The sequence below is a fragment of the Syzygium oleosum genome, unplaced genomic scaffold (assembly GCF_021117445.2).
Source record: "Syzygium oleosum isolate NSW1041296 unplaced genomic scaffold, Sole_v2.1 Sole_v2.55, whole genome shotgun sequence".
Lineage (NCBI taxonomy): Eukaryota > Viridiplantae > Streptophyta > Magnoliopsida > Myrtales > Myrtaceae > Syzygium > Syzygium oleosum.
Genome location: NW_026607539.1, coordinates 1,165,058 through 1,304,794, shown reverse-complemented (window position 1 = coordinate 1,304,794; position 139,737 = coordinate 1,165,058). Strand labels below are relative to the sequence as shown.

Below are 139,737 nucleotides of genomic sequence, written 5' to 3'. Positions count from 1 at the left end.
GTGGGTGAGGTGCAATGAGACTTTATCTTACATATACACTGTCTCGGATGTCATTGACATACACAAAGAGCTCATAAAAATGGGATTTCGGGTGCTCATATATAGGTAATTAAGCATCTTTTTGCAATATGACTTATGCAACTGATATTCTTATAATGTGATGTGTCCAAAGCTTAATTGTTTAATTGTGTTTTTCTTTTCTTTTTTGTGCCATAACCACCCATCAACCGAATGACTTACTTCACTTAATATAATTTTTTAAAATCTAGCGGTGATCATGACATGGTCGTTCCGTACGTGGGAACGCTGGCTTGGATCGAAACATTGAATCTGACAATTTCTCAAGATTGGGAAGCGTGGTTCGTCGATGGACAAGTTGCCGGGTTCGTTTTTAATCACAACCTTCTAACTACAGTACAGTTCAATTTTCTGACGCATTGTCCCGACACTCCTGTACTTATGTCGATTTTATCGAGTGAGGCTCTAGTATGGTGAAAACATAAGTATCTCTATCCTAGTTACCTTAGACTAATTAGGCAAAGTATGTACAATGTCTAGACAATTTATCATTTATAATATTTATTATATCTTTTACTTGGTATCTCAGCTGCTTGTGCTTACTTCGCTCTCTTATTTTTCTCTCGTAGGTATACTACGCTATATTCTTACTTCCCATCCCTTTTAACATATGCAACCGTCAAGGCAAGGACATCCATATATACAATAATCTCTACTTTAAAAACTCTTTTGTCTTAACTTTTTCCCATTTTCATATTCTAATTTTACTGTTTTGGCTCCTTAAAAAATTTTGGGTCGTACTCGAAAGTGTTAAATGAATTCCTTTGTGCAGGGAGGGGGACACACAGCTCCGGAATACAAGCCCAAAGAATGTTTTGAACTGATTAATAGGTGGTTCGATTACTATTACATTTAATTTGCAATTGTAGCTCCCTTTTAATTCGCAGTTACATATAATAAACATCTGGCCGATGCGATAATATTTTTCTTTAGTGGCGTTTCTACAGTCACTCAGTATGGATGGTCACAACTTATCATTATTTGAATCCATAGTTGCCATTACATTAGGATGGCTTGTCGATATAGATTTGACGTCCAACGATAATGTTTGGTGTAAGGTCCTTATCCAAAATCCTATCCGGCTCATCCGATGCTTGGCCCCCTCCTCTCAGTACTGCCGACGCCCGCCTCCTCGAGCTAAGCCATCACCAACACGTTTCATATTGTGTGCAATCAATGCTTTGGCAGTTGAACTGTTCCGTGTGGATTATGTTTGACGAAACCCCAGGGCACTTCTTGTTGACATGATCCGTATTACGCTCCTCTGTGCACCTCATTAACCGTTGAATGATGAATCGAAGCGCACCCTGTACGATTCTGCGATAGCACATTTAAGGCTGATGGTTGTAGGGAGCAAATGCTTAGCAAGCATCTAATTCATGTTCTTAGATTTTCCTGAGTAATCTTAGACTAATATACAGCGTTGTACCAAAAATTAATGAAGATCATCGGAAGCACGTGGTTATCTTGTGTTGCTTTTTATGGTACTTAATTTCCTTTTCTGGAGTTAATGTCAAAGCTTCAGTCCTAATTTTTCCTTATTCACAATTGGTTTGGTGTACCTCCCTTTCAACCCTTATGAGGGGCGACGACTCCCTCCACGTTTTGCAGCTACTTATATAATATAATCGATCCTCTCTGATTAACAACTTCCACTAGGATTAAAAAAGTCGAAGGCACGGACACAACCGGCACTTTCTAGCTCGTGACCCTCCCCGAGTTAAACACAAATTATGGCGTAAATCTCGATCCATGTCAACTGACGGGAAAATGCCATTTTAAATGGACAAATCTCGTCTCGACACGAGTCCATTAAGCGGTATATCAATCAAGCCAACCTCGTAATGTTGTACTTTACGAGAAATTATTGTTGTGAGCTAAGACTATTTAATTGAGCCAATCATGAAACACGGAAAACACAGTGGGATCCATGTCGGATTGCAATTCAAAGCACGAGTTTTATTGCATTTTCTACGTTGGTTCCTCTCTAATTAACAAAATTTCACCTCGAAAAAAATTGAAGGCATTGACACGACTTGCAATTTCTAGCTCATTACACTCCCCAAGTTAACATAAATTATTGCACGATTCTCGATCCTTGTTGACTGACCCGAAAATGCCACTTTTTTCTTGTTGAAACCCGAAAATGCCATTTTAAAAGGACAAATCTCGTCTCGACATGAGTCCATTAAGCGGTATACGAATCAGGTCAACCTCGTGATGTCGTATTTTACGAGAAATTGTTGGTGTGAGCTTAGTCTGTTAAATTGAGTCAATCACGTAACAAGAAAAAACACAATGGGATCCATGTCGGATCACTGTGCAAAGCACGAGTTTTCATGCATTTTCTAGATTCGGATCACCTCCGTCTACCGCATCATCCGCGGGCTGAGCCTGCCTCATATTGTAGAGTTTGGGCAAACGTTGCTTTCATTGATGAAACAATTTACAATATATATACATAGGGTTTAGGACTAAAAACAATACAATGACAATTATGCCCTTTAGTATAAACCTAATCTACCAATACTCCCCCTCAAGTTGGTGAATGTAAACATGTCAACAACTTGTTCTTAAAAGTACAAAATAAATCACGTGTGACCGGTTTCGTGAACAAGTCCGCGAGTTGGGAGTGACCGGGAATATGAAGAGTGCGCAAAGTGCCATCTTGAATTTTTTCACGAACCAAGTGACAGTCAATCTCGATGTGTTTGGTGCATTCGTGGAAGACGGGATTAGTGGCAATGTGGATGGCCACTTTATTATCACAAAAAAGATCAGCAGTGGTAGTGTTGACGTGGACATCCGAGAGAAGCGTGCGAAGCCATGTGATTTCGCAAGCGGCAGACGCCATAGCACGATATTCAGCTTCTGCTGAGAAACGGGCAATAGTGGTTTGTTTCTTGGAACGCCATGAGATGAGACAAGAACCAAGAAACATGCAGTAGCCAGAAACAGATCGTCGAGATGTAGAACAAGATGCCCAATCAGAATCTGTATAACCATTAAGTTGGAGAGTAGAATTGGATGGGAAAAACAAACCAATGCCGGGGTTATGCTTGAGATACCGCACAATGCGAAGTGCGGCATTCCAATGGTCTTCATGAGGAGAGTGCATAAATTGACTAAGATGTTGCACTGCAAAGAGTAAATCTAGACGAGTTACTGTAAGATATAATAATCTACCAATAAGTCGTCGATATGAACCTGGATCCTTGAGAGTTGGAGAGGAATCCGAAAATTGTATATTGGGTTCCATCGGAGTATCAATAGGACGTCCTCCAAGAAGACCAACGTCAGACAAAATATCAAGAGTGTATTTCCTTTGTGACAAGAAAATCCCAGACTTGGAATGAGAAACTTCAATGCCCAAGAAGTATTTGAGAGTACCCAAGTCCTTAATGCGAAATTGTGTGTCAAGGAATCGCTTGAGAAGTTGAATCATAACTTCATCATTACCCATGATAACCAAATCATCAACATAAACAAGGACAATGGTCAAGAGAGAGCCACGGACCAATGTAAAAAGTGAATAGTCCGCCTTGGACTGTTGAAAACCAACATCAAGCAGTGTAGAAGAGAATTTAGCAAACCATTGCCTCGATGCCTGTTTAAGGCCATAGAGTGATTTCTTAAGCCGACAAACTAAATTCTCCCCCTTAGTATGAAAACCTGGTGGAAATCTCATGTAGACCTCTTTGTCAAGATCACCATGCAGAAAAGCGTTATTTACATCTAATTGGTAGAGAGGCCAATGACGAATTGAAGCAAGAGCTAATAAAGTGCGAACGGTTACCATTTTAGCAACAGGCGCAAAGGTTTCATGATAATCAATCCCCTTTGTTTGAGTGTAACCCTTTGCAACGAGACGAGCTTTGTAGCGCTCAATGGTGCCGTTGGACTTATATTTGATTCGGTAAACCCATTTACATCCAATGGGTTGTTTGTCAGGAGGAAGAGGAACAATTTCTCAAGTGTCATTCTGTTCAAGGGCCTGTATCTCAGAAGACATGGCCTCCCGCCACTTGGGAGATTGACACGCAGCGTCATAAGTTTCAGGTTCTTGCTTTAAGGATATGCAGTGGGTGATTGTGCGGCTGTGGGTGCAGGGGGCTGAGAAGGTGAGGTCGGTGCAAGTACCGGGGTGGTGGGAGGAGGGGAGGTCTCACCAAGATCGGGTATGCGTAATGGAATTACCGGAGTATGTTCTGTTGTGGTATGGTCGATTGTTTGACGAAAAGGAAAATCTTGTTCATAGAAAACGACGTCGCGACTGGTAAAAGTTGTTTGGTCTTGGAGATCATAAAGACGGTAACCTTTGTGGTTCGTGGGATAATCGATTAGAACACATCGGCAAGATCGGGGGCCAAATTTATCGGAGTGAAGATGGCCGGTAGAAGCGTAACATAATGAGCCAAAGACACAAAGATGAGAATAGGAAGGTGGTTTGCCATAGAGAAGGTCATACGGGGTTTTATTGTGTACGAGAGGACTAGGTAGTCTATTAATGAGATGAGTAGCAGTTAAGACACAATCACCCCAAAAATGAAGAGTTTGGGGAAACATTGCTTTCATTGATGAAACAATTTACAATATATATATACATACGGTTTAGGGCGGGGTAAGTATAGCGCAAGTGCCATAACTTTTGTACGGAGGACACTTAAGTGCCATAACTTTTTTTTGGCTCACTTGAGTGCCATAACTTTAAAAAAAAAAGATCACTTAAGTGCCACTTACGAGCTGGTCGTGAGGGCCCGAAACCACCGCTTTTCCGGCCGAACAATGATCTTCCCGGTGAGGCGAGCACCACCAGCTTGAAGAGGGGGTGTCGGTGAATCATTCCATGGCCTCCGTTTGTCTCGAAATTTCCGTTTTAGCCTCCGTTGACGAAGGTAAAAATGCTTCGTAGTCACACAAATCGGTTCGATAAATTGTGTGACTACGAAACATTTTTACCTTCGTCAACGGAGGCTAAAATAGAAATTTCGAGACGAACGGAGGTCATGGAATGATTCACCGACACCCCCTCTTCAAGCTGGTGGTGCTCGCCTCACCGGGAAGGTCACCGTTTGGCTGGAAAAGCCGCGGTTTCGAGCCCTCACGACCAACCCCTCTGACAGGCTAGTCGTGAGGGCCTGAAACCGCGGCTTTTCCGGTCGAACGGTGACCTACCCGGCGATGCGAGTACCACCAGGTTGAAGAGGGGGTGTCGATGAATCATTCCATGGTCTCCCTTCGTCTCGAAATTTCCGTTTTAGCCTCCGTTAACGAAGGTAAAAATGCTTCGTAGTCACACAAATCGGCTCGATAAATGTGTGACTACGAAGCATTTTTACCTTCGTCAACAGAGGCTAAAACAAAAATTTCGAGACGAACGGAGGCCATGGAATGATTCACCGACACCCCCTCTTCAAGCTGGTGGTGCTCGCCTCGCCGGGAAGGTCACTGTTCGGCCGGAAAAGCCGCGGTTTCAGGCCCTCAAGACCAGCTCGTAAGTGGCACTTAAGTGATCTTTTTTTTGAAAGTTATGGCACTCAAGTGAGCCAAAAAAAAGTTATGGCACTTAAGTGTCCTCCGTATAAAAGTTATGGCACTTGCGCTGTACTTACCCCGTTTAGGGCTAAAAATAATGCAATGACAATTATGCCCTTTAGTATAAACCTAATCTACCAATACATATCTTCACTGTATTTTCTCTTTTCAACCCCAAATAGGGCACACCCCAGAGTCTTCATTATATATCATGGACATGCATGATGAGCATGATTCTTTCCAACGAGTCGCAAAAGGAGAGTATATGAAATCTCCCTCCATTCTCGAAAGCATGAAGTTGCTGGTGCTTCATTTTCTTGCTCTGTGTCATCTCTTCCGATCTGGACTCTCACAAACAGTGGTCAAGGCTCTTCCCGGATTGCCTGGCGACCCCCTTTTTTATCTTGAAACCGGGTCAGTGAAACCCCTCTCACTCTCTCTAAATGCAGTCATAGGACTGGTCCACACATCATTATCTCTCTCTCTCTCTCTCTCTCTCTCTCTCTGCACTTGTTCGAATTTTTTCATGTTGTCACTGGTTCTTTTCCTCTTGTTTTTAGATACATTGGAGTGGGGGAGTTGGAAGATGTTCAGCTGTTTTGTTACTTCGTCAAGTCAGAGAGGAGTCCAAAGGGTGACCCTTTGGTGCTGTGGCTCACCGGCGGCCCCGGTTGTCCCGGTCTCTCTGGAATGTTGTACGAGATCGGTAAGTCCCCTTTGAAACCTCTGCTTTTGCCAAACACGGATGAATTGAGACCGAACGAAGGACGTTAGACCTGGTGGGACCACGGATTTCAATCGATAAATCTATCTTTTAAAACCTGGACAGTGAAATCTAACCTTCACGATTCATACCACCACGTTCTCTGTTTTTCTTATGTAATTTTTTATTATCTTTTTCAAATTTCCATCCACTCCAGCATAATGAGGGGCATCACAGAAGGGACGGTGTTAGCGCAACTTAAATGAGAACTAATTAGCTAATTAAAAAATGAGCACCAAATAGTGTTGGCTATGTACCAATGTCTCCCTAGTAGCTTTATTAGTTGCCTGTCCCTTAATCAACTTCCCTTCAACATAGTTACTACATACCTTCTTTTGCATAAAGTGTACTATCAATAGGGCTTACAATTAAGCATCTATAATTTTTCCAATATATCTTCATCATATTTTCCTTGTCATTCATGGAGACCACATTCTCCTCTATCCACCTCTAGTCGGAAAAAGTAGCTGAGCTCACCACGTTCATTAGAAAACTAACCGATAGGTTCTCTCTTTATATTTGAGTTTTCTTTTCATAATTAGTGGTAATGTTAGTATCACTCATGCTAATTTATGATCAATCGATTAGGCACAAACAATCAAGAGAAGGGTGAATTGGTTGTCTACGGAAGTTTGAAACTTTTTCACGAATAACTATGGGACAATGTGTAGAACGTACGCATTTGAAGTAGAAAGAATTATCTTCTATCAACAGAATATAAAGGAGTTTAAAGGATAGAAAAAATGCAAATCATATTTATGGTGGTTCAGCATATCCACTTAGTCTACTCCACTATCCTAGCTCAAACGGTCCAAGTCAAGGATGGAATCCACTATATAATCTTTGAGATACTACAGCATCTGAATATGCTTCGTCCTAGTTGTAGCTACCCTTGTACATATACAAGTTATCCTCACTACACAAAGCATTATCTTCTCTGATTATAGACACTCAGACTCCTATAGAAAGTTACAATCAGATTTACACAGCTTCTACACACAAGAACAGCAAGAAAATTAACACTTAGAACATAGACTAGATTTTGTTTGTTTCCTCCCAAATCTAGTACCTCCCTTTGGTTGAATGTACCCCATTGAAATTCCATTCCCACGAGTAGCTGTTTGCTCTGCAATCTGTAGTTACAAAATGTCACTTTGCTGCTCCGTAAACATAGATTCACTTTGCTGCGCGTCATCTTTATTGCTTGGCCAAATATGGTACACTGTTCTGATCTTCTCCAAACCACCGTTTGTGGATTCCAACGCTTGTGATTAATTGTAAAAAAAAATTAAAATTTACATCAAATTGATAAAGAGTCTGGGTCTTCCCTCCAGGATTGTAAGGTTCCTATTAGAACCACAATGTCTATAGAGAACATATTTTGCGGTCAGGTCCATCCAAGCTTGTTCTCCTTCCATATTTAGGTACCTCCATGCACATTGACGTCATAATGTTCTATATACTGTTCACCTTCTACTTGGTCTGTCACACCCCGAAACCTACCAAGATGGGGAATGACACGGCCGTCCTTTCGCCCAAAGGACGCAGTCTCAAACCACCCAAGAGTCCCAATGACATCGCTCTCGTTCTATTGGCTGCTAAACAAAGAACCTGAAAGGTTGGGAAAAGAGGGGGGTGAGCAACCACAGCTCAGTAAGCAGTGCGTATCTCTTCTAAGCAGATCGAGCAACCACTATGCATGTATACATAAAGTCATACCAGAAACTCATACTTCAAACCAAAGATATAATATATATATATATATATATATATATATATATATATATATATATATATATATCAATCAAATACGAGTTGTTTTATTTCATCAAAGCTTTATACAAGTCCCAAATACATGTTTAAATCCATCATCACAATTCAAACTATCAATGGTCAAGTCCATTGATCAATCTCTATAAAAACCACATCAATGGTCCATTCCATTGACTAATCTCAAAATCACACATCAATGGTCTATTCCATTGATAAATCTCATATAACATCACACGTCGATGGTCCATTCCATCGACCAATCTATTGCTCAATATCTAACCATGGTCACGACACAAAGCCTTGTGACAAGGCTACCAAGATTCCCCCTTGGCAAGGTCTCCACCTACAAAGCCGGTGGCTCGGCCCGGAAGGATATCCTAAACTCGGTATGCATACCCCCCAAAGCCCCTCATTGGGCTCACAGCGATCTTGAGCATCAAACAATCATCATCCAATATCGAAATCCAATCCAGAATACATTTCACAAACCAAACAAATAACTTTCTCGTAACACGGCTCATCCGCCATTTCTCAAACCATTTCTCAAATCATTTCATAAATCATAATATGGTTCCAAAACCTTTGCATAATCCATTTCATAAATCACAATAGTTTTTCCCAAATCATTTCATAATCCATTTCACGATAATCGATATATAAGCCTTTTTCAGAAATGCCTTACCATGCCATTTCAAATAATCAACAGGTAGTAAATACTCGATCCGAGCTTTTATGCAATAACAATGCTATTTAATTCATAACATATCCGATTCATATCGCTTTCGAAATATGAGTTTATAAACTTAAAGAAGAGATAGCACCACTCACCTGGAATCCCCAAAAATCACACCACGGCTCTCACTCGAACCGAAGATCTCGTAATCCTATCAATTAAACGAGAATCGATGTCAACACCAAATAAAACACCATTTCACTAACGACTAGACTAAACTAAGCTTAGACGCTAACCAAAACGACTCAGACACACCCACAAATTGCTCCTCCAAAGCGATTATCCAAATCGTCCGCAACGCGAAACTTGATCGCGCCATAACTTTTTCCACCGAACCCCGTTTCAAGCGGGCTTATAGTCAATAGAAAGCCCATTCATAGCACTACAATAACCCCAACTTGGCCATCCCGAAATCGAGCCAAAAACCGACGAAAATCGGCCTAAAGCCTGCTGGTCGCGCACTGTTCACTTGCGCGGCTAACTTCAAAAATTCATATCCGGTAAACCGTAAGTCCAAATCAGGTTCCGTAAAATCCCACGGCTCCATAGCATCCTAAACTATCAATTCTATAAAAATACGCAGCCCTACGACTCAAAAATCGGATTTCGCCGCTCGAATTTCCCAAAATTCCGAATTTCAAGCCCTAAATCGGAAAACTTCTCCGATCAGATGAACGAAGGGCGCGAAGGCTTACCAGACGTTGTAATACGAAGTTGATCCGAGCTGGCGAGGCTCCGGTGACGTGAGCCTTTCCTTTTTCTTCTTCTTCCTTTCCTTTCCCTTTCTCTCTTTTTCTTTCTTCTCCTTTTTCTCTCTGTCTTGGCCGAGCAAGCTCTCGGCTTAAATGAGAAAAACTGAGTCACTGTAGCAACTTTTGACTTTCTGACTTTTTTTTTTTTTTTTTTTTCAAATACCCGAATATTACATGGTCCATCCAAACTCTCCAATGATCACACATCCTCCAGTTTGTTCACTATCCATAAGGTCCATCCAAGCTTATTGATGTCTTCATGTCCTCTAGTTCGTAAACTTTCTAGCTGTCCATTAAAACCCTTTTGACAATCACACATCTTCTAATTTGTTCACCATCCACAAGGTCCTGCTGCCTTAATTGATTTACACCCTTTGTTTGCAAGCCGAAATCTGCACTTGGGGAGGTTGATTTTGAGGCTTCATGCCAAACAAGGTAATAGCTGATAAGAGAGTAATTTGTGCCTATAAATACATCATCCTCGGACTCTTGTCGGTTTCTGGTTCTCGCCATCATAGTCTCCTCGAATCAATAAAATGTGTTCAACTAGGCGTGCCAAAATGATGTTTCGTGAAAAAAATGGTTAAATACCTTTTAGAATATGGATGGATTGATCAATGAATCAACAAAGTTTGTAAAGGGTCCTTTGTTGATTTTGGACAGAAAAGTAAATGACATGAAATTTGGAGAAACTGAGGCTGAAGACAATTGTGTCCAGCCATGAAAACTGCAAGAAAGTAAAGATAAAATATAAATTTGCATAAGAACATGAAGTTCTTGGATTGAATGAAGGAAGTTTACAATAAATACATGATGACTTGACGTCATCCTCACCTTCTCTATAGACGGTTACATAAAGCGGTTATATACGATGGTTGCTAAATTTGATAGAACAAATAACTTCATAATCCTGGTTATAAGAAGTTACTCCACAATCTCCTACTATTAAGCAATATTTATCTATAAGAAGTTATAAAATAACCACTCAGCTGTTATGTTCCCGCCTCAATTCATCATCACTACCTTCAAGTTCCAACACTTGGTAAAATCTGCAATGGCAATCGATAACTTCATCGACTGATGAAGGTTCTCATTGATAACTTATGTTTGGTGTCCATGACTTTATCGGAGAGTTGTCAATTCATTTCAAGTTATCGATTGTTCAGACCAAACTGTTTATCAACTCAGTTAACCTATAGTTGTTCCTTCTTTGGTGTTGACAACTGCAAAACAAATGTTACTTGAGCATAACACCAAAGTGCGAGATAATTTTGCATGTGGTATCAAAGTTTTGGTGAAATGCTCAAAGAAATTAATCAAAGATCTTTCAGATACTATTGTTTGCTTGATGTACAGTTTAGTTTGATTTTGTTTGAAATGGAGGGCATATTGGATTAAAATGAACAAATTGAGCTCAGAGAAAGAAATAATATGGACTTTGAGATTGAAAAAGTATCATGGATTCGCCTATTAAGTTTTAATAGATCTAACTACACCCCAAAGCGAACCGAACCAGAAATTTCAATTCAATTTGATTTGGTAATTTTAACGTTTGCCCTAATTTTTTGAAAAGGCACTCTTTCAACTCGAAATGATTATATTAAAATGAGGGAAAAATTACCAAAAAAGTTCTAAACCTATTGCACTAGTGTCAATTCGGTCCTAAACCTTTCAATTGTGCCTATTTAAGCCTAAACATTTTTACATTTTGTCAATGTAGTCATTCGGCCAATTTTGGCTGGAAATCACTGACATAGACATCAGTTATCCTACGTGGCATTGCCAGCGCTGATGTGGACAAAATTTATTAATTTTTTTCAATTTTTTATATTATATTATATTTTTCTTTTCTTTCTTTTTTTTCCTTCTTCATCGCTGGTCGCTAGGCCTTAACGATGGCCAATGACTAGCCAAAGCAACAACTTTTAAGGGTTGCACTTGCTGAGATCTGGCAAGAGGCGACCTCGATGACCACGGGTGAGGGTCGCCGTTACCAGAGGCCAACGAGGGCCGGACTTGCTATGTGACATTCCGAATTTCGGCCCATTTTTGGGATTTATAAAACGGATATTTTGTCAGTGCGCTTATAATAAAATCTCGCCCGAAACTGATCACTCTTGGGTTATTATTTTTTAAATTAGAGATTTCGCTAGAATCGCACTCGATCGAATTTGGCCGTTATTTAGAGCCCAAACTTTGGTGTCGAATTTCTCGAAGTTCCGGGACGAATTTAATTGGACGGTGTCGATATTATTGTGGCCAGCCTGGATATTGCCCGGGATATGTGGAAAGTGAAATTTCGACCCGGTGCGAATTTGGACTAGTAGACCTCCCTCGTAGTGTGTTTTGGGTTATTTTTTTTACCCTTTTTCCTATTTATTAATTAGGATTTTCGTGGGCCGTTGGATCGTTTTTGGGTTTGAACCGTGACCGTTGGATCGTAATCATCGCGTTGACTTTTCTCTCTCTCTCTCCTCTCTGCCGCGCATGTACACTCCCACTGCGCCCGTCCACTCTCTCTCTCTCTTTGCCCCATGTAGACGTCCCTTCCCCTCTCTCTCTCTCCTCCTTTCTCTTTACTTCTTCCCTTTCTCTTTTCTCATTCCTTCTTCCCTTTCTCTTTCCTTCTTCCTTCTCTCTTCTTCTTCTTCTTTCTCCTTCGCCGCGCCATTGTTTCTGCTTCTGCTCCTGCTTCTGCTCGCCCCCAACCGACGCCGACCGAGCTCGCCTCCAGCCCAGCCACCGTCGCCGCCGTCGCCCGACCGCCGTCGCGCCGTACACCAGCCGCCGCCCCCGACCGACTGTTCTCTCCCTCTCCTCTTCGCAGCGGCTTGCTATTCGCCGGCTGCGTCCGCCGCCGCAGCCAGGCTCCGCCGAGCCGTCGGCCCGGCTCGTCCGTCGGCCGCTCGCCCACCGCCGCCCCCACCCGATCGGCCGTCGTGCCGCCCCGAGCCGCCGTCGGTTCGCCCCACCCAAACCCTCTCTCTCTCTCGCCACCACCGCCCGGTGACCTCCCTCCCGCTTTCGGCTCGTCGCCGCCGCGTCATCATCGCAGCTGCTCGCTGCCGTCGCCGTGCCCGCGATTGCTGCCGCTGCTCCATCAGCCCGGCTGGCCAACCCGGCCCGGCTCGTCGGCCCGGCCCAGCCCACCAGCGGCCAAGTCGCCCAGTGCCGTGGCCGAGCCGTTGCCCGCTCGGCCCGGGCCGGCGCCTACCGCGTGCCCGGCGCCTCACCCGTCGCCCAACCATCGCCGCCCGCCCGCTCGCCGCTGCCCCGGCCATTTGCCCGTGCCCGCGCCCGCTCGCTCGCCCGGCCATTTGCCCGTGCCTGGCTGAGTGCCTTGCTCATGGCCGAGCGCCGCGCCCGTGGCCGAGGGCCGTACCGAGCGCCGTGCCGAGCGCCTTGCCCGTGGCCGACCGCCGTGCCCGTGCGTGTGCCGAGCCAGCACTGTTCACCCGGGCCATTTTAGGCCCGAGCCGATTTTTCCCGGGCCAAAACCTAGTAAGTGACTTCCTAATCCCTACTTAGTACTTTGGGTATTTTTAGAGTTGTTTAGGGTGTGATTAGTACCGGTTTAGGGGCTAAACTTGGATTAGGGTCAATTTATGAATGTGGTTAATTGGTAGATTAAATTGTGGTGGTTGAGTGGCTAAATGTTGTTTGATTTATGGCTTGGAATGAGAGTGGAATGTGATGGATTGGTGAGGATGTGTGTGGTTAGATTGTTGTGGTATTTGTGGGTTAAATTGGATGCTTGAATGTGGCCGGCTTGAACGCCGGATTGCTGGGCTAGTGTGGCGAGCTCATGACTTGAAATTGAGTATGTGCTATGTGTTAGATTGATGGTTGTACAATGTGGTTAGATTGTGATGCTTTCCGGAATGAGTTTGATATTTGCATGGATTAATTGGGATGATTGGCGATTGAGCTTATTAAAGTGTGGTTTGATTATGTGATTGGCATGGAATTGGTGGAATTGTGTGGCGTGTGCGGGCTGAATTGATTTGTGGGTAAGATGCGTACGTTTGAGCGATATTTGGGCTTGTGAATGACATGGATATTGAATGAATGCATCATGCGACGTATGTGTTTGGCTGTGGAAGGTGAGTTAGACCTGAGGCATAGGTTACGCGGGTCATTGGAAAGAAAGAAATGTCCTGAGGCGTGGTTACGCGGGACTAAGCCCGAATTGATCGGAGGGCTGAGCTTGAGGCGCAGTAGCGCGGGCTGTGAGATTGGGCCTGAGGCGCAGTGGCGCGGGCAGTGAGAATGGACCTGAGGCACAGTGGCGCGGGTCGTGAGAATGGGCCTGAGGCGTGTTTACACGGGTAGTGTGAAAGGACCTGGGAGGTCGTGAGAAAGTTGGCTGGACCACGCATGTTGCATAGTGTTTGATTATGGGGTGAATACTGCTAGGCACGGTATGGGACCTACCCAAGTGGTTTTACCTTATAATTGAGACACGCGCGAGTGTTGTTGTATGATGCATGGGAAATTTCCTTGTGTGCTCTGAATATGTGTTATGCTGGCTCCATAATGTGACTGGTTGGATTGGCTAAATGCACGTGTGGGTGTTTGGTTGGATTGATTGAATGCAAGTGTGTATGGCACCCAAGTGATTGTGATATGGTTATGAGCTATTATTGCATTATCATGTTTGGACTAATATGCAGGGTTGGCACGTAGTTCGAGACGAGGTAAGTATGTTGTGTGGAATTGATTGTGTTGGCTGGTGGATTGCATGTTAGACTCGTCTGGGTACGCATTGGCCTAGGTGGGGTTTAGGGTGTTGCTTATTGAGACTCGTTCTCACGGTTATTATATAACCGTTTTCAGATCCGCGACCGTGATTGATTGGAGACGCCACCAGGGTATCTCGGGGATGGAGGACGGGTCAAGTTACCCCATATTTTGTGTGCCCCTCTTTTGTATAGCGAAGTAGGATATCCAACCACTGTTCCCTTTTGATGTTGTGTATTTGGAATTATTGTTTTGTGCTATCCCTTTGTCATTATTTATTGTCTGGGTTATTTAATTTCGCTTCCGCTTGCCTTTATCGTTGGGTGTTTCGTTTGGGTCGGCGACGCGTCCTGAGACGTCGCGTTCAATATGACCGTCGAAGGGGTGTCGCGAGCCCGTTGGGGTTCGGGGCGTGACACCCCAGTTGATAGCCCGTTGGGGTTCGGGGTGTGACATGCTAGCTTCAAACGAGGCTCGACCTTGCCTAAAGCTAAAGCTGGCAAAGCCGACCCACACCAGAACTGGCAAGGGCAAGCCTCGCCAGAGGCCGACGAGGTCCCCTCTCGCTAAATCCCGACAAAGGTGACCTCGCCTACGGTCGACAAGGGTGACCCTTATCAGTCGTAGCCTATGGCCGGTCGCTGACCATCGCCGAGGCCCAGTAGAGGAAGAAGGAAAAAAAGAAAATATAAAAAATTCCAAAAAAAATTAAAATATTTATAAATTCTGTCTACATTAGTGTTGGTCGTGCCATGTAGGACGACTGGCATTCACGTCAGCGATTTCTCACCAAAATTGGCCGAATTGACTACATTGGCAAAATATGAAAGGTTTTGGACTAAATTGGCACTATTAAACTGTTTAGAACTAAATTGGTACAAGTGCAATATGTGTGACTTTTTTGGTAATTTTTCCTAAAATGAGAGAAGAAAGAATTATTCTTAACAAAAGTATTTCCCTCCAATTTGGACATGAGTTAAATAGTTGATCATGCCAGTAGGCATAAATTATCATTCTCTTGACGTTTATCAAGCATGGTGTCGAAAATAGAATTATGAAGTTGTTTCATGATAATTATAAATTCACAGCAGGACATAAATAATTTCTTTTTTTGTCAAAAGATATTTCCATTCATTACCAAAATAATACATGAAAGGATACATAGGAAATCTCAAAAGCCACAACAACAAGGTAAGCCAACAGAACTCCAAAACAAACTAAAAATCAGAAATCAAGGCATATCATTAGAGCATGGTTGGCAGATATAATCACACGCTCGTCTTTCAAGAACATATCTTTGACTGTATCTAAGCGAAAGGATCGGCGGCGATCAGCGGCTATTCACCGAATCACATAGTATCATCAGTGATAAGCACACGCCGAGATCTCCAACTGCAGTTACGACTTTATCTTTCGGTGGTGTGCACCTCGGTTCGGCGTCTCTAACACTATCACCATACGAAGATAACATAAACCTGTTGAATAAACTCATATATCTAAAGACCTATGAGAGTGAGCCCTTTAGCCAGTGCAAAGCGCCAAAACTTTTAAATAAAACACGTTGAACGAGAGCATATTTGACACCGAAAATGCTGTGAACACCATTGAAATTGGAGGTAGAATACTTATTCATGAAAACTCCAAAATCTAGAGTTAGATGGAGAAAAAAGCTCCTAGATATAAGATCAGGAGAGCGAAGCTCCCAGATTTAAAACTAGATATGGAGTGTAAGGACATAAACAAAAGAAAAGTAAAGGAAAAACAACTAGGCAGGGAGGGAGAGATCTAGGTCAAATCCCTCCCGTCCAAATTGGAATAGACGAAGAAAGGCTTAGAGAGGGAGAGAGGGGGTTTGGGCGGGACATAAATAATCTCTTACCAAACATAAAAAGATTATTGTTGGTAGGTCTTATTAATATATTTGGCAAGATTCTAATTACTATAAATTATTTTTCTATTGACCGAATTAACTAACTCCGCCATTACTTACTAGATTAAGTAATTTTTTTACTTAATTGAATAATTTAATTCAATCTATTTAGTTCATTGTGTAATGATTTTTTAATTTTTAACACTTAATTGAGTTATCAAACAGGCCCTTAGTCATGATAGCATAAGTTGTACGCGATAAAGTACTTTATGTAATTATCGCGATAATATTATGAAATGCCGATTACGACCTAATAATATTGTGTATTACTGTTAAAAGAAAATGTATATGTCATTAGCTTTTGAAATTTTTGACGTGAAATGTGCTATATCCATTCCAATGAGTGCAGGTCCACTTACGTTCGATTACGAGAATTCTACTAGAGATAGGTCAGCTCTAAAATTGCATGAATATTCATGGACAAAGGTAACAACAATTGATTTTTTTCTTTCGGACTCTGATTTTTTCTACATGACCCTCATAATTGGATTGGACAATAGTTGAGTATAACTAATCGATGAGCGAGGCAATGTGAGTATCAAACTGAATAACGACAAAAGTACCAAAAAAATATTAAACCTATTATATTTGTATCGATTCACTCATAAATCTTTTAATTATGCTAATTAAGTCATAAACATTTTCACATTTTTCTAATTAAGTTCATTTGGTCAATTTTGGCTGTAAATTAGTGATATGGATGCCAGCTGTCCTACCCCGGCCGTCCTACGTGATGCAATAGGACGGCCGATGCTAACGTGAACATTTTAAATAATTTTTTGAACTTTTTTATAATTTGTGGATTTTTTGTTTCTTTTCTTCTTTTCTTTGCTTTTTTTAATTACGAGCCGGCGACCCTTGTCAATACTAGGGGAGGGCGTCGTAGCCCTCATCTGCTCTAGACGAGGGCTTCTCGCTGGCCCTCGCTATGGCCAATGAGGTCGTGGCAGCCCTCGCCTAATGCCCTCGCTATGGCCGAGGAGGGCTTGGGCAAGGGCCGCCACACCCATAAGGCCAAAGCGAGGGCGTGCAATCCCTTGCCCAGATCTGGCGAGGGCCGTAATGCCCAAATCGGGCAAGGGGATGGCGTCGCCCCAAGCCAGTGAGGATAGGGATACCCTTGCCCGTGGCCGGTGAGGGTTGGCTGACGACCCTTGCCGGTCCTCAATCCCAAAAAAAAAAAAAAAAACCAAAAAAAAATTCAAAATTCAATTATTAAAATATTATAAAAAATGTCCACATCAACGCCGACGATGCTACGTATAACAGTCAGTGTCCTTGTGAGTGATTTCCTGTCAAAATTGACTGAATGGACTCAATTAGCAAAATGTGAAAAGGTTTAAGACTCAAGATTTATGACTGAATTGACACAAGTGCAATAGGTTTAAGATTTTTTTGGTACTTTTCGCGCTAAATAATTCTTGTCCTAAATTGCTCATAATAAAATTTACATATTAATTTTTTTTGGTACTGTCTATTTGCTAATCCTGCCGATTTGAACAAGGGCTAGCAAGTTATTAGACTCATGATCAGCTCTACTCAAGGATTGGCAAATTAATGTTCACACAGGTGGCGAATACTATATTCCTAGATCAGCCGGTTGGAGCTGGATTCTCCTATGCAAATTAATAACTCGGAGAGCTACACTATGAATGACAATATTTCAGCCGCCGAATCTTATGAATTTCTCAGGAAGGTAAAGTGAAAAAAGAATCATCCACACAAAGGAGAGCCTCTAAAAAATCAAAATTTATAATCTCTTTTATCTTTTGGCTTTGTTATTTGAGCTGTTATTTTAGTGGCTTAAGCTCCATCCTGAGTTTTTGAGCAACCCACTCTACATTGCTGGGGATTCCTACTCGGGTATCATTGTTCCAATCGTCACTCTGGAAGTTGCCAAAGGTATGGTAATTAATTCAATTTTTATTCTGTTTGCTCGTCAATAAGCATTTATTCTTGCGATTTTACGTGTCAATATTTATTTATTTCGAGAAGTTTTTTAGTTAAAATGGTCAAAGTGTGAACACTTCAAAATTTAAATTTAACAAAAAGTAAAAATAATAAAAGTTAACTCAGACATGCCTTAACTTTCATGGACTATGATAGGAGGTTAACAAGAGAACTTTCGAAATCTGAATAATCATATTATCATGTCACATATATGAAAATGTCATTTTGTAAGCTTTTATGTCCTTAGAATGTCTGTAATATAGTTTTTTTATTTGGTCAGCCGCAACCTTGGAACATACTGGAGCCTTAGATGATTTTTTAAATACAGGAGTTATCCGAACGTTTTTGTTGGACTAATCTTTATGAATACATGCAAACTGCCATACCCATGTACACTGATTAAACTTCATCCACGGAGTTATGTACAAGTGCCACAAATTTAGACTAATCACTTAACCACTCAGTCAAGAATAAATTTTGTGTCAATAATTTACATAACAGAATAACTTATTAATCCTTTCTTTCTCAAGCTCTGCATTTTAGATGTGAGAGGAAAACCAAAGAACCATGCAACATAGTCTATCGAGTATCGACACCAAATTAGGGTTCAATACGTATTTTTCTTGATTTCTTCCAGCAAATGAAGCCATTTTTTAAGCCTAAAATGAATCTTGAGGTAACTCATCACTATCAACGCATTAACACACTGTTCCTTAAATATGTATTTCCTTTTTGAAATAACGTAACTTATCTGTCGAGTTCAATTCCGGGCTACTTGCTCGGAAACCCTTTCACAAATGATGATAGGGACATCGGGGGTGTTTGGTTCAGCTTTGGGAAGGAGCTTTGAGCCCCGAAAGCCCCTTCCCAAAATGCTGGAGCGTTTGGTTCAGCATTTTGGCCTAGCATTGGCCAAATGCTAGCATTTCAAATGCTGAAAGCCCAAGGCTGGTCCAGACCAGCCTTGGGCTTTCAGCATTCCACGAATGCTACTTTTCACCAATATATATATTTTTTTTGTTTGAAGCTGTTCTTCACCAAGCAGCCGGCGAGGGCGGCCGGCGAGGGTGGCCGGCGAGGGAGAAGGGCCGGCGAGGTCGGGCGACCACCGGCGAGGTCGGGCGACCACCGATCTACCGCCGCCGGCGGTCGCCCGAGGCCGGCGACCCTCGGCGGTGGTCGCACGACCCGGGCGACCCTCGGCGAGGTCGCACGACCCGAGGCGATGGCCGCTGGGTCGCGCGTCCTCAGGCGGGCCGTCGCTGGGTCATGCGACCCTCGCCGAAGTCGCCTAGCCTCGAGCGGCTGCCGGCGGCAGCGAGGCTGGCTCGCCGGTGGTCGCCCGACCCCGGGCGACGGCCGCCGGCGCCAGATCTATCTCGCCGGCGGCCGGCTCCGGCGATGGTAGGTTTTGTTTTTTTTTTTAATAAATAAAATAATTCTCAAAGTCCATTTGCAAAAAAAATTTACCAAACACTATATTTTGGCCAAAGTAGCTTTACAAAATATTTTTACCAAACACCATTTGCATTTCCCCAATGGACTTTCACCCAAAGGTATTTGCATTCCCCCAAGTAGCATTTTCAAAGTTGAACCAAACAGGCCCATCAATTCAAGAGTCGCATTTGCTCATTTGAAGGGTCTTATATCTGATGAGCTATATGAGGTAATTGACTTCCACTTTGCCTATAGAATAACACGTGAAAAAAGGTTCGTGCTTTTCTTTACCTCACTCACAATGTGTGAAAGGATCGATTCCGATGTATATGAAATGGACAAGATATAGATTGCGTATCGTTATTTTTAGGATATGATACGAATTCAGAAAAATCCTAAGTCACAAGATCAATATCATAAAAAGCGAGAAAGCAAAAGGTAAAGATGTGTGTTTTGAGAATTTTTTTTCCCCACATCGATTCTTTCTCCACTAATCACTAATTGTAAGGGCGATTACGTTAACACCAATGAAAGCAACACTGGTTGCGTAGCTGACCTCAAAATGGTGACCGAGGTTGGTGAACATTCAATCTGTTTTCTTTTCTCCTCTCTATATATTTGATTTTCTTTTCCTTTTCACCCTTTTCGATCTTTTTTTTTCTTATTTGGAAATTTCATGTATTTTTTTTGGGTCATTTATTTATTTGGAAACTTCATGTATAGAACCTTGACTTTTGCTTACTATAGTGCCTGGAGAATATATTTAGGGCAAACATACTTGAACCGATCTGCGTGTCTCAGGCTCCGAAATCGACGATGGGTGATGCGTGGGACCCCAGCTTAATAAATCAAGACCGTTCACTTCTCCTTCTTCCCACGCTGGAAGCTCCCCGGGTATGGTGCAGGGCAAGTATCGTATTTTTTCTTTTTTTACTTTGGGCCAAATCTTTTTTCAATAAAAAAGGAACGAATCAATTTCTGAATAAAATTTTACTTTTTCTTTTTTTCATTATTTAAATTTTGCTTCTTACGCACTTTAATATTTTTATACTCGAGACACGTGAAACTTTCACATTATATAAATATTGAAATGACCGATGAAATCAGCTTATAGATGTGTTTCACCAGAAAATGCTCCCGTGGCGAAATATAATTCACCGAAAGTCGTTCTTCGGTTCTTAATGTGAGGAGACCGGGTTCCGTGGGGACTCCGGACAGGAAATATCCAGGGAGACAAGGAAAAACGGCGAACTTTTACTCCGAACTTCGAACCAAACTATATGTACAAACCGTGCCGGAATTTAATTGGCGACAAAGCTTGAAAATACAGCCGCACACGTACACAAAGATGTAACGCCGGAATTTAATTGACAATGCAACACTCGGGATAGAGATACACGCCGGAATTTAATCGACGACGCGAATCGGAAAGCTACAACTAAGGAAAGATAAAGTGCGGTACATGAAAGTAAAGATAATTAAAAGATAACATGTTGTTTGATTTTGTCGGGGTCCTTTCTCCGGTAGATGGCCGGTGATATTTATAATGGTCGTGTGGTAACTGCTCCTTAGCAGTTTTCAACAGTTGTGCCCATGTTCTTCCATTCCGAAAATCTTGTCTTCATGTCCATGTGATGCCATGATTCTGCTTTCAAGATAACTGTCTCACGATCTTGTCCACAAGTGATAACTTCCTCATAATCATGGTTCCAAGTAACTGTTCTCGCATGTATGCTCCTTAGTTGTTTCCATCAGTTACATTGAATCCACTACCTTGACTGTTTTCTTTTTACTTCACTACGTTGGCAGTTGCTTTTGACTCCACTATGTTGACGGTTACTTCTTCTTTTTGCATCTCCAACCAGTCACAATCGTCGACTTCCTCTTAACGTCGAAAACTCTACAGTGATTTTCTGAGTAAACTCAAAACATAAAAGTTGTAGATATAGGAGTCTTCGTTCTTTTGGCTTTGGAATCAGGTCAATCCGATCTGTCTCAAAGAAGTTATGACCATTTTCCCGAGCTAGCGCAGAACTGAAATTTCCTTGATGAAGTCGTGACCAGTCTTGTCAATAATACCCAAAAATTGGTCATTTTTTGGTGTAAATATATACACATGTCTGACATGTGTCCCTTATGTTGGCAACTTGATGATATTTGCTTCCACGTTACCTCAAATCTCCGCCACGTGTCCCTTGATGATCTTTGGCACAAACGAACTATGTCGACAAGTTGGCCATTTTCTGGTGTAAACAAGATGACCCCCTTTAGCCCGCTAATCAAATGATCGGTGACCCATTTTCTTAATTATAAAGTGCCTAAAAACCACCCCTCAAGCAATCTGACAGGAAATTTGTGTGGAATTTAATTAGTCATTTGCAAATTAATTAAAAAAATTAACCATTATCAAATTGAAAAGCTCGCAGTTCAATTTTGTAATCGTTTTTTTCTTTTCAATGTAGAATTATAACTATATGTATTGCTATATTTGGGCTAGCGAGAGAGCGGTTCAAGATGCTCTTCATGTCCGAGAGGTATGTCAATTAGTAATATTAATTAAATAAAATAAAATATTAATATTTTTTCTCTTTTTTTAATCTATTTTTGTCTATGTTTTTTGATGTGTTTAATGACAAGCCAGGGGACAATTGAGAAGTGGGTAAGGTGCAATAGGACTTTATCTTGCACATACACTGTCACAGACGTCGTTGACATACACAAGGAGCTCATAAAAGGCGGATATAGAGCACTTATTTATAGGTAATTAAGCATCTTTTCTTGCAATTTGTGCCATAACCGATCAATCGAATTACTTACTTCACTTAATATACTTTCTTTAACAAGGTAGTGGAGATCATGACATGATCGTCCCGTACGTGAGAACGCTGGCCTGGATTGACACGCTGAACCTGATGATTTCCCGAGATTGGGGAGCGTGGTTCGTCAATGGACAAGTTGCCGGGTTTGGTTTCGATAACAACCTTCTAAGCGTTGTACAGTTCAATTTCTAACAAATTGTCCCAACACCTGTATGCTTTAAGTCGATCTGATCGAATGAGGCTCATGTATTTTCGACATTCGGATATAGTAAAAGTCTCTCCACCCGAGTTTCCTTAGGGTTAATCTTGCAGATTTAGGTAAAGAAAGTTGAATGGATGGAGGGACTAATTTCATAAATTTACAAAGTACAAGTCTAAGATTTTCAAATGGACAGTACAAGGAATCATTGGATAAATATCGCAAAGTACATACTGTGTCTAGATAATTTTTTTTTTGGTAAGGCGTGTCTAGATAATTTATCCTTTCTAATTTTTATTTTGTGCTTACTTAGGTCTCTTTTCTTCTTGTAGGTATACTACGCTTTATTCTCACGGACTAACCCTTTTCACATATGCAACCGTCAAGGCAAGCAGATTCATATCCAATAATACTTTCTTTGACTTTTTCCCATTTTCATATTCTAATTTCATCCAAAATTGGCTCCTTTTACAATGTGTGAGTCGTACGTTGAAACTTCTTTTGTGCAGGGAGCGGGACACACAGCTCCAGAATTCAAGCCCAAGGAATGTTTCGAGCTGATTAATAGGTGGTTCGATTATTATTACATTTAATTTGCAGTTGTAACTCCCCTATAATTCGCAGATTTATATAATGAATATGGTCAATATAATGAATTCTTGTGGAAGTGGCGTATGCATGGTAACTATTAGGGGTGATCGGTTTCCAGGTGATGGAATCGGACCGGTGCCCTCCCTAGGAACTGGACCTACCAGTTCAATCTGGTGCTCGGGTGGGTCAATGGAATCGGTTGCGTGTTCGTTTTTAACACTTCCATTTGATTCTTTAATTTCTTCAGATATTTCAGGGGTGACATTAAATTAGGATGACTTTGTTAAACCTTGATTTTTCAAATGACAATGTTTGGTATAAGGGTCCTTATGTAATTTGCACGTTTATGCAATTTTATTGAGAAACTGAACATTGCCGAAATCGTATATGTAACTGTGGGGAAATTTTCAAAAACAATCTCCACTTCTCATCGCAACCTCAAGTTCGAAAACCAACAATTTAGATCCTCATATTTTCCACTTCATTTCAAGTTGCATCTACTGTTAAGTTTCGCAATTTACTTCCAATTATGCCGCTCCCATCATTTCAAATCTACCCCCTTGACCAAAACCCTAATCCTCCCAACCACCGCTCAACCCGTCTCCTTCCGGCACCGTTGCCGCCCGCCGCCCCATTGCCACCTACCGCCACCCTGAGCCAAGCCACCACCTCGCCGCGCCATCTTCTCCCTCGCCATGTTCTCTCATCTAATCTCTTCATCCATGGTCAAGCCGAGAACAGACCCGCTCAACTATTCTAGGATAGCTTTTGAAACCCCTTGGAGTGTATTAGGTCCTACAATGTACATATTTCTGATTCTATATGATGTAAGCTTATTCTAGCTAGTGCTACGAAGTGGATCCACGGGAACCATGTCCACCTATACATAGCGTTGAAAGTCGTACCTCTTGAACAACCTGACAAATCGTATAAGACCACGACAGTTCCTCATCCCTACTACAATCGAACAATCACTAACAAAAGAAATTTTAATCCCGCCACATATATTTATCGCCCGTCTATTTAATTTCTATGGTCATGTGACTAGCCGTCGCAAACTATATGTATATAATCTTTGATTATGATACTTTCACGTGGACCTTCGAAAGACGAAATAACTCAGTGACATGGAGTTTGCAATAGTCGGTGCGAAGCATATTCACCAAGGAGAGACAGAGAGGAACTTGCAAAGAGATGCAAAGATTGAAGACGAGCGAGCGATCGGTGTGAAGCTGAGCAAAGCGAACTAACAGACGAGCGAGGGGACAGAGCAAAGCAAAAGAAGGAGCGGTCGAGCGAAGCAAAAGAGGTAGAACTGAGCGAGAGAGGGGCAAAATTGGACTTCTAATAAGCTTTTGAGGGCAAAAAAGGAAACTGGCCAAATTTCATTAATTGGGAATTTCAGCATTCCGAAAATGCTGAAAGCTCAAGATAGATCCCCACCTGCCTGGAGTTTTCAGCTTTCCCAACCTAATATTTAGCCTAAAGACCCTTGGGAAAACTTGTCAAACGCCCCAGATTTTCCTTAAGGGGTTTTGGAGGCCTAGAAGCCCGTGAAAAAGCTAAACCCAGTGCGCCCTATAATAACTCGGTGACATGAAGTTTCCAACACCAAATAATTGGGATTATTCGAAATTAAATGTCACCATTACAAATCTTATAACTCTCTATTATTACTATACGCAAGAAGTAAATGCAATTCACTAGGGGAAGAGGTATGATGGACCTCCTTGTCATCTTGTGCTTCGGATAAGAAGCAACGCTCAAACGTTATCCACAGACACAAGACCTTGTGTGGACGAGCAGTCGAGCAAGCACAGTCACAGAGAAAGAGATTCAGTCATGGGGAATCGATGATTTAGTTAAACCTTTTCATGGCTTCAATCTTACAGAATGTGTTGATGGCCCTGACCATGACGATGAACAAGTTCGCCTCGTCCAACGTCCAGGCCATCCCAAGAAGCGAAGGCCGGCGGCGGAAACCGAGGGCCGCTCCGGCGGACTCCCAGCAATCAGGCGTCGGGACCAGACGGTGTCTCCTCCTCCTGTCCGCGGCCGCCACCGCTCCCCAAGCCGCTGCCGCCGGCAATTCGCAGACCGAGCTTCTCAAGAGTACTCTCTCCAAACCGTTCTCTTCAGCCTTTACAATAAGCAAAAAAAAAAAGAAAGCAGCAAAAGTACTAATCGCATTCATCGACCGTCCATGGAGAAATTTTTTTTTCATTTTCCCACGCGAAAATAGTGTTATGATTAAATGCTAATGGTTCAGTTGTAATATTTGTTAATTGTTGATTGTGAAAAGACCATTTTAAATTTATTTTTACGTTTATAACATCACTAATTATGCGTTATTTTAACTCGTTTTAGGGTATTTGAAGAAATCGGAGGAAAATAAAGAGAAAAATGACAAAGAGGTAAGAGAATTTTCTCAATTTTTTCAGCTTTCTGGTGATTCATTTCCCCTATATTTACTTTCTACCTGGAAATTTTTTCTTGGAATAATGGTTATAATTAATTATAATTGCAGTAAATGACCTTTTTGACCCTTTTGTGTGCTTTTTTTTTTAAAAAAAAATTTCTAGAGGCTGGAGAGCTACTACAAGAGAAACTACAAGGACTACTTTGAGTTTGTGGAAGGGTCATTGAGGAATAAGAAGGAGCAGCTCACGGAATCGGAGAAGGCCATTCTCGATTGGCTTCGAAGTAACAAATGATCAGAGAGTCTTCTCTCTCTCTTTTCTCTTATAATTGTTTCTTCTATTTTTGTTAGAAAAGCCTCCTCAATTTGATGTATATATCTTCGTTCAGCTTGTGTGTGGGTAAATTTACGCATACATGAAATGAAATAGAGATGACTAGTAGTAGTATATTGCCTGGCTTATAGGTGGCAAACAAGCCGTGCCGTCTAGGGCTGTCAATAATGCCCAACCCGAATTGACTTGAATGAGTTCACAAGTAAAATGTTAGTACTTGAAACAAAATGAAACAATTCAACCTCAAACCCTAACTTATGCTCTCTTACAACCCGAAACCTGACCCGACTCGGGTTTTTCGTTCGGGTCCTATGCATTTCGGGTCATGTTCGGGTTAGAAATATCATACATCTCTCATAGTTCGGTTCGGGTCAAGTAGCATGGAGATCCGACCTGACCCGACCAATTGACCACCCTAGTGCCTTCCATTATCCCTCGAAGTCCTCGGGTCGGCAGCACGGCCCATTTGTCATTGATATTATCTCGAAATATCTCATAATTTCATTTATGTAGTTCTATATATGTGAAGCACGGTATATAGTTAAAATACATTTAAACCAGGAGAATAATTTACGATAAGCTTGATTTGCGTGCAACGAAATCGCCCTTTCCACAAGTGAATTATCATTCTATGTTGTCCTATATCTTCTTGTTTACCTTCAACTAATACATAAGCACACACATAAATAGGCAATGGTAAAAGGGCCGATGGGACCTTACAAAAAAGAAGCCTAAGGAACAACATTTTAATTTGGCCCTTGGTCTAACAAATATCAACTATATAGTTCTTCATTCTTCTTGATTTATGTGATTTGGCGCTCACTTCTGGTTATCCCAAGTTGTTTTCCGATTTGGCACTCATTAGACCTCACATTAGCATCACGTGTCATTTTCTATCACATCAGCAATGCCACGTCATTAATTGAATTTGATAGTTTATCGAGAGCAGTTGATTGAATGACTTGATTGCACAAATCGAGAAAGTAATAAGATTTGATTGCATAAATACAAAACTTAGAGGACAAAATGATACAAACCAAGAAAATTAGAGAACTTAATCGAATAAAATGAAAGTCAGAGGATGAAATAATGCAAATCTGAATCTGAGGGACTAAAACTGTATTCAACCCATTATTTCCTTATCGTGATATTATTGATTAGTTGACTTTGGAAGCCTAAATCTCCGATGGCCGATTTAGCGTGTCAATTTCCTGGAATGCTGCCAGAGATAAAGGAATACAAGTGCTCTTATACCCTGCTTGGAATGAGCTTTTTCTTTATCAAAGTCAAGTATATTATAGCTTCAACTAATAATTATGAATTAGATATTTCTTTTGCATTCAATGAATATATTTTCAGAAATATCGCGGATGCATTTTATTGGGACTCTCTTCAATTTCGTTAATTACATAATGGTATGTATGAATCGCGAAAACAAAAGCCAAAATAAAAGAAAAAAAAGAAAAAATATCGTTATCCTTAGTAAAAAAAATGTGGATATGGTCTATTGAAATTCCTTTATTGTGGAAGAGGAAAAATGAATAAAATATAAGAAACTGAAAGAATCGCTGCTGTTAAATGATTAATTATTCAGCAATAAAGTTTAATTATTCGTCAAGACTTTCTTTTCTTCTCATGTTGGAAAATTTTTCCCACCCTGGCTCCGTTCGTTTGGCGGAAAATATTCTTCCGGAAAATATTTTCCGGATTTTCCGGTGTTCGGGGGGCGGAAAACGTTTTCCGTGGAAAAATATTTTCCTTCCCCCCTTCACAAAATAGCCTAAGTCTATGGAAAATGACTTCAGCTTCTTCAAAAGCGGAAATCATTTTCCGGAGCTTCTTCTTCTTCTTCACTAAGGTCGCCGGCCACCACCGCCTCTATCGTCCGGCCGCCGCCAGCTGCCGCCGGCCGCCGCGCCCGCCCGGCCGCTGCCGCCGCCGCCGGCCGCCGCTTCCGATCGCCGGCCGCGCCAACGGTCGCCGGCCGCCGGCCATGCGCCGCCAGAGCCGCCGCCGCCCGCCGCGCCGCTGCCACGCCGGCGCCCATTGCCGGTCGCTGCCGCCGCCGCGGCTGCGCCGGCGCGGCGCCCGGGGCGCCGCCTCCGCCGCCGCCCGATCGCCTGCCGCCGCCTGCCCGCCGCATGGCCGCTCCGCCCGCCGCCGCTGCCGCCGCGCCCCGCGGCCGCTGCCGCCGTCGCCGGGCGGCCCAGCCCTGTACCACTATAGCCGCCACCGCCGGCGAAAAATATTTTCCGAAACTTTTTCATATTGGTCGCCGAACACCGGAAAATTATGTTCCGGGAAAACATTTTCCAGGAAAATGACTTCCGGGAAAATATTTTCCAAAAGGAGAATATTTTCCGCCAAACGAACGGAGCCTAATTTCTGATTGCGACTTCAGCAAGTCGCTTCACTAGGTCAAGAGATTGGTTGGACTGTCCGCTGTCTTGACGAAGACTTGAGAACTACATACATGACAAGAACGTTTTAACGAGTGATGATGTTTTAGTCGTACAATGGTTGCCAGAACGACAGAAAAGTTCATTTAAGGTCCTATTTTCTCCGGAAAAATGGTTTACCAAATATTATTTTTGAGTGTTCCGTATTTTGATACGTCGTTCATACTCCCCGTTGACAAAAAGACACGAAAGTCCCGCTTCCCAATGAGCAAGCAAGGGACTGAGGGACTAGCGGGGGCGTAGAAGCCAAAGCCCCCTTAACGCCAGAGAACTTTTATAATTTGGGCTCGTATACTATTAAAAATTTGGGCTTGGGCTTATGAATAATTACTGAATATATACAATCTCTTTTTCTTGTAATCAAGAATTATAACAGAGAGGTGTGAGGTGTTAATTATAGTGGAATCCTCTATTGGATGTAACTCTAGTTTAAGGGTGAATCAGGAAAAATTTTGTGTCTCAATTTCTTTCTCTCTTTTATTCTCTATTTCGTTGTGTTTATGCGCCTAATCCTAACACCTTATTATCGTGGCAAAAATAAAAATGAAAAGGCACTCCTGTTGCTGTTGGCAAATACTAGTTTATTACACGTGCGCTTTAAATTTAAGAAAATCCATGCACTCCTAAAATCGTTTAGGGAGGTGAATCAGTCGAAACGCGTTAAAATTGACCCTGGGACACCACCTGATTGCTTAGAAAAATTAAGAGAATCAATGATAAGATCATAAACAGAGGGACAAATCAAAAAAGCATGCTGACTTTTTCTCGTCAATACCACTTTACACCATTTACTTTCGAAAGTAACTTACCAAATCACCACTTTCTTCGCTTAAGTGCCCCCTCCCACATTCGTATCCTACCTACATGAAATCCCAGTCCCACTTTTCAAACAACAAGCTTTGAAAACCTCAGATGGAGGTCGTCGAAGCCATTGCCTCGGGGTGGAGGTGACCCATTGCAACCTAAGGTCGAGGTTGCCACCGCAGTAACCTCGACTTCGGGTCAGCCAAGCTTGTGCCATGGTGGCGTTCGGGGGTGGGGAACTGTGGGCACCGACGGGCGATAGCGATGGGGGCGATTAGTGTCAAGAAGGAAAATTAGGGTGAGGGGCTTCAGGAGAATTGTAGATTGGGTTTCCTGTGATATAGTTTTTTCCCCTCATGGGATCTTGTCCGAGATTGCTTGTGGAAATATCTTGTCATTCGTTTCTTATGACATCTCGATAAATAGTAAAATCATGAAATCGCAATTGGAACGCCTACTTACATAGGAGAAAATTGTACTTCAATCGCAAGAAATGTGTTTTCCGGGGGAAAGTAGCTTCTTTTTCTCTTAACTAATGCCTACACGTAACATCATAATCAATCCATGTTGGAAGGGTGTAGCAAAAGTCCAATACCATCATTTGGAAGATCACCAAAAGGAGCTCAAGTCCAGTCAACCTATCAACATATCCAAATGACCACATTCACTCAAAAGCCTTTAAGCCAATAAGTTATAAAGTCAACTTAGATACATTAACTGCTCCACACCACATTAAATTCTCCGATGTGAAACTTCCTTAATATAACTCACACGTGCATCTTAACAATTCCGATAAAATTCAACCACGGCCCGAGTCTAAAACCCTTCTTGATGGAAGAGGTTTACATGGATTAGCTGCTATTAGAAACCCTAACACCATCATCGCCTCCATCACCGGATCGCAGAAGAAATGAGGAATTCATATGGATGGCTTCTAGAGCTTTTCAGGATATTCATGGTGAGATGGCTCAGAGACAGTGACACTGAGGTGGAGGGGGAGCCAGGCAGGGCCGACGTAGCAATTACAAGTAAATGGAATCGAATAAGATATTTTATGGCCTCGTGAGATGACTAGCAGGCAACGACCCGAGGTTGGTCGACCCACCACCAAGTTCGACCAAAAGGAAAAAAAGTATATAGTTTTGAAGGGAACTGCAACGATCCGTCGTTTGACCCCATGAAAGAATTCATGACAAATAAATATATGTATGTGATTTTCCCCAAGTAACATCTTTAGCAACCTAATTTTTATTTTACTTTGCGTAAACCCCAACCAGAAAAGGTTATACAAGTTAAATGTGGCATTTGATAGAGGTAAAAACTAGTAATATCAGTAGCTGGGGCACTAATAAGGTCAACAAGAGTTAGCAAACGATATATATATCTATATATATTGCAACATGCATGCATGGGATCTTGATGGGTGTGTATCTCATTAAATCTCTTAACGAATGACGACGATAAACTTGCATGGGTCGACGTGATTAAGAGTGTCACGAGCAAATTAATTTCCTAAATTATTTACTTTTCAAAATTAAAGAACCCTACCCTTTTCCTCCGGCACCAACTCTCGTCCTTAAAAGACTAAAAAACGAAACTATGTACTTTTGAAAATTACGAGCTCGAAAAAGACTCTCGACGATTTCCCTTCTTTCTTCCGTGTGTGCCGACCGAATTTTTATAGAACGGTCTCAAATTACACCCTCAAAATGGACCCAAACATCAAATCGCGATTCCAAAAACTCTTCCAAGTACGCCTTCTTAAAACGCGAAGAAGAAAAAACCTGTTTTTGTGGTCAATTTAAGGAACCTATCTCCAAGTAAATTTAAGGACAACAACCCAAATAGAGAAAGCAAAGCAAGCTTCACGCGATGCTTTTCCTCAAGTCGCCCTTTCAGCCCACGTTCGAGTGACAAAACACGAGTTTGCCTTTGCCTTTTTTCCTTAAATTTTCTTTTGAAGTATTTTTTCGTTTTTGATAAGAAACGGTGACAAAACACGTCTTCCCGTGCTGATTCGCCTCCACAACAATAGCGGACGACCTCGCCGACCACCACGTGTCGCGATCAGGACCCTTCATCACCCGCAACAGTTTACCAACTTGCCAAATTGCAAAGATCAACGTGATTCGGGCGGTACCTCTCCATTCAGCAATCCCCCGCTTCCGTCCGACATTCCTTGAAAACGCTAAAATCCCGTTTCAAATTAGGGCTGATCGGCGGGGAAATTCTTGATTGACGATGCGAAACTTATCCCATCAAAATCGATTCCTTTTTAGGGAATCGGCATGAAATCGAACTAACCCGATTCTAGGGTAGACTCGAGAACTGAACCTCCTTAGTTGCCGAATGGACCTTCCCAGTGGCCAATCAAAGCCGACTCTCTAATTTTTAGCATAAAGAAGCAACTGGGTTTGATCGATTTGGTTGAACCTTTTTGAACGAAACACTGAATTTTGAATTTGAATTGAAAATTTCTGTGAAAAAATCAACATACAATTCACTCCATCTACAAGTAATCATTATCACATAAAAAAATGTTCAAAAAAAAAAGAAAGAAAAACGTCCCCCCACGAATATATATAAAAATAAATAAACTCCCGATTAACTATCCAAAACTTATCCCATCGAAATCAGTTCCCCTATCAAGAACTCGGCATGAAATCGAATCGGCCCGATTCTAGGGTCGAATCAAGAACCCGGCGCGACTTCGAGTAACAGAACAACTGTTTTCGAAAAGTCATACCACGCGAATGATCCGTGGCACAGTAATTACGGTATAAACGGACCTTCCCAATCGGTCAAAGCCGATCCCCCAACCTTTTTTCATAAGGAACCTACTGATCCCGTATAAACGTACTTATAATCGATTAGGTAGGGCCGGCTCGGTTGAACCTCTTTTGCCCGGAACACCAAAGTTTCGAATTTGAATTTGAATTTCTCCGGAAAAAGAATTAATATTATAATCCACTTCGTCCACAAAGCGATCATTATCACATGGAAAAATATCATTAAAATACTAATCGAAGCAGGAAAATAACATCTTCTCGACCCCAGCACCAAACACTCCCCTCCCCATCGGTCTTTATTTAATTCAATTTATCCCCACGAAAAAGGCCAAAAAAAAAAAAGAGGCCAAAAAAAAAAGAAAAAAGAAAAAGAAAAAAGAAAAACTCCCCCACACGAAAAAATATATAATATAAATTAAAATCGAACCCCCCCTCCCACTCAACCCCGTCTCTCTCTATCTCTCTCTTACACTCTCTCTCTGCAAAGTTCTGGTTTTTCTCGCCGACGACAGAGGAAGTGATCGGCCGGAGCCTCGCCGGAGACCGATCGAGGCCGCGAGGATGAGCTACTACAACCAGCAGCAGCCGCCTGTTGGTGTCCCCCCGCCGCAAGGTCGGCCCTCAATACCTCGACCCGCGATCGAACACCTCTTCCTTCTTTGTTTTCCTCTCCTCCTTCTTCTTGCTCGCTTTCCGGATTTTTCTTGGGGGTGTTTCCTTGCGGGTCGGTTGATGGGTCGTCGTTTCTCGCGCGAAAGTTCCGATCTTTTTGGATCTGGCGGTGGGGGAGGGGGGGGGCTCTGGTTTGTGTCGGTGGGGGGAGATCTGACGCTCGTTTTGGTTGCTGTGGATTTAGGTTATCCGCCGGAAGGATATCCCAAGGACGCGTACCCGCCACCCGGATACCCGCCGCAGGGGTATGCCCAGCCCGGGTACCCCCCGCCGCAGTACGCGCCGCAGTACGCCCAGCCGCCGCCCCAGCAGCAGTCGAGCAGCACCGGTTTCATGGAAGGCTGGTACGGCTCCCTTAATCATCCTCCCCCCTGTTCTTCAGTTTGCGCAATTTGATCCGAATGGATCGGGTCATAGCCCGGTTCTGCGGGCATCAGTCTGGGCCGTGGATCGCGTGTGATCCGACGGGTGAGAGAGCCCGGTCCGTTTTGAGACCGGGCTTTCGGACGCGGCGACGGCGCCGGCGCGGTGGTTGACGTGCGCCCGTGGCGTCGCCGGAACTTCGGGCCACTTAACAGCGGGTCTGGGTAAGCGGGTCGGGTTCAATTTGGCCAATCGAAAAATCAAATTCGATTTCGGGGTTTTAGATTAGGGACAGTTCCTCCCTTGGTTAGCTATATTGATTGAGGATTGGTTTGGTCAGTGAAAAATCAATCTAATTTATGGGGGTTTAGATTAGGAAAAGTTCCTCACTTGGGCTGGCTATTGATTGAAGAGTAGTGATCTGGGCAATTGGGTCTCTGAGTATTTTATTATTAGGCTAATTGACCTAATTGAAGATGATGAGGAGTATAGTTTGGTGCACTGATTTGTTGTATTGATTTATAGTTCAATTGACAACTTCTTAATGATTAAGTAAATTGAGGATTTTTTTTAAAGAAGGGTCTTTCTTGTTAAACCATCAAATCGAATGGGGATAGTGATTGTTTTCGCCACGTTATGTGTAATTAATACTTTGGAATCGAGCTCGACGAATCGGGCTGTGTCCACATGCGGGATAGTTGGGGGCGGGGGGCGGGGGGGGGGGGGGGGTGGGGGGACCGAAATGTTCTCAAGGTGCTGGAGCTGTGGAGGTGCTGAGGTTTCGAAAACGGGCGGTCGACGCCGAGGAAATTCGAGGTCTTTTATTAGCTTTTCGGGACCTCTAGTTAAACAAGTTCCTATCCATGGACTTTTTCTGTGAATCGATGCATCAATAAGCGGTTCATCTAGAAAGCTTCTGACTTAGGGGGCGTGCGTGATAAATGCTGGTGTTAGTTGACCAGTTCCTTTGCCCAGTCGATGCTTCACTGGGGATTTGGAAGTGCTTTACTGGGGATGAGATGCACCTCCTTTGAATGCACGTTGAAAGTCTGCAAAAACCCAGATGAACATTCGGCGGCAGTTCCAATCTCCCCTACCAGACATCTGATTCATTCCCAAGTCAGATGTTTCTATCTTCAAATGATACGTGAATTTCGAATTCGAGACTTAGATTATTGTACCCTTTTGCGAAGCAATGACGACAGCCGTAATTCGAAATCGCGTTCATAAAATTGCTTGGTAAAGCTGCGATTGACCGTGTAAAGCGCTATTAGACATTTCCATGATCATTATGATGCGAAACACAGGTGTGATGTACCGGTCGAGAGAAATATGTGTTACCTTACTACTGTTTATAATCGAATGCTCAAGACAAGTTAATTAGGTTCTTTGCTATCGGCGTCGTATGTTTTCATGTAGTTGATCGTTTATCTTGGTCGAACTGCTAAGGTTAAGAGTCGCGTAAACCCTTTATTATCATCTAAATGCCCTTCTTTTTCGTCTAATATTTTCGGAAAATATCGGTGTTCCATACTGGAAATGATGCTAATCTTTGGTTTTTTTTTTTTCAATTTGGGAATGAATGCAGTTTGGCTGCTCTGTGCTGTTGCTGTCTTCTGGACGCTTGCTTCTGAGGGGAGAGAGCGCATCAAGACTGAAGTGAATTTCATGTGAAGGCCTCTTTTGTTATTATATTTTCCGTGTCTATTTTGTGCTCACATTGACTTAAATAATATGAACTTGCTTGTCAATTGTAAGTGTATTTCTTCATCTATGGGGTCGGTTTGTTTTACAACTTCTATTCTATAGTATGCTGGTGCTTGAAGTCCCCACATAAATTGTCCTTCTCTTCGTCGTAGTACGAAAGCCACGAAATCCAACTTCTTTGTATTGCCTAGGGATGTGCAATCGGATCGGTTCAATTGGGGAGCTGAACCTAGCTTGCCTTATTTGGCCAATCCCAGGATGGTTCACATCGACACCGATTCGATTTCCGGGTAAAAACTTTTGGGGGTTGGCCTTTACCGGTTTCGAGACTCGTGACTCGTTGCCTTGAACCGAGTGTTTCTACCCAGGAGCCTACCTTGCATGATTATCCGATAGAACCGGTTCTTTGGGGAGAAAACCGGTTCTCGCTCTATTGTATGGTATGCTGCTTAAAGTCCGTTAAAAATAATCTCGCATCGCTTCTTAGTACAGCCACCCCGTGTACGCGTCCTCGACGGCTTTACTCAGTTTAATCTTGTGTTGTTGTAAGGATAATGATCGTGAAAACGGGTTTTTAATAGTCTTAAACGACGATTAAACATGAGATTTCATTGGAGTATATTTTAATTAATCTAAGTAAGATTCTTGGGTTAGAATCTGTAGAACTATTTATGGATTGCGAGGTAAGGTTGGAGGAAGGAATCATTCTCTTTGCTTTTGGGTGCGGTTCTAGTGTCTAGATTAGAAGATTGTCGAAAGGAATATTCGCATGGATGGTGTAATGTAGAAAGAATATATACAATCGAGGAAAGTCAAATCATGTTATGGTGGATTCCACCTTGTTTATGATCTAGTGTCATGTCGATTCGATGCATGAATTTTCGTAAATGATTAGATTTAACGCGGTAAACTTGATGGATATTATTGCAACATCACATTACATTTTTGCATTACACATAAACATAAATGATTAATTCGTTGGTTATTTCATCCGTACTTTTATGATATCAATCTTTTTCTCTGTACTCGTGGCAGTGACCTTCCTACTTTCACATCGTAAACTTTTTAAGGAACGAGGTTTTTGTTAAACGATTGTTGCGACTAGAGGTGTCAAAATGGGTCTTAAATCCATATATGACCCATTTAAAAATAAATGAATCATATATGGATCACTTCAATTTTAAAGAGTCAACCTTAAATGGATTTTAAATTTTAAAATTTAAAGATAAATGGGTCTAAATGGGTTGAGTTTGGAACCCATGTCTAACCCACCCACTAGACCCATCCATACACTCTCTCCCTCTTTTATAAAAATGTTTAAAAAAATCGAAATTTAATTTTTTTTATTTTTTATTTTCTCTTCTTTCTTTTTATTTTTTTTTATTTCGGCCGGTGGTCGGCCACTGGGGCGGGACGACCTCGCCGGAGGCCGGCGAAGCTCGAGCTCGCCGGCCTCAGGCGAGGCTCGAGCCTCGCCGATCTGGCGAGCCTCGAGCTCGCCCGATTCCGGCGAGCTCAAGGCTCGCCCGATCCCGGCGAGACCGAGGCCTCACCGACCTGTGGTGAGGCTCCAGCCTTGCCGATCTGGCGAGACTCGAGCTCGCCGGCCTCAGGCGAGCTCGACCTCGCCGGATCTGGCGAGGTGGAGCCTCGCCCGAGGCTGGCAAGGCTCGGCTCACCGGAATCGGGCAAGCTGGAGCCTCGCCTGAGGCCGGTGAGGCCTTGGCCTCGCCAGATCGGCGAGAACGAGCTTCGCCGGCCTCCGGCCAGCTCGTCCTCGCCTGTAGTCGGTTGCCGGCCACGGAGGCCGGCGATCGGCCAAAAATAAAGGAAAAAGAAAAAAAAAATAAAAAAAATAAAAAATTCGATTTAAAAAATAAAAAATATTAATATTATTAAAATGAATGCACAAAGTAAAATCAAATCAGATTTTATATACCAAATATCGAAAAAAAATTTCTAGTTTATTTTCAGGTTTCAGCCAAACGTCCGAAATTTTTTTATTTTCTTGGATAATGACTTTATGGAAAATATTTTCTAGAAATGTCGCATTTTTCGCAAAACAAACAGAACCTCAATTTTAAAAAAAATTATAAAATTTTTTCACTAGCTTTGTATTGCATAAAATGTTTTAGCAGTATAATTTAAAAAAAAATCATAAGAAACAAGTATTCCTAGATTAGGTTAAATATAAAAGTGTTTTAGTAATATGGATCGGGTCGGGTATGGATCGATATATTTACACTACGAATAAATGGGTCATAAATGGGTTAATGGGTCAATTTGAGTCGGACAATTTATGACCCGACCCAAACCCGACCCGACTCACACGTTTAATAGGTCTAGTTGCGACTAAGAAGACTCTTGGCAATGCAGCACGACCCTTTTGGAAGTTCACTCACGACCCCAACTGAAATTTCGACCTCGTGGAAAAAATGACTACGCATTTATCACTAGGCCAGCTACTATGATGAATATTTTGGTAGTTAATATGACATAATTGCATTGACTTGACTAAAATTGCGTTGTGGGAGTCGCTAGAGAGAAAACGACACTTGAGAGATGGCTCCACTAGTTGCCCATATTGCAGGCATGAGAGGACAACATTGATTTCCAATTGTCCAAAGGTTTATAACTCATTTTTATAAACGATACAAGCGATTATTTTCATGAATTTTTTTCCAATTTATTCATTTTCCGCAAAACGAACGGAGCTAATCCCAGTTAATTTTCCGGAAAATTGTAGGGGGGCCATCACCTAATTTCTCGATGATAGGACTTTATCATAAAAAAAGTGGTGTTGTCCCATGTTCAATCCATGAAAGGTGATTCCTTGGACATCTCCTTCTACGCTCAACATCAACAGCATGCGTTCGGTCGGAACGAACGTGTGAACTGAACTAATCGCAGGAAAATCAATCCAAGAAAAATTACCAAAAAATAAAAAGAAGAAGAAGAAGAATTTAAAAAAATTGGAAAAAAGAAGAGGTTAGCTTTTGCGTGAAAATTTTGCTTTCGTCTCCAAGTTGTCCTTATCATTCAATTTTCTTCTTCTTGTGGCCAAAACTTTATCATTCAATCTGTCCATTATTGTACAACAATATCCTTAAAAACGACAAGTTTTGGATTTGAATTGGCTTAACAGGGAAGTGAGAGAATCCTAGTCCTAGTAGTCCATCTCAAAGGTACTAACTTTTAAGAACTTGCAGAACTACAAGTACTTTGTTTTGGGGGGTAGGGGATTCTCGAATTTTGTAAGTGAGATATATATTTGAAGATACTTTTTCTCTGTCAATTCTTTTCAATTTTAAACTCAAACTTTTGAATTGTAGATAGAAAAGATAAAAGTTGTATTACAAAAATTAGAACTCATCAAATCCTGGGTTAGTGATTAAAAATCCCAAACCGGTACCACTGACACATTTGCCGAGAGCTAATTTCTTGTAATGCAAAAAATTCCAAGCGTTGGTACCCCATGACACATTTAGCTAGTCTCACAAATTAGTATGCCTGACCCAAATCTACTATCTGTTAGCATTCTGTTCATTATCCCGTTAAAATTTATACGTGTCAACACACCGTGTCAGACAATTACAAGAGGGATTTGTCTAAGATGGAGAATGACAGATCTAACATGAAAAATCTACGTGTGTTGACACGTATGCATTTTAATGGAGGGTAATTTTGGGTTGGGGGTCTTAGCTTGTGTGGCAAAAATTACTTTTGGATAAATGTGGCATGAGTACCAATTTGGGATTTTTTCTTAGAAAAAAATTAATTTGTGGTAAATGTGTCACAAAATTCCATTTTGAGATTTTAATGGTATTGAATCTTTATTTTTATTTTATTTTTTCCATTCTTGTTGAAGAGACTTCGCTCAATCTATATCAATGAGATAAAAATTATCTTGTTGAAGAGTACATTTGAGAAACGATTTTCGAGATAAGCCATATCGATAAGCGCATGTTTGAAGGTACATTCTCTAATTTATCCAATTTTTTCACAGAGTTTACACTCTATAAGAGATATAGTTTGATATACTCTCTTTATCCTTTTTTTTTTATAATTTAAACTCAACGAAAGATAGCTCGTCCGAACAACTCCATCTTTTACCATCTATATATATATATATATATATATATATGTAAATTACTGTTCTTTAAGGTTGTAGCAACTTCGGAAGATTTGCGAGGAGAGATAAATTTGAGGTTCAGTGCATGTTATTTGCATGGTGGATTGGTTCTTCTCCATAGGTTAAGTTAATCACGGTAAAAGCACCTCGGCCTCTCTTGGTATAATTTATGTCTTTTGGGTGATTGATTTGACGATTATTTAGCTTAGAATTATACAGTTTATGAATCTTTTATGTGATCCAAGGATGATGGACTATTGGAAGCATGTGGAACGTATGCATGTATGTTATGGATTGTTTGCTGCGAAGCTGTTCATTCAATTGAATTTTCTACTTGTCTAGATATAATTCACAATTAGGTTCAACCACTGGTATAGTTTGGTAGATTCTGAGTAGTTTGATTGTGGAGTTTGAGGCACTAGAATGCGCGACTGGAGCATGTGTTCTTAACCTGTAAGACTAAATCGGACGCCATCGTTGCCGACCCGTGATAGTTTTCGGCACGGATTGATGATTGATCTGTGCAGGCACTTCTATGGCTGCTCTTGGTGCAGGACTAGGAGACATGAAAGCTTTCTCGGGGTTCAACATGTCACTGCTTCTTTGTCTCGCATTTGTGCTCTTCTACTCAGGATCAGGTACTAGTTTCTCTAGTTTATCTCCCTTCGTTGGATGCTGAATTCATGAGCAATCAAGCTAATGCTTTCTATCTTTTCAGGGCAAGTCACACAGGCTGTCTTCAATGATGTTTATTATGATGCATCAGCACCAACACAGGCAAGATCGAATTCCTAGACACCCTTTTGCGACTTTTAAGTATGTCGACATGTGAATTGCCTATTCGGTTTTTGCAATCATTGCTAAGTTGAATTCAAGAACAAAGAACCGGAGATTGATCTTAGATGATCACTTATTCTGTGCATCGGATTTTTCAAGTTGTGCACATTTTTTATCTCCTGATAGTACATAGCTAAAGCTTGCAGGGAACAACTTGCAATCCTGAACTAAGCAAATTCAATGTCATTGAATTCGAAGTTGTGTGATCTCAATGCTAATGAGAGAATTAACTGAAGCTTTTGTGTACGTATTCAATAAGCAGTGTTTGGCAGAGCCGGGGATTACCATGTATGGCGGCGGGATCATAGTTAACCCGGAGTTTAGCTATGGCACATATGGATGGACTGTGTTCGGGCAAGGAGAGATTGAACAACACGTATCGCGTACCAACAACGGGTTCATGGTGGCGAGTGATAGGAAACATCCGTTGGACAGTTTCTCTCAGAAAGTCCTACTCGAGAAGGGCAAGTTCTATATGTTTTCAGGTAATTACTCCCTCCACTATTTCTACAGAGATTATCGTATGCTCCTGGTACACGCATGCGCCTGTACGTGTATGTCGAAGTTGCTCATGTGAAGCCCGCAAGCATGTGATATGTACTTGAATAGTTGTATTTATTTGCAAAGAATTTCCATCTCAAATAACAAGGAATGTGAAAACATGATTTTGGATGGTGTTAAAGATGATATTTACTCATGTTGAAAGAGGTACTTTTGCAGCTTGGATACAAGTCAGTGAAGGAAGCGAGACGGTATCGGCGGTATTTGGAACTGGAGAAGGCGAGTTTGTTCCCGGAGGCAGCGTTGTGGCAGAGCACGGTTGCTGGTCTTTGCTGAAAGGTGGCATCGCTGCAAACTCGTCAGGACTTGTCGATGTTCTTTTCGAGGTGAAAGGCATTCAATTTTGGTCAATCTATTTCTGAATGGAAAACACTCTACTAGTTAGTGCTTTCTTAGGTGATCATTAGAAGCTCAGCACATTCGAAGAATGAACTATATTCAAGATACAAAATCAGATGCTTGATGTATGATTGTTACTCTTACGTTCCATGTCTGAGTGATTAATACTTTTCGAATTTTACCCTTCGATTGGGGGTAACCGGGCATTTACTATATTCATCCTTAATTTCATCGAGATTAAACCTTTGTTAGAATAATTACATTGAAAAGTTCCAAGTTGCAGGTGAAGCGCTAATATTAAGCATGTATTGATTCTGATTTCTGATCGTGGCAGAGCAAGAACACCTCGAAGGAAATATGGGTCGACAATGTTGCATTGCAACCGTTCTCGAAGAAGCAATGGCAGTTTCACCAGGACCAAAGCATAGAGAAGGTAAGTGGAAGAGTTATATCAAATTGAGTTGGATCTTTTGCTATAACAAACCGCCACGAAATTCGTACTTGCAGGTGCGGAAGAGCAAAGTGAGGTTGCATGTTACTTATCCATATTCAGGAGCCGGAGTTGGCGGAGCCACAGTTCTCATCAGACAAACCAAACCAGGCTTCGCGTTCGGGGGCGGCATGAACTCCCACATTCTCAAAAGCACCGATTATCAAAACTGGTTCGCATCGAGATTTAGATTCGCCGCTTTCACCAATGAAATGAAGTGGTACAGCACAGAGAAGAAGCAAGGCCAGGAGAACTACACGATAGCTGACGCGATGGTGAAGTTCGCGCAGGACAACAAAATCTCGATTCGAGGCCACAACGTTTTCTGGGACGACCCGAAGTACCAGTCTGACTGGGTCAAGACCCTTTCGCCCGAGGAGCTGCGGGAAGCAGCAGAGAGGAGGATCAACTCGGTCGTATCAAGATATGCTGGAGACGTGATTGCTTGGGATGTGGTCAATGAGAACCTGCACTTCAGCTTCCTTGAAGACAATCTCGGGAAAAATGCGTCCTCGATTTATTTTTCGAAGGCATACAAGCTCGATCCGAGCGCGAGAATGTTCGTGAACGAGTTCAATACCATTGAGTTCGGTGGAGACGTTAAGGTGAGCCCCGGAAACTTAAAGAAGAGGCTCGAGGAGATGCTTTCATATCCCGGAAACGAAGATATTCCGGCAGGAATAGGAGTGCAAGGCCATTTTGGCCCTGGCCAGCCAAATTTGGCTTATATGAGATCGAGCCTGGACATTCTTGCAACAACTGGAGCGCCCATTTGGCTGACAGAAGTATCTGTGGAACCAGGACTCAACCAGGTATTGGACTTTCCCTAGGACAGAGGTGATCATGCCTGGCGGCCCGCTCAACCTGAAGAGCAAAATGGGCAGGCTTGGGATAGCGATTCTCATCTTGCGTCTCACCCGGCGAACCTTGCCAATCCTATATAGAGCATTTTCCTTTTCGATAATGGCTCCTGGGCAAGTATTTTAGGCCCGATACTAGTCCTGACCCATCCATTGTCCTAAAATCCACTGTCCTGAGCCAACCTCAAGTTGTGATCAGTGACAAATAGAAGTACATTTTTAAAGACTGGCAATTTGACACTTTCTAATGCACAATTCTTTTCTGACATCACAGGCTCAGTACTTGGAGGAGGTACTTAGGGAGGCTTATTCTCATCCTGCTGTGGAAGGGATCATAATCTTTGCAGGCCCTGCGCCCGCCGGCTTTTATGCCACCGCTCTCACGGACATGAGCTTCAACAACACCCCGACCGGAGACGTCGTGGACAAGCTGATCAAGGAATGGAAACCTGAAGACTTGAAAGCTCACACAGATGAGGGAGGTTTCTTTGGCACTTCACTGCTCCATGGAGAATATGAGATCACAGTAATCAATCCGATCACAAATTCCTCTTCCACTTCAAGATTTGAAGTGACCAAAGATAGCTCAGACAAGATTTTCCATCTTCAGATGGGATGAATAGCCTGCCGCAAGCTCCTATACACCTGAGGATAGTGTTTGATCGTTGACTGATACTTCCATAGTTCATAGTATACATATTTTTAAAGGTAGATAATTCATCTTAGGAATTCATGAGCGATAGTTGAAACTTTTGCGACTTTAATGTACTTTTTTTATATATACTGAAATGTTAAGTTTTTCTCCTCTTTTTTTTTTTAAATTTTTTACACCAAAATGAATTATACACTTAAAATGTTAATTATGTGACAAATAAAAAGTTCTTGTTCATCTTCTTCTGCTGGGCCTTTTATGTACATCCTTAATTATTTTGAATTATTATTTAATGTCAAATTTAGTAATTTGCAAACTTCTGCTGTCATCTTCTGTCATTAGTTGGTTTCTGAATAAACACTTGCCATCAAATTATAAGTAAAAGCCAAACTATTTTGTGCTGAGCTGCCAAGCTCGCCCCTTTGAGATTTCTTTGGGTCCATTCTCTTGGGCTTTTCAGAAAGGGGGCGAAAGGTATCAATTTTCCCGTCAGTCGGCCTATTTGTTGTCGCTTGAGTTTCATATTCGAAATCTAATGGGCATCATCTCTTATTAAGTGACAATTTTGGCCACAGCTGCATAAAAAGGTACCGACTTTCACCACGGCCACTATTTTGGCCCAAAACATTTACCCGGAAGAACACTTTTGGTTACCCGTTAACTTGATGTTTAAGGTGGTAGAGGGACACTGACATGGCAAAATGGTTGTAGTGCTATTGAGTTGTAATAGCAAGTAGTCAAGTGTACAAGCGTGAGTACAAATGGTTGTGTCCTGATAATGAGAGCGACACTGCAGATTGTAACTTGCCATGCTGAGTACTAGTAGATTCGAGTCTGATTATAGCTGTTCATCTCGAGAATGGATGTAGGTTTGGGGATAAAACTAAATCACTATAAAACTTGGCGTGTTATCTTCTATCTCTTTATTGCCGGCACACCCGATTATGTTTATCTATTCATCAGCAGCACTCCTAACTATGTTAAATTGTTTCTGCTGCTGCTGATGAAGTTTTAACTTGTTATTATTTCGCAAAAGTTCTTCATAATTCTCTTTCAATCTATTTAGCCCCCTCTAGGTTGTATTATTAACTCCAATGGAGTACAAACTGGTTAAACGAGGCTCGAACATAGTATGAATACTACATTAAACCAAGTGTAAGAAAATGTAAATTGACCAGTTCAATCAAGTAGCCTTCTCTGGTGAGTTACTTCATGATTTTTTATTCAACTGCTCGCTCCATTTCACATTTGATCTTTTAAGAGAAAATTATAAAAAAAAAATCCTATCCCTATACTTGTGCTAATTTAGTTTTAAACCTTTCAATTTAAACAATTTAGTTTTAAATTTTTTTATAATTTGCCAATGGAGTCCATCTGGCCATTTGGCCGGAAATTGATGACGTGCATACCGGCCGTCCTACATGGCACTACCGACACTGACGTGAAAATTTCTTGAAACTTTTTAAAATTTTAAAATTAATTTTTTCTTTTCATTTTTCATTGTTAAGGGCCGGCATCGAAATAAATAAAAAATAACAAAAGTTTTCAAAAGTTTTCAACGTCAGCATTGATTATGCCACGTAGAGTGGCTAGCGTGCACATCATTAATTTTCGGGCAAAATTACATTAATAAATTGTTAAAATATATAGAAATAAATTGATCAAATTAACAAGGTTTGAATTGGCGCGAGTGTCGATAGATTTAAGAATTTTTCTGATAATTTCCCGATCTCCCATCGCAGGCCCCCTATCGACTCGGTTTTCACGTTGTGCCGTATGCACATGCACACGTCCTGCCGCTCCATATTGTTGACCTTGGCACGTTAAACTTTGACTCATCCACCATCACTTTCTTCCACTCGACCACATGTCCTTCCTTATTAATCAATCTTCATTAATCTCCTCTGTACAACGCCAAAAGTTCATCTCTATGATCTAGATCAACCCCGTTTCCCAAGCTTATTCAATGTCCTTTGCATGCTACTAGGTCGAGCTCTCTATAAAAGAAACCAATTTAACTTCATTGTTCTGACAGAGTCAACACTTCATTAAAGTGGGCAAACATAACTTAGAATATGTCTCAATGAAAATTTGTATGTTATAGGTCGTACTTTTCATGCTATACGACCGCATCTGACTCTCAATTGTTTAATGCAATCGTCGCTTAAATAATAGATTCACCCTTTTCCTGATTGATATTTTTTTAGAAGCACGCGCAAGGAGGGGGCGTTAACTTCAACTTTGGTGCATTCTCTTCATCGCTTCTCTTTCCCTTCAAAAAATTTCTTATCCCAGAATATCAGGCGAGTATCCTGGAGAAGAAAGAGACAGACGGAATCGTGGGAAATCTCGAGCCAACTTGACATCACGGTGGCATGTTCAGTCGGATGCGCAGTACTTTCCTCTGTGAGACGCCGCAATTCCATCGCTCGCATCCCTCGCTTGTTCACCAAAATCGGAAAGTCTTTCCAACTCTTTCACTTTCCGGTCGGTATCTAGTTCTCCATTTGCAAATGAAGGAAGCTCTCCCACTGGTGTAGACGTCCTGCGGTTAGCATCATCTGCTTATCTACTAGTGTATGTAAGAAAATATGCAAAAATTGTACACTTGAATACACATTAAATCGCACATAGTGTTTTGTCGGCTTATATATTTATTAGCAAGATGCTCGTGCATTGCACGGGTCTAAAATCTTTTTTTGTCACGTTATTCTGAATGTTAATGTCGACGTAAATTTTCGCAAGAAAAATATAGTGTTGGGAAAACTCCTTGTAGTGTTTTGAAGATGACAAAATAGCCGAAGGCTTCCAATGCGAGCATTATTGGTGGAGCACCAGTTGATAGATGCACATGTAATATGAAGATCGTCAAGATAGTCAAAGGGCAAAAATCTTTTCTTCTGACGAGGGTGAACAAGGTATTAGGCGCAAAAGGTGTTTAAAAGTTGGATGGACCTAAGTAGAATGTGAACAATAGTCACCAAAATGGGAAGTCCGTGAAAACTTGGTTGGACCAAAGAAGTTGAATAGCTTAGTAGAACCAGAGTCATCAATACTCTCTGCAAGGACTTGAAGATCGATGGTGAACAGTCAGTTTTAGCAAGAAGTGTGGAAGGACCGGAAGAACTGTCGGTAGAAGTAGCTCCTACTATCAACGACATGGAACTTGTGTGACATGCCTCTACCACCTTAATAAGAAAACCTGAATCTAAATTGACACCAATGCAACATGTTACACCAAAAAAAAACAAAAACCTGAATCTCTATTGATTTGATATAAAATTCAAACGGGGCTTGATAACCAGCTTCAGAGTCTAGAGTCCACAGAAAGAAACATGTTAGAAATCAAAACTATATTTTCCCTTGTGTGCAAGCATTCAGAGAGTTAAGCTATGGACAGAAGCAAAAGTATCTAATTCCTGTAATCTGCTTCTGGCTCAGCGAAGGCAAACTGATTGTGCAGTCCGTAGGCCGGCTAAGAATATATTTGTTTCTGACGGATTAAGGCTTGAACGTTTATGAAAGGGACCCAGAGATTGCTGAGGAAAGTGGTGGAAGAAAAAAAATCAGAGAAGCTTCAACTTTCTATTGCCTTAGACTCTATCGTGCTCTTTAAGTGTGGTTACTGCTCGTCTTCTCATTCAAATTCTCTAAAAGGGTTCTTGAGCTTTGTAATATGTAAACAGAGTGTTCATAGTGATTGATGTGCTTGTGCTTGTGCTTTCCTAAAGATTATTAGTGGCTTCCAACCTGATTCTTGGTTGCTTGTCTGTCTATATATATATATATATATATATTCCTTTTCGATTTATTATTTGTCAAATATAAGCTACGAAGTTATCCTACATATTTCTCCCTTGATCAACTCTTAGTCAGCAAATGATTTAGTGTATATGTAATAAACATTTATTACAGATTTGTTAAATGAGGGCTATTATGTTAAATTATTTTTTATCGGTTCGTTAGTATCACTTAATTGGGAAATAGAACAAAATACTTAGCTATAATGGATATCATGCAACATTTTAATCATACCAGTCATCACTTATCATACATTTGGTTATACTTATTGTTGAATTAACGCAGTCATGTGATAGAACCTTTAATCATATATACGAAAATTTGTCAATTAGAAGTTTATTTCCAATTATTGCATAAGAATTAGAGATTTGCTAGGATTAGAGGTTTGGTAATGTGACCATAAACAACTGGGTAAAACTCTCGCGTGAGCATGTCACGTGCTTTTGGAATTGATTAGGGAGATTGTTTCTCTAAGTTTATTGAGGACTTTTTGTGATTTACATATTGACAACCAATAAGATAAATACTAGACTTTTTATGATTTTGCATTGAGGAGATATCTTGGGTGAAATTAATGGGGCATGACATAGAAGTGGTTAAGTGTGAAGGTTGACCAAAAAAAAAAAAGAAAATGTAACAACAAGAGGATGTAGCCGAGCCTCAAGAAATAAGGAGCATATCATTATGAAGTTTAACGAAAGACAAGGAGGTTTGTTTCATTACGTGGACCATTGAGTAGGAGAATATGACAATATCTTCCTTTGCTGTAGCAGCTAGAGGTGTGCATGGTCTCGATCGAATCTAGGATCAAACCGAAGAAGTCGATTTTAGGTAGTTTCCGCGGGAATTGGTCCGGTTCCTTAAATTTTAGGAAGCGGGAATAGCCAGCAATTGGCCACTGCTAAAAAGAAAAGGGAAAGAAAATAATGAAAAGGAAAAAAAAAAAGAAAAATTATAAAAGAATTATAAAAATTTATAAAAAAAAATGTCCACGTTAGTGCCAACTGTGTCACATAAGACTGCGGGCATCCATATCAGGGATTTCCAGCTAAATTGGCCGGATGGACTGAATTGACATAAATACAAAGGTTTAGGACTAAATTGATCCAGTTGAAAGGTTTAAGACTAAATTGATACCATTGTAATATGTTTAGAACTTTTTTGGTACTTTTTCTCATGGCATAACTATTTTATATTGGGTTAATACCACGAAAAGACCCCAAATTGGTATACTTGTGATAAATTTACTTTTCGATAGTTTTCGTTAAATTTTTCCATCAAATTGCTGAGTTGAATAACAAGTGGCAGTTAATAGGTATACTAATTTGGGGTTTTACCCTTCATTTGTTACAGGTGTACCGGTTTGTGATTTTTCGTGGTATTAATCCAACTTAACAGAAAACTAACGGAAGGTAAACTTGTCACCAATGTACTAGTTTTGAGTTTTTTGTGGTCAAAAAATTAGTTTTGGGTAAATTTGTCACAAGTATAATAGTTTAGGGTTTTTCGTGATCAAAAAACTAATTTGGAGTAAATTTGTTACAGGTATATCAGTTTGGGATTTTTTGTGATATTAATCCATTTTTATTTGGCTTCCTAGAGTTACACGGGAAACAAGTTAGGAATAATAAAAGATACCCCTGTACCCTTTGATGAGATATAACCAAAGCCTAATTTCTTCTATTATCATATTACAAATAATTTTTTTAAATAATTTATTAAATAAATATGGTATTTTCATACCCATTTTATAAATGGGTATAGAAACCTAGTTTCTTCTATTACTCATTGTACCATCGACTTTGCCCAATCAAAATTGCAGGTATCGTAATTGTTGAAATATATCCTCCATCAATTGATTCAAGTATCTCAAATTCACGTGTGAGCTCAGTATTAATTTTGTTCCCATTTAATTCATATATCTTTCTATATCAACATGTCATCACCTTCATTTCTAATCTCTTTCTCCGAACCAAAACTGTCATCGACACCGTGTTGCAACACCACAACACCCACCTTTCCTCCACATCTCATATGGCTAGAAGACTGCCCAAAAACCGCGTTGGTCATGAGATCTCTTCCTTAAGATATGCGTCAAACACCAACACACAATTAAAAGCGGGCCACCAATTAAACCCTTAAATGAATGTGTGATTTAATATTTATCCTAAGGTAAACTATTCAAAGAGAGTATTAAAGGTGAGGACTAGTTTAGAATGCACCATTATTGATGTATCATTCAACTAGACTTATCAAAACGGATCATAAACTCATTTCTTAACTTATATATCAATAAATGGGTCAGCTATATTCATTAAATAGGTCATAAATGGGTATTAACATAATATGGGTGTTAAATGATTTTTAAATGTGTCGTAAATAGGTCATAAATGGGTTTACAACTTATTTAAGCTTAACACATCTCTCTCGCCCTTACTCAATCTTGCACTCATTCACTTCGCACTCTTTTCTCAGTTTGTATATGAGTTTTCCTAGATCGAGTTAAATATGAAAGTGTTTTAGTAATATGGGTCGAGTTAAGTATAAGTTGGGTATAGGTTGGGTCAGGTATGAGTCATTAGATTTTTATTACATGAAAATAAGTTAAAACGGATTAAATGGGTATATTTGGGTTGGACAATTTTCGATCCGATTCAAATCTAACCCGATCCACCCGTTTGACAGGGCTATATTCAACCATCTCCGTCTCTCCTGCTCCCTAAAACCTCATGTAACTTTCACTACTTTCCATTTTTTGTGAAGCATCTCCTCAAAATATACCATCAATAACTCCAAATTTTTTTATCAAAACATACCCACGGGAAAGCTTTCTCCCCAAACTCGACTCCCCACTAGTTTCCAATTAGATCCAACCGTCACAAGAACAAACTGAAAATGCCAACATATAATGCACGTACCCCAAGCGTTTTACAAGCAACATAAGATTATCATGGCAACAATTATTGCAAAGAAAAAAACTTCACCTCGACACAAAAGCATCCGTCACGCATCCGCATCATGCACCGAACTTCACGCCATTCCTGTGTCCAAAAGAAATAAAACCTCCAACGTTCGCAAATCCTACTTTTAAAGATTCCCGTTTGTCTCTTCCTGTGTCTCCACAAGAACCGTGTATATTACTGAGAGCAATTGAAAAACCCTCGAAGGACATGCGTGACGTATCTGAATTAACTCACTCGAGGTATTATCCGCTTTTGCCCGTCCTATACCGAGCCTCACAGTTTTCCCTTAAGGTACAGGTGGATACTTTTTCAATAGGTCACCTATCCTGATGGTATTCTTATTTGAGCACGCTTAACTTTGGAGGCGTTTCGTCAGTTAATTCCAGGAATGTCACGTCATGGGTTCCCAAAAAACAATTATAATCTTCGTTTCCTAGAATCGAGAAAATGTCCTTGTTATTAGGTAGGGTCATTTTACAAGTTGTAACTTCATCATGTTCATCCAAAAAAGGATTCCTTCGAGATAGCGGAACAGGCAATCCAAACAGCAGAAGGGACGTAAAGGGCTTGCTGCATCCAATTCCCAACTATTTCTTTGAAGCCCTTAGAAGAACACAACCAAAATATACTAAGACCAATTAACGATATCATTAATTGAAGTGATGTTTGATTCAGCCGAATCTAGTGGAACCTTGAATATGGCCCGCTTGCTCGAATATCCATGCGTGCTCTATCGCATTGCTTAGCATACAAGTTCAGTAGCATTGCTCGTTTCTTATTGCTCTCTACATTCAAATCACATGCGTACTATTGACTTAATGAGAACACTAATTTGGACAACATTGTCATTGTCACCAACCCATCATCATCTCCAGACCAGTTCTGGGCCAGTGTTTTGTTGTGTTATATATAGGGGTTGAGAGAAGAGTCACGGGACACGCAAAAACTGAGATTGATCAGGTTGCTGGACGCTTTCGCATTCACAGGAGTCCTTTTGTCTTTGGACATGACTGATTGGTGCTGACACGCTTTCTAAGGCTGCTTTTATTGCGGGACTGGGAACGATGATAAGCTCCTCTGGATGCACCATGCCATTGTTTCTTTGGCTCACATTTGTGCTCTTCTACTCAGGATCAGGTACTGGTTTCTCTCACAGTTTATTCCACTTGTATTATTATTAGTATTAATTATTGCAAAATCATTTTCCTTCAAGAACATTGTAAAAGAGTTTAGGATTTTTTTTTCTTTTTTAGTTTTTGTTAGTACACTTTGAATAAAGTTGACTGTTAGATTGGTTTTAGCTGTTTCAAATGCTTTTCTCTAGGCCTGTTGGTGATAACATGAATGATTAAGCTAAATGCTTTCTATGTTAAACCATTTCAGGGCAGATCACACAGGTTGGCTTCAGTGATGTTCAATATGATGCATCAGCAGCAACCCAGGCAAGATCAAAGTCCTGGACACTACTTGCAACTTTTGAGTTATGTTTGCGTATGAATGCCAAACAGATTTTCATGGACATCACTAAGTCCAATGAATTAATCTGGACCCGAGATTGCCGCCCTAAAAGAGAGATATGATCGAATGAATTATTCTGTACATATATTGATCCCAAATTGTGATTTTGGTACTAATGAGAGTTAACTGAAACTCCCATCTCTATGTATTCGATAAGCAGTGTTTGGCAGAGCCTGGGAGTACTATGTATCGAGGTGGGATCATAATTAACCCGGAGTTTAGCCATGGCACCGCTGGATGGGCCATGTTTGGGAAAGGAGCGATTGAAGTACGCTTATCACGTACCAAGAACAGTTTCATGGTGGCGCATAACAGGAAACGTCCCATGGATAGTTTCTCTCAGAAAGTTCGACTCGAGAAGGGCAAGTTCTATGCATTCTCAGGTGATTATTCGATCCCCTATTTCTACAGACATCACTACAAACTCCAGGTATGCGGACACGCCTTCACGTGCATGTCGGAGTTTGTTCATGTGAAGCCAACAATCATGTGATATGTGGGTTCGCATAAACAGGACACTTGAATAGCTTTTTTTCATCTGCAAAGAATTCCAGTTTCCAACACCAAGGAATGCGGAACGTTATCTGTGGATGAAGTTTAAGATAATTTATTACTCATGTTGATGAGGGATTTTCGCAGCTTGGATACAAGTCAATGAAGGAAGCGAGACAGTATCAGTGATATTTGGAACTGGAGATGGCGAGTTCGTCCCTGGAGGCAGCATCGTGGCAGAGCAAGGGTGCTGGTCTTTGCTAAAAGGAGGCATCGCTGCGAATTCTTCGAGCACCGTCGATGTTCTTTTCGAGGTAAAGTGATGGCCATTGAACCTTTTTTAGATAAATCTATTTATGAAAGAACACAATTCAACTAGTTAATGCCTTCTTAGGTGATTATTAAATATCAGCACATCCGAAAAACGAACTGTGTGCAAGACAAGATCAGAGACTTGATGAATGATTGTTATTTTTATATCCCATGTGTCCAGTTAACTTCTCGAGCGATCAATACTTTTCGAAATATACCCTTCGACGGGGGTAATCGTGTAGTGCCTTGCTATATTCGTCCTGATTGGGTCAAGATTTAACCTTTGCGAGAATAATTTCACCGAAAAGTTGGAAGCTGCATTAGGTGGAGTGCTGATGTTATTCTGATTCCTGATTGTGACAGAGCAAGAATACCTCGAAGGAAATATGGGTCGACAATGTTGCCTTGCAGCCATTCTCGAAGAAGCAATGGAGGTTTCACCAAGACGAAAGAATAGAGAAGGTAACACAAAAAGTTGCACCAAGTTAGTTTGAAAAACATGAAGAACCGTTGCCAAATTCAATCTTGCAGGTACGGAAAAGCAGAGTGAGGTTCCAGATAACTTATGCGAATAAAAGAAGGATCGGAGTCAGAGGAGCCAAAGTTTTTGTCAAACAAACCAAGCCGGGCTTCCCATTCGGGTGCGGTATGAACTTCCACATCCTCGAGAGCACCGATTATCAAAACTGGTTCGCTTCAAGGTTCAGGTTCACCACTTTCACCAACGCAATGAAGTGGTACAGCACAGAGGAGAAACAAGGCCAAGAGAACTACACGATAGCCGACGCGATGGTGAAGTTCGCACAAGACAACGACATTTCGATCCGAGGCCACAATGTTTTCTGGGACGATCCCAAGTACCAGCCCGATTGGGTCAAGACCCTTTCGCCCGAGGATTTGCGAATAGCAGCGGAGAGGAGGATCAATTCGGTCGTCTCAAGATACGCAGGAGAACTGATTGCTTGGGATGTGGTCAATGAGAACCTGCACTTCAGGTTCTTCGAGGACAACCTTGGAGAAAACGCTTCCTCGATATATTACTCGACCGCATACAAACTGGATCCAACCCCGAGAATGTTCTTGAACGAGTACAACACCATCGAGTACTGTGGGGACGAGAAGGTGAGCCCGGGGAACTACATAAAGAGGCTGGAGGAGATATTTTGCTACCCCGGGAACGAAGATATCCCACCAGGAATAGGAGTGCAAGGCCATTTTGGCCCTGGCCAGCCAAATTTGGCGTACATGAGATCAAGCCTGGAGATTCTGGCCACAACTGGTGTGCCCATTTGGCTCACAGAAGTGTCTGTAGAACCAGGAGTTAACCAGGTACATCAATTATGCATGGCCAGGCAACCCGCTGGGCCCGGTTAGCCGGGTTCGCCCGAGAAGAAAAATTGGGTAGGCTCGGGCAAGCAATTCTCTTCTTGTAACCGGCCCGCCCAACTTCGCCCGCAACCCAATCAATGTTAAATGGCATATCTGATTTCTTACTAATGGGCATCTAGAATTGTGATTAGTGACGAACAGAAGAAAGTTTTTCTGGTGTTGCAGGCTCAGTACCTGGAGGAGATCCTAAGGGAGGCTTATTCCCATCCTGCTGTGGAAGGGATCATAATGTTTGCGGGCCCCGCATATGCCGGCTTCAATACCACGGCTCTCGCGGACATAAACTTCAACAACACGCCGGCTGGGGACGTCGTGGACAACCTGATCGAGGAATGGAAATGCCGCGATATCGAAGCCTGCACAGACGGGGGAGGGTTCTTCAGCACTTCACTACTCCATGGAGACTATGAGATCACTCTAATTGACCCAGCTACAAATTGCTCTTCCACTTCAAGATTTGAAGTGACCAGAGATAGCTCAGGGAGAACTTTCCATTTTCAGATTGGATAATAGCCAGCTGAAGGCTCCTATAGATATCTGAGGATAGTGTTTGATGGTTGACTGATAACAATTAATTAAGATTAATTAAGGAGGGATAAAAACAAAAGGGCCCAATAATACATTGAGTGTAATTATGACCTAGAAGATCATGCTTATTGCTGACATTTAAGTGATTTTTGCACCTTCTTGAGATGGGGAAAATTTCCTTTAAAAGCATGTAAATAATGGCGGGTCGTCTCTGGCGATGCGGTGGTCGTGTGGCGGTGGTGACGGTGATGATCGTGTTGCCGATGTTGTCTCTTCTCTCCGTCCATCAGTAGGCGAAAATGATGGTTGTTCAGTTTTACAATGTAATATATGTATGTTCGCATAAGCTAAAATATGAGATCAAACTAGAAAAAATGTAACTAGTTAAAAAAATTTAAGCTTAAGATTATCTTAGGAGATCATTGCAGGAGATGTTATATGGATTTTAGTCTCAGGGACGGCCCATACTTAAAAGAGATTCGATTCCCATTGTAGGAGATGTTATGACTTTCATGATCTGCTAGACATATATATATATAGCCATAAGAATACAATAAGAGATATGAAAACATAATATCAATAGAGAAAGCTTGGAAAACATACAAAGGATTAAAGTTTAAAGACCAATTAAAAAGAACAAGAAACTAGCTTAATTTCCGTTTTTTTTTTTTTACCACAAAGTTAGACGACTTGAGTCTACACAAATGAGTCGTAACATTCCCTCTGAATTGTTGCGGTTTAGTACATTTCAATCATTAGGATGAATATTCCTACACTAATCCTCTCAAATCCATTGCTTTTTCCCCTCCTCTTTTCAATGGGTCACTCTTTGTCGTACCACATGTTTAAGTGCACGCCAACCATTGCCAATGTCTATAACTCAAACAAGGAACACACTAATCTACATTGTGACTTGAAGAATCATTTTGGGGGACAACAGAAGTTCAGAAAAAGACACACCCTAAGTTCGTCCACACAAATTAAGTTCCATTTGTTTCGCGAAAAATTAATAATTTAAAAACTATTTTCGTCATTTTTATCGTTGTTATCGCCTAAGAAAATGAATCAATGAAAAATATTCTCATTATTAACAAAAACTCGTGCCTAAACTCTTTTGGATAATGAGACTTTTTTTTTTGTTACCTCTGTTCCTAAGAGATATAAATGATAAAAATTAGGAAAATCTATATTCAAATCGTAGGTTTTCTACAAAACAAATGGGGCCTAAATTGTAAATGAAAATATCTGTAATTGAGCATAACCATCAAGCATTTACAATTGCCAAAATTGCTTGATATCATGCTAAATAAGATTGGAAATCATTCTTCGAACATGTTTCGTGTGGAATTTGTTTTTACGGGCAATATTGCATATGAACACCTTCCCCTTAATGAGATAAATATAAATCAAAAAAGATAAAATTCTCCTCTTCACCCAGATACTTTCACGCCTTTTCTAATCAACTCACTGAACTTTTAATTCGTCTAATCAAGTCTGTCTACTTTCACAAACCTTCTAATCAGTCCATTTTGACATCAAATCCAACTAAATTCAATTGACATGGACCATCGGGCAATGTCAAAGTGCGAATTGGATAAAAAAAAATTTCCAATGTAAACGTCTACGTTGGTGCCCATATTGGATAGGTTTTATCCACAGCATGCTCCGAAGTTGTCTACATTGATTGAACTTTTCCACCCACGGCCGCATATTTCACCCGCATCATACTTTTGCGTCGTCCGACAGCCATGTCACCCGAATTTTGTCGGATTTCATATAGGAGAGACTGGATCAGAATATTTGTAAAAGTAGAATGATTCGATTAGACAAATTAAATGAACATGAACTTAATTAGAAAAAGCGCAAAAGTAGATGGATGGAAAATGAAACCTTTTCGTCCAAAAATAAAATCAAATATCACTTTATAGATCATGCATAGATCATGCTTGTGCAACAACGTAACTTCGCTAGTTTCCATTGCATTTGATGCATCTTTCCAAAGCTTACCTACATTGCTCAAAGATGCTTTTCAAAATTGACCCCACAAGTTTAACTTTTTCCCAAACTCGACCCCCCACTATTCTCCGATACACCCAAACGTCACGAGATTATAGCAAAAAGGCCCCCCATAATGTGCATAAGGAAGCATCAGCGTCATAAAGGTTATGGTAACAAATATAGCAAAAGCCCACTTTCTATTTGTGTCCCAAAAAGAAAATTTTCCAACTTATAAAATGGTACTTTCAAGGATTCCAATTTGTCCCTTCTTCTGAAACTGCAAAAAAGAATAATAGAAAAGGGTTCCCGCATAATTATTAATTGTCGAGATGATATTTATAGATCATATAATAAATTTTTGAATAATACATATCTAAATTTTATTTTTGAAGGAATATTTATGTTACATTATGGGTATTGGCAGAGTGTCGCAGTCAGAAAATTGCACTCAACATGTTCATCCAAGAGAGAATTCCTTCAAGATAGCAGGACCGGCAATCCGACAGTAAAAGGGACGAAAGAGCTTGCTTCCGATTTCCGCCAGTCTCTTTCTCCTTTGTCTAAATTTCGTTGAGAGCAATGCTAACTACTAAGACTTATTAGTTGAGCGATAATAAGTCGGACTCTTGTTGGGTGGTGGATATCGACAAGGTATTTCAATGGCGACTCGTAGTCTATCGCATCGCTCTGATTGTACTTGTTTAGTGAACCGATGTTAATGCATGTGCACTACCCCTTTTCTTAATGCTTTTTGAATTCACATTACATCATGTAATTTGATTCGATTAAAACTTTTGCTAAAATATCGCACAGCACCTGTCTATGTAGTTTCGATAATCCTCGTATTCTTGTATTCTCCATTGTGCAAGCTTTTGATTGGATATTCTGACGTGTATTAGAACCGGATTTCGTCCCGGGTGTTAGGCTCCTTATTCATCAATTCTGCGTGTCGTTCTCAGTCCTGTTGGCACGCGAAAGAGGGTGTTAAAGTATTCCGCTTCACTCATTTGTATGGTTTCAAGGGGGCCTGATATTTATACGGTCTACTTCCACCTAATTTCTATGCCGTTTTGGGCTACTGTTCAGTTTGTGTGCGTATATGGGGTTGAGAAAAGAGTCACGGGACAGGTAAAAACCGAGGATGATCAGCGTCATGAGGTCACTATATCAGGAAATGAGAATATACTGTTTCTTGGTTGACAGGCTGTGGCATGCTTCTTCGCATTTACATGAGACCTTTGCTCTTCTGACATGATCGAATGATTCTTACAGCGCTTTCTGTGACTGCTCTTATTGCAGGAGAGATGAAAAGTTCATCAGGATTCAACATGTTCTTGTTTCTTTCTCTCACATTTGCGTTGTTTTCCTTAGGATCGGGTACTAATTTCTCTCGTTTGTTCCCTTTTCTTGAATTAGTTTTTGCTTAATCTTTTGCCTCTGACAGCATCTTTGCTAGAGTTTAGCATCCCTTGTTCCAAGTGTTTTTCCAAATTTTCTTGATTGTGTTCAATGAAGTTGACTGTGAGATTGGTTTGCCAGTTGTAATGTAACGTGGACAATTAAGCTAATGCTTTCTCTTTGAAGCCATTTCAGGGCAAATCATGCAGGCCGTCTTCAATGATTATTACGATTCATCGGCGACAACACAGGCAAGATCAAACTCCTACACACTATTTGCGACTTCTGAGCACGTTGACATGTAAATATCAGTTCATATTTCATGAGCACTGCTGCTAAGTCGAATTCAAGAACTTGTCCCCGAAATTGGGGGATCAGAACTCGAGATTGCCGCCCGAAAAATGAACAAGTTGAATGAATTACTCTAGTGATTTGTTGAAGCGGTACAAATTCTTTGTTGCCTCGAAAGGAGATAGTTAAAGAGTTTCCAGGAACAACACTAAGCAGATTATGTAATCGGCGTCTTACGTACTCGATTATAGCAGTGTTTGGCAGAGCCAGGGAGTCCTATGTATGGAGGTGGCGTCATACTTAACCCGGAGTTTATCCACGGATCTTCCGGATGGACTGTGTTTGGCCATGGAGCGATCGAAGTGCGTACATCATATACCAACAACAGGTTCATGGTGGCGCACAATAGAAAACGCCCATCAGACAGTTTCTCTCAGAAAGTCCAACTCGAGAAGGGAATGTTCTATGCATTTTCCGGTAATTACTCGCTCCGCTGTTTCTAGAGAGAATAGTTACGTCGGAGTTGTTCATGTGAAGCCGTCAACCATGTGATATGTCGGTTCACGTTTTACACGTATACAGGGTATACTTCTTCAGTTTTGTTTATTTGCAAAGAATTTCCAATTGCAATATCAAGAAACGTGAAAACGTGATTGTCGACGAAGCTAGGATAATTCGTTACTGTTTTTAGCCATGTCCTTTTGACCGAATACTCATTACAAGAGGGGAATTTTTTTCGCAGCTTGGGTACAAGTCAGCCAAGGAAGCGAGGCAGTAGCGGTGGTATTTGGAACTAGAGATGGTGAATTTGTCCGTGGAGGCAGCGTCGTGGCCGAGCAGGGGTGCTGGTCTTTGCTAAAAGGAGGCATCGCGGCGAATTCTTCGAGCCCAGTTGATGTTCTTTTCGAGGTGAAGGGCATTCAACTTTCGGTTACAATCTAACTTCTGCAAGACACAGAACTCAAACCGAGTTAATGCTGGTCTAGTGTTTTCTCTTGTTCATCCAGATTATTCAAAAATCGCAAGATACATGAGTGCTAATAATTCTAGGCATATGTTGATTCTGATTGTGTTGTGGCAGAGCAAGAATACCTCAACAGAGATATGGGTCGACAACATTGCGTTGCAGCCGTTCTCGAAGAAGCAATGGAGGAATTACCAAGATGAAAGCATAGAGAAGGTAACACGAAAAGTTGTACCAAGTTAGTTTGAAAAATGTAAAGGACCTTCTTGAACTTCGATCTAGCAGGTACGGAAGAGCATGGTGAGGTTCCAGATAACTTATGCGAACAAACGAGGACTCGGAGTCGGAGGAGCCAATGTTCTCATCAAACAGATCAAACCGGGCTTTCCGTTTGGGTGCGGCATGAACTTCCACATCCTCGAGAGTGCTGATTACCAGAACTGGTTCGCGTCGCGATTCAGATACACCACTTTCACCAACGCAATGAAGTGGTACAGCACAGAGGAGAAACAAGGCCAAGAGAACTACACAATAGCTGACTCGATGGTGAGATTCGCGCAAGGTAACGACATTTCCATCCGAGGCCACAATGTCTTCTGGGACAACCAGAAGTACCAGCCCGATTGGGTCAAGACCCTTTCGCCCGATGATCTGCGAAAAGCAGCAGAGAAGAGGATCAATTCGGTCGTCTCGAGATACGCGGGAGAGCTGATTGCTTGGGATGTGGTCAATGAGAACCTGCACTTCAGCTTCTTCGAGGACAACCTCGGGGAAAACGCTTCCTCGATGTATTACTCGATGGCATATGAGCTCGACCCGACCCCGAGAATGTTCCTGAACGAGTACAACACCATCGAGTACAGTGGGGACGAGAAGGCGAGCCCGGGGAACTACAAGAAGAGGCTCGAGGAGATATTTTCGTACCCCGGGAACGAGGATATACTGGCAGGAATAGGAGTGCAAGGCCATTTTGGCTCTGGCCAGCCAAACTTGGCTTACATGAGATCAAGCCTGGACATTCTGGCCACAACTGGTGTGCCCATATGGCTCACAGAAGTGTCCGTGGAACCAGGAGCTAACCAGGTACTGGAATATCTTAGAAAAGAGGCGATCATGCCCTGGGCGGCTCGCCGGGGTCCGGTGGGCCCGAAAGGCAAAACGGGCAGGTTCGGGCGAGCAATCTTTTTTTTTGCGGCCGGCCCGCTCACCTTGGCCTGTTCAAACCCTATCAATTTCATATTTGCCCATTTTGAAATTTTTTTCAATGGGAGAAGAGAAGAAACATGACTTAAAAAAGTTTTTGGCCGTCGGTCAATTGAAGACTTGAGGCCACGATAGGGTCCTGACCTTGCCGTCGATGGAACTTATAGACATTGGAAATGACACGCAGCAACCAATGCCTGAATTGAGTGGAGCTTTTCTAAAACCTTAAACTAACCAAAATAAAACCTTTGTATTCTCAATTGACCGTTTTTCAAAATTAGACATCTGGGCAAGGACGTTTAGACGCTAGGCTGCACCCGCCCATGATCCTAGAATCAACTGTCCTTAAACCAAACTCGAGTTGATAGATGGGAGTGCAATATCAAAGGATTGGTAACCTGCAATGCATAAAAGAGGTTTTCCGGCATTGCAGGCACAGTACTTGGAGGAGGTGCTCAGGGAGGCTTATTCTCATCCCGCCGTCGAAGGGATCATAATGTTCGCCGGCCCCGCGTACGCCGGCTTCAATACCCCGGCGCTGACGGACATGAACTTCGACAACACGCCGGCTGGGGACGTCGTGGACGAGCTGATCGAGGAATGGAAATCCGAAGACTTGAGAGATCGCGCGGACGATGGAGGGTTCTTCAGCACTTCGCTGCTTCATGGAGAGTATGAGATCACCATCACTGATCCAATCACAAACTGCTCTTCCACTTCAAGATTTGAAGTGACCAAAGATAGCTTCAAGATAATTACGATTTTCACATATAATAAGATTGTCAGCTACAAGCTCCCATGAAGCTAAGGATAGCGCTTGATTGTTGATTTTGATACTTGCTAATTTTAAGATTAATTAAAGAGGGTAAATATAAAGGCCCCTTAAATGCCATGTATTATTTATTTGTACGAAAAATGCATTACATGTAATTATGACCTGGAAGATCATGTTGATACCAAGTAAAGAATGTTTGGTCACTTTCGGGAGCTCTTACAGCGTAATATCATATCACGATACTGATCGATAAAAAAGCTAATTAACCGATAAATCTCATCTTTTGGATGACAATAACGTATGATACATTTTTGTCCTTAGGTAGTGTAGACGCGCATCGTCGTTCGCAAAGATTCGGAATACTCAATATCACATAAAAATCTCGATTCCAAAAAACCAAAGAAAATGTCGAAAGTTTCTTTTTTGACTTCAACCTTTAAATATATATATATTTATATTTAGTCTAACGACCTAAAAAATTTTAATCGGCACTTTCAAATCACTAAAAAATTTAAGTAGAGGTAAAAAAAATAATAATAATTTAATTTTGGATAGGAAATTCAAATGGCCCAAAAAGAGAAATAATAATAAAAAAAAAAAGGGCGCTGAGCACGAAATTGGCGCGCCATTTCTGCGCCAAGCTTGACTCATACGCTTCCTCTCCGTCGTCGGTCAGGGGTTTCTTCCCCCGAAGAAAGAAGAAGAAGAAGAAGAAGAAGAAGAAGAAGAAGGCCAGTTCTGCTTCTGCTGAGCGAAGTCGCAGAAGAGATTCCATGGCGGAGGAGGAGGAGGAGACGGAGAAGAAGGGCGACGGCGGCGCTCGCCCGTGGCAGTCTTACCACACCGTCTACACCAACGCCAAGGCCGGTGAGTGCGCCCCGCCCCGCCCCGCGCAGAAAAGCTCGGTCCTTTTCGAGAAAGATCGCGCATTTTTGAGTTCGGCGACGTGGGTCCTCGCGATTCGTTTCTGGGAACTCCGTTCGCGGCTCAATTGATCGGTAGAACAATTGCTAGGCGTAGAGAATCGGTAGAAGCGGATGCGATGTTCGGATTTCCGCTGTCGCACGATGCGTGGCGAAGCGGTGGGTTTTATTAAAAATTTGAGATGGTTTTGATGCGCTGCGGTTTTTTTTTTTAGGTATGGAGGGGGTGGATAAGGAGAAGGTGCAAAGGGTCGTGTACGAGATGAGCAAAGGGTCCAAGTATTTCGAGAACGAGGAGCGGAAGGAGGCTTTCATAAGGCAGAAGATAGAGAGGATGCGCGCTCGGAGCATGAAGCTCACCGCCGCGGAGTTGGCTCACTATCAGACGGTATTACGAAAGTTTTTGAGTCTTGCGGAGTAATGGGTCTCTGTTTTTTGAGTCTTTTGGGGACTTTGGAATTTGGTTTTTCCATGTTGAAGTAGGAAAATTAGAAAATGTCATCTAGATAGGACAGATTGTTGCTGGTTGAATTGTTATTCATCGAGCTATCCCTGAAACCGATCGACGGAATTTGCAAGCCACTGTGTATGGCTTCTGTACGGTTTCATTTTTCGAGGAAGGGTTTGGTGGGAGAGTCTGAAATTCTACCATTGTACCGTCACAAGATGAAGACACTAGCTGCTTTTACTTCCTTCAAACTGGTCTCTTGGTATGAGGGTCTTTACATAATTTGAACTAAGCCACTGAAAGGAAAGCATGACACTTCCTAAGTTCTGGGTGTTGAAAATACATTTTTATCTAATCTGACTTATGCCCAAGCAGGACAAGGCCATTAATTAATTTGCAAGTCAATGAATTTTAAGTTTTCAGATCAGTTCTCTGTTTCTAACATTCGTTAATATGTCGTGTGTTAGAAAATTTGAAGAAGGCGTGTCCTTTCGTTTATGTTTTTATCCTCTGTCCAACCATTATTCAGGTGGCTGACAAAAGAATTCTAGAACTGGAAGCTACACGAGACCTTTCAAGGGTCTGGCTGCACGTAGATATGGATGCTTTTTATGCAGCTGTTGAAACATTAAGCGATCCTTCTTTAAAAGGGAGACCAATGGCTGTTGGCGGCATGTCTATGATCTCAACTGCTAACTATGAGGTTTGATTTACTTCACCGATGGTTTGCTGGATGTCCCCAATTAAATGCTTTTGGTCCTTCTGATCTTATTGTGATTTTGAACATTCAAAGCTTAGATGGAAATTAATTTGAAGAGAATCAATACCCAATAATATCTTGTTTTATTATCCATTGATACAAGCTTCTCAACGTTGTAGGCAAGGCGATTTGGGGTTCGTGCAGCAATGCCTGGTTTTATTGCACGTAAATTATGTCCGGATTTAATTTTCGTTCCAATAGATTTCGAAAAGTATACTTATTGCAGTGATTTAACTCGAAAAGGTCAGGCCCTTACTTGTATACCTGTTTAGATTAGCAGATTGCCTATTGTTTAGTGCGTAATTCAAGAACATGTGTATCTTTTACTAGTGTTCCAGAGGTATGATCCCAACTTTATTGCTGCTAGTTTGGATGAAGCTTACCTTGATATAACTGAGGTCTGCAAGGAAAGAGGTGTCTCTTGTGGAGAAGTAGGCCATTCTTTAATTCACTGAATTCTAGACTGCCTATTTAGTAGTTGAGTCATCTCATATGTCACCTTTATACTGAAGGTTGCTGAAGAACTTAGAAATACTGTGTTTGAGGAGACTGGCCTTACTTGTAGTGCTGGAGTTGCTGCAAACCGCTTGCTTGCTAAGGTGTGGGACTAGAAGTATCTGCAACCTTAAATATCTTCCCGATTTAACATTTTACTATTTTTTGTTTGAAAGAACTGTTTGATTTATTTATTTTCTTTCTGTTATATTAAGGTGCTTAATCCAACAAAATTACAAAATATAGGTAAAGGTTTTGTGCCATGTGACTAATTGTTATAACATATGAATTTTATTATAATATTATTAGCCTATGATGCTGGGCCTTTGTTTGCTGGAGGTCCAGTCAAATTACTTATTTAGGAGTTTGTCAAAGTGGTTTCTTTTTCTTCTGGAGAGCAGGAAGCACAGTCGCTCCTTTGTGGTGTTACATTAGTGCGGAAAATTCTCGTCTCTGGTTTTTTTTTTTTTTTTTGAGAAAGTGAATGACTTACTGTACTGTCCATGAAGCCCCAGCAGTTTGTGGGTTTGCAGGGGAGGGGGGCTGTGGATGAATGGGTGTCCAACTTTCTAAAAATCAACAGCACTTAACCGCAGGAAGTTGACTACTCTTCGACACTTCGTTTCTCAAGGAATTAAGTGGTCGTTCTGTTTTCATTGTGGTATTTGGCATCTATAGCTTTCATGGGAATATGTTGCGTTCAATGAGTTATGCCATCAATTATTTGAGGATACATCATCTGGTCTTTTAGTATGCACTAATTTGATAAGTTTAAGTGTCATTCTTCTTTTCCATAAATAATGTAGAAATGACAAACTAAGCAATCAGATGCTCCAGTAAGAATAGACCACTATGAGGTGGATAATTAGGTTAAAAGCGGTAGGGAAAGACCCTAAAAGACATGGAATGAGACAATAATACAGAGATCTAGAGCACTTTGACCTTTTAGATGACCTGATACAGAATCACATTCAGTGGGGTAAATGATTTATATAGCCGATGTCACTTAGTGGGATTTGGTTTAGATTGTTGTTTTTCTTGTTGCTGTAGTTGTTTGACTCATTAATTTTCCAAAGGACTGTTAAGCTATATATTTATGCCAATTGATATTGCTCTTATGTTATGGCTCCCAATGCATCAAAAGTTGGAGCTGTCTAAATATATAAAGAAGGGAAAGATGATAGGAGTTTAGGTTCTTTGTTGTCGAACCATGTGCTGATAAGTGATAAGCTCTTGTCCTTTCTCCTCTAGTTTCAGTTTTCACCTTTTCGTTCTCCATGTGGCCATTTTTCTTGCTACTTAAGATTCACAATAACCTTAATCCACCATTTTGCTTAGGTTTGCTCTGATATAAACAAGCCAAATGGACAATTTGTCTTGCCTAATGACCGTCTGGCTGTCATGACATTTATTTCCTCACTTCCTATCCGAAAGGTGAGCCTCACTTATTTCTGTTTTTCTGCTGGAATTTCCATAATGACATAGTTGGACACTGTTGTGCCAATCTTGTGTTTGTGGTAAGTTGATGCAAAATTAACCATTCACAGATTGGAGGCATTGGTAAGGTTACGGAGTGTATCTTAACAGATGTATTAGGTATTAGTACCTGTGAGGAGATGCTGCAAAAGGGAGGGTACCTTTGTTCTCTTTTTTCTCGCTCCTCAGCTGGTATCCTCTTTGTCCTTCTCTTATTACTTATCTCCCTAACCAGCAACACGACAATGCTTTTTCTGATTTACACTTTTTGTTTTATCACATCTTTGTTTATCTTAGAGCTTATCTGATTTCTGATTGTGTGCATTCTGCTAGTACGATATATTCAAGGTTTATGTACTGCATCAGGTTTTAAATTGTTGCATCTATATGAGGGGTGGAGTCGGTCTTTCTTGTGCCAGACAGCTCTCTATTTATGGTATATTAGGCTGGCAGAGTGTGTGATTAGATTTTGACATTGTTAATGGCAATTCCAATTCCAATTGTTACTCAGATAACACCTCTGTACACTAAAACCTTGACACTGATATTTATCTCCATCATTTTTCAGTAGTAACTTTTTATTTTCTTGATACGTGGGATGTTTAGTTCAGTATTTTCCGTCAAGTGTTGCTCTCTGATTTGCTTCTCTTCAATTTAAGTGTAGCTTTTGTGAACTTAGCATGCCTTATATTTGTAATTATTTTGCAGTTGTGTTGTCTTTTAGTAGTATCAACAATTTGGAAGTTCTTACAGACTTTTTTCTCTCCGTGGGGCTTGGTCTTGGGGAGACGGATCCTCCACAAATGAGGCTGCGAAAGAGTATCAGTAATGAGAGAACATTTCAAGCCACAGACAATGAGGCTTTGCTTTATCAAAAGTTAGGTTCGGTGTTTTCGTCCCTATCCATTCTCTATATTTTCTTTTCTACATTTAAGAATGAATGTACTAGTAATGTTTCTATGAAGAGTGCTGACTGACGGGTTGTCTGAGCATCTTAAAGCTATCTTTCCACTTCCTTTTGTTTGATACTCTCTTCTTTCATTTTCCAGTCCATCTAAGTTATAAGAATGGAAAATGACTGATCTGTGAGGAAGAAAGTGAAAGCCTGAACCTTTCTGGTTTAAGCCTCACGTCTTCTCTTCCCTGAACTTACCTTGCGAACAGAAAAGAAAGCCAATGCCTCAAATGACTAGTCTTGAGGTTCATTCTAGTCGAAGTATATTTACTATGATTATTTTCTTGTTTCAACTGATTCAGTGAGCCTGTGGGATGTTGTTAACTAAATTTATGGAGCAATTTGATTTGTTAGATTTAGTTTTAAAATAGTTTAGTAGGAGATGAAATAACTGCTGTCAATTGTTAATCTTTATTAGGTTCACTTTTTCAGATGAACTTGCAGAGCTACTTTCTAGTGATATGCAAAAGGAAGGTCTTCATGGCCGGACATTAACTCTTAAACTGAAAACTTCATCTTTTGAGGTACTTTCTGTGCTTGACTGGCTTTTCTTTTTTCTTAATAGTCGCGTATGTTAGCAAGTCCGACCCAAAAGCTTTAACTATTAAGTGGAGGGAGACTATGTGAATACAAGGCCATTATAAACTCCTTAGATAACAAGTGATGTGGGATACTTACAACACACACTGAATTTCCCAGACATAAAATCTATCTTTTATAGTCACTATGATTGATGATATTTTGATACTGTTAACTTTCTTAGAACGTGATATTCTTCTTCTATGCTTGTACTCATAGAACCCTTCTTTTGCTCGCAATATGCTTTTCTTTTATCCTCTTTTGCTTCTTTATTCATCGAAAAATATCTACAGGTTCGAACCAGAGCTTTAACTCTACAGAATTACATATCCTCACGGGACGATATCTATAAATATGCATCGAAGCTTCTGAAGGCTGAACTTCCCATATCTTTAAGACTGATAGGTAGTTTAACTTCTCCCTTTTTTAAATTCTTAGATCTTTAAGATTCATACATTTATTTTAGTGGATCTGTCTGTGTATCTTGTAAGATTAGGGCATTATTTGTTTAGATTGAAAATTGTAGAGCTGAATTTTTAAAAATTGAGGACTAGTTTTTAAAGAGAAATCTGTATGGTGTCATCTTTGTAAGCTCTGAAGTTACTAGTAGTAATCAGTAGGTGTCAACCTTTACAGGACTTAGGGTGTCTCAGTTTAAAGAAGATAAGGTGGGCGCTCCATCTGATCCAACACAGAAAACTCTTCTGAGCTTCATGTCAGCAGATGCTTCTGGAAATTTTATTAAAGGACAGAGCTCATTGGGATCAGAAACTAGCAATACTCTCTTCATGAATGACTTGGGAGACGATATTTCTGTGGAGACTCATGAGATGATCGATGGTGAAAGTGAGAATCCATTGGACCGAAATGATTCATCTGATCCAAAAAAGAACTGCACTTTGATTGAATTTGCTGGCAAAACCGAGGGAATGCATGGACATATAGAGGGCTCTACCATGGATAAGGTATGCAAATGCCTAAACTTCATATTGACCCCAGATATATATTTGAGCGAGTGTCTCATAATAATTTGCTCCTGTTAAATATGAGAATTCTCTATGTCTAGATATGTATATTGTTGGCATCTTCTTTAATATTTACTACCATATCAGATAGATGCCCCTATAGAGAAGAGCGACCCAAAATCTAATCAACTCGAAAAATCTTACGGAAGGGGACTGGATTCTTCTATACCTCATGAGACTGAGATTAGCAGCTGCCTAAATCAGAAGGATAATGATGATTATCTGCTCCAAGGTGAAACATCATCCGGACAAGAAGAGCAGATTTTGTGGATGAATGACTACGAGTGTTCACTTTGTGGTATAGAATTGCCATCATCTTTTGTAGAGGAAAGGCAAGAACATGCGGACTTTCATCTTGCAGAGAGACTTCAGAAAAAGGAATCAGGCATGGATTCAAGAACACTCATCGCAGGGAAAAGGTATGGTGGCATATGGCCAGATACTCACCAAGCAGCATGATCAGTTCCTAGGAAATATTTTTCAAAACCTATGCTTTCTTTCTGATGCATCCTGGTACTGCTTTAACTATCATCCAGCATTTTTTCACTAGCCAAGCGATTCTTCCTTTGAACAAAACTGGCTGGATTGTTTTGGATTTTGTAGTTTTGTTAATTGACTTGTGTTTTTACAATGTCTCGGGTCCACGTACCGTTTTCCTAGTTAGCCATTCCCTATCGGTCAGTATCCCGAGAATGATCAGTTTCGGGCGAGACTCACTAAAATGAAATGAGAAATAAACATCTATTTCATTGATCCCGGAAGTGGGTCGAATTCAGGATGTTACAACTCTTCCCCCTTACAAAAATTTCGTCCTCGAAATTTACAACCCAAACCCGATTACTCAAACAACTGGGGGTATTGGCGTCGTATCGCTTCTTCGCTTTCCCAGGTGGCCCCTTCTGCTCCATGATGTTCTCAGACTACTTTGACCATCGGGATCGTCTTGTTTCGTAGCACCCGATGTAACATCCTGAATTCGACCCACTTCCGGGATCAATGAAATAGATGTTTATTTCTCATTTCATTTTAGTAAGTCTCGCTCAGAACTGATCATTCTCAGGATACTGACCAATAGGGAATGGCTAACTAGGAAAACGGTATGTGGACCACGTTTACAGCGTATTCTTAATCTTAACTGCTTATTTATTTTGAAATTTCCCGATATCCTGAATTGTAGTGTTAATGTTTCCACAGAAGAGTTAGCATTAATAATTTAACTGATAAACCTAGCCAACTTACGTTCCAGATAAGAGTCACGGACATGCTCTAGAAGGCATCGTTGAATTTTCCTTGCATTTCGTCTTTATTGACCAAATTTATGAACTATCTTCTCAACTTTGATGATTATCAAAAGGATGACTTATTACCCTTTTTTTCTCATTATTTATCAGATACGCTAGTCTGGTTAACTTCGACTTGTTTCAGGTCGCCACGGACGCGGACCGGAAGCAGAAATAAACATAAGAAGCGCAGGTCGTCGCCTTCATACGGACATCTTCCGATAGATGTGTTCTTTGGGAAGATTAATCAGAAACCCTAGAGATCATTCTTTTTGCACTTTGATTCTTCTTCTATGTATAGTTTTCTTTGCTAAAGCTGAGATCAGTTCTTTGTAGAAACGTTAGATATGTACCATACACTCCTAGAATACGGTTGTGTGTAGGTTTAAGTTGTATGGGCCATTGGGGTTGATATTTGCTTGTACCAATATCATCGGCTTTTCCCCCCCTCAACTATATTGTATTAAATACTGATGTTGTCATATCAAATAATTACTTCAATAGCAATTCAGCCCAGTGTTCTTTACTTCTAAATAAGAAATAATTCAATACCTTGGTAAAAGTTATTTTAGATTTTAAAAAAAAGGTTAATGGGGTTGATATTTGCTTGTACCAATATGATTGGCTTTTCCCCCCCTCAACTATATTGTATTAAATACTGATGTTGTCATATCAAATAATTACTTCAATAGCAATTCAGCCCAGTGTTCTTTACTTCTAAATAAGAAATAATTCAATACCTTGGTAAAAGTTATTTTAGATTTTAAAAAAAAGGTTAATGCCACGAAAAATCCTAAACTGGTACACTTGTGACACGTTTACCCCAAACTGTTTTTTTGACCATAAAAAGCCCCAAACCTACACATATGACAATTTTACCCAAACATACCACAAAAAATCTAAAGCGGTACATGTGAAAATTTTACCCCAACCTAATTTTTAATATTATTTTTTTGATTTTTTGAATTTTTTTCTTTTTTTTTCTTTTCTTTTTTTCCTTCACCTTCAATCTACGGCCGGTCGCCGGTCCGGCGAACGGCCGAGCCCGGCAGGCGCCCCGAGGGCGCCCTCGCCGGCGTCGGCAGGTTGCCTCGCCGCCGAGCGGTGCGCCGACGCCGGATCGCGAGGACCACTGCTGCGTCGGGCGAGGCCGTCCTCGCCTGCCCGAGCAAGGGCGACCCTCGCCCGTCGGGCGAGGCGGTCCTCGCCCGGCAGGAGCAAGCAGCGAGGTCCCTCGCCGGCCGGGCGAGGGCGACCTCGGCGAGGGCGGCCGGCGAGGCGAGGCCGACCCGACTGCCCGCCCTTGCCCTGGGCGGGAGAGGACGGCCCTCGCCCGCGTCGGAAGGCCCTCACCCAACGCCGGGGAGGGCGGCCCTCGCCGGCTTCCACCTCTGGCCGGTTGCCGGACCGGCGACTGGCCAGAGTTTGAAGATGAAAAAAAAAAAAAAAAGAATAAAAAATAAATAAAAATTCGAAAAAAATAATATATTAAAATTTTAATTCAGGGTAAAATTGTCACATATGTACTAGTTTGGGGTTTTTTGTGGTAAGTTGAGGGTAAAATTGTCACAGGTGTACCAGTTTGGGGTTTTTTGTAGTCAAAACGATAGTTCAGGGTAAAATTGTCACAGGTGTACCAGTTTGGGATTTTTTATGGTCAAAAAAATAGTTTGGGGTAAATGTATCACAAGTGTACTAGTTTAGGATTTTTCGTGGTATTAACCCTAAAAAAAAAAAAGCTCATGCTGTTTCTGCCTCTTAAATAGGATCCTAAAATTTTAATGGTTAAAGTAGGTCTCATCACTCATTAATAGTAAGATTGATGAAATAGGACAAATCTAGCTTAATTGTTGATCAATTAATCTAATAATTTATATCAACATTTCCGAAATTATTGTTTCTTCTTCTTTTGCATTCAAATTAAAGAAGTTTATATTCTTTGTTTTTTCATGAGGATTATCTAAGCTTCGAGTATCATGATAAATTTAATGATCGGCTTCTAATTTAAGAGATCATTTGTAAAGTACATTGATTTAAAATGTCTCTCTAAAGTTCAATCTTAAATAGCACCTTGCAATATTCAATCCTTTAGCTCGAGTGTTTTTTTTAAGTGGAATTCGTCGGTTAAAACCGTAAGCTCTTTATGATTATAATTTATATTTTAAGATATGTTAATCAACAAAGATCAATGATAAGGTGCATACTCAACACGAAAAAAAATCCTTTATAGAAGAGAAGAAATGGAGTTTGTACAAAAACGGACTGAAAAATTACATAAGGCTGTGGAATAAAATATTATCGTTTTGATTAATATGGACGATCTTGTATTTTCACGGCGATGTGAGACTTTTACAATTTTAAATAAAATAGCGAATTCATTTTTTTCTCCATACACGATTACGATTAATTAATTCTCGCGAGATTATTTTCGCGGGCTCGAGCCTACTTTAAATTAAGTTGCGAATCCACCTACATGTGTTTAACATGTTTGGAGGTAATTCGATATTAATAATAATGCTTGCATTGAAAAAACCTAAGAGGGAAACAAACAGCAAAAAGCAAAGGATCACTACCCAGACGAGAGGCACCGATCCGACGGCCAGAATCGCATGTCTCTACCCTTTTCCATTATTTTATAAGAATACCCTTTCCTTTCTGCGGTCACAGAGAGCAGGCAAAAGCTAAAACGAGAGTGCGTCGGCGGCGGGAAGGTCGTGAATCCGGCTCCAGACGACACCGTTCCAGATTCGACAGGGAGCCCAGGTACCCCCTCTCTCTCTGTGTCTTCCTTCGACGCTCGTCTTTGTGTGACATTGTTGGTGCTGATCGAATGGGGGAAAGGATTGGTGGAATGACGACGGCTTCCGGGTGTGGAAATTATGGGCTTTTTTGTGTTTTTGTCGGAGGACGAGGTGTTTTGGTGTATGGGGAATTAGTATTTGCCATGTTGCATCATCAAGTCCACGCACCCGGACATGCGCTTATCCCTGGGTTGGAGTTGGAATTTGTGATTGTAGTCATCACTCTCGGATTGGGTTTCTTGGATAAGATGTACCATTGTTACCTGGTGTGGGCCGTGTAGAACTAGGACTGACGTCATCTGATGACGTCGGCCCAATCTACGGTGGGTGACCCAACCTGGGTCAAACCGGTTGGATTGATGATCCATGCCGGATAAGGCACGCTGAGCGAGCGCTGCACGCGCCGCGCACTTTAGCGGCACGTGCGGGGTCCTTTTGGAGCGTGCTTGGTGCCGGCATTCTCATATCGTGATGCTCTATAATGTGGCATATATAGTTACATGTTTGATGCTTTTACGGATGTGAAAATGCGTACGGAATCCTATATACGTATATTTTTAGGGTATTTTTGCATTTTTTTCCGTATTTCTTTGTAGTTTCAGATATACAGATGCTAGCTCACATGTATATCGTCACATATAGAATGTGTGGAGCGTGATTCATTGATAGAATATATAAGATTTGACATGTATCAATGAATGGAACCATGTAATTGGCATGCCATGCGATTTTAGTGACAAATTGCCCTATCTTCAAGTCTAAAATTACTTGTATATGGTAAATGTGAGACATAAAGTTTATATCCCTAGTATGAGAGAGTTTCAAGAATTCAATTGGGTTGTGACCATCAAAGCAACACACTTCATTGGATTTGAGAAATATCGGTCTCATATTGTGGTGGGCCGTCTCATATTCAAATGCATGGTCATTCTTCCCAAAGGAGGTGATTGTGCATTGGTTCATGGAGGCTCACATGCACAGCATATGGTTGAAAAGTGACTGATCCTAGTGGTTCATACATCCAAAGGTGGTGAACTCACGAAGGTTGGAATATATTCTTAGGACCGTTGTCATGTAGAGAGTATACAACTGCATGTCATATATTTTTATGATGCATGTAACTCTCAGGATGTGTACTTATATGGTTTCAAGTTACGCAGTACTAATTGTATACATTGCTTGTTTCAGTCACCTTCTCTGTAAACGGCAACTCTATTACGATCGAGGTTCTTGTTGGTTCAAACTTTAAGAAATGAAAAGAAAATTTTTTGTTTGGGATGGAGCTGCTGGCTATTCATATTTCTCTTAGTGCGGATAAGCCGCAGATCTCACTGCCACTATTAGAGAATCCCAAAAAGCACACTTTGTTGCCTGGGAAAAGAGCAATCGGATTTGTTTATTATCTATGAGCAAATATCACTGGTACTAGTAAGGAACCCTCGAAAGTACACTTTGTTGCTTAAGAAAAGAGCAATCGGTCCGCTAGCTGACTGCACTGCTAAACAGATGATGGAAGCCTTGGAGGCTAGAAACTGTGTCTCGTCTAATGCTGAGATTGGGACATATATGCAAAAACTCAACGACATGAGGTATGATGGTTCTGGTGAGGTTAGGAATTACGTCATTAGAATGGTAAACCTGCAGACAAAACTTGAGGCCCTTAAAATTTCTCTTCCTGATACATTTATTGTACATCAAGCCCTAAACACTCTTCCGCCTGATTTTGGGATTATCAAGACTAATTTCATCTGCCAAGATGAGGCCTGGTCAATTAATGACCTAATAGCTAGGGTGGTGGCAGAGGAAGAGAAACTGAAGAAAGAAAGAGAGCACCTTGCCCGATATGCCTCTAGTTCCAGCAATAAGAAGAGTAAAAGGTCAAAAAATCGTACTCATAAAGGAACTCATGTAATCACTGGTCATTCTGACAGTTTGGGTTATAAGAAAGCATCTTTCAAAAAAGATGGTGACCGCTGCTTCTTTTGTAAGAAGAAAGGTCATATAAAGACAAATTGTGACAAATATAAAACTTGGCTGTCTAAACGTGAGCCTGCATGTAATGATTCTTTTGCATTTGTTTATGGATCCAACCTATCAGAAGCCCCATCCAGTTCATGGTGGCTAGATAGCGGTGCAACTAATCATGTTGCGTTTACATACAGGGATTCATAAATTGGAGGAGCCAAATTAGGATGAATCAAAGCTCATTGTGGGAAACAACAATAAAGTTGACGTTGAGTTCGTGGGAGATGTCATTTTAATTCTAGATTCTGGTTTTAATTTTGATGTTAAGAAACACATTTTATGTATCTTCCTTTAGACGAAACTTAGTTTCTATATAATATCTGGATATGTCTGGCTAGTCTTTTGATATAAAGAACAATATTGTTTTTATTTTTTTTAATTCAAATAAGATTGGGTGCTGCAATATGTGCAATGGATTGTAGAGATTATGTTTACCTCCCAATGATATATACGTCAATTATGCGGCTGAAAAAGTTATTTCTAAGACCTTTACCTAAGAAACAGTCTTATGTGTTGTGGGATAAATGGCTTGGTCATATCTCTAGGGAAAGAGTGGAAAGGCTCGTAAAGGCAGAAATCCTGCCCGCTCTTAAAGGTGACATAGAAACTTGCGTAAACTGTTATAGAGGTAAGATAACTAAGACAAAGAACACTGTAGTTCATAGTTCTAACATGTTGAAGGTCATTAGAATTTATTAATCATTATTCCCAATATGGTTATCTGTACTAAATTTAGGAAAAGTTCGAGTCTTTTGACAAGTCCAAGACTTTTTAGACTAAAGTCTAGAAGCAATTGAGAAAATTCATCAAGGTTGTCAGATCTGACCGGGGTGGTGAGTATTTTGGTAGACATGGCAATGCTGGATAGCTTAAAGGGCTATTTGCCAAATACTTGGAGGATTCTGGTACGGTAGCTCAATTTACTATGCTGGGAGTTCTAAACAAAATTGTATGACCGAAAAGCGCTATCGCACCCTTGTGAAAATGATGAGAAGTATGATTTGTATGACCAATTTATCTGGTTTTCAGTGGGGTGAAGCTTTGAAAAAGCCCTTTACATTCTAAACCTATTTCTACTGTTGGGTTTATTATTTATTATAATGTTAACAAGTTGGGTTATTTCTGTAATTGTGCTAGGCTTAAGGTTAAGCCTATATATATACTTCTTGTGTTTTCTTTGTAACTTAACAAAAATAGAAGAGAGAGAAAGCCAACTTTTTCACATGGTATCAGAGCATTGGCTCTCTTTTCTCTCTCTCTCTCTCTTCGTCTCCTCCAGCTCGTGCCCTACCCGTGCGAGCTCTGCCGCGTGCTCAAGGCCAATCGTGGTCCTCAACTTCGTGTGGAAACTGTGTCTTTGTTGGTGGCAATCTTGTGTCATGGAAAAGTAAGAAACAATATGTTTCTCGATCTAGTGCAGAGGCCGAGTATCGTGCTATGGCTAATGTTACAAGTAAACTTCAATGGGTTCGTATGTTGTTGACTGAGATTCGACTACCTATGACTGGATCATCTACTCTTCATTGTGATAATCAATCTGCTGTTCACATTGCTAGCAATCCAGTGTTTCATGAACGAACAAAGCATATAGAGATTGATTGTCACTTTGTTTGGGAAAAGGTGAATTGTGGTGATATACGGTTGGTGCACACACGATCTGAGGAACAACTAGCAGACATTTTCACCAAACCTCTTCGACATGAACGAGTTTCATACATTTGCCATAAGTTAAGCCTTTTTGATATGTACTCCCCAACTTGAGGGGAGTGTTGGGTTTATTATTTGTTATAATGTTAACAAGTTGGGTTATTTCTGTAATTGTGCTAGGCTTAAGGTTAAGCCTATATATATACTTCTTGTGTTTTCTTTGTAACTTAACAAAAATAGAAGAGAGAGAAAGCCAACTTTTTCCACACCTACCAAAGCTATTTCATCGACTACTTTTGAGTTATGGACTGAAAGTAAATCTAGCTTAAATCATCTTTAAGGTTTGGGGATGCCCTGCAGAAGTGATTTTATATAATCCAATATTAAGTAAGTTGAACTCCAGAACAGCTCGGTGTTACTTTGTATCTTACCCAGATCATCCGAATGGATATCGGTTTTATAATCCCAATGAAAGCACAAGAATTGTGAAATCACAGACAGCGAAATTTCTGGAGTTTGATGTGGCCGAAGAGGGTAGTTGCTCACGGATTATTGAGGATAACCATACGGTGAGAACCACTGTCTTTTTCTCTATACAGACGATTATGGAGCCTCCTATACCATAGACTGAGCTTGTCAAGGTCGAGGATCTTGTTGTTGAGGCAGCTCTTGATGAAGTTTCTCAAGCCTCTCAAGTGCAAGATGAGGTTGCAGTAACTTCACTCAGGAGATCCATCGAGTAGAGACGATCAACTATACCACTAGATTATATAGTCTATTTGGAAGAGCATGACTACGATATCGGCTATGTGGTTAATACAGTGACTTATGCGGATGTTGTTTTTTGTCCTCAATCAGATATGTGGTTGGATGTGTTGAAAGACGAGATACAATCTATGAAACATAATGGTATTTGGGAGCTTGTTGAATTACCTGAAGGTTACAAGCTTGTCAGGTGCAAATGGGTGTATAAGACTAAAAGGGACTCCAAAGGACAAATTGAGAAGTTTAAAGCCAGATGGGTAACCAAGGGTTTCACTCAAAGAGAATAGACTATGAAGCAACATTTTTCCCAGTCTCTTCTAAATTTTTTTCAGAGATAATGACATTCGTAGCTCATTTTAATATGGAGTTAAACCATATGAATGTTAAAACTGCATTTTTGAACGGAGACCTTGATTAGGAGGTCTATATGGTGCAACCCAAAGGCTTTGTAGTAGATGTTTCAGCTAAGCTTGTGTGTAGACAGAAAAAGTCAATTTATGACCTCAAGCAAGCTTTTAGACAATGGTACTTGAAGTTTCATAGTGTTGTCACTTCATTCGGTTTTGTTGAGAACAAGGTGGATTTGTGTATATACTGCAAGATTCATGAGAGGAAATTTATTTTTCTTGTACTCTATGTAGACAATATTTTGCTCGCGAGCAGTGATCTTGGATTACTGCATGAGACAAAGCGGATGTTGTCGAAAAATTTTGACATGATGGACCTTGGTGAGGCATCTTTTGTTCTTGGCATTGAGATCCATAGGGATTATTCTCGCCGTATATTGGGTTTGTCTTGGAGGGCATACATTGATTGTGTTTTGGAACGATTCCGTATGTAGCATTATAAGCTAGGATTTGCTCCTGTCATTAATGGTGATAAACTGAATCTGTCGCAGTGTCCTCATTCAGATATTGAGAAAGTCCAAATGAAGGATGTGCCTTATGCTAGTGCACTTGGAAGTATTATGTATGCTCAAGTTTGCACCAAACCAAACATTATTTTTGCAATAGGATTTTTAGGCAGATATCGATCAAATCCAAGACACGATCATTGGGTTGCTATCAAGAAGATTTTGTGGTACTTAAAGAGGACAAGAGACTATGTGCTGATTTACAGACATATTCAGGACTTGCAGCTAATAGGGTATTCGGATATAGACTTTGTTGGCTTTCATGATGACATGAAGTCGACAACATGGTACATATTTATGTTAGCAAGATGTGAGGTATCATGGAAATGCGAGAAACATAAATCTATATTATCCTCTACCATGCAAGTGGAGTTTGTAGCGTGCTTTTCAGCCTCTATTCAGGCTATTTGGCTCCAGAACCTCATTAGGGAGTTGATCGTATTTGATTTTTTGAATAGGCCTATACAGTTGTATTGCGACAATAACTCTGCAGTGTTGTTTATCAACAACAACAGAGGTCTCAAGGGATCTAAGCATTTGACGATCAAGTTTTTGACCATAAAGGAAACAGTTCAGAATGGTAACATTGCAGTAGAACATATTTCTATAGATGATATTGTTGCAGATCCACTAACTAAAAGTCTTCGGCCTTGTATGTTTGAACGATATTTCATTAGCACGGGCTTAGAAGTATCATGAGATGCTGTTGTTTAGTATGAGCTGTTTTGTTTTTACTCTAATAAAGTTTACATCTGTGTTTGTTACATTTTGTCATATTTTGATATGTATCATTTCTTTTGCATTCAATAAAGTATTTATGAATGTATTGTTATCATATTGAATACATATATCCTTGAAATTGCTCCTTATATTAACTACCCTTGAGAATGCATTCGGAGGAGCTGAATGATAATCCTTTAACAATCCACGGAGCAAGGAAGTATATTTATATGAGATAGTTTTCTGTTTTTAACTAATCTATTGAGCCTCTGGAATGCTGTTGACTAATTTTGTGGAGCAATATGATTTGTTAGATTTAGTATAAAAATAGTTAAGTAGGACATTAAATCTGTCAATTGTTATATCTTATTACGTTCACTTTTACAGATGAACTTGCGGAGCTACTTTCTAGTGATATGCAAAAGGAAGGTCTTCATGGCCCGATATTAACTCTTAAACTTAAAACTTCATCTTTTGAGGTACTTTCTGTGCTTGACTGGCTTTTCTTTATCTCAATGGCCATATATGTTAGAGACTCCAACCCAAAAATTTAAACTATTGAGTGGAAAGAGAGTACATGAATACAAGGTCGTTATAAGCTCTTTAGACAATTTATATAGGATACTAACAACACACACTATGCATTTCCCAGACATGAAATCGTTTTGTCACTATCACGGAATGCTGATATGTTAACTTTCTCTGAATGTGAATCATATAGACCTTTTGCTCACAATATGCTTAGCTTTTATTCTCTTTGTGCTCCTTTATTCACCTAAAAATGTCTCCAGGTTCGAACCAGAGCTTTAACTCTGCAGAAGTACATATCCTCAAGGGACGATATCTATAAATATGCATCAAAGCTTCTGAAGGCTGAACTACCCATATCTTTAAGACTGATAGGTAGTTTAACTTATGTTCATGATCTTCTTCCTTTAAATTACTCAAAAGTCTTAGCATGCGTATATATCAGTGGATCTATCAATCTATTTTTGTAAGATTAAGGCATCGTTTGATTAAACTGAAAATGCATAGCTGGGTTTTAATTATTGAGGACTATAATTTCTGATAATATAAACAGAAATATGCATGTTGTCATCTTTGTAAGCACTGACGTTGGTAGTAATATTCAGTATGTGTCAACCTTTTCAGGACTTAGGGTGTCTCGGTTTAAAGAAGATAAAAGGTGGGCGCTCCATCTGATCCAGCACAGAAAACACTCCTGAGCTTCATGTGGGCGGATGCTACTGGAAATTTCACTAGGGGACAGAGCTCATTGCGATCAGAAACTGGCAATCCTCTCTTCATGAATGACTTGGGACTCGATATTTCTGCAGAGGCTCACGAGATGATTGAGCATGAATATGATAGTAATGGTTCTATGAAGAGTGCGCACCAATGGACTGACGATCAAGATATTACCTTTCCTCTCATTGTTTATCAGATACCGTAGTCTGTCGTTAAACTTCATCTCTTCTCAGGTCGGCGCAGAAGCATGCTGGAAGCGGAAATAAACACATAAGAAGCGCAAGTCGTCGCGCCTTCAGACGGACATCTTCCGATAGGTGTGTTCTTTGAGAAGATTAATCAGAAACCCTAGAGATCGTTCTTTTTGCACTTTGATTCTTCTTCTATGTATAGTTTTCTTTGCTAAAGCTGGGACCAATTATCTGAAGATATGTTAGATATGTACCATCCCCTCCTAGGAAACAGTTGGGTGTAAGTTGTATATGGACCATCGGGGTTGATATTTCCTAGTACCAATATCATTGGCTTTCTTCGCCCTCAACTATCTTGTATTAAATACTGATGTTGTCATATCAAATAATTACTTCAATAGTAATTCCACCCAATATTTTTCTTTACTTCTAAAAAAGAATAATTTCAAAAAAAAATTTGTAAAAGTTATTTTTAGATTTTTAAAAAGGCTCATGCTGTTTTCGCCATTTAAACAGCTTTAAACACACACCTTGAAATTTGAATGGTCCAAACTATCCTTCACGGGAGCTCCATTGATAGTAAGATCGATGAAATAGGAAAAATATACATTTAATGTAGATCAATTAATCTAATAAGTTATATCAACCTTTCTCAAACCGTTGTTTCTTCATCTCTTGTAAATAAATCGGAGAAGTTTATACGTCTGTTGCTTTTTTATGAGGATCGTCTAAGATTTTACATAAATGTTAGTTTAGATTTTAAAAAAGGCTCACGCTGATTCCACCTCTTAAATAAGTTTAAAGACACACCACAAAATATAAATGGTCCAAAGTAGCCCTAATTGAGAGTTCATTAATTGTAAGATTGACGAAATAGGGAAATTATACTATTAATGTCGTCCAATTAATCTGATAATTCTCATCAACATTTTCCCAATTTGTTGTTTCTTCTTCTTTTGTATTCAAATCAAATAAGTTTATACGTTCACGAGGATCATCTAAGATTTGCGTATCATTATAAATTCGATGATCGGATTCTAATTTAAAAGAACATTTATAAAGTACATTTATTTAAAATGTCCTTCTAAAGTTCAATCTAAAATAGCACCTTGCAATATTCGATTCTTTAAGCTCAAGTGGTTTTTTTTTAGTGAAATTCTTTGGGTAAAAAACAAACGGCGAAAAAGGCAAAGGATCCGACGGCCAGCATCGCATCTCTCTATCATCCGGGCATCCCAGAATCCGAAACCAGGCACCGTTTTCCACATTATTTACAGGAATGCCCTTCCCATCTCCTCTTCTAATCCTCCCCCCCCCCGGTGGGATAGAGAAAGCCACATCGCCCTAGCGAGCCGGCGAAGAAGGCAAAAGAGAAGAGGATGTCTCGGCGGGAAGGCCGCGAGCCCGACTCCAGGCGACGCCGTTCCAGGTTCGACAGAGAGCCCAGGTACCCCCTCTCTCTCGCTCGCCGACGCTCGCGTTCGTGGGACGTTGTTGGTGCTGATCGAATGCGGGCAAGAAATGGTGGGACGACTGCTTTTTCTTGGTGTGAAAGTTGGGTGTTCTGGGTGTGTGTGTGTGTTATTGGGTTGGGGTTGGAATGTGATTATAATCATGGGTCTGTCGGGGGGGTTTCGGGTTTCTTGGATGAGACGCCGCTGCCTGCTTGATGGGTCGCCTCTTGAGGGAAAAAGAAAACCCGCCCCGGCCCGGCGGGTTCGGTCGATGCTCCTCGTGCGAGTTGTTGTGGTGGGAATTTGTGGGAATGACTGCTTTCTTGGTGTTTTTGTCGGAGAACGAGGTGTTTTGGGTGTGTGGTATTAATATTGCCGAAGCTGAGCATGCTCGTTCTTGTGGGTTGGAGCTGGAATGTGATTATAATCATGGGTCTCTCGGGGGGGTTCGGGTTTGGTGGATGAGACGCAGCTGCCTGCTTGATGGGTCGCCTCTTTAGGGGGAAAGAAAACCCGCCCTGGCCGGCGGCTTCGGTCGATGCTCCTCTCGCCCGTTGTTGTGGTGGGAATTGTGGGAGCTCCGGTGGGTGTGTTTGTGTGAGGATGCAGTAGCCTAGTTTTGTGTTTGTGTGAGGAGTTAAGCTGGTGACTGGAGGTGTCGGGTGGTTCCTGTCGTGTCATTGATGAAGCGGTGTGCGCTCGAGTTCTTTGTGTTATGTATCTTCCTTCTCAAATGGTTTCGCGGGCGTTTGACGGTTGCATGCGTTTTTTGATGTGGGTTGGAAAAGAAGAGCACGGAATTTGTTGGTTTTTTGGACAACGGAATAGTTTCTTGCCCGGGGAGAATGTGAATCCACTTGGTGCACGTACACTTGTTTTAGGTTATTTTTGTTTTAGCGTCCTAGATTCTTGTTGAGGGATCATTTAATTTCTTAGTACAATTTTTTTCCCTGAGCAAGACTGACTGGGGCATTGTACTTGGTGGATGATCCATCTATTTCGTTTTGCATCTGTGTTTTGGAATTAAAATCTGATGGGGCCCTCTTGTTTTCATTTCTAACGTTTAATTGTTGGGTTCCTAGTCCCAAGAGGTCTAGGATGGATGGAAAACCTGAAGCAGAGAGAGTCCCGGGCAACACTGATCCTGGAGAGCGGGATGGAAAGCATGGTCGCCAACTGCTTGGCACATCATCACTTGAGGCACCCTCACGTTTTGACTCTAAAGCAGGGACTGTAGCTGAGGGTAAAGACTCTGAAAAGAAGGCCTTCGGAACAAATTCCGATGGAAGGAAGCATTCTTCTGATCTTACTGAAGTGCCTCGGTCAAGATCTTATTTCCAGGTTTTACTGGTTTACTTGAATCTAATGCTGTCAAATGATGAACAACGATGAGCAGAATTACATCAGTCTTTTTACTACCTTTGTTATAATAACTGATCACTGTTAGCGTTGAACCATTTAGAATACCTGCAGGTCGAGGTAGAACTGGTGGGTTCAAAATTGTCTTATCAAAAATCAATTTTAGGTTTCTTTGGTTCTAGGTATTTTATTGAATCTCCACTAGCCAAAGGCAGAGGAACACCCGCATATGAAAAAATTAAAAAGTCTTATGTGTTATATAAGGCTTTTTTTATTGTGGCATATGAACCATAAATTTGTAGTTTTTTCACCTTGTTTTCCATGCAATGCCTGAAGCAATTGGTGTGGGTTAAGTTGTAACCTACCGATGCAATAGTCAAGTTCTTTTTTGGATATGGAGATTGAAGTTGCAAAAATTGATGATGAATGTTGAAGTTGCAGCAATAGAAGATTATCACATAAAAGATTAGCAAACTAAAGATCTAAATGCTTTTCTACAGTTAAGATGTGGCTATTTTCATATATGATCATTTTAGCCTTTCAAGTAAAATGGAGCGAATTCTATCCTGGCATATTTAGTCTAAAAATAGAAGCAGAGTGGATTAGCCTTACCTTTTTGTTGCATAGAAGAATATGGACTCTCTCCTTTTTGTTGCATAGAAGAATCTCTCTCTCTCTCTCTCTCTCTCTCTCTCTCTCTCTCTCTACATCTGCTAACATGGGGTGAGAGATGCTTTACCATTGTCATAAGCTTGGTTTCTAGAACATTTCCATATTCCTGATTGTATAGATGCTCTGCAATCACCAGTGATTATTGAGTTTGGTTGTTGGTTATTCAGTGCACCCAAAACTTTTGTCTGGGGGTGATGTTGCTGTGGATTTTGTTCAAAGCCTGTGCCTTGCAGGGCCTCCCTGTGTGTAACCATTTTAGGCTTGCCTGTGCATGTCTTATAACAGCACGATGAACGTGGTAGTGCCAGGCAAGGTGGTCGCAGCTCTGGTCATAGAGCCCCTACTGGTAAGTCTTCTTGCTTCTTCTCTTCTCTCTGTTTAGTAATCTTCACTGAAGACGGAAGTGATTGTCTGTGAATTGGATTCAAAGTTTTGTATTTGCATATATTTTTGTTTAACTCAATTTCTTTAATTAAGTTATGTTACCGTCCTTATAAAAGATGTGCAAGATTATCAGTTAGTAGATTTTCCTCGGATGATGTTAGGGACAAGGTTGCATTGTTGCTTGATCTCTGGACCAGTCTGTAGGTTTGGTGTTGGTGGGTTCGGAAGTTTATATTTTGGAGTTTGTTTTTTTATTGAAACTGTTCTGGAGAGACTATTTTGTTTGTTAGGCAAGCAATTCTGTTGATATCTGATGCTGCATAGAGCAATTTCTTTTGTCTTTTTGGTTTGGTTTGGTTTTAGTTTTCTGTTTTTTTTTTCCTTTTAAAAAAGATTTTATTTTTTTTGGGGGGGAGAGGGGGTGGGAGTTGCTTGGGAAGGGAGGGAAGAAGATGGTTGGGCGTAGAAAGGGGTAGTCAGAGTGGATTCCTACGGTACTAAATTTGTACATTTTTAATTTGTGGAGTCTTTTTCTCTGATTGTTTTCTCACATTGTGCGTGGTATCAGTTTTTTCAAGATCGACTGTGCTTGTGGATTATATTTTGAGGTTGTTTCCGCTGACCGTGCTCTCACTTGGCAATTTTCTTAATAGAGCGAGGATGGTGGAAAGATTCAAAGGACCAAGGTACTGGAAGGGCAACCAACAAGACAGCAACTGTGGATGTGAAGCAAAGAGAGGAGAATCCACGTAAAGGAGATGACCGCAGCGCTTGGCGCCACGATGGGTACTTTGAGATGGAGGCTAACCAAGCTCCGCTAGCTGCTCGTAAGAGACCTGCATTCAGAGAGCAAAAGATTCCAGCAGACATTAATGCTGATAAAGTGACTGATGAGGCTGTAAAGCCTAGCCATACTGCGTTAGATGGTGAAAGAAATGAGGAACGAAGGCGTTACCTCCACAATTCGGAAAGATCTGGAAAAACTGATTTCCGTGATAGAGCACGGCCTTACAGGAGAGAGGATCAGAGGGGTGGTGGGTTTATATCAAGAGAGAGATACAGTGGCGGTGGCGGTGGCGGTGGCAACAGGTATAATAGAGGAAGAGAATCTTTTACGGATAGACAAACTTACCGCCCTGGTGGTGCTCGAATAGAGAAGTGGACGCATGATTTATATGACGAGACTAACAAGAGTCCATCCCCAAAGAATGAAGATGATCGCTTGGCCAAGATAGAAGCTCTCTTGGCTTCATAAGCATGTGCACAAGTGTAAAATGGCATTTTTTGTTTTTTGGTGTTCAGGTAGAAACATCAGTTTATTACAACATAATCTCTCCCAGTTCATGACATTTAGGTCTTGATTGGCTGCTGTTTTTCTTAATTAAGTTTGATTGTAGCGCTGCAAAAGAAATCCTGATTGGGTTGGACCGACTTTTCTGCTTTCTTACATGAGAGAATTTTGTGAATGCTCTTCATCTCCAATTTTAGTTCCAAGTTTTCTTGTGCTCTTGTACCACTAGGATGCCAAATTAGACACAAATTGGTTATTTTTCTATGGCAAGAGATGAAACTCTGCAGCACTGGGACTCGTATCAAATTTTGACAAGTTTAATATTTTATCGAGGAATTTGCTATTCCCGGCAATATCCGGCCGATGAAACTCATTTTATTGGAAAGTTAAAAGATTATCCTTTGGCCTTGGAGATTCCCTTGCTTGCCGGAGGGAAATTTGGACACGAACCTATAGTGAAGCGCCGCATGGATCGACTTGTTGCATCTTGTTCCTCATATTTGTTTTCCTGTTGTTGCCGTAATTCCCATTCACGTTTGTTTTTTGAGCTCCCCGTTTCTGCTTCGCCGGCCATGGACTCATTGCGCTATGCTGCCGTGTCACGAATAAGTATTTGTGCTATAGCCAAGCTCGACTGCTATGCAAACCCAGATGCCTAAATATCAAAACTTGTCGAGTTTGACAGAACTAGTAAGTACTAGTGCATGTTATGATGAAAGTAAAAAGGAGTTACGTGAGCAAGTTTGAACTCAGGAGGCACGCGAGCAATCCAATTGGTTGGATGCAGATAAGCATTTCACTGCAATAATTGCTTCACGGCACGCCAAAATGCAATACATCTCTTCTTTCTTTTTTGTTGGATTGGTAGATGAATTTCAATTTAGGGAAGAGAGAATACCCAGATCCACGTACTTGTTAATTGGAAAGTCTTGATCTTGGATGGAAAAATTGCATACAAACAAACAAATTGCCTTTACAATTACATTTTGACAATTGCAAATATTGCTAGACAAAGCATTTAAGTCGTTGAATGGCAAGTCCTTATGCCGCTCATACCTTATTCCCTATGCATCTCAAACTACAAAGAACAGGTGATAAAAACAACACAAAACACCCAATCTCTTCAACTTCTCAGCTCTCCTGGTTCTTCTCCTTTCACCGCCGATGGCGAAGAGTCGAGAAACCGGCGCTCACATCCTTGTGGATCTGGGGATAATATGAACTGGCAACGTTTGAGCCATTTGCAGCTGTTGCAGTAGAGGCCATAGAACCTTTATTCATGGTGTGAGACCGGGCCAACTCGACCCCGCTTCGCTGCTCCATGAACTCGGCAGCAGGCGGCTGCGGCAACTCCGACTGGGTTCGCCGGTGAGCCGAGCCGTCGAGAGAGTCGCCTCCCGCGAGAAGATGGTAGCTCCTGGTCGAGCCATCAGACAGGCACCTATAGCTGTTGTACAGCCTTTGTTTCCTTATGCTGCGGATGACATATGGGATCAAACCTTCCATAGTTCTTCTTCTGCTGCTTCTTCTTCTTGTAAAGATTCTTCTTGAATATGTGGAGGTGGGTGTGTTGCTTGGTGTTGATTTTGTGAATGGCCAAGAAAGTGACTTGGTAGGCATGTATTTATATAGCGGGGGATTGAAGGTTGAATGACAGCTTGATCCCATAACTTAGTTCTTTTGGATTTTGCCAGCGAGTTGTCAAAATGGGAAGCCAACTTTGAAGTCATGTTCAAACGAAACATTTAACCACGTGGGAAGCCTGTCAGATTTTCCCTTTGATTACAAGAACTTCAATTGTCATGTTCTTGACCCGTTAAGGATAAAATTAATTCAGATGAGGACAACGTCATTAGGTCTTCTTATGCTTATCATCCTTTCAACAAGTGGGCAATTTCTTAGAGAATAACCTTCTTAATTAGCTAGGAAGTGGATAGACATTAGCATGTCATGTGAGCATCATTTCGAGTATTTCTTAGTGCTTCCAAATGATGAGGTTGGCTTTTCTGTAAATTGGACAACTTAGTCCTAAAACATTTTAACGTTATGCCGATGTAGTCATTCCGGTTATTTTTTGTTGGGAATTGCTAACGTGGATGTCGGCACGACCGGTGCCAACATGGACATTTTTTTGGATTTCTTTGAAATTCTCCTTCTTAAAAAATGGAAAAAAAGAAATGATATAGAAAAAAAATTAAAAAATGTTCACGTAATAGATTTGATATATATATTGTAATTATGTCGCTGTTTATGCTTATGAATCATGATGATTCCTGTGGTCGCAAGCTGTGGAAATTTTATTTTATGTATTGTGGGGACGACTTTCGAGGATAATTTCAAAGATGTCACCAAGCTTGACTTTTCCATTCCAATCGATTCCGTGTTTTTTGAGTCCGCTGAATTTCCACATCCTCTTTATCCAAGCCGGCGGATCTCCGCACGCCCTAGAGCCTGAGCAGGTACATTTAGGTAGGGCTGGCTAGGGCAAGGCGGACATAAGGAAATTTTATCGAAAAAGTCTTAAATATATTGTAATTGTGCTGAATTTAATCTTAAATTTTTTAATTATGTAAATTTAATCTTAAATCTTTTTACATTTTGCCAACTGAGTTCACCGGCTGCAGGCGAGGGCGCGAAGCCTTGGGAGCGAGGTGACGCTCGCCCAAATTTGGTTAAGGCATTTGCAGCTGGCGAGGGCATTACCTAGATCTGGAGAGGAGCCTTCCCGCCCTTGGCGAAGGCTTCACCCAAGGCCATCATGACCCTCACCTAGATCTAGCGAGGGCCTGAGCGAGGGCATGACCTTCGCCAGCGGCCGGCAAGGGCCTTGTGCAAGGACATTGCAGCTAGCGAGGGCATTACCCAGATCTGGAGAGAGGCCTTCCCGCCGTTGGCCAAGGCTTCACCTAGGGCCATCATGACCCTCGCCCAGATCTAGCGAGGGTATGACCCTTGCCAATGGCTGGCGAGGGCTTGTAGGCCCTCACTGGCCACAATGAAAGGCAAAAAAAGAATACAAAATTCAATTTTTTTTAAAAAATATTGTAAATTATCCACTTCAGTACGTGCCACATAGGATGGCTTGCGTCCACATCAGCAATTTTTAGTTAAAATTGGCCAGAATGACTCAATTGACAAATTATGAAAATGTTAAGGACTAAATTGGCACAATTGAAAAGTTTAAGACTGAATTATCACAAATGCAATATGTTTATGACTATTTTGATACTTTTCTCGGTAGCCATTTGTGTCGGTATAATTTCAATCGTGTTTATAAATCTTGTCAATTGTAACTAGAATATAACGAATCATAATCATTTTACTTAGCTTAGTCAGACGAGTTTTACGAAGAAAACGTGTTAATTCATATATCTTTTTTCAAATTTCACGTTCTCTATCCCTTGTCTAGTATTCTCAATCCTAACATGATTGGGACTTTTGACCCACACTTCTGTTTCTAATTTGTGGTTTTTAGTTTTGAATCTATCTCTGGAATGGGGGAAAAAATCAATTTGCAATGCCTGTGGATTGAGGCAAATTAAAGCAAATTTTAGTCAACTAATGGATATTGACAAAATTTGGGTAGGGGGAACATTGACATTTTTTGCTTGATTTCAGGAGATGAATTGACACTTTTCCTGATTTAGAAGTTAAATGTGAAATCACTGTGATCAATTATAAGAACAATGCAGGAAACTTGGAAAATCCATTCATGATGCTTGGTGACCACCAGTCATACTCATGAAGCCAATTGAGCTAGGTGATGAATTTCTCAAGTACATGAAATCATGCCTTGAATAAATGTAATTTAAGTGAAATCCATGCTTGAATTTATATACTCGCGAAGCCAATTAAGTTGGATGATGATAGTCGGATCACTTAGCAGGTGAAAGGGACACGGTTTTTCAATCATATACGATAAGATAGTGTTTTCAACATACTATGAATTAAACAGGAAATTTCAGAAACACCGAACGAATAATTACAACGGAAACTCATGAAATTTCGGGAAAATTAGATAATTACCAAAAGCTAATGTACAGAGCATGACCATACATAAGAGCAACCTGATAATAACATAACTAATTCCTCCCTCCCTCCGTATTTCTTGATTAGCTAGCTAATCCAGAACAGCACCGGCCGTCTCCGGTCAAAAAAGATGTAGCACCAAATTGATCAAATTAAAAAAATTTAGAATTAAATTAACATCTATATAATAAATTTATAATTTTTTTTCGTGATTATCCCGCTTTTTATGCTTCTGAATCGTGATGATTCCTGTGGTCGCAAGCCTTCATGGTTTTATATCTGTGGGGCGACTTTGTGATAATGTCAAAGATGTCGGCAAATTTGACTTTTTCATCCCAATGTTTTTTTTTTTGGTCGGCCATCCGATTTTTTATTTTTTTTTTGGTCAAAGCCCATCCAAATTGATTGCGTGTGTTTTGGGTCCGCTGAATTCGGCTCCTCTTTATCCAAGCCGCCGGATCTCCGCACCCCAAGAGCCTGCCGAGCAGGTACATTTAGGCAGGGGCAGGTTAGGGTAAGGTGGCACTTCCCTATCAATATGGTTCAATCGTGTTTGTAAATCCTGTCAATTGTAGTTCCCGCTCCGTCTGCAAGAATCGATCCGTTGCCATGCCATCCTATTAGGAATAACCGTCCCGCCCTGTCTTCAAAGAATCGATCCGTTACTGCACGATCCGATTGGGAATAAACAACCCTCACGTCCCTGATCAATTCGTAATTGGTCCATTGTCTAGTGTTCCTAGTCCCAACATGATCGGGAGATTTTTCCCGGACCTCGATGTCTAATTTCTGGTTTCAACTTGAAAAGCTATCTTCTGAAAGGGGACAATATCAAATTTGCTCCCACAAACAAATTAGTGTTACTTAACCCACTAAACCAAATAAAATTATACTTCAATTAACTCTAGTTTAAAAAAAAAAGGATTAATATCACGAAAAACTCAAAACTGGTACACTTGTGACAAATTTATCCCAAACTAATTTTTTGACCACCAAAAACCCCAAACCGATACACTTGTGACCAATTTACCTTCTGTTAAATTGGATTACTATCACGAAAAATTACAAACTGGTACACCTGTGACAAACGGAAGATAAAACCCGAAACTGGTACACGCGTTAACTGTCACGTGTCATCCAACCCATAAATTTGATGGTAAAATTTAATAGAAATTAGCGGAGAGTAAAATTGTCACGGACATACCAGTTTGGGACTTTTGGTGGTCAAAAAATTAATTTATTGTAAATTTGTCATATATATATTAATTTGAGGTTTTTCGTGATATTAAACAAAAAAAATTAACTGTCACAACCAGAAACCTAAAATGCACGCGAGGGTGCGATAGAGATGTATTTTTGCAATGCTTGCGGATTGAGGTCCATTAAAGCAATTTCAGTTGACTTTTGGACATTGGCAAAATTTATTTAGGAGGGACATTGACCCTTTTTCCTGATTTAGAAGTAAATGTGATCGATTATAAGAACAATTGAGCTGGGTGATGAATTTCTTAAGTACATGGAATCATGTCGTGAATGAAATATCATGTACTTGTAATCATGCTTCAGCTTTAAATAATCGCAAAGCCAATTAAGTCGGGTGATGAACTGAACCACGCTAAAATTACCTTACAATCAATCTCAAAAGTCGGATATCACGGTTTTTCAATCGTATACGATAAGATAGTGTCGTCGACAGACTATGAATTAAACAGGAAATTACGGAAACATTCAACGAATAATTAATGCAGAAACCTATGAAATTTTCAGAAACATTAGATAATTACCAAAAGCTACCTTACACAGAGCATGGCTGTACATAAGAGCAACCTGATGCTAACATAATTGATCCCTGCCTCCTGTATTTCTTGATTAGCTAAGCTAATCCAGGACATATAAACAGCAAGTCAAAATGAGCAGTAGTCTTTCAAGACCTGTCTTGCAAGATCAGAGGCTCCGCTCTTCTTGTAGATCAGATGCAAGTTGTAAGCAGCTTCTCTCCGAAGATCACAAGAAATAGGCTTCGCGTTTTCCGCATGGAACCGATTCTCGTACGGGAGTTTCGGGAGAGGACAGTCTTTTTCTCGTGTGGCGAGCACCTTCTCATAATACGAAGCCGCAAGCGTTACTAGCCCGACTTGATGAAATGCCCGCGCAATGTTGTACAATGCTTCCTGGACAAACAGATAAGAGTTGCCCGCACTTTGAGTTGCCATTCCGAAACTAAAATTTGACTAATCAGAAATATGTCTATAAAAGAGGAATAATTTGCAGCGGACTATCTAGCAAAATCATGTGAGAGAGTAAGAAAACGAGCAATCTCAAGAGACGGGTAACGAAGGAAGGTCCGTAAAGGTTCCACCACATCTTTGCCTTACGGACTGTCCTTCCTTCTGTTTGTCAGCATCTCATTGTGAACCCTTTTTACGTATTTGCTTCAGAATTTTAAGCTGAATTTAATTTGATACTTATGATTAACAACTCCTGACCCTAATAGAAATGCGCTCAAGATAACTTTCCGATCAAATTCTCAGCTAAATAAGAGCACAAGCACCGGAACTTGGAATGACACACATCATCCTTCCCTCCAAGAAATATTCAGTGGAGAGATGGAAATCTTAAAAGTACCTTAAACATAGTTTGGCAGGAGGGATTAGGAAGGAAGAGAAAGGACCCAAAAAACATAATCCGGTTTTGATGGAGGGGAAAAGAATGAGAGAAAGGATTAGGAGAGATTTTGAGGGATATGTAAAAGTCATCTTTATACACATCTCAAGTCCTTCCAAATCTGTCCAAAGTTGCTAGCATCTAAACAAAATTATGAATCAATCATTTTCGAATCAGTTCTCTTCTTTTCTCTCAGTCATTTGAATCCCTTCTTTTCTTTTTTATATCACCCCTACCAAACATACGGTAAAGCTACTATCTATTACCAAGTTAAACTGATTGAAAAATTTTAACGTATTGGAAGGAGTCGGTGGCCCGAACCAGAACATGCCTCATATTTTATTTTCATGCACAATTCATCTTTAAAAAAAATTATCTGAACATAATCTGCTGTCGACTCTTGATGCAGGTTATATGAATCAACAAGTAACAAAAAGGGACTTGATCATTAAAAGAAAAAAAAAAACCAAATATCTAAGGATGAAAATAGTAAAGAAAACCTGGCTATTTTCACTCTGCGGCAAGTTCTTGAATAGAAATGCCAACCCTTGCGTAATACATTGATGCTTGTTTTGAAGTCTGAAACCAAGCGCCAAGTTAATCAGAGAAGTTCCTGCACAAGGAAAAGGATTGAATGTTGCATGACTGACAAAGCATCGAGCGAAAAAAATTTGACAACCTACAAAATAAAAAGAAAGACAATCTGTAATAACAAGTTACCAACACAGAGCTTGATTAAGGGACTGTCAGGGAGCAGCTTATAGGCCTTTAGGTATTCCCTTGCAGCATCTTGGTAGTGGCTACTAATTGTAAACTGATGCCCAGTAATGAGAATAGGTGGTACACAATCCGCATGTTTGACACGCAAATTACGCAAAAACTTCGAATATTTTTTATAGTCTTTCTCCATGCTGCAAGATAGAAGTTTATTAAAAAATTTGATGTATACTAATCCAAATATAAACCAAAAAGAACAAATATTGTCAAAAACATTGATTAACGCCCTTCTTTAACTTAGTGCATCTATGGTCCCACGGCATATGCTGACAGCAAATAGTGCAAAGGTGTGGTAATAGTTGAGATCACGAAGTAGCTCTTCGCTACTAGTACAAGAAATCAGTGACATTGACACTAAAGAGGTTGAAGTCAGGTCACTAGTTGAGTTGAAGATGCAAATGATGTCTCTGCAAAAGGATATACTCCAGGTGGATGAAACTTCAAGAATTTCGAAATCCCAATTTTACTCGTCAGGTAGACAACAAAAGAATATCTTTTCATGGAACAGAAAACCACCAGGAAACCAAATCACGCATGATAAAAAGAGCTGGTGTGCAAAGGTTAGCAAGGTAGAAAGATGAGGAATGTCACAAAGGACTTCTACTATTCTTTGCATGAGAAGTCTGAGGGACGGACTGGAGACCCCCACTTCCCTCCTGCTTTTTGGTTGCAGACAGACGCAGAAAGAAGAACTTTGCCATAACAGATAAAGGAGCTTTCTTGGTTTCGTTAGCCTTTTGATAAGGAGTAATAGGCGCATGAGAATGGATGGGTTGTGAATAGGCTCTTCTCTCTGCGACATTTAATCTATTCAGCGTGTTCCTAGGTGAACTTCCCATCTATATATTTATGTTTTGTCCTGACACTCTGTACAAATGATGGATCTGGATGATCAAGATAAGCACAAAAACACATTGAACATCCATTTTTTGGTCTGCATTAGAGACTAGTGCAACTTAAATACAGCAATGTTTAAAAAAGACAAATCTAACATGATCAACATAGTTTGACAAGTTTCCATGAACTTGCATAAGGGTGTTGAGGGGGGCAAAAGAGAATAGTTCGATTAGAACAAACTCGAACAAATCCAAATTAAAAAACTCCGCTTCATTAGTCTGTGTTTGGTTTGCGTTTTTCGGTGCAAAGGAAACCAATGAAGTTGGTATAGTTTCATTTTTTGACCTTTTCTTAAATTAAAACCAAACTAACGAACCAAGATATGTGTTATTTGCATTTTCAAGAAGTCTAAAGTACACGACACAGAATAAATTCATATGAACTAACATTTTATTTTGAATGAAGAAAAAGTTTTAATAAAGAATATTTTGAACTTTTTGATGGGGGTAAAAGATTACTAGCAGGGATACAGCAGTCCTCATAATCCATATATTAAGTCTCTTTAAATATAATAAAAATAAAAAAAGGTATTGAATAAATGGTTCAGACCAAAACGAAATTGAGTTATTGGGTTGTATAGTGTTTAGATGTTTCAAATTGGCTTAGTTTCTAAAAGAAAACAGAAATAAAGTCCCTAGCAGGCATTGGGGTCTGAATTACCACAAATTTGAGCAACATGGGGTGAAGTAGTGCATTTATCCACAATCCACTCCTTGTTTCATTTTTTGGTAAGAGCTCTTATCCAATCAAATTTAATCTAAGAGAATTTTCTCTGACTAGAATATTTACCTCAAGGACTTCAATAAAAAAACAGTTCTGCGCTCGACATAGAAATTAGGAAAACTGCTCCCTAATTATTTGTAGATATCAACAATAGTGAGTGAGTCAACTCAATTTGTGGGAAATGTTCATGCCTGTTGAAGATACCGAAGCACGCATAAAACAGGTCCATTCACAACATCTATTTTTCGATTTTTAAGCAATGATAGGGAAGCTTCATTAGGTGCAAACAGGACTGGCAAACCGATAAATTTAAAGAATAGAGCTCATACTAAGAAAAGTTTGCTCAAGCACAAAGAGAATTAGGAATGTCCAATAGCAGGTACGAATTCGTTTTCCCACTAACCTCTAACTCAAATTTCGTTTCCACTTGGAAAGCTATGAGATTGTTTGCCGAGAAGTTCTTATGCAAATCTTATTTGTTCACTAACAATCTATTTAATCCACAGTAAGGTACAATATTGAAACAGAATCTTCAATAGAATTATAACGTTTTTAAAAAGATCCTGAAGCATCTGGAAGCAACAAGGTGCCTCTGCATTGCTTCTAATGGTTGAAGGAGGCAAAAATTCAATAAAATTTGGCATTAATGGAAACTATGCCAGATCAAATTTCTTCTATTATGAGATATACTAAAGAAATACGAAAAGTTCAAGGCTTGAATATCGCTTCCAGAGCATCAGATGAACAAAAATTACTCCTTGCTTTTCTAATGCTACAAGAAGGCAGAAATCCAACAAGAGCATAACATTGAGGACAGTTTCCTGTCTTTCCACAAACAAACGTTCTAATCAAATGATCTATGATGCAGACAAGAGTGATTGTACTGCTTCTCCAGAAATTTTCATACAGGGTAGAGTTTTTAATGTGACATAACACATCACAAACATACTTATTAAGAGAGAATGAGATATAAAGGCATATGTTGAGCAATATGATATGACAACAGCAACAGGTACCTTGAAATCATCTAATGCTACAAGAAGGCAGAAATCCAACAAGAGCATAACATTGAGGACAGTTTCCTGTCTTTCCACAAACAAACGTTCTAATCAAATGATCTATGATGCAGACAAGAGTGATTGTACTGCTTCTCCAGAAATTTTCATACAGGGTAGAGTTTTCAATGTGACATAACACATCACAAACATACTTATTAAGAGAGAATGAGATATAAAGGCATATGTTGAGCAATATGATATGACAACAGCAACAGGTACCTTGAAATCATCTTGTAAAAGCAATTCCAGGCAACCAGACTGTGGGGATGCTGCTGCACAACTTGCCTTACCCAATCAAATCCCTGTTTTGGGTCTGTGGTGTTGTATGATATTTCTGGATTCAAAAAGAACATAGTCATGAGCAACTCCTTGAACACCAGAAAAGTCGTGCACGGTTATGATAATTGTGCAACTAAAATGACTTCCAATGCTGCCAATCAGGTCCTATGTTATCAGCTCTCCCATCAATTGACTTATCCTTGTCTGGATAACATTCACAGGTGTAAGGGTGAGGATGTGGATGTGGGTGTGGGTGTGGGGGTGGCGGCACTGTTTCAGAGTTGATCATGCCATGCTCATCTTGTAGTAGACTACACCAATACTAACTATTCACAACAAAAACCTCGAAGAAAAAACTAATACAAGAATGATGACCAAATATCTTGGAAGCAGAAATTCATATATACCACACATAAATTATTGTGCTGAGATAATATATGTGTCAGCTAATACATTTTACATATCCATAAGCTGAGTCCATGCACCCCCAATCCTGAAGCAAGTCAGACACAAGGCAGGGACACATAATCAAGTTTGAGTAACATCAATCTATGTCTAAACATAGTTATCAAAGATTAATATTCAAATCCCACACTTCAATCAATTAAAGATTTAGACAGTAAAGTTAATCTACAAAGTCCCAAGAGCCAATCAGACTCTACCCTACATTTTGGAGTTGTAACTTCTGTGCTTTCATGTGTCGTGTGCTGTTGCTTTGTTTGATGAACAATAAATGAACAAAATGTAGGAATCGCATAGTGTTTTACAAAAGTTTTCTGAGAGGCTAATACCGAACCCTTTTGTAGATGATATCGAACTGCACATCACATCTACGACTAAATTGGCTAAACTGTAGGGATTCTATTTTATCAAAAAGTAACTCGCTTATCTTGAATATAGTTCAACGAACACGTTTTCGTTCATAGTGCAATACTATTTGAAGAGAAGAATATGTAGCAATATATTTTCCTTTTTGTACAAACGCAGATCACCATTTCTGAGCGCTAGTGTCCTTCTCATTGGTCATAACTCATGAAATCATTTAAATTATTCATATATGTTTTGGAATATATTCTACTTAACTAACGTATGCCTATGTGGTGCCATATGATTTTACCCTTTAGATACTTCACCAACATCACGTTTCAATCTATGATAATTCAGAATTTCAATTCACGGTCTTTTTACCTCTAACACCCTTTAGTGATCATGATACTCTAATCTATCAGTGATCTGTGCATTCTGTGTTATGTACACTGATGGTTTGATATATCAGAATCAACAATCAGAATGCTCCACCATAATATAATAGACATACTTGACCTACTTTTTAACTAGATAAATTTTACACATTGTAATTGGCAGAAGAATTTAAAACATAGTATGAAATGCATGCCTTCTACCTGAGTATCTTGCATTTTGAGACATTAGATTGTCGTGACCCACTAAGATAGAAGACTACCCCTATGTATCGCATATTAGACTACTAACATTGCCCATTCAAGTTCTTGTTCCATGACCAAAGCGATCTACACTACAAATAATTTTGATCTCTCCAAACCCTATCCATTTCCATAAGACCGAATATGTATAGAACACTACCTGAAGTCCATTCTATTAGAAAGTCCGACCCAAAAGCTTAAGCTATTAGGTGGAGGGAGACCACATGAATATAAAGAGCATTTAGGACCCGTTGTTAATCAATGTGAGATAATACTTCAACACCCCCACTCACGTGCAAGCTAGATTATGAGCAGCACGTGAAATTTTGACATCACACATTCACATGGAATTTTTACCACGCACATTCGTGAAAGGGATAGCATTGACTCTGATACAATGTTAAAAAGTCCAATCCAAAAGCTTAAGCTATTAGGTGGAGGGAGACCACATGAACATAAAGAGCATTTAGGACTCATTGTCAGTCAATGTGGGATAATACTTCAACACATTCCCTCCTAACTTATCATGTCTACTGCACATAATCTACTCCATCACAACATCCAGTACAATATAGTTCATATTACTTAGACGCATAACCCTTATAATTCATTATTTACTTCTGCTATTTCCGTTATTGCCTTCTCACATTGGGCTTCAAACAAAAAGTAAACTCGCCACTTTGTCTTCTCATGTGTCTAAGCAAGTTGGATTATAAGCATGTTTTGTGCAAAGGCTCTTCCTAGGAAAAATGAGGCTATCCTAAATTGTGATTTCTAAAACAGAGTAATCATGTGAAAACAAATATGGTTCTAAGTTCAGGACTTACGTGCTCCAAGTGACCGAAGCTCCTCCTCCTTATCCAAAGGAAGTACATTGTGAGCCAATCTCAAAATGAGATCAATAATCTCTAGGGCATCCCAATACCTTTTCAAGGATGCCAAGGCCTTACACAACTGTCAAATATTGAATTAAGAAGAATCAGACGGTGTAAGAGGAGAAACTCTATTTTACAGCAGCTTGAAAAGCAATTTTTCACAACCGTATGCCCAACAAAGAAATAATAAGTATTCACAAATAACTTTCTAAGGCAGTTCAGGAGTCAAATTTTCATGAAAGATAAGCAATGAACTAGAAAATGAAGAAAATCACATCTAGTATAAGAAGATGATGCTGCTCATCTTTCCAAATATTCTGCAAGGGGGGTTCTCTCATGGTTTTTTGCGGGTGATCTTCCTGAAAAAATGACAAATTAATTGTTAGTTCGTACAAGTGAAGCTACTACATATTTTTATCATGTAAGAACCTGATCAAATACGCACTACCAGTTCATCATCATCTGAATTATCACTGCACCAATCGACGCCTGAAGCAACAGCGGCAGCTTTTCTTTCTTCCTTCAGTGTTGCCCTCTTTCGAAGCAACCTTCTGGCTCTAACAGCCCTTGACCTGATTCAAAGTGGTTTACATGAAATGGTCCATCGCGGGATTTTGGCAAAATGGTAATCATGTAATGAAAATAACAACAGAAAAAGTCAGCTGCCACACTTTAACAAATTAATCGATTCATTAGTAGAACTAGTTACACAGTGCATGCAAGTGAGAAAGAGGATCTCTGTCAATAATAGTGAAAATCGCAAGGAATTGAGTTACATCAAAGATAAATCTAAGAGGTACTTCACAAAATATCAACAGCCTTGTAAAGACCCACTCTACCAGTATTATACTGGCTAAGTGGCTATTAAGATTAAACACATAGTGATACAATTTGCGTAGCAGTGCACATGTGGGGACCAGTAGGTGAACAACCTTTGTGTTTAGGCCATGGGAGTTAGTCCATTACGAGGATTGAGATATGCAAATTACAGCAAATCAAGCAATTGTATTAGATTGCATGGGCCCTATTCATCAACATACAGATGGCGAATTATGTAGCAATATTTAGTATTTTTAGAATCATTATTGAATCCAAATGAGCATGGTAATGTAGCAAACCATTCAGTACAAAGTTTGAATCCCCTGAAAGTTGCAACCAGAAAGGGGATAAATGTCCAAACCCACAAATTTTTAACACAAAGTGCAACAGGGTTGAATACAATGCTGGACCATAGAAAACAAGCATGCGACCTTTCTGTGAACTCGGCAGGCAAGTTATTGGTCAAGAAGCAGGTTGTCGACCAAATTGGTTCAGTTATTTGGTCAGTGGGATCCAAACTACATACCCCGAATCAAACCCTCCCATAAACTTCACAGTTCTTTGTATCTGAGAGTTCCAATAGAAGACATGACCCAAACTAGCAGATCAAGCAATCCAAAGCAGTATAATGAAAGAGTGAAGCATATCAAGCCCAGGATTTATGTAATCCCAGCATCCAAGACAGACAAAAGATCAAAAGCCAGCATGAGTATGGGTCATTTGGCGTTTGATTGTTCTTCTGGATGACTACCCCATTTTCTTTGGAGTGCTGCAGTTGTCAATCTTAGATCAGTTCTCAAACAATTTCAATTGTCAGCAATTCCCAAACTTCATGAACCGATGTAGTTTGGATTACAGATAAAGAATGCAGTAAGTATCACTAGTACTTTGGGTATCATTTTAACATAACATTTCTTTCTTCCATCATATAGTTTACAACTGATCATCTCCCATGCTGCTTATTGTCTATGAGTAGGACAATCAAATCCGCTAACCAGACTTAACAGTCACATGCCAACGCCGTGAACAAAAAATTAAATGCAAAAGAATGATAGACTTCCGGGAGCAAAGTCTATGCCAACACAATTATATGCCCTAAGCCAGAAGCTGGACAGTCAAGACTATATAGCACTCAGAGATATCAATATCAGAGAAATAAAACAATCAATTTTCAAGATGGATGGCCCAAATGAAACTTGAACATAATCACTGAAGTAATACTTGTGAGATAGGTCTTTATACTCACAGATCTGAGCTGGGAGCAAGCGGCCGGAAGCCAGAAAATACGTTATCATTCTGCTGATCATCCAGAATTTTGGCTCTTTCAAAGAGAACCCTTCTCGGGAGTCTTTTTTTTGTTTTAACCTTCCTTGGCAACAGTTATATGAAAGGGAAAAGACAATGCAATAAGCAATACACTCTAACATAGAAATGTCACCAGTGGTTAACATGCATCAATTAAATATAGAAAAAAAAAAAGGATTAAGGGGGTCAGGGAAGAAAGTCAAAAAATATATTTGATTTCATTTGTAAAGAAAATATACAGAAAAGATGATAGTTCAGAAAGGGGTAAATTAATATCGTTGATCCAACATCAAGAAGAAAAGCTCTCCTAACATTCCCTAAAACAGGAAAGGGACAGAGGACGGAATAACAGATATTCTCCAGCAACAATATATCCTAAGATTACCTTCTGCCGAATAGTTTCGATATAAAGTGACTCACGAACCGGTGGTAAGATTGCATCAACAAAGTCTTTAATCATTCCTTTTGCTCTATATATGCTGCAAAGCTTTAACCTCACTTTTCCATTATCCCACCATGGTCTATGATTGTCAGAATCCACATCCCCTGGGCCTAGAGATGAAGAAACATTACCAAAGACTAATTAATGTAAGAGCAAACCACCACAATGAGCACAACAATCACCAATTGATTGATACCTGGATTTTCAGGAGGAGATAGTAGTGAAATGGTCTCATCTACTTTATCATCTTCAAGGAGCAGTGAAGCTAATGTTAGGCGGGCACCCACATTGTCCTCAAGTAGATGCAAACCTGAATTGACACATGAATCAGTTGTAGAACAACACATTTGTTTCAATAATGCAGACATGGCGGATGCTGGCATGTTAAACACTAAGCACTGTTGAATTACAAAGTTCACATTATCAGCTAAATTTCTTTGAATCATATGTACAGTAAAACCTTCATCGATAAGCACGAGACTCAAAATTCTAATCCAACTTATTCCTCCCTCTCAAAAGTTTCTCTAGATGATATGTAACTAATCATGGATTACTGAGGACTAATATCTCCGGAAAAAAAAAACTTCTCTCCACATGAAATACTCACTTAATGAAAAAGCTCAATAAAAACCAGCTCAACTGCACATTGAAAAAGAAATAATATTTCCACAACCTGTTCCATAAGCAAAACAACTTTACTTCCATTGTGCGCCACCAAAGTGTATATACTTGTTTCTCCTTGATTTCTATGTAATTACAAATCAACAATATGCTTACTGTAGTTAATAGCGTCAAAATCAATTATGTTTTACCTCTATAGAAAGACAAAATTGCATGTTCCCTCATTTTCAATGCTTGATAACACTGAGCAATCTTCAGATGGTAAGATCCCTGAGAGAGTTTGAGGAGGAAATCACAACTATAAGAAGCAAACAGCATTAAGCAATCAATAAGCAACAGAGACATATCATAATGTGAAGACAACAAAAGAAAATCATTGATCACCGTCCTTTTGTGCAGTTCACTCAGTCAAGTAACCATGAAGAAATGGTATTATATACTTCAAAGAGATGACACATCGAAAACACACAACTAAGTCTAGATCACTTCTAAGGTGTCCAAGGGAATACGGAGAACCTCCAAAAACAATGTAATAGGGACCAAGTGGGTACAAGTGAACACAAGCTCTAACTCCAAAATTTACAAATGTGGTGAGTACAAAATAGTTTTGAGGGTAATCCTGTCCAACCATACCTACTCTACATTGTTATACATGGTTACTTTCAAGATAAGATAACTTACAAAACATGTCAATAGCAAACATATATTAAATGAATATGATTTTATTTAAATTTAAAAACCTCATTGAGAGTTTCAACCAGATCGTATTACTATAATGTGAAAAAGCAATGAATAGGAAGACTAAAAAAGACACTATTTAACTCTCTCTACCACAACTGTAAAGTTTTCCTCTGGTGAATTTCTGATGCTTCTATCCTTATTTTCCTGTCAATTTATCTTGCATTAACTTTAACCATTATACCAAAATACTGGACACATTGACCTTCTCCCCTGCTTTAGGGCTAGGGGTGAGAGAGATGATGAGTGCAGCCTTTACAGCTCTTCGTAGACTTTTTCGCTAAGTTAGGTTTTTATGGTACATATAATGGTGTTGAATTAGTTTGCCGGACAAAACTTGAAACAAGGCACTGTACTCAAACTGTGGGAACTGACATTTTTTGGTTCCAAGTATCTAAAGAGCCATTGTTCATAGGGCAGGTCTTTACCCACAGTGGAACCACATATGCATAGTAACTTAAAGATGTAGTCTATACAGGGGGGAAAAGAACAATACACACGATACACAAAAACTAAAAGTGGCACTCAAAAGAAGCATAGGATTAAAAATGTCGTGTGATACTTTTCGTCGAAAAGAGGATTAAAAAGCAAAGGCCAGTTTTCCTTACGCTATTCTCTAAATTTCCCTCCAGCATCTGATAAAACTTTAATGCACGGTCAAAATGCTCAAGACTCATATAGGTATCTGCTGTTTCAGTAATCAGGTCTGCATGGTCACATGAGCTCCCCTTCTGCAAAAAACTGAAGAGAGTCTGCAAAAATTGAAAATACCAACAATGAGTAGTGATATAGACATAATCACGTAAGCACATGACCATAGTCCACCAGTCTGATGCAAACGTAAAAAATAGAATGTGGCACGGAATTAATCCCCAAACTGCTGAAACTATCTATAATTTAAAAAGAATAAAGAAATCCAAGGCCACAAAAAAATGGTAAGACGGGGAGAACTAAAAGACTTGAGGAGGCAAAATGTTGCTCTTTTTGATGATTAAGTCGGAGATCATATAAGAACTCTCCACCACAAAGTACCGCTACTGCTGTCCAAAAGTTATTAATCACCAACAGATCTGCAAATGGAATATGCCCAAAATTGCTACAGTAAGATTCCTAAGTCAGTAAGTCTTCTTATAGTCAGTCCACCTTTCTGCAAAGGACTACAAACATTGTGCCCACTGAACCCTGGTACTAAAACGAAACCAACAGGCACACTGCAGATAGAAAGCAAATTTTCACACAACAAAGAATGCTGTGAATCCACTTCGTCCATTATCACCCAAAACCGTTACCAAGGAGATACAGTATAAAACTCTCAGCAAAATGCTCACAAGATCTTTCAATGTATTGATTTAGGCTAGTACTCGCTAGCAAACCAATTAGCAATCAAAACAGCATCCAAAATGTGTCTTTGGTGGATTAATGCATTGCGATATAGGGGAGAAAGATCTACGCCTTGACCTACTACGGCCTATTTGCCAAAACCTATTTCAGCTAGTATATTCCACCCACTAAACTAATGAGTCTAAAAATTTCAAATCGCAGCAAGTGCGACATTAGAAGTGCAGTCAAGAAGCAATGGAACTTGTTCCCCAAAGAACAAAAATGACAGCATCCAATCTATCATCTTTGAGCACCCTTCATAAGGTTTGGATCAGACCAAAAGTAAATCCATTAGGTCCAAGAATGTTTGAACACTGCAAAAAACGGCCTCAACATGCTCCACGTAGAATTCAATTTTATGGTAGAAGCGCAATCAAAAAAGCAGTGGAATGGACAAAATCCTGAGAGAAGAGCTTGAACATTTAAATATCATAGACGACACAGTATTATAATGAGCACAGTGACAACATGATCGTCAAAGTGTGAAGCCCCCCACTGAATAATCCCTTTCTCAGTGCATAGTTGTTGTCAGCCTATATTCGTCATCAGACTAATCTCTCTCTACATGCAATGGAGCTTCAACAATGAGGAAACGCTTCTATGACGGTCATGCATGTAATAAATCTTGTCCCCAACCAATGTTTTACATGAACAACCAAACTTCTCAGAATCACAAAGGAAGAAAAAACATCCAATATAAAATGCCTTGGAAAGTGGAAGGATGAAGGGGCATATAAGCAATAGGTATCTGCAAACATCGTTTTGGCACTAATGGAAGCAAGAAATGAGCTTCTGTTTTAGAGAAAGAAACTCCCCTAATCAGAATAGCATTATCAAAAGATAGAGTAAAAAATATTAGCAAAAAACAAACAAAAAAGCAATGGCCATTGCACCTCTGCCTTCTCTGAATTTCCAAGATGAAGATGACAAATTCCTTCTTTCACAACCAGATTTGCAGGGAGTGCCTTTTCCTGGCTGTGAGAATGAAAAAGCTGAATAGCTTTAACATATGCATCATTTTCCATGTATATCGTGGCTAGCAGATCAACCACGCTCAAATCAGCTTCAGATGGATAACTGTTTACATATTCAACCAAAATACTGATAGCATGCTCAAGCTGGCCACATCTAAGGTACAACTGAAAGGTAAAGTAAGAAACTGTTATATTTCTAGAGAAAAATATGTCTACATAAGATAAACATTCCCCAAAAGCACAATCTCACAGGATATTACCGAGACACTATGTCCATAACAGATTTTATTCAAGGCAAAGAATAAGCAAAAAGTTGATAAATAATTATTTATATTAATAGTAATCCTTAAGGAGTAATACTATCTCTGGCTGACGCTTACTTCATCTTGTAATCTATGGCCGTCATCCCACCATAAATTTGCTCAAGGATCAACAAGATTCTGTTTGGTCAAGACTTATTTAGCGACCAAATTAAAGCTTCAACAAAAGTTACATAAACACTGTCTAGATATTTGTTTAAAAAAAAAAAGAACACTTTCTAGGAAGAAGAGTTAATGTCAACACTCACTCTAAAGGAACGAGACGGTCATTGACAACAAACAATCATCACATAGGAAACACTAGCAAGTCGCTATATCTACTGCAAATGCTACTCCAAGCTTCAAAAAATTACCAGATAGTGCGAGAAAAAACGATTAAGAGACCGTTTCAATGTTGCCATCGGATATTTAAGTTCGTGAGTAAAGGAGAATGAGCACGAATATGAACCAAAATGTATGGAAAACTAGATCCCCATTCTACTTGAAACCATAAATATATCCCAGAAACAGTTTCTTATAAGATGGTTTTACCAAAAACTTTTCAGAGTTTAGCCTCCACCCTGAACCAACCTCCTCAATGAAGTGATGAAAACTTTAGATCCTGGATCAACTATTGCAAACACCAGAATTGCATATCGTGAAACTCATGCACCTCTGCATGACATTCTGAAAAGTACCTTACACATACCACTTATCCTCACCCTCACGTAGAAAGTAGTCATTGTCCTTGAATTAACATGTGATAAATTTTCTATTCCAACCTGCACAAGTATGCATGCGCTAGATGCACACAAATGCACAAATTAACCATCCATCACCATGGAAATGCAACTCAGGAAGCCTGACTTTTGTAAAGCACATAAACTATCAAATTAGCAGCACCACAAAGTAAAACAACCTGCCACAAACTAACCAAACAAAATCAAAGCCCAAAAAATAGATAATAAAATACATATTATCCTAATAACATACCCAGCAAGGGTTCATTTCAATTAACTATTCTATTTCCAAGCACATGAATCATGAATTTTTCTTATGAGAAATGTCTTATCTTAGACAAGTTAAAAACCTTTGCCCCAGTCTGGAGTGCTTCGACATCCTCAGGACAAATCTTTTGTATCTGTTCAAACAATTCCGCAGCCTTTTGATAATCTCCAAGGTTTGAATGAAGTGACGCTTGGTGAAACAGCAGAGAAACATCTTTGGGGTCTGCTGTGATGGCTTTAGAGAGGCAATACCTTGCCTGACCATTGTTTCCTTGTTCTCTGTAGTACAGCAGAGCAGGAAATCAATCACGCCATAATAAAAGCGAAAAATTACCACAGAGACCCTAAAAGCATGCAGATTTATAGATAACAGAGGCCAATTGTTCTCAAAGTCAGCTAGGTGCATGAGGCATCACATTAAATGCCATCATAAACATTTTCAAGACACACATCAAAATTCGATGCCAAGAAATAAATTGCATTCAGCCTTTCTGAACAACAATATTTTCACCTCGTTTACTTCTCACCAATGGCTGCGTGAGTCAAGCCAACACCATTGTGTTCACTTTAACCACCCCTTCCACTGCATTATTTGCCTCTACGGCAAAACATTCCCCTACCAATCTTTTGCATCCCCCAGCTTGGAGAGATTGCCACTCCAATAATTAATTGTGTTTTTACTGGACTTTAATTAATTGTATTAGGTTTTTAGTTATAACATTAAATGTGTGATCATTTTTTTTTCTTTAGACGCCCATAATCTTCAAAATCTTATAAATATCAGCATGTAAAGTAACCCTAAATTTTTAATAATCTTTGACAAATCATTATATTATCTTTGTCTTGACAGGAAACTCAAATGTTGCTTATAAGGCCTTATCAGTCTAAAAAGAGTCAAGTCTAAGTATCTATCCCAGCATCAGCAAAGAACTTCGAACAGAGGTACTCATATACATAAGTACATTGACCAGGTACAAGCCCTACTATGCAATGAATTGATGAAAATAGTGACAACCAAAAGCTTACAAGGACCGGGTGAAGAGACGCTTCCACATTGAAGAATCTTTTGGGTTAAGATGTGCAGCAATCATGTAAAAGTCCACTGCTTTTTTGTCATTGGCAAGATCATCATAAATCCTTCCTAGTGTATCATATGGATCAGGCAAATTTGGTGCTAGCCTGACCACTTGACTCGATATTGATATGGCCTGAATTTTTGCAAAAAGAAAAACAATCCAGATAAGCTGAATATGCTGCGCCCATTCCACAAAAGATAGAACATGTCCTCACCCTCATAATGTATGCAAAAGGAAAAAAATAGAATGTAGAAAAGGTCTTGCAGTGAACTGCTTGAGCTTACATAAATTACGAGCGGTAATCTCAAAAGAAGTTACCTGATGATGTACTCTGCGTTAAAGGACCTAAAGACTAATTGACTCGACTTCACAAAGAACAACGGGAGACATGATATAATTGTTAACCCAAACTTTTATGAAAGATAAACGGGTTATTGCAAAAAATCCTACAAAATGACCATGAAAAGATAGTTGCTCCGATCAATAGTAAAATACCATGAGCCCAACCTTCACGAGATTTTTATGAACAGATAATAAAAGGATTCTCTCTAGAACTTACCTCATCATAGTTACCACGGGCATAGTGAAGAGTTGCATCACCGAGCATTCGTGTGATTTCAGAACTAAGCTTATTTCTCGATCCTTTTCTCCTACCTCTCTTCTTAGTCTGCATGACGATAAAAACAAATTACATACACCAATCTATTTATTCTCCACAGTAGTATCGCCCGGATGGTCCTCAACTCTGGGTACTTGAACATTCTTCATAGAGCCTTAGCAGGATACATGATTTGGTTGCAGCTATATGAGAAGAAGCCACCAGAGGTGAGTTCGACCATTCCAGCATAAGAATATCAATACCGACTACAATAATGATCATACCATCTATCATGTACCTTAAAAAATAAGATACCAGATGCAATTCCACAAAGATATATTCCATTGTGGACAATATCAAATCACACAATCCCTATTTTGCCAAAAAAACAATTATAAACTCAATAATCAGAAGCACCAAAATTGCATCACTGTTAGGCTAGACATATAGGACTTCTGTAAAGATTAAGCACCAACTGGATGCTAGCACTAATATCTCATCACTCTCAAAATTCACTGAAAATTCTTCTACCTATCATTCATCCCATTTCATCTAAGTTTAAATAAGTTCTGGAGTGCATTTGCTTTTACATGATTTAGATTTACGTTTTCACTAATTGAATGTCAATTCCAGAGATAAACCCAACCTTTTTTGATTTCCTACGATAACCGTAGTTCATTGCTTCCATAATCTCCTCAAAGGTCGCTCCCGGGTTGTCCTCTACACGAGCCTTCTTTGTGCATCTTTCCAAAACACTGCAAAAAAAAGGAACGTTCAATTATTAACATAAGCACAAATCAAGACAAAACTCAGTAGCATCCAGCCCAAACAAAATGAAAAATCGCCATACAATTGTGAGCTATCCAGGCCTTTTCGTTTCTTCTCGGCCAATGCTTCATACTCAAGGCGCTCGAATTGCTGGTAAGTTTGGAGTCCAGAATCGTCGTCTTTCGTGAAATCTAGTGGGTCCATTCCACTTCCGAATTGGAAAACATACTCGCCATCGCCATCGCCATCACCATCATCGTCATCATCATCCTCCTCTTCTTCTCCCCCCTCCTCCTCCTCCTCCTCCTCCTCTTCCTGCAAACCCTCTCCTTCTTCGTGTCTTTCTCCTTCCGTCAGTACCGGTTCTCCTGCTGTGGCCTGACAATCTCCGACCTCCACCCCGACCGCGCCATCGTCTTCCGTAGAACTTACCAGAATCCTCTCACCTTCCATCTGGCCTGGATAAAACAATCCAAAGAGAAACATGATCACATCACACAATCCCAAAAACAAGGCCTAACACCAACACATAAAAAAAATCTCATCTTTACTATGAATTCCAATTTCAGCGCCACTTCTGAAAGCTCTCAAATAAATTCCTTAACTATCACACTCGTTTACAATGAAGATCAGCCTGCTTATGCAAGTGGCCAGCACACACTACTAAACATATGACAATCAACTATCAGATGATCACGGGGGGTGGGAGAGGGACTCACGCCGCAGGCGGCCGGAGCTCGGAGGGATGGGGCCGCCGTCGTTCGCCCCCCGCGGCGGCTACGAGCGTCGGTTTTGCGCGAAGGTCGAGAGATTTCCGGAGAAAAAGCGGGACCAGCGACGAGCTCGGCTTGGGATTGGGATCAATCTGAGCCTTTCGTGACCGGCTGGAGCTGGAGCGCCGCCGGTGGGTCGTCCGTCGCCGCCGCGGCCGCCGCTCGCCGGCGGGGTTGGGGCGGAAACAGGGAAGCGGGAAATCGAAGAAGAGAGAACGAGGGAAAGTGAAAGGGGAAGAAAAACCAAGAATTGGCAACCTTTGGTTTTTATTATTTATTTATTTATTTATTTTCTTCTCATTAATTATTTTCTTTAAAAAAATTATTGAAAAGGAAATAAAAAATAAATAAAAAGAACATTAATTCTTTAGGTTAATACTACGATGAAAAACTTCAAACTATTAAATAGTTCGAAATAAAAAATTTACTCTACACTGACAAGCTATTAATTCTTCAGGTTAACACCTATGACAAATTTACTCCAAGCTATTTTTTTTACTATAAAAAATCTCAAACTGGTACACCTGTGACAATTTTATCCCGAACTATTTTTCTGACCACTAGAAACTCTACACTGGTACACTTGTGATAATTTTACCCTGAACTAATTTTTTGACTATCAAAAACCCCAAACTGATACATATGTGATAAATTTACCCTTTGTTAGTTTCTATTAAATTTTACTGTTAAATTACTAAATTTGATGGTACGTGGTAATTGACAGGTGTACCAATTTGGGGTTTTACCCCTTTGTTTGTCATAAGTTTACTAACAGACACTAACGGAGGGTAAATGTGTCACAAATGCACCAGTTTGGCATTTTTAGTGGTCAAAAAATTAGTTTTGGGTAAAATTGTCACGGATGTACCAGTTTGGGGTTTTTTGTGGTCAAAAAAATGGTTCGAAATAAATTTATCACAAGTGCACCAATTTGGAGTTTTTGGTGGTGAAAAAATTAATTCGAGGTAAAATTATCATAAAAGTACCAGTTTGGGATCTTTCGTGGTGTTAACCCTAATTATTTTCTCGACTAATCATGATTTTGTATATGAAATAGATTTTGCTTGTTATCATATTTTCTAAATTTTATGGCACGTGTAATTTGGGTTTTAGGTAACATTTCATTAACATGTAAATCTATATACGATTTTTTTTAGTGACAATTTAGTTATTCACGTAATTTCTATGCCCTCTTTTTCTCAATTTTTTCTAGATAGATATACATATTTACCATGTTCCACGCTTCTAATAAATTCTCGTGTGTGCTTTTTAACAGTATAGTTTGTTGATTGTCCAGTGATTGCAAATCGCTTGCGTGGCACGCCTTTTTTTACTCGTAGCCAATAATAAATCGACACGTGTCGGCCGAGGCAGATAAAAAAATGAAAATTTAATTTTTTCCTTTCTTCCTCTTCGCCTCCGCCGACCTGGTTGTCCTCCATGGCCGCCGGCGCTTCCTCCTCCATCACTGAGCACCACCCTATTCGGCCAGAATCTCCACCCCCTTCCGGCGTCATTTGCAGTCGACCCAAGCTACCCCTCCGAGCCGACACTGTCACCTCTTTATCCCGCCGACGTTCGGTATCTCCACCCCTTCTTCGTCTGACCCAAGCTATACCCCTCCATGGCCGACGGAGCTGGCATTCAACGGTCTGTTTTGGCCGGCTCTTCCAATCTGGCTGTCCATGACCGTCGGTATCAAACAAACCGTTGTCACTCAAGGTTTAGGCTCCAGATGGGGAAGCACCAACCATGGACGAGTAAGGACAACGGAGGGTGCTCGGCTTGGACGTAGCAGCGTCGGCTTGGATTGCGAGTACGTGGTCCTTAGGTCCGGAGTTATGTCGACCAAATATGGACTTTTGTTGCTTGCAATCGTTACCGTGGAGACTAGATCTGGACTTCGTCGCTCGAGGTCGTTAGCGGATCTACAAATCATGGCGACTGGACTTTGTTGCTCGTAATCAATCACAGCACGTTGCAATGCCGTTGTTGCTACGGTCGATGGACGGACGAGCAAAGCTTGCGGCCATGATCGAGGCCAAATTTGGAAGAGTAGCAAGCGGACGGCGGCGAGCGATGACAAAGGCGTAGCTTGGGTTCACTGTAATTGACGTCGGAAGGGGTGGAGATGCGAGCCGGGCGGGATGGTGCTCTATGATGGAGGAGGAAGCGCCGGCGGCCATGGAGGACAACCAGATCAAGTAGAGGAAGGAGGAACAAGTGAAAAATTAGTTTTTTTATTTTTTATTCCACCTCATTCGACACATGTCAATTTATCATTGCTTATGAGTAAAAAAAGGCCGCCACATTAATCGCTCATGTGGCGCTTTGCAAACACTGAATATTTTCTCATTTCTGAAGAAATAAAGGAAAGTAGTATAATCATCGAAAGATCGCATATTTTAGTGCCCAATCTTTATGAACAACGATTTGTCATAATCTTTAATAAAGTAGTTAGTTTAATAATTTTGACAACTTAGTTTACCAAAGAATTTAACATGACATTGTCGTAATAATCACGACGAGACTATGGCCAATCACGTAAATGGAGGCTTAGTTTTGGCATAAGTGATATTTCATGAGTTTTGGTACTAATAATTTCAAAATTGTGATGATGCATAATTTATGTTTCTTCAAATGACGTCGTTGAGCAATTAATTTTTCACTATTGAGAAATTGAGGCTAAACTGGTTCCCAAGCATTGCGGTTCATTTTCACAAAACTCCAAGCTTTAATATTCAATCTCAAAATAGAGGAAGAAAAGAGAAGAAGCAAATTAGAAGCTAAGGATGAGAGGTGAAGAAAAGTTGGCTCACTTCCTTTCTTTATTTTTTTTTCTTTTAGGAAAGCAAATAGATCTTTGCAATTTAACTAAGAGTTAATACCACGAAAAATTTTAAACTGGTACACTTGTGATAAATTTATCCGAGCCTAATTTTCTTACTACAAAAAACCCCAAACTAGTATACTTGTGACAAATTTACCCTCTATTAGTTTTCATTAAATTTTACCGTCAAATTGCTGAATTGGATGGCACGTGGCAGTTGAAGGGTGTGCCAGTTTAGGGTTTTACCTTTCGTTTGTCACAAGTGCACCGGTTTGTGGTTTTTCGTGGTATTAATAAAATTTAATGAAAATTAACGAAGAGTGAAAAAAAATTAGTTTATGGTAAATTTATTACAAGTGTACAAATTTGCGGTTTCTCGTGATCAATAATTAGTTTGAGCTAAATTTGTTACAGTTTTACTAATTTATAGTTCTTCACAGCATTAGCTCTTATATTTTGGGGAGAGAGTGTGTGTTTGCTTCATGATTTTGGTTTTGAATCGTAACGAGACAAAGAAGAAAGGTGGCAATACTAGAATATATGCTTTGCAAATAGGACAACCGACGTTAACGTTAGCATTTTTCGATCTAAATTAGCACGGATGGACTGAATTGGTACTAATGTAAAAATGTTAATAACCAAAATTGGTCCAATAGAAAGATTTACGATTGAATTAGTACTAATCCAATAGATTTAACACTTTTTTTGGTACTTTTTCCTTTTTCTAATTGTAAAGTAAGGAGGAAAAAGGAGGAAAGAGGATAAAATTAATCAAGAAATTGAATATCCACTTTCTATTGAGAAAGTGCACTTGGTGAAATTACTTAATTGTCCCTTATAGTGCAATAATCAATCTCTTTCTTGCACTACATATGAGAAATTTATAATATTTTTTTTCCATGCTTTTATTTTTGAATTTAAAGAGATGTTTATTTTTAGTTACTGAAAATAGAAAAATCTTCATTTAATGTTTTCCTTCCAGATTGGGATTTGTATATTGATAAGAAAAAGAAAATAATGATGAGTTTTTTTTTTAATTTCTCTGTGCAATTTAAGTTAAGTATGTAATAAATTATTAGCTTGTAATTTTTCGCATGAAATAAAAATTACTTGTGAAAGCATGTGGCTCGTGCATGAAAGCTAGTATAATATGATGCTGAAAAACCATTTTCTCTCACTTTTTGTTATTTCCAAAACAACCCTCACTTAAGGTAACAACTAAGTTTAGTGATCCTAATACATTATTTTCTGCCGTTTTCATCCACCACCCACTTCCTCCTCTTAGGGCTGTGCAACTGGACCGAACCACCCTATAAACCAGTTTGGTACCAAGTTCCCTTTGGAACCGGTCTAATTCTCAGTTCCATATATTTAAAATCGGTTTGATTTCAGGTAATGAGCAAAGAACCACCCGGGAACCGGCCTGAATTTATTATACGGTTTTGTAAAGTTTTAAAACCTAATTTTTCACTTGGCATCTTCTTCTCTAGCTTAGTTTTTTTTTCTCTGTTCTCTCCAATCTCACTCAAACACTTCATGACTTTCTCTCTCGCTCACAACTCACCCTCCTCCTTGCTCACTCACGGCTTGCCCTCACTCTTTCGAGCCTCGCAATTCTCACTCGCTCATGTCTTGCTTTTGCTCACTCGCCCTTGTTCATTTTTTTACTTTAAGTCGTTTTGTTGCTCATATTATTTTGAGGTAAAAAGTGAAACCAAAGAAAAGAACAAAAGAAAAACAGATTCTCGGATAAACTCTAGAACTAAACAGGATAAACCGGGTAGGTTCCAGGGCAAACATGGTCGATTCCAAGTTTTAGGTTTGAAACGTACTCTGAAACCGATCACTCCTACCTCCTCTCATGAAATTAACATTCTCTTTCTTTTTCTTTTTTTTTTATTGTTGGGGGGGGGTGTGGTGCGGATTCTCAATAGCTTCTTATTGAACTTTTACATATTTATGTCAACTTGAACATGCGTGCTCAAGTCTAGTTAGTATGAAAATAAAACACACGAGCTCTAATGTGATGTACGATACAAATGCTTATTCTGTGTGGAATAACCGAGGACAACTCCACACGGAGCAAAATGTCTGCAGACCCATGAGCAAAATGAGCACGACCGTGGCGACCAAAGTGAGGAACTTCCAAGAAGAGTACACGTACTTCCTCATGTGATTATAAGCCTTGACCCTTCGAGTGTTGTTGTAGTACTTGTTGACGTCCTGAATCGTCTTGTCCAGCTCGGAGGCAGAGCTTCTGGAACCTATGGATTTGATCATCCCATTGAAGATCTGCACGACCTTGTCGTCGCTGTTCAGATGGTTTGAGACAATGGACGCTTCCCTCAGCAACTTCACATCCTCGGAGGTGTCGATAAGGCCATACATTAACTCCGTGTATCGCGTTAGAACCCAGGAACCACTCTGCGATATCATTTCGTAGGCCACAAGGTTTCGCAGCAAGACTTCGGTGGTAGCATTCAAAATGATGTGAGGGAGGTTCAGAGCAGCGGTTTCCAAATCCAACGTGATGGTTCTGATACCTCCTGCGGCCAAGCACAGCTTGATCCCGACTTTCTGGAGCTTCGATACAGTGGGAATCATAACAAATTCTTGAGAAGGGTCTTTCTGAAGGCTCTCAGAGCATCCGGGTATTACCAATTGAATTATCCTGAAGATGAGCTCCGTCGGCACTTTCAGCTTCTTCATGAAAGAGAATTTCGACAACTCATTCCATGCCTCAGTGATTTTTGATGCTGGTATCGATAGCATCTTGATCAGATAGCCAAAGCTTGCACCTGTTGGCAAAAAGGTACTTTTATCACTTTTTTAATGCTTGCATACAACAAACGAAGAAGGAAAAAGGACCCATCATCTCATATATGCATGGCATGGGGAATGAAAACTAACCTCTAAGCTCATTCTTCTTCGTCTGTGCTGCTTCTGGGACTGTTCTTCTCAAGATGAGATTGTAAAGGAGATCGAGCAAATGCTTATGATGGCGAACAGCTTCAGATGGCGAGCACCTTTCTAGTCTGAGAGGCGCTATCGCTTTGCAGAACCTCATCAACATCACCCCAAGCTCCCTATCTATAGACTCATCTTCTTCATTTTCTCTCACTTCATTCATCGAATCCTTGGTCTGCAACATTATTTTCCTCAGCACAAAGGTCGGAATTTGATTCTCCACCTTCATCACGTCTTTGACAATGGAGTCTCGGGTCATCTGTACAATCCCCCCTTGATCATCGTCCCCAATCGAGTCTTCCTCGCTCCGAACATTGGTCGACTTATCTGGGTCCATTTTCTCTCGCTTGTGCTTGTAACTGTACAGTAGGTCGAGCAAGAACAAACTGTCAATGGTCATGATCCATTTCAGGGTGTCCGTGCCGACTTCCAGGTACAGCTGGTAGCTCGCGCGGATTTTCGCCTCCTGCGCTTGGAGCAAACCAGCTGTTCGATCAAATCCCGGGAGCTTCAGTGCCGCGCGTGCCCGTTGGGCCGCGGCCAGCTTGGGGTTCTCCGTCTGGTAGAGCTGCGGCCGGAAGTGGTGGTACGGTCCCAGTGCGACGTGGAGCGGGATGTAGGCCTCTGGCTTCGCGGAGCTGATCGATTCGGGCACGCAGTGGACAGAGACCAGGTTCTCGATATCAATCCCGTGATCGAGGGCGTCTTGGATGTGTTTCACCCATTGCTCTTCGCTAAGGCTCTGGTTGATGATGGAGGTCGACGATGAGGACATCCTTGTTCGAACGAGGTTTAGAGAGCGAACATAACTTATGGTATATTATACGTATCTTTTATTCGCATACACACATGCATCTTTCGTATCACTGCAATTACGAAAGAAAACGAAAGGCTGGGCTTCGTGGTGATTCCGAAGGTGACTTTGAATATAATTAGGGTTGAAGCGGGGCAAGTGGCAGATCTTTTGGCTGTTCTGCTGGAAATGAGAGTGACTATCTTGAAGAATCAAGGCGTCGGATGGATGGTCAAGAGCTCAGTTTGACGCGATAAGATTTTTCTTTTGTTGAATCACATGGGTCTCCCACACAGAATAAAGCTCGGGAGCCAGGCTCGCCACGTTACATACGAAACCTTATCCCAATACACGTATGGATGAGGTGGTTTTGCTCACATATACGAGGCTTAATCGGCTCTACGCGATAAGATTTCTTGTTTGAATCACATCCGTCTCCCGATTCTGGGAATAAGCTCGGGAGCCAGGCCCACCACGTTACATACGGAGCCTTACCCAATACACAAGGAAAAGTATCAAAAAAATCATAAACCTATTACATTGGTATCAATTCAGTCCTAAATTTTTCAATTGAATCAATTTAGTCCAGGCGTAATTTTTTAGAACAAGAATTAAAAATCGAAGATCCGTCTTCGGATGTCACAAATATATCTGTGAATTACTTTCCTATAGGCAGCGCACAAACCTGAGAAAGAAATTAAAAGTGATTTAATAGATAAATTTCAGTAAATGTCTATAGCAATCTCTCTTTTCGATATACTATGTGTAGAACGGCTAGTGTGACGAGACCGTCGTTTACTGAAAATGACAGCCACATTTCAACCTCTAACCCGATTCTGGGGATAAGGACATCGCAAGTGCCATGACTTTCGTACAACACTAGCTTGAATGCCATAATTTTTTTTTCGATAACTTAAGTGCCACAATTTCAGTAAAACGTCCACTTGAGTGTCATTACTCTTAATGGATCACTTAAGTGCCAACAAAATTTAAAAACGTTTATTCAAGTGCCGGAAATCCAACGTGGCATAACATTTGCTGTGAACGTTTTAAAAAAGTTATGGCACTCAACCGATTGATTGAAAAATTATATGGAACTCAAGTGATCCGAAAAAAAATTATGACACTCAAATTAGCGTCGTACATAAGTTATGGCACTCAAGTGATAAAAAAAAAGTTTTGGCACTTTAGTAAGCGCCGTACAAAAGTTATGATACTTGTAATGTCATTTTTCCCCTGATGCTGATAGATAGATAGCATATGTAAATTTATGCTACTGTTCTGCAACCTAATTCTTATTCGAGGTTGAGCATGGTCAACGGTGAACCGCGATCCGCTTGGTTATCTCCTCCTCCCAATCAATGACATCAGAAGATGACTCAGGGCAGCCTCCCTGGATTCCAACCTCACTGATCTGCATATCCTCCTCATCACAACACACCAACTTCTCATCGACCATGGGAAGCAAAATCTTGCCATGCCCGGGAAGTCCCAAGGTCGCTTAGACGGTCGACCCGATCGGTAGCACAATGTGATGTTGCTTGGTCCAGGACTCGGCACGTCGTAATCTTCATCACCCAAATTCCATATTCCTTTTAGTTCCGTACACCGAATGCAATCAGAGCCAGTGAACCGCATGACATTGGGAGTGTGGCTTTGCCTCTCAGATTCAGAGAGAATTGAGAGAGATGTTCCAATTGGGGCAGCTCGATGACTTCTCCAAATGATTCCTCCTCCATACCGAAGGCCACGATTGAGTCGTAAGGCACGTCCTCTGTGGGCGTAGCGAGCCAGTGTGCGGACCCATTAAGAATTGCCCGTGAATTGCCACGAATCGTCCACGTGAAATTGGGAATGCTCAGGCTTGTCCATGCGTCCCTGTGTAGGCTATAAACCTTGACACGCCATGGTCTTAGCAGATAATCAACTCACCTCCCGACGCCACCCGAATAAGTAATCCTCACGACCTTGTAGTCCCAGGCATTTGGCTTGTACCCGAAACTGTGGACATCATAATGACTACAGCATCCCGAATTGTGGCCCTGAATTAGAGATTCGGAGCAAAGGGGCCGATGGTGGCAATAGATGTAACCCCCGTTCCCATGCACGCAGAGTCAACGCAATATAAGCCTTTGTTTCTCTATCTCTCTCTCTCTCTCTCGCATGCTGCTTCTTCTTCTTCTTCCTCCTCCAAACATACCACCTCTCTCTCTCTCTCTCTCTCTCTCTCTCTCTCTCTCTCTCTCTCTCTCTCTCTCTCTCTATCTCTCTCTCTCTCTCTCTCTCTCTCTCGATCTCTCTCTCTCTCGACTTTTTTCATTTGCAGCCTTGGCACGACGCATATCGGCGCTCCAGTCGCGTGCACTCTTGACAACATTCTCGCTCGAACCGTTCGCCCAGTCGTGTAGCTATGGTGACGGAGCCGGTGAAGTCGCAGCAGCCGCTCCCCAACTTTTGCCTCCCTAGCTTCCTCAGCTAGAGCGGCGCCACCTCCTCCTCCTCCTCCTCCACCCACCCCCACCCCAACAACCACCGCCCCTTCCCATCATCGACCACTCCCCTCCCCCGCCGCCTCGCAGCCCTGGTTGCCAACCCACGCCCTTCGAGCAGCTCCCGCTCCTGGAGGGGAGAATCAAGATTGCGCGGCCGGGGGCAGCGCGGGCAAGAGCGGCAAGGCAGAGGAGGCAAAGTCGCGCGGAGGCCATAGAATCTGTGGACGAGGCGGGCGGCGAATCCTCTGCCGCTCTCATTGAGGAACGGCAAGTCGTTTCTTGACGCCGCATACAATGCATTCGGCGGGGATAAAGAGAATTACGCGCAGCTGCCACAGCTGAAATCCGTGTGGTTACGAGAGGCGACGAACATTGTGAATTCTTGAGTAAATCATCTGAATTATGCTTGATTTGCTTCGAGAACTAATCAGGGCGTGAATGATAATCATTCTGTTTCACAAATCAATTTCTGGCCAGAAATAGAAAAATCTATTTCTATTTCATGAACGAGTTTCTGAGCCAAAATATGTGTTTGATAACAACACAAAATTTCTATTTCTAAAATAGAAATTCGTTTGATAACAACACAAAATTTCTCCCTCCCGAGTGGCCGGCGAGGGAGAGACAGTGAACAACGGACGGTGGTGGGAAGTGGCCGGCATTGGACGGCAGAGGAGGACGGCGATGGGAGGCTGTTGGCGGAGGACGGCGACGGGAGGCAGCAAGAGGTGGTCGGTATTAGGCGGCGGAAGAGGATGGCGGTTGGTGGCGGAGGACGGCGACGAGAAGTGGTAGAGGATGACGATGGGAGGTAGCCGGCGGGTGGGCGATGTTGGGCGGCGACGGGAGGTGGGTGATGTTGGACGGTGGCAGGAGGCGGCGGAGGATGGCAGAGGCGGTCGGCGGCGGTTGACTGTGGGAGGCGGCCGGCATTGGGCGATGGAGGAAGGCAGACGGCGGGATGTAGACGGCGGCAAATGGAGACAAACAACGGCTTGTAGGTGGCATGAGACGATAGCTGGCGATGATGGGAGGCGACCGTCGACGACGGTGGGGCGGCGGGTGGGCGGCTGACTATTAGTAAGGGCAAGTGATGAGAAATTTTTTTATTTTTCATTTTTGTTCCAGAAATAGAAAAGTAAAAAAAAATTACCTATGTTTTATGTTCCAAACCTATTTCTAGAGTAGAAATTTATTCCAGAAATAGAAAAATGAAATTGCGTTACCAAACGGATTTCTGATCCAAACCTATTCCTAAGAACAGAAAAATAGAAAAATAGAGAAACAGAATGGTTATCATGCAGGGCGCGCATGATAAACATACACCCAAGATGCTTTAGAATCATCATAAACGAACTTTAGAAACAGTCAGGTGCTTTAATCCAAACAGTGGAAACCAAAAGAAACTGATGCTTTAGAATCATCCTAAACATACGCCCAAGATGCCTCCGTAGTTTTTGTGCTTGAGGTCAGGAGCGCATTTCCTCAGCCTAAATAGGTCAGTGTTTTTTGTTGAGGAGAACATACTAGAAACAAGTTCTTCTATTTGCGGTGAGGGCCCGATATTTTTAGCCCAACGAAGTGGTCATTTCCAATGAAAATCTAGACAAAAAAATTTGCTAGCTCATACTAACCAACCATCATGATTTATAGAACTACAAACTTACGGTGTTCTTACTTCCATTTATTCTGTCAAGAAGATACATAACTGAAAGGACCAGCTTAAATACATCAGTGCTATATGGTTCTTGCACCTGGAATCATATAATATTAATGTTCCATAAGGTTGCAATTTGAAAAGTCCAAACAGTCTGGAAGCAGAACATGATCGCACGTCCATTACTATAACAGTTTAGGCTGCACTAAAACCCCATCCAGGCCAGATTTCCCATAGAGTATGCTGTTCTGTTGAAGTTCCGATAGTTCAGGCTGCACTAAAACCCCATCCAGGCCCGATTTCCCATAGAGTTCGCTGCTCTGTTGAAGTTCCGACAATTCAGGCTGCGTAAAACCCCCATCCAGGCCCGATTTCCCATAGAGTTCGCCGCTGTGTTGAAGTTCCGACAGTTCAGGCTGCGTAAAAACCCCATCCAGGCCCGATTTCCCATAGAGTTCGCTGCTCTGTTGAAGTTCCGATAGTTCAGGTTGCATAAAAACCCCATCTAGGCCCGATTTCCCATAGAGTTCTCTGCTCTGTTGAAGTTCCGATAGTTCAGGTTGCATAAAAACCCCATCTAGGCCCGATTTCCCATAGAGTTCTCTGCTCTGTTGAAGTTCCGACAGTTTAGGCTGCGTAAAAACCCCATCCAGGCCTGATTTCCCATAGAGTACGCTGCTATGTTGAAGTTCCGACAGTTTAGGCTGCGTAATAACCCCATCGAGGCCTGATTTCCCATAGAGTACGCTGCTCTGTTGAAGTTCCAAGCAGTCCTTATATTTCATCCCGATGTGCATGACTCGGTTGTTCTTGCCATCCACCAGCTGCTCCACTGGCGTGATGACAGTGTCAGGCGATGACCCATTAGATAGAGCGATCGATATCCTTGTAGCCTTGTCGTTTGTGACAGCTCGATGCAGAACACTCTTGTATTTCCCATTGCTCATAATCTTGCTCAGTTGATTAGTGTCAAGAAAAAAAATTAGTTGCAATAAGCTTTATTGGTTCGATGGGAAAGAAGTAGTAAATCACAAAGATCTGTATTGACTTTTTAACTGATTATTACCCAATGAAAGAAACAAAGTGAAAAGAGTTTGTTTCAGCAAATTTATAGGACAACTATATGAACTATGGTCTTATGTATAATAACAATGTCCCCTCCATAAAGACGTACACTATCTGCATGAATGTTGAAACATATCGGACCTCTCTTGCAAGACAATAAGGGAGGTTAGAAAGATGGAACATGAATTTCTATATATGTACCTTTAGGTGATCACCGATGTTGACCAAAAAGGCGTTCGGAATGGGATCTATTTTGACCCACTTCCCGCCGTGGTGCACTTGGAGGCCGCCAATTCCATTCTGCATGAGGATGGTCAACAGGCCGTGGTCTGCATGTGGTGGCACGCCCATAGTGAGTTCTGGCTGCGGGCACGGCGGATACAGATTTGCCGCTAATATCTGTAGGCTTGAATCCATGTTCATGGCCTCGTCGATATAGCCCGGTTCGAGTCCTAGGCTTTCCGAAATACCCTTGAGCAGTCCCCTAGCTAATTTCCGGACCACCTCGGAGTATTCTGTTAAAACTTCACTGCAACAAACATTGCTTCATTCATCAGAGGAAATGCCATGGTGGTGTTCTTTTCATCTTCATGGATGTCGCAAGTTTGTGTCTCTCAATCTTTTATCTGGTGTGTTGCTAATTGTCCTACTCGATCAAATTGAATCCTCGATTTGTTGATTTTCTCTGGGTGTACAAAATTGTTGTTGTTTGCTATCAAGACGATTCAAAATAATGCAAACCTAGCACAAGAATCGAGTAGTTTCTATTGCTATGTTTCAAGATTCCCAGATTTCTCGATAAATATAGAGCTATTTTACAAAACTAACAAACTAGAACCAAAGATCCTGAAGAGCTTGCGCATCGGACAGATTGAAGTTGTTTCAGTTCAGATGCAATAGGATCAATTGAGTGGTATACTGCGTCATGTAGAAATGGCAAATTTGGTTTCCAAATCATAACATCTCGAATTTAAGTTACTCTAGAATTCAAGTGTGCCACCGAAGTGGACAGAGTTTCATGTATGGACAGATACTGGAAATAGTCCAGTCGAAGATTTGGATTCCCGTCTTACCAGGGAATAAAATTTTGTTCAAGTTCCTCATCATGCTTTCTTTTTCTGATGTATCTAATAATTTTCTGCTGAGTACCATCTCAAAGATTTTTATATCCTTGGATCTAGTAGGATGGACCCACCATCACTCAATAACGCTCCAGAATCTCTAACTAGTATAAAATGACAAAAGCACACTATTCCATGGAGTATTTGTCGAGAGCCAACTTTTTTTGCCCCATTCATTGACAAGTTCTGATTATTCGTGATTCGTGAGGCAAAAGAGGTTGAAAATTGGTGTAACTATCATGATCTTGAGATTCCAAAGTATGAGGAGCTACTTCCGATGGGTGGGGCCTCAAGTTCTTGGTCATCATCCATCAAGCCAGATCTGGCTCCTTCTTAGAGGGAGATGCAGCCAATGGGCTTCACGCGCGGAGAGAGAGAGAGAGAGAGAGTTTGATTTGGATTTGTTTGGCCAGATATATTGGGTTAGGTTAAGGTGTTTGAAAGGTGAGTGAGTGGCTTTTAGATGATTTCCCATGCAGGTAATGACCTTCCGTTTTTTTTTTTTTTTGTGGTCGAAAGGTTATCTTAAGTAAATCCCGAGCACTTAAAATACCCGACGAAATGTCGTGGATCGGATAATGTGCAAGCTAATATCTAGGTGGATTTGTAAAATGTGAGATTTTTTATATATGTTATGTAATAAACTCAAACTTTTATATTCAAATGAAATTAAGAAAAGAGAAATATCAGTATGTGCAAACTGAGAACTTGTACATACAGGATAGGAGAGAGAGAGAGAGAATGGATACCTGAAGCCTTCTGGTTTGGTGGGGCAGTGAAACTTTGGATGCACCCTCACCTTCAGAAAATCTCTCCGGGAAAGCACCTTGTCGACCGAAGCATTGAAGCTCGTCCCGCATCTTATGGGGTCCAACACGTGCTTCCCTTTGAACTCCATCTTCTCCTCCTCGGTTAGATCGAAGAATCCTGTCAGCATGTCTACCATCGCTTTCATTTGGCTCTCGGGGACTCCATGGTTGATCACCTGTCCACATAATCCGGGGGCCATGATCAATACATAGCATACAAGACGCTGCCGAATCATTTATAGAGAGTGAGTCATACTGATCAACAATGACTCCAGCTTTGATACCAATTTATGCAAAATAGATTCATAAAAAAAAGCAAGGTTTCGGGTTTGATTTACTTGCAGCGCCCAATTTCTTGGAGTCAAGGGCATGAGAAATAATTTCTCATGAATTTTCTTTAGCTCTAGCGGGAATAAACAATCATCGGTTGAGCTAGCCAATTCAATTTAAACTATTACTAGTCTTTTCAGTACTCATGACAAGTTTGATAAGCGAAAGCTGATAAAAAATTACCAACTGTTTGTTTTGCATCTTCGCGACAAATAGAATAAAGAAAAGTACTATGAAGCAGCTAATGAACTAATGAACTAGCTAGGAACATATGTACCATGAAGAAGCCCCAGTCTTGACAAGCCTTTGCAAGATCCGAGACGACTTTAGACCGTTGATCGGGATTACTTGAGGATAGGAGAGAGAAGTCGATGACGGGGATGGAGTCATCGTGGTCAGGATGAACGGCTTGATCATCGGAAGTGGAGGTGGTGGAGGCGCAGTGGGAGGGGATGGAAGTGAGCTTGGAAGATTCAGCTGGAGTCTTAACACTTCGTATTTTGAGCCGAGAAGCATTAGCTTCTTGGTGGAGCGGAGCAACTGGACAAACAGTAGCCATATGAGATGAAACTCTCTCTCTCTCTCTCAATGAAATCTGCAGTATCAATTATGAAAAGAGAAGTTTTTAAAAGGAAGATGAAAAAATAGCTCTTCGGTAAACTCTCCAAGACTGCCACGTGGCAGCTCCTTTTTTAAACAGTAAATGCGCTTCCATTTTCGACGTCAGGTGACTTTAGCAACCTATCCTTGGAGGGCCTCCTCAGGAAATGGGTGTAGAGGTAATTGCTCGTGAAACATTCCGAATAGTATATCCCAATAGGCAGCTCAAAAAGTATCATCCTAAAATTCATCCATAAGGTCCGTCAATCACAAACGTGGACTCTCCCTCAGTTCATACATTGCGTGACACGGGATCATTTTTATGTTTCTTTGTCAATTAGGAGTCGTCACTAGCCTTTGTCAGGGGTTGGTTAAAATACCAGAGATGTCTAGGTACGGGACTATGTTACGTTAATGCTTTCACTAATGCCCTTTCGATACCGCTAACTTATTGGTTGTTATCTAACGTGGTCACGCATTTGTTTTTATCATTTTCATGCCAAAGTCTTAATCACTAAGTGTCCATGCATCTTGTTTTCGTGTTTTTCTATTAAGATTCTTAACTAAACCTATCTTGGTCTAGCAAAGAAAATCAACAAATAACGTATTTAAAAGGATTAATGCCACGAAAACCCCAAACTAGTACACATTTGATAATTTTACCAAAAACTAATTTTTTGACCACAAAAATCTCAAACTGGTACACCTGTGATAAATTTACCCTCAGTTTGTTACCGTTAAATTTCACTGTCAAATTGCTTTGTTAAATGACACGCGATAGTTGACTGATGTATCAGTTTTATATTTTACCCTCCATCGACATAGGTGTACCAGTTTGTGTTTTTTTGTAGTATTAATCCAATTTAACGTAAACTAACAAATGGTAAAATTGTCATAAATGTACTAGTTTGGGCTTTTTAGTGGTCAAAAAATTAATTTTGAGTAAATTTATCACAAGTATATTAATTTGGGGTTTTTAGTGGTCAAAAAATTTGTTTGGGGTAAAATTGTTATAGGTGTATTAGTTTGGGATTTTTCGTGGTATTAACCCTATTTAAAAATGGTGTATAAAGTAAACACCTAATGTAATGAAAGATGAACTATTCTAAGTGCAATAAAGAAAAACCCGTAACTCGTCGGGATTATTACAAAACGAATTGAAGACTTGAGACATGATCAAGCAATAAATGAATTGTACAAATTAAAACTGAATTGGACATCGGTCTTGAATCTCCATCTTGAAAATTCTCAAGGTCTTGGTATGAAGCTCAAAGTGAACCTCTCATGGGCAAGGAAATGGGTCACATCCATGGTCGAGGCCACAAGGAGCCCTATATTTTGACTTAGCCAAAGTCGGGTCATTAATTCTGATCATTAGATACAAATTGTGTAGTTAATTCACTACCGAGTAGCCTCAAGGCTAATAATGGTCTACATTTCCCATATTCATTGTCGAATGTTTGACTTAAATTATGCTAGAGACTACAATTGGTTCTTTTTAGATTTTTAGTGATCTTTCAACTAAGCAATTTTTATTAAAACCTAAGCTAATATTATTATTACAAGCAGTTGAGACCAGATTGGACATTGGTCTTTTGCCACCGTCTTCAAGAGCTTCAACTGCCTCTTCCTTGGATCGCCTCACTTGGCCAACATCCATGGTGCCAGTTTTCATTCATTCACATTCATTCATGCAATCATTCGAAACAATCAAGCACAAAATTCATTGAGATCAATCAATGGAATGGCCTCGGGGTCAGCCTTTGCCTTCCATGGATTTCGATTACCCCCATTCCTAATGACTATGATTAATTGATTGATGGTTAATGATAATCGGCTGCCATTTGCATTCACAAAATGATGGTCGATATCTCTTAAAGCCTAAATTTAGTTTTATGTGTTCACCATAGATTACCCGCTGGACATGCATTGTACCTAATCATTCATCTAGCAAGCACATGCATAAGCAATGAATTAAACATTCAATTAGGTCAAGTGAGCTTGTTTCTCAATCAATCACACAAGGGGAAGTGAGCCTCTTGGGATCACTTATTCAATTAAAATTCAGATTCCAAGCAGGTTCTATTTAGACCCAATTGGCTTACCAAAGGAAGTCCGATTGACTTGGTTCAAGTGTCATTAGAAATCTTAGGATGAATAGTTTAGAGTTCATGAAGACCATTTGGACCAGTTCTTAGTCGAATTACCAGAAAATGCAAATCAACCCAGAAACCCCAGACTTGACCCGGTTTCAGCCCGTGATTTTAAAATGTGGGAAAAATATCAAATGACATCGAAAACGCATCAAATTTTATAGCGAGTTGGGAAAACGTGTGATGAACAACATTCATGTTTAAAAAAGCCCTTGAATTTTTCCAGTAATTCAGTTTTTTACCCGGGATTCAGTTGCAAAACAGTTTTCAAGGCCAAACTAACCTTATCTGGAATTTTTTCCAAATTGGCCCCTCAAATGTGGTCATTAGGTCTTTAAAATTTTCAGTTCTCAAATTAAGGCCCCAATAAACAACTCTCAAATTTGCTATACAAAACTTGTTCACAGAACTGAAATTTTCAAATCAAAACACAATTTCAAAACGTCCTTTTCAAGAATGAATAATATAGATCAAATCACCACGAAATTTTATGAAAATTTCAAGTTAAAAAGATCAAGATGTTGTCTACAACTTTCATGAACACCCTGTTCCCAGATTATGAATACAAAAAATCAGAAAAATCATGGATCTAGACAAGTTCGGTAAGGAACATATTAACATAAAACAGAACACATATTTTCTAGATTCTGAATTGAAATCACAAGGTCAATTTGACATAGCCAACGATATTCAATTTTGTCACACCATCTATCAAATCGAAGCTCATGATGTTAACTTTGATTCTCTAGCTAAACACTTTTGAAGATTTTGACGTTTCAAGCTCAAATTAGCCATGGAAGCATACTGATTCATTGGAATCCAAAAATTGCAAAACAGAACAACATACTTCAAACATTCATAAAATAATTCATATACATGGATTGCCTAACACATGATATGCTAAGCATTCAATTAACAAACTGAGCATCACAATTGGCCTTCATCAACTTCACATGCATATTTGGCCACGTCATTCATTCTTCATATCATATTCTAAGTTTAGATATTGCATACGTTGTTCAATGGACTTGTTAAGCTCAATTAAGCTATTTAGCCACCAATGAACTTCACAAAGGCGTTGAGAATAACTCTCCAAGATCTAAATGATAGCACCAAAGATTGATATGAGAAAAGGATTCAAAGAGGTCAAAAGAACATGAAGTAACTATCAAGCGAAATCAAGTGAAATTGAAGAATACGGCAAGATTTCGAAGGAACTCCAGCCACAAGGTTGTTGTGGATGAGCTAAGGACCACTTCACACGGTTAGGAAAGCCTCTATACACCGTTAGATAGCCAGAAAACGAGGCTAGGATTGTTGGATCTCCTCACCTGCGTGGAACACGCTTTTGAGGCCAAGAGGAAGAGAGAGCCGAAACTAGCACTTCTGACAAAAGGCGGTACTTCCTAAGCTTGCGACCAGCAAGAGGGATGTGCAAGGGATGACAGCCAAGTGGTGGTTCGTCGAAGAAGGGCTGACAGCCGGTCGGAAACAACGGGGGAAGGAGCTCCGACCAAGAGAGAGAGAGAGAGAGAGAGAGTTTATCCAATTTAAAAAGAGAATTTTAAATTTGAAAATGGCTAGCCCTTACATTTTTTAGGGAAAAATCCTTTTCTACTCCTCTAAGTTTGAATTTTAACATTTGGATTTATCTACTGGCTCATATGGTTTGCTTCTTGATTAAGTAAGCATCTCATTGGCTAATTTATATTAACTTAGATCAATGACATTTCATATCGGATGGCTAAGATGGGCTCTTGATGAATGGCCAACATTATTTGCTTAATGATTAAGAAAATGCTCTAATTGGCCTAAATTTAATGACATGGCTTTAGGGGCATTTTTGTAATTTCACCTAGGGGCATTTGTGTAATTTTAGCACATGAGAGAGTGGCTGGTCGGCCATGGTTTGAGGGGGCTGGAAGTGGTCGGAAAACAGCCAAAATCCGGACATTCTCGCTGGATTGAGCGTTAGCGCCAGTTGGACTGGTTCGGTCCGGTTCAACCAGTTCCCTGACAAAACTTTTCTACAATTTAGTCCAATTTGATTTCTGAAAGACCTAATTGCAAAAAATTCCTTACCAATTATCAAAGAAATGAGCCAAATTGAAAGAATACTGCAACTCAAATCCAATTCTAAAGCTCACTCCTCAGGGTATACTGACTCTCCTGAACCGCACCTATGGGGTCGTTTGGTCCTCCAATGTGTCGAGATTGACCCAGAATCCAATTGCGCAGCTTCTGCATTCTGCCAATTTTGTCGTAAAAGAAGGAAATGACAATGACTTGGATGATGCAATCTGGCGGAGTTTTTATCACCCTTGTAATTCGTTTCTGGCGGGCATGAAGTTTGGTATAGACAGAGCGAAAGGCCTGGACCGGTACTTGACCTCGTGGAAAAGCGCAGACGACCCTTCACCGGGTGATTTCACATATAGGCTTGATTCTTCGGGATATCCGCAGCTGATCCTGAGGAACAGATCGGTAGTGCAGTTCAGGTCGGGACCTTGGAATGGCCTTCGGTTTAGAGGTTTCCCTCAGTTGAGGCCAAATCCAGTTTATAGCTTCGGCTTCGTCTTCAACCAAAACGAAATTTATTATTACTTCAATATTCTGAACAGTTCCGTCCCATCGATGCTGGTTTTAAACGAGAACGGGATCGCTCAGCGCTTCAGTTGGGTAGATCGGACACATGATTGGATACTGTATTCGTCCGCCGAAACGGATGACTGTGACACTTATGCATTATGCGGAGGGAATGGGAATTGTAACATTGCTAGCTCTCCAAAATGCGTGTGCTTGACGGGGTTCCTGCCTAAATACCCGAGCGACTGGGAATTCGGGGATTGGTCAAATGGGTGTGTCCGGAGGACGGAACTGGATTGCCAGGGAGGAGATAAGTTTCTGAAGTACACCGAAGTGAAGTTGCCCGACACGAGGCATTCGTGGTTCAATGAGAGCATGAACCTTCAAGACTGCGAGCAGAAATGATTGAGGAACTGCTCGTGCAAGGCTTATTCAAACTTGGATATTCGAGTGCAAGGAAGTGGATGCTTGCTTTGGTTCGGTGACCTGATGGATATTAGACAGTTCAACGAGAACGGCCAGGACATTTACGTAAGGATGGCCGAGTCAGAAGTTGGTACGTTCTCAACCCTAAGTTATTTTTGAGTGATGACACGAGGAAGAGAATGAGTTCGAAATAACAGTTGAATTGTTAGTAACTTCTATCTTCAATGTATTGTAATGTGTATCAAGGTGGCAGTTTGAGCAAAAATGATGGCGCAAGGAAAAGCACGGGCATCATTGTCAGCACCGTGCTGTCTGCGGTGCTTTTTCTCAGCATCGCAGCTGTTTTTACAAAGTATAGGAGAGATGGTAAAGTCGTTATCAGATAATATGGTTTCCAAGCAAGATGTTTTTCTTGATCCACAAGAGTCAATTTTTACTCTTGTTAGCATGGGTTTTAAATGTTGCTACTCTGCATCAAATGCAAAGTTTCCTCAGATCATCTCCCTTTGGAAATTTAAATGAACCAAGTGGCCTGAAAAATATGAATGAACCAAATGTGTGTTGCTTTGAATTCTGTTTTGGGATTTTTAAAGCTCAATTATGAGTTCTCTTTATTTGATGAATTCACTCACTTTAATTTCTACTTGCAGGACAAATCTTTGGATTCTCCCATCGAAGCCATAGTGAAGATCTAGACTTACCTCTGTTCGACCTCACAACCATAGTGAGTGCAACGAATAACTTCTCCGACGACAACAAACTCGGAGAGGGAGGCTTTGGAGCTGTCTATAAGGTTACTATTCTCATTTTTCGGAATTCTAAATCTGCTCATACATATACAAATGCATAATGGGAAAAGGAACAAAAAACCTCTATCTTTTAGGTGTTCTGAAGAGTGGCCAAGAAATTGCTGTGAAGAGGATGTCGGAAAACTCAAGGCTGGGACAGGTCGAGTTCAAGAATGAAGTCGTCTACATTGTCAAACTTCACCACTGAAACCTCGTCAAGATTCTTGGATGCTGCATTCAAGTAGATGAAAAGATGTTGATCTATGAATTCTTGCCCAACCGGAGCTTGGATTGTTTCATTTTCGGTTTGCTTCGCTCAAGTCTCTACATTTTCATTGCTTTTGTCATAGAAAAGGACTGAAAAAGCTTCCATTAATAACTTATAAGGCCAACAATTTGGCAGACCAAGAGAAGGGTGTTTCGCTGGATTGGCCTAAGCGCTTTACTATCATCAACGGCATAGCTTCGGGGCTCCTATACCTTCACCGAGACTCAAGATTAAGAATAATTCATCGAGATCTGAAAGCTAAAAACATCCTGCTTGACAACAAAATGAATCCAAAGATATCGGACTTTGGTTTGGCGAGGAGTTTCGGAGGTAATGAGAGTGAAGCGAATACGAAGAGAGTGGTGGGAACATAGTGAGTTCTCTTAATAAGTGATCTTCACTGGATCTGGTCCATTTGCTTCAAAAACTAATCATTCTTTTCAATGGCTTTATTGCATAGCGGTTACTTGTCACCAGAGTATGCGGTCCACGGGTTATATTCGATAAAATCATATGTATTCAGTTTTGGCGTTTTAGTGCTGGAAATCGTGAGTGGGAAAAGAAATCAAGGCTTTATTCATCCTGACAGCCATTTGAGCCTTCTTGGATATGTAAGTCGGAAAATTTATCAGATCTCTTTGTTTATTTATCTTCAGGTTAGTTTTTAGTCTTTCTCTAGATGACCGACATAATCATGCAGGCCTAGACACTGTTCAGAGATCGAAAGTCTATGGAGCTGGTTGATCCATCGATCACATCCACATTCAATCCCTTGGAAGTTTTGTGATCGATCCATTGCCTTGAACAACCATTTACATCCAACCACATTCATCGAGGGATGACAAGGAACAAGTTCCCATGTTTTGTTGATTGCAAGAGCATTCAACTCCTCAAGCATAGCAATTGTCCAACCAAGGTGTTTTAAGGCTGAATGGATGGTGTGTGACTCAAGAGGGATAGATGATATTGCTATATTGGCATACCTGGGATTTGGCTTCGAGATCATGATATTTATGGGATTATGGGATGCACTAAGGATTTGGAAGCTTGAGATTGAGATTGAACTATAGATTCAACCAATAGTTTTCGAGAGAAATCATTAATAAATACTACATCGAAATCTTTTTTTTTTGGTGTAAATATGTAAATATCATTAATCAGATGAGGTACAAAGGCTTAGGGAAACCCTTAGCATTTCAAAGAGACTAATTATGCGAGAAGATGGAGGAAGGAAGCCTTCATACAATAGCCAATAAAACATTTGTCTGGCAAGGCCTATATTGTTCGTAAAGTGACACCCTACCTCTTACAGCCTTTCGAATCCTAGCCATCAGAAGATGAGCTTCAATCGACTTGTTTTGAAACCATCTGCGGTTACGTTCCATCCATATGCAATAAATAGTCGCTAAGAAAGACAGCTTAAGGAGTCTCGCCTCCAAGTTTTTGCCCTTGGTGGCCCCGATCATCCATTGAAGTTCTAGATTCCAACCTCCTGCAGAATGCCAAATTTCATTTTGTGCCGGGATACTAGACCATACACTACCTGTCCAAGTGCACTCAAAGAATAAGTGGTTTCTATCTTCTATACTAGTCATACAAAAATTACACTTAGTATCAACCGAAGACAACCATCGTGATAGGGCTACTGTTGTCGGTAGCCTATCTCTGCAAACAAGCCAACCGATAAAATTATACTTGCTAACCCACTGGTCCAAATTAATTGATACCATTGTGTGGTCGGTCTCTCCTGTCTGAATTCCTTGTATATCTCTTTACAACAATATGTTTGCCTTGAGATAATAGATGTTAGAGCAAGTCTTAGCTTGAGAATACATCGCCAACTCCAAGCCATACTACCCTTCATGTCGAGTTGCATAATAGGAGTACCTCTACATTTAATGATCAGAGCACATCGAAATCTTTGCATAGAAGGAACTGGGCTGGGCCCTAAATACCACAATGTATTTTCTTCAATGGATGGAAACATCAAGAATCAATAAAGAAAATGACAATCATGAATTTCTACTAATCTGACTACTTGTACATAAAGTGCTAGCAGATAACTTACTGAAATCAAATCATCATACCACAAAAGTTGTAAAATACGACAATTTTGATGGCCTAATTGGTCATGCCGCATAAGTTCATTTGCAACCTTGTTTATTTGAGAAGAAAATGCCATTGAATGCATGTCTTTTGTGACATTCTGAATTTCGGCTCATTTTTGGGATTTATAAAACGTGTAATTCGTCAGTGCGCTTATAATAGAATCTCGCCCGGGAACTGATCACTCTCGGGTTCTTGTTTTTTTTTTAAAATAGAGATTTTGCTATAATCGCACTCGATCGAATTTGGCCGTTATTTAGACCCCGAACTTGGCAGTAGAGGTGGCCACGGTTCGGAACCGGCGGTTCCGGTTCGTGGCCAAGTGTGAACCGGAACCGGTTCCGGGCCGGTTCCGATTTTTTTTTTTTCTGTTTTTTTTCTTTTCCTTTTCCTTTTCTTTTTTTTTTCTTCCTCCGCGCCGGCCCCGGCCATGGCCGGCCGCGGAGGAAGAAAAAAAATTAAAATATAAATTATAATTTTAAAAAACAGAAACAAGGAAAAAAGACAAAAGAGAAAAAGGAAAAACAGAAAAGGAAAAGGAAAAGAAAAAGAAGAAAAACAGAAAAGGAAAAACAGAAATGAAAATAAAAAAAATACTATTCTTGTGATAGAACATTATTCAATATAAATTGTGATTAAAATGTAAATTGTACTCAAATTTGGGGACAAAAAGACAAGAGAGAAAGAGAGGACTTCAACTTAATAAATTATCATTAAGCACATTACAATTCGTTACAACGATCTTAAAAAAAAAGGAGTACAATATATATACCCTAAAATTATCCCAAAACCTAAGCATTCCGTGCGCAGGGGACTAGAGGTCACATATCGTCGGATTATATTTCGATTTTCCTAAACTCACGTGGGTGTACCCGGTATGAGAAACAAGAGTTCCCGAAATATTTGCCAACTCCAATAGTTCTTTTACCCTCAATCGTCACTACCCGTTCCAGTACCGATACTGGTAGCGGTAGTATCTCCGTCGTTAAAGAATTCGGATTCATTATTCCGATCTATCTCTTGTTGCCGGTATTGAGCCTTCGTCCAATCAGCAACACAAGCTTGCATCTCCACTGATTCTGGATCTAATCTTGAACGATGTTCGTTCAAAATATTACCTCCGGCACTGAATGCTTGTTCGACCGCAACTGTGGAACAAGGGGTTGAAAAAATCTGTTTTGCAATAAGAGAAAGGATTGGGTATTGGCTTGCGTGCCTCTTCCACCAATCCAAAATAAAAAAAATCTGTACCACCTTCGGCTTCAGTAAACTCAAATAAAATGGTTAGATAACTCTCTAATTCAGAAATATTTCCTATTACTCCCTTTTGTTTTTTTTGTCTATGTAATAAAAGTTGGTACCCTCTACTAATTTTACCTGTATTGTCATTTTGTATCTCCGTAGATTGAGAAGATCTAATATCACCTAAATTATATTTAGTATAAAATTCATTATATAATTCTATTACTACGTTTTTAACCTCACGTACTATGGTTGTAACATTTGTCACATCATAATGTAAACATTAATAATACGCACGCAAAAAATTATTTAAGCCATCCAATTTGCAACGCGGATAAAAAACACAAGCAACTAAATAAATCATGGGAATTTCACTATAATAATGAAGCCATTTCATTTTCATTGCAACTATAGTATGTTGTAATTCAACATCATTTTCATATTCATCAAAAGTTCCGACAATATTAGTACACTCTACTAAAAATAAATGTGTAGTAGGATAATAAACACCAGACAAAGTATAAGTTGCATCATTAAAAACCTTTAAAAGATCTAATTTTTTTTGGCAAATATGCCACTCTTGTGGGTATAAATTAATCTGAGGTATATTATTAGAAATGAATACACATAATAAATCTTTATATGCTAAAGATTCATTAAGCAAGTGGAAAGTAGAATTCCAACGAGTTGGAACATCTCTTGGAAATCTTTTTGGCTTTTTGCCATTATCTCTACAAAATTTACTCCATTCTTTCATTTTTTTGGGATGTTTCCATAAAAATTGAATCGCCGTTTTTATTGGTTGAAGAAAAATATCAAGAGTTTTCAAACCATCTTGTACATATAAATTTAAAACATGACAAGCACATCTAATGTGAAACAATTTTCTGCCAAAAGTGGGTTTACAAATATTTTCTAACTCGGCAATTGAAGCGGTATTTGCTGCGGCATTATCAAAACCAATTGAAAAAATTTTGTTAAGCAAATAATATTCTTCTAAAACTTGCCTAATTATTCTATAAATATTATTTGCCGTATGATGATCATCGAAAACTCTAAATGCAATAACTCTTTTTTGAATAGTCCACTCGTCATCTATCCAATGACATGTTATGCCCATGTAAGAATGATTTTGCCAATGATCACTCCAAATATCACTACTTATATGCACGCATCTATTAAATTGCATAAAAAAGTTTTGTAAATCATTTTTTCCATTTTTGTAAAGATCTTTAATTACTCGTTTAATTGAATTTCTAGGAACACGTTTTGCTTGTGGAGCACATGCTTTTTGTACAAATTCATTAAAACCAAATCTTTCTCCAAAATTAAATGCTAAATGCTCAACGGAAATAAATTTGCCTAATTCTTCCTTATAAGTTTTTTCATTAAAACGAAATAAAGGGGAAGTGTTAGGATTGACGTACCCGGAAATTTGTTATTGCCCGATATCGATTCCCGTTTCGGTTAATGTTCCATATCCTTGTCCACCTGTATATTTATATATTTTTCAACAATATTTACAAATTATATCATACATTTTTTGACCGATATCAAACCTTTCCATTTTCGTGAAGTGATTCCAAATGTCAGATGTAAATTTCCGTTCCGCTTCCTTTGTTGTAGATATTTCAGCAGGAGGATGAAAACTTTCTTGCGTCGGGACGCGCTCCACATCGTGAAAAATGTTGATTTCATCATCTTGAAAATCTGCATATTCACGAGGATCAAAAGAATGATGGGATTCCGTCGCTATATTCTTACCTTTGCCAGTTGGCACTCGACTTCCACTTGCCATTTTTCGAATGGATTGAGAGAATTGAGCGGATTAATTGGGAGAATTAAGAAAGAATTGCGTGGATTGAGAAAATTGAGAGAATTTCAGAGAATTTGAGAGAATTTATAGGAAAAAAATAGAAGAAAATTTAGAATTAAAAAAAATAAAACATAACCGTTGCAAAATTGCAACGGTTGTGTGTTTTTTTTTTTTTATAAAACGCCCGTTGGGCGTAGCCGTTGCCCCAACGGGCCGCAAGGTGCAAGCCCGCAGCGGGGCTCGCACGTCTGCGAGCCCCGCTGCGGATAATTTTTTTTTTTTTTTTGGGTTTGGCCGTTGCCTGGCAACGGGCTGCTGCAGGCTGCAGCCTGCATGCAGCTTTTTTTATAAAAATTTTTTTATTTATTTATTTATTTTTTTCGCAGAACCGGCGGTTCCGGGCCGGTTCAAATTTTTCTGGAACCGGAACAGGGCCCGTATGCCACGGGCTGGTTTCGGTTCCAAACCGCGGGCCCGGGTTTGACCGGGCCGGTTCCGATCCGGTTCCGGGCCAAAACCGGCCCGTGGCCACCTCTACTTGGCAATCGATTTTCGGGAGTTTCGGGACGAAATAAATTGGACGGTGTCGATATTATTGTGGCCAGCGTCAATCTTACAAGTAATAGTGAGAAAGTGAAATTTTGACCGGGTGCGGATTTGGATTAGTAGATCTCCCTCGTAATGTGTTTTGGGTTATTTTCTTTTGGCCTTTTTCCTATATTATTAATTAGGATTTTTGTGGGCCGTTAGATCGTTTTCGAGTTCGATAGTGGGACGTTGGATCGCGATGATGATGTTTGACTTTGTGGTTCTCTCTCTCTCTCTCTCTCTCTCTCTCTCTCTCTCTCTCTCTCTCTCTCTCTCTCTCTCTCTCCGGTCACCTCCCCTTGCGCACGTCTGTCCTCTATTCCCCTCTGTCAGACCCATCCACTTCTCTCTCTCTTCCTTTTCTTTCTTTTATTTTCCTTTTTCTTTTCTTTTCTTCTTCTCTTCTCTTCTCCTTCGCTGGTTTTCTTCTTCCGCCTGGCTTCTTCTTTTCTGCTGCTCACCGCCGGCTTGTCCTCGCCTGAACCAACCATCGTCACGCACCACCTTTTCATCGCCACCACCTCAGCTCGTTCCCGACTGAGCAGCACCGCCACCGTCGCCCCCCACGATTGCTGTCGCTGGACTGTCCAGCCAGCACGCGGGTCGCACCTCCCGTCAACCCAGCCGCCGTCCCTCCCGCCGTGAGCCACCGTCGCCGCCAGCTCACCCTAGCCGCGCTGTGCCGCCCCGCTGCCGCCGCCTCACCCCCTCAGCCCCAGCTCTCCCTCTCTCGCACCCGGTCGCCCGAAACCTCCCGTCGCCGGTTCGCCCAAGCCGCGCGCGAGAAGCGCCTCTCGCCGGTTCAGCCACTGTTCACTTCCGCCGCTGTCCGGCACCCCAAACCACCACCACCAGCTGTTGTTCACGCCTAGAACAGCCCCCGAACAACCCCACAGTAGCCGCTCCCTTCGCCGCGCTCGTTCGTCGCCCATCCGCCGGTCGCCGAGCCCGTTGCCCGAGCGTCTCGGGCCGTGGCTGAGCTCACCTAGCCCGCTGCCCAGCTAGCCTGAGCGTGCCCAGGCCGTGGCCGGACTGCCCCAGGCCATGGCAGTGTGCCGAGCTGTGGCCGAGCCCCGCGCCGTACTGTTCATCCGGGCGTACTGTTCATCCGACCCGTACTGTTCATCCGGCCCGTTTTGAGCCCGTGCGGGTTTTTCCCGGGCCATATTGAAGTAAGTGACTTCCTCAACCCTACCTAGTACTTTGGGTACTTTATAGACTTGTTTAGGGTTCGGAACGGTTAGGGCACGATTTATTTTAATTATATGGTTATATAATTGTGCTAATTGGATTGGATAAAATAATATGCACGATTTGGGTGATCGTACATGGCCGACTTGAACGTCGGGCTTGTGGATTGATGTGGCGAATTGTGAATTGGATTGAGTTGTGAATATGGATCGTTTGATGCATTTGGCGTGAAATTGATTGAATTGAATGGCGTGTGTATGCCTGTCGATTATAAGCCCGGATTGATCGGAGGGCTACGGACTTGGGACGTGTTGACGGCGGTCCGTGTGAAGGCATGAATGGCCGGTGTGCCAAATGGACGCGGGCTTGAGACGTATTGACGGTGGCTCGTTAAAGGTGTGTTAGACCGGGACGTGTTTACGCCAGTCATTGGAAATTGAGCCCGAATTGATCGGAGGGCTACGGACTTGGGACGTGTTGACGGCGGTCCGTGTAAAAGTATGAATGGCCGGTGTGCCAGATGAGCCTGAGGCGCAGTGGCGCGGGCAGTGAGAATGGACCTGAGGCACAGTGGCGCGGATCGTGAGAAAGATGTTCGGCCACGCATGCGATTTGAGTGTGACTGAATTGGTTGAGTGTGACTGAATTGGCTAGTTGAGTGTGACTGAATTGGCTGGTTGAGTGTGACTGAATTGGCTGGTTGAGCGTGTGATTGAATTGGTTGGTTGAATGTGTGGTCGAATTAGTAAGATGAATTGCGTGCAAGTGTGGTTGGCGCTTGAGCAATTGCGATGTGCTATTTAGTTACTATTACTGCATTACCATGTTATGACTAACGTGCAGTGTTAGCATAGGTTCGATAGTGAGGTAAGTATAAGGATGCGATTTTTATATGTTATGGGGTAGATTGCATGTATGACTTGTCTGGGTAGGCATTGGCCTACGTGGGGTATAGGGGGTTGCTTATTGAGACTCGTTCTCATGGTTATTATATAACCATTTCAGATCCGCGACCATGAGTGATTGGAGACGCTGCAAGGGTATCTCGGAGATCGAGGACGGGTCAAGTTCTCGGTATTTTGAGTCCCCCTTTGCAGAAGAGTTAAGTTTGCGAACCATTGTCCCTTTTGAGGAATATGGTTCTGTTGTTGTGGCCTAGCTTGGGGATTGTCTTTTTGTGGACGTCGTATGTATCTGCCAAGTGTAGGAATTACAGTTATTGTTTTGTGCTATTGTTACCCCTTGTCATTATTAATTGTGCGGGTTGTTTCTATTTGTTTCCGCGCGTGCCTAATCTCTGATATTTGGGTTGGGTCGGCGACGTGCCTGGGACGTCGCATTCAATGATCGATCATCGAGGGATGATCGCGCGCTCGTAGGGTGTGGGTCGTGACATCTCGGTTGATTTGGTATCAGAGCAAGGTCAACTCGAACCAAGATGGTCGAAGCCTGGAGTGATAAGGAGCGATGACTTTGGGGTAGTTAATTAGGGAGACTTGTGGGCTCTGCGTTACCTAGACTGTTTGATTGTGATTGCTGAGTGATTTTTATGCAATATTACGTGAGATGCAGGTGCGTCAGGACTTGAGGTAAGTGCACGAACTTTGTTGGTTGTGATTTGCCGTTGTTTGGGATTGGTTGCCTACTTAGTGAATTGTTGTTGCGATTCACTGCCTAGGGCTTTAGACTGGTATAGTTGGCCTAGGTCTTTAATTCCCGAGGGGAATTATAGCAGGTAAGTGAGTGGTGTGATCCTGTGAGTTTGAGTAGTCGAGGTTGAGGTCGAGGTCGAGATCGAGGTCGTATAGGTTCGCAAGCTGGAATTGTAGAGGATCCCAGGGTGGTTGAAATTCTGAGGGCACTCGAAGAAGTTGGCATTTTAATGGGAATGATGAGAACCAAGGTTAAGGGTAAGTTAATGCAGTCAGGCGGATGCAATAACTGGTTGAGCAATTTTTTGAAATTGAAATCTCCGAAGTTTGATGGGAAAAGTGACCTTGAGGCTACATCCCTTTAGATATAAGAGTTGGAAAAAGGTTTTGAAGTATTGGGGTGCTTTGGTCAAGGCTTTCAATGGGAAGTATTTTTCGGAGAGTGCGCGAGAACAGAAGATGACAGAGTTTCTTCGGCTTCGCTAAAATTGAATGTCAATCGATCAGTACGAGGTCAAGTTTGTAAGGTTGTCTAAGTACGCATCAAGGATAGTCAATGATCGTGTGGATAGGACAAGGAGGTTCCGGGATGGACTGAAATCGAATCTCCGCAGTCAGTTGATGCTAATGAACTTAACGGATTGTAATGAGCTGTATGACAAGGCTTAAACGGTTGAAAGGGATATGAATGAGAGGGTTATCGTATATGGATCGCGGTACACGCCAGCTAGGAACAATGGGAACTGTGGGAAGAAGCTTATGACCGAGAACAAGAGATTTGTCCATCTAGTAAGAAAGAACTTTGGAAAGCCGAACTACTACTCCAACGCCGCATGTCGGTCTTATGGAAAGGGGCATAAGAATGACTATTGCCGAGGTAGAAGTGGAACATGTTATGGATGTGGACAGCAAGGTCACCAAGTGAGAAATTGCTGAACCGATAGGTTAGACCACTGATGCAATCGCAGCGATCGCATGTAGGACATTAAGCGAGAGCTGCCCCGAAGATTAATCAGAATCGGCTAAGAACGTAAGGAAAAGTGTATGTTGTGGCTGGAAAAGAAGCGTGGAATGTGCCTTGAAAGTCTAGATGCATTATGTGATGATATTTGGTGCAATAGGAGATGATTTTGAAGTTATCGCTTGAGTGATCATGAAAGACTTATAATCAATTTTAGGGTGAATAGGTGCAATCGGTTTAAGGATTTATGGATTACTGATGATATTCTTGGACGGGTTTGGAAGGATGAGTGTTGCTTGGAAATTTTAGATTTTGTAAAGAACCGATGTGATTTGTTTTTGGGAGACTGTTGGATTGAAATTGGATGGATTGAGCTTTGTCTTTGAGGTATAGAAAGATAATTATTTGTGGTTGACTCGTTGGTTAAGGAACCAAGGCTAGAGGAGATAGTCGAGGTGTGTAATCTTCCCGATGTCTTTCCTCAGGAATTGCCGATAGAGAAGTGGAGTTTGTGATTGAGTTAGCTCTAGAGACAGAACCAATCTAGCGAACACCCTTTTCGGATGTCGCTGTCAGAGTTAAAAGAATTTAAGGTTCAAATGCAAGGGTTGTTGGATAAAGGCTTTATTCGTCCGAGTGCGTCTCCAGGGGAAGCGCCAGTGTTATTCGTGAGGAAAAAGGACGGATCATTAAGATTGTGTATTGACTACATACAATTGAATCAGGTGACCATTAAGAATAAGTACCCGTTACTAAGGATTGATGACCTGTTTGACCAGTTACAAGGGACGTCAGTGTTTTCTAAGATCGATTTGAGGACTGGCTATCACCAATTGAGGATTAAGAAGGAGGACGTGTCGAAGTCGGCATTTAGGACGAGATATAGACACTACGAGTTCACGGCGATGCCGTTTGGACTGACAAATGCCCCTGCAGCCTTTATGGACTTAATGAATCTGGTATTCAAGGAGTTTTTGGATCAGTTCGTCATTGTCTTCATAGATGATATTTTGGTGTATTCAAAGAGCCCCGAGGAACATGAGGTACACTTGGAAAAGGTTCTATGAACGTTAAAAGAGCATGCACTATATGCTAAGTTTAGCAAGTGCGAGTTTTGGCTGAACCGAGTAGTATTTCTTGGGCATGTAATTTCCGGAAAAGGAATCTCCGTGGATCCGGCAAAGATTGAAGCAGTGATGGATTGGCCGAGACCGACGACGGTTACTGAGGTTCGAAGCTTCTTAGGACTAGCAGATTACTATAGACGATTTGTGAAAAGATTCTCGGCAATAGCCACTCCATTGACAAGGTTGCTTAAGAAGGAGACTAAGTTTGAATGGACGGAGAAGTGCGAAGAGAGCTTTCAGGACTTGAAGCAGAGATTGACGACCGCGCCAGTGTTAACGATCCCGTCAGGTCCGGGAGGTTATGAGATTTACAGTGACGCATCGTTAAGAGGATTGGGATGTGTGCTAATGCAACACGGGAAAGTAGTGGCATACGCATCGCGTCAATTGAGGCCGCATGAGCAGAACTATCCGACGCATGACTTGGAATTGATCGCGATTATTTTCGCTCTTAAGATTTGGAGGCATAACCTGTGTGGGGAGAAATTTTAGATTTATACAGATCATCAGAGTTTAAAGGCATCTGTTTTCCCAAAAAGAACTTAGCATGAGACAGCGTCATTGGATGGAACTCCTTAAAGACTACGACTGCGATATTTTATATCACCCCGGAAAAGCTAATAAGGTAGTGGATGCACTGAGTTGGAAATCGAGCATCGCGCATATGATGGTCAAAGAATGGACCATGTTGGAGGGAGTCCGGGATTCAGAGTTTAAGTTTGAAGTGAGCCATGTTTTCAAGTCTACTTGCCGCATTGAGGATTGAACCGGAGATCCAAACTAAGATTAAGGCTTTACAGTCAACGGACCCAAAGATCCAGAAGATTCTGGAATTGGACCCAAAAAAATAAAAAATAAAAAAAA

The 139,737-nt window shown here is 40.6% G+C and overlaps 14 protein-coding genes and 1 pseudogene across 23 annotated transcripts in view; 12 read left to right on the top strand and 3 right to left on the bottom strand.

Annotated features, from left to right (window-relative positions):
- Positions 1 to 983, top strand: part of LOC115690885 (serine carboxypeptidase-like 17) — a 6,424-nt gene extending 5,441 nt beyond the window's left edge. Inside the window, exons 11-14 of the mRNA XM_056307569.1 lie at positions 1 to 105; positions 270 to 383; positions 648 to 702; positions 851 to 983. The exon at positions 1 to 105 is cut by the window's left edge and continues 14 nt beyond it. Of these exons, the coding sequence (XP_056163544.1) occupies positions 1 to 105; positions 270 to 383; positions 648 to 702; positions 851 to 934 (358 nt within the window). The 3' untranslated portion in view covers positions 935 to 983. The remainder of the gene's footprint in view (positions 106 to 269; positions 384 to 647; positions 703 to 850) is intronic.
- A 4,922-nt stretch (positions 984 to 5,905) lies between these two features.
- LOC115667071 (serine carboxypeptidase-like 13) lies at positions 5,906 to 23,308 on the top strand (annotated as a pseudogene).
- Positions 23,309 to 25,130: 1,822 nt separating this feature from the next.
- LOC130136926 (uncharacterized) lies at positions 25,131 to 26,107 on the top strand. 2 transcript variants are annotated; one of them, XM_056307547.1, is made up of 3 exons: positions 25,131 to 25,412; positions 25,668 to 25,714; positions 25,883 to 26,107. In XM_056307547.1, exons 1-3 carry the CDS (start codon positions 25,175 to 25,177, stop codon positions 26,012 to 26,014), a joined length of 417 nt encoding a protein of 138 aa, XP_056163522.1. In that variant the 5' UTR covers positions 25,131 to 25,174; the 3' UTR covers positions 26,015 to 26,107. The 2 variants fall into 2 exon arrangements, with proteins under 2 accessions (XP_056163522.1, XP_056163521.1); XM_056307546.1 differs by having other exon boundaries at positions 25,659 to 25,714.
- Positions 26,108 to 32,531: 6,424 nt separating this feature from the next.
- LOC115690873 (cysteine-rich and transmembrane domain-containing protein WIH2-like) lies at positions 32,532 to 34,966 on the top strand. The gene is made up of 3 exons (XM_030617354.2): positions 32,532 to 32,718; positions 32,962 to 33,121; positions 34,729 to 34,966. Exons 1-3 carry the CDS (start codon positions 32,667 to 32,669, stop codon positions 34,772 to 34,774), a joined length of 258 nt encoding a protein of 85 aa, XP_030473214.2. The 5' UTR covers positions 32,532 to 32,666; the 3' UTR covers positions 34,775 to 34,966.
- Positions 34,967 to 39,471: 4,505 nt separating this feature from the next.
- On the top strand, positions 39,472 to 42,799 carry LOC115690893 (endo-1,4-beta-xylanase 5-like). The gene is made up of 7 exons (XM_030617381.2): positions 39,472 to 39,617; positions 39,698 to 39,756; positions 40,079 to 40,301; positions 40,537 to 40,703; positions 41,051 to 41,149; positions 41,224 to 42,018; positions 42,341 to 42,799. The coding sequence occupies exons 1-7, from the start codon at positions 39,515 to 39,517 to the stop codon at positions 42,683 to 42,685; spliced, it is 1,791 nt and encodes a 596-aa protein (XP_030473241.2). The 5' UTR covers positions 39,472 to 39,514; the 3' UTR covers positions 42,686 to 42,799.
- A 7,622-nt stretch (positions 42,800 to 50,421) lies between these two features.
- Positions 50,422 to 53,939, top strand: LOC115690897 (endo-1,4-beta-xylanase 5-like). Of its 2 annotated transcripts, none has more exons than XM_056307540.1 (6): positions 50,422 to 50,619; positions 51,161 to 51,383; positions 51,640 to 51,806; positions 52,168 to 52,266; positions 52,336 to 53,205; positions 53,359 to 53,469. In XM_056307540.1, the coding sequence occupies exons 2-5, from the start codon at positions 51,185 to 51,187 to the stop codon at positions 53,176 to 53,178; spliced, it is 1,308 nt and encodes a 435-aa protein (XP_056163515.1). In that variant the 5' UTR covers positions 50,422 to 50,619; positions 51,161 to 51,184; the 3' UTR covers positions 53,179 to 53,205; positions 53,359 to 53,469. The 2 variants fall into 2 exon arrangements, with proteins under 2 accessions (XP_056163515.1, XP_056163514.1); XM_056307539.1 differs by having other exon boundaries at positions 50,424 to 50,619; positions 52,336 to 53,133; positions 53,359 to 53,939.
- A 2,412-nt stretch (positions 53,940 to 56,351) lies between these two features.
- On the top strand, positions 56,352 to 60,482 carry LOC115690896 (endo-1,4-beta-xylanase 5-like). 6 transcript variants are annotated; one of them, XM_056307545.1, is made up of 8 exons: positions 56,352 to 56,370; positions 57,019 to 57,096; positions 57,313 to 57,368; positions 57,663 to 57,885; positions 58,151 to 58,317; positions 58,490 to 58,588; positions 58,658 to 59,455; positions 60,009 to 60,479. In XM_056307545.1, the coding sequence occupies exons 2-8, from the start codon at positions 57,024 to 57,026 to the stop codon at positions 60,375 to 60,377; spliced, it is 1,785 nt and encodes a 594-aa protein (XP_056163520.1). In that variant the 5' UTR covers positions 56,352 to 56,370; positions 57,019 to 57,023; the 3' UTR covers positions 60,378 to 60,479. The 6 variants fall into 6 exon arrangements, with proteins under 6 accessions (XP_056163520.1, XP_030473244.1, XP_056163516.1 ...); XM_030617384.2 differs by lacking the exon at positions 56,352 to 56,370 and adding an exon at positions 56,512 to 56,914 and having other exon boundaries at positions 57,304 to 57,368; positions 60,009 to 60,482; XM_056307541.1 differs by lacking the exon at positions 56,352 to 56,370 and adding an exon at positions 56,514 to 56,914 and having other exon boundaries at positions 60,009 to 60,481.
- A 498-nt stretch (positions 60,483 to 60,980) lies between these two features.
- LOC115690894 (DNA polymerase kappa) lies at positions 60,981 to 68,803 on the top strand. 2 transcript variants are annotated; one of them, XM_056307594.1, is made up of 14 exons: positions 60,981 to 61,217; positions 61,489 to 61,661; positions 62,251 to 62,424; positions 62,601 to 62,724; positions 62,812 to 62,912; positions 62,994 to 63,080; positions 64,315 to 64,410; positions 64,524 to 64,644; positions 65,206 to 65,334; positions 65,840 to 65,931; positions 66,280 to 66,391; positions 66,623 to 66,951; positions 67,099 to 67,430; positions 68,437 to 68,803. In XM_056307594.1, the coding sequence occupies exons 1-14, from the start codon at positions 61,124 to 61,126 to the stop codon at positions 68,549 to 68,551; spliced, it is 2,079 nt and encodes a 692-aa protein (XP_056163569.1). In that variant the 5' UTR covers positions 60,981 to 61,123; the 3' UTR covers positions 68,552 to 68,803. The 2 variants fall into 2 exon arrangements, with proteins under 2 accessions (XP_056163569.1, XP_056163568.1); XM_056307593.1 differs by having other exon boundaries at positions 61,009 to 61,217; positions 65,161 to 65,334.
- Positions 68,804 to 70,775: 1,972 nt separating this feature from the next.
- Positions 70,776 to 79,015, top strand: LOC130136940 (DNA polymerase kappa-like). The gene is made up of 5 exons (XM_056307567.1): positions 70,776 to 70,785; positions 70,932 to 71,054; positions 77,550 to 77,641; positions 77,954 to 78,065; positions 78,315 to 79,015. Exons 1-5 carry the CDS (start codon positions 70,776 to 70,778, stop codon positions 78,386 to 78,388), a joined length of 411 nt encoding a protein of 136 aa, XP_056163542.1. The 3' UTR covers positions 78,389 to 79,015.
- Positions 79,016 to 79,889: 874 nt separating this feature from the next.
- LOC115690902 (uncharacterized) lies at positions 79,890 to 83,952 on the top strand. Its single transcript, XM_030617399.2, has 4 exons — positions 79,890 to 80,048; positions 81,138 to 81,396; positions 82,372 to 82,432; positions 83,124 to 83,952. Exons 1-4 carry the CDS (start codon positions 79,981 to 79,983, stop codon positions 83,723 to 83,725), a joined length of 990 nt encoding a protein of 329 aa, XP_030473259.2. The 5' UTR covers positions 79,890 to 79,980; the 3' UTR covers positions 83,726 to 83,952.
- Positions 83,953 to 89,471: 5,519 nt separating this feature from the next.
- Positions 89,472 to 107,483, bottom strand: LOC115690903 (uncharacterized). 2 transcript variants are annotated; one of them, XM_056307576.1, is made up of 19 exons: positions 107,252 to 107,483; positions 106,615 to 106,990; positions 106,411 to 106,519; positions 105,726 to 105,833; positions 105,117 to 105,298; positions 104,174 to 104,369; positions 102,704 to 102,949; positions 101,039 to 101,182; positions 99,884 to 99,962; positions 99,268 to 99,381; positions 99,015 to 99,181; positions 98,571 to 98,689; positions 96,951 to 97,077; positions 96,781 to 96,864; positions 96,458 to 96,584; positions 94,129 to 94,243; positions 91,175 to 91,365; positions 90,955 to 91,067; positions 89,472 to 89,961 (listed from the first exon to the last, which is right to left on the bottom strand). In XM_056307576.1, the coding sequence occupies exons 2-19, from the start codon at positions 106,983 to 106,985 to the stop codon at positions 89,695 to 89,697; spliced, it is 2,859 nt and encodes a 952-aa protein (XP_056163551.1). In that variant the 5' UTR covers positions 106,986 to 106,990; positions 107,252 to 107,483; the 3' UTR covers positions 89,472 to 89,694. The 2 variants fall into 2 exon arrangements, with proteins under 2 accessions (XP_056163551.1, XP_030473262.2); XM_030617402.2 differs by having other exon boundaries at positions 96,954 to 97,077.
- Positions 107,484 to 112,058: 4,575 nt separating this feature from the next.
- Positions 112,059 to 114,142, bottom strand: LOC115690872 (putative UPF0481 protein At3g02645). The gene is made up of 2 exons (XM_030617353.2): positions 113,046 to 114,142; positions 112,059 to 112,933 (listed from the first exon to the last, which is right to left on the bottom strand). The coding sequence occupies exons 1-2, from the start codon at positions 113,875 to 113,877 to the stop codon at positions 112,179 to 112,181; spliced, it is 1,587 nt and encodes a 528-aa protein (XP_030473213.2). The 5' UTR covers positions 113,878 to 114,142; the 3' UTR covers positions 112,059 to 112,178.
- Positions 114,143 to 118,033: 3,891 nt separating this feature from the next.
- Positions 118,034 to 121,987, bottom strand: LOC130136918 (2-oxoglutarate-dependent dioxygenase 19-like). The gene is made up of 4 exons (XM_056307526.1): positions 121,647 to 121,987; positions 120,980 to 121,215; positions 119,311 to 119,638; positions 118,034 to 118,994 (listed from the first exon to the last, which is right to left on the bottom strand). Exons 1-4 carry the CDS (start codon positions 121,926 to 121,928, stop codon positions 118,230 to 118,232), a joined length of 1,611 nt encoding a protein of 536 aa, XP_056163501.1. The 5' UTR covers positions 121,929 to 121,987; the 3' UTR covers positions 118,034 to 118,229.
- Positions 121,988 to 126,465: 4,478 nt separating this feature from the next.
- On the top strand, positions 126,466 to 127,113 carry LOC130134345 (G-type lectin S-receptor-like serine/threonine-protein kinase At4g27290). Its single transcript, XM_056307566.1, has one exon. The coding sequence runs from the start codon at positions 126,466 to 126,468 to the stop codon at positions 127,111 to 127,113; it is 648 nt and encodes a 215-aa protein (XP_056163541.1).
- Positions 127,114 to 127,197: 84 nt separating this feature from the next.
- On the top strand, positions 127,198 to 127,984 carry LOC115690890 (putative inactive G-type lectin S-receptor-like serine/threonine-protein kinase SRK). The gene is made up of 3 exons (XM_056307565.1): positions 127,198 to 127,264; positions 127,381 to 127,500; positions 127,785 to 127,984. Exons 1-3 carry the CDS (start codon positions 127,198 to 127,200, stop codon positions 127,982 to 127,984), a joined length of 387 nt encoding a protein of 128 aa, XP_056163540.1.
- Positions 127,985 to 139,737: the final 11,753 nt, after the last annotated feature.

Bases quoted from the DNA above. Each gene is read 5' to 3' on its own strand.
- LOC115690894 (XM_056307593.1), top strand. From the start codon at position 61,124: ATGGCGGAGGAGGAGGAGGAGACGGAGAAGAAGGGCGACGGCGGCGCT. The intron at 62,913-62,993 runs GTAGGCCATTCT...TTTATACTGAAG, and splicing joins GAGGTGTCTCTTGTGGAGAA to GTTGCTGAAGAACTTAGAAA. The intron at 66,392-66,622 runs GTAGTTTAACTT...CAACCTTTACAG, and splicing joins CATATCTTTAAGACTGATAG to GACTTAGGGTGTCTCAGTTT.
- LOC115690903 (XM_056307576.1), bottom strand. From the start codon at position 106,985: ATGGAAGGTGAGAGGATTCTGGTAAGTTCTACGGAAGACGATGGCGCG. The intron at 106,520-106,614 runs GTATGGCGATTT...TTTTTTTTGCAG, and splicing joins GGCCTGGATAGCTCACAATT to TGTTTTGGAAAGATGCACAA. The intron at 94,244-96,457 runs GTAAGTCCTGAA...TTTTGAATCCAG, and splicing joins GCTTCGGTCACTTGGAGCAC to AAATATCATACAACACCACA.
- LOC130134345 (XM_056307566.1), top strand. From the start codon at position 126,466: ATGAAGTTTGGTATAGACAGAGCGAAAGGCCTGGACCGGTACTTGACC.
- LOC115690873 (XM_030617354.2), top strand. From the start codon at position 32,667: ATGAGCTACTACAACCAGCAGCAGCCGCCTGTTGGTGTCCCCCCGCCG. The intron at 32,719-32,961 runs GTCGGCCCTCAA...CTGTGGATTTAG, and splicing joins TGGTGTCCCCCCGCCGCAAG to GTTATCCGCCGGAAGGATAT. The intron at 33,122-34,728 runs GTACGGCTCCCT...GAATGAATGCAG, and splicing joins ACCGGTTTCATGGAAGGCTG to TTTGGCTGCTCTGTGCTGTT.
- LOC130136918 (XM_056307526.1), bottom strand. From the start codon at position 121,928: ATGGCTACTGTTTGTCCAGTTGCTCCGCTCCACCAAGAAGCTAATGCT. The intron at 121,216-121,646 runs GTACATATGTTC...TTATGTGGACAG, and splicing joins AAGACTGGGGCTTCTTCATG to GTGATCAACCATGGAGTCCC. The intron at 118,995-119,310 runs GTACATATATAG...CAACTGAGCAAG, and splicing joins ACATCGGTGATCACCTAAAG to ATTATGAGCAATGGGAAATA.
- LOC130136940 (XM_056307567.1), top strand. The intron at 71,055-77,549 runs GTACCCCCTCTC...TCACTTTTACAG, and splicing joins AGATTCGACAGGGAGCCCAG to ATGAACTTGCGGAGCTACTT. The intron at 78,066-78,314 runs GTAGTTTAACTT...CAACCTTTTCAG, and splicing joins CATATCTTTAAGACTGATAG to GACTTAGGGTGTCTCGGTTT.
- LOC115690896 (XM_030617384.2), top strand. From the start codon at position 56,731: ATGGTTTCAAGGGGGCCTGATATTTATACGGTCTACTTCCACCTAATT. The intron at 56,915-57,018 runs GTTGACAGGCTG...CTCTTATTGCAG, and splicing joins TGAGAATATACTGTTTCTTG to GAGAGATGAAAAGTTCATCA. The intron at 58,589-58,657 runs GTAACACGAAAA...TCGATCTAGCAG, and splicing joins AAGATGAAAGCATAGAGAAG to GTACGGAAGAGCATGGTGAG.
- LOC115690872 (XM_030617353.2), bottom strand. From the start codon at position 113,877: ATGTCCTCATCGTCGACCTCCATCATCAACCAGAGCCTTAGCGAAGAG. The intron at 112,934-113,045 runs GTTAGTTTTCAT...TTTTGCCAACAG, and splicing joins GAAGAAGAATGAGCTTAGAG to GTGCAAGCTTTGGCTATCTG.
- LOC115690893 (XM_030617381.2), top strand. From the start codon at position 39,515: ATGGCTGCTCTTGGTGCAGGACTAGGAGACATGAAAGCTTTCTCGGGG. The intron at 39,618-39,697 runs GTACTAGTTTCT...CTATCTTTTCAG, and splicing joins GCTCTTCTACTCAGGATCAG to GGCAAGTCACACAGGCTGTC. The intron at 40,302-40,536 runs GTAATTACTCCC...GTACTTTTGCAG, and splicing joins CAAGTTCTATATGTTTTCAG to CTTGGATACAAGTCAGTGAA.
- LOC115690897 (XM_056307539.1), top strand. From the start codon at position 51,185: ATGTATCGAGGTGGGATCATAATTAACCCGGAGTTTAGCCATGGCACC. The intron at 51,384-51,639 runs GTGATTATTCGA...GGATTTTCGCAG, and splicing joins CAAGTTCTATGCATTCTCAG to CTTGGATACAAGTCAATGAA. The intron at 52,267-52,335 runs GTAACACAAAAA...TCAATCTTGCAG, and splicing joins AAGACGAAAGAATAGAGAAG to GTACGGAAAAGCAGAGTGAG.
- LOC130136926 (XM_056307546.1), top strand. From the start codon at position 25,175: ATGGCTTCAATCTTACAGAATGTGTTGATGGCCCTGACCATGACGATG. The intron at 25,413-25,658 runs GTACTCTCTCCA...CGTTATTTTAAC, and splicing joins GCAGACCGAGCTTCTCAAGA to TCGTTTTAGGGTATTTGAAG. The intron at 25,715-25,882 runs GTAAGAGAATTT...AAAAATTTCTAG, and splicing joins AAGAGAAAAATGACAAAGAG to AGGCTGGAGAGCTACTACAA.
- LOC115690890 (XM_056307565.1), top strand. From the start codon at position 127,198: ATGGATATTAGACAGTTCAACGAGAACGGCCAGGACATTTACGTAAGG. The intron at 127,265-127,380 runs GTACGTTCTCAA...ATGTGTATCAAG, and splicing joins GATGGCCGAGTCAGAAGTTG to GTGGCAGTTTGAGCAAAAAT. The intron at 127,501-127,784 runs GTAAAGTCGTTA...TTCTACTTGCAG, and splicing joins TACAAAGTATAGGAGAGATG to GACAAATCTTTGGATTCTCC.
- LOC115690902 (XM_030617399.2), top strand. From the start codon at position 79,981: ATGTCTCGGCGGGAAGGCCGCGAGCCCGACTCCAGGCGACGCCGTTCC. The intron at 80,049-81,137 runs GTACCCCCTCTC...TTGGGTTCCTAG, and splicing joins AGGTTCGACAGAGAGCCCAG to TCCCAAGAGGTCTAGGATGG. The intron at 82,433-83,123 runs GTAAGTCTTCTT...TTTTCTTAATAG, and splicing joins TGGTCATAGAGCCCCTACTG to AGCGAGGATGGTGGAAAGAT.